Here is a 144,179-nt window from a genome sequence, read left to right on the forward strand (position 1 = left end):
CATTATGATGATGGGCATGGTGCATTGTGATGACAGGGTTCATGGATCATTGAGATGAAAAGGGGCATAGAGCATTGTGATTACAGTGTTCTTGGAGCATTGTGATGAGAAGGGTCATGGAGCCTTGTGATGACAAGGCCATGGAACATCGTGATGGCAGGGGTTATGGAGCATTGTTATGACAGGGGTAATGCAGCATTGTGATGACAAGGGCATGGAGCTTTTTGTGGAGAAGGCCATGGAACATTCTGATGACATGCGTCATGGAGCTTTGTAATGACAAGTGCATGGACCATTGTGATTACATGGGTCTTGGATCATTGTGATGACAAGGGTCATGGGGCCTTGTGATGACAAGGCCATGGATCCTTGTGATGGCAGGGGTCATGGAGCATTGTTATGACAGAGGTAATGGAGCATTGTGATGAGAAGGGCATTGAGCATTGGTCGGATATATTTCATGGATTATTGTGATGAGAGTGGGCGTGGCGCTTTGTGATGTCAAGGGCACGGTACACTGTGATACATGGGTCATGGAGGATTGTAATGACAAGGGCATGGAGCATTCTGATGAGAAGGGCATCGAGCATTGTGATGACAAGTGTCATGGAGCTTTGTGATGACAAGGGCATGGAGCAATGTGATGAGAGGGTTCATGGAGCATTGTGATGACAATGAAATGGAGCATTGTAATGCCAAGGGTCATGGATCTTAGTGATGACAATGGTCATGGAGCATTTTGATGACAAGTGTGTGGTACATTGTGATGAGAAGGGCAGGGAGCATTTTGATGACTGGGTCATGCAGCAATTTGAAGAAAAGTGTAATGGAACATTTTGATGACAGGGTTATGGAATATTTTGATGTCAGGGGTCATGGAACATTGTGATAACAGGGGTGAGGGAGGATTGTGATGACTAGTGATGGAACATTGTGATATCTCATGTGAGAGAGCATTTGGATGAGAAGTGAATGGAGCATTGTGATTACAAGGTTTATGGAGCATAGTGATGACAATGTTGTGGATCATTGTGATGAAAAGCGCATGGCACATTGTGATGACAAGTGTCATGGAGCATTGTTCTTACAAAGACATGGAGTATTGTGAGGACAAGGGTCACTGAGGATTGTGAGGAAAAGTTTATGGAGCATTGTGTTTACAAACGTCACAGAGCCTTGTGATGACGTGGGCATGGACCGTTGTGATGACAAACTTTATGAAGCATTGTGATGACTGGAGTCACGGAGCTCTCTGATGACAGGGGACATGGAGCATTGTGATGACAAAGGCATGGAGCATTGTGATGACAGGTTCATGGAGATTTGGTCTGACAATTTCATAGATTATTGTGATGACACTGGACATGGTGCATTGTGATGACAAGGGCATGGAACATTGTGATGACAAGGACATGGAGTATTGTGAAGAGAGGTGTCAGGTCATTGTGATGACATATGTCATGGTCCATTGCGATGACAATGGCATGGAGCATTGTGATGCCAAATGTAAGGGAGGATTGTGATGACAAATATAATGGAGCATTGTGATGAATAGGGCATGGAGCATTATGATGACAAGGGCCATTGAAAATTTTCATGACAATGTCGTGAAGCATTGTGATGACAAGGTCCTGGAGCATTGTGATGAGAAAACCACGGAGACTTGTGATGACAAGTCTCATGGAGCACCCTGATGAAAAGGGGCATGGAGGATTCTGATTACAGGGGTCTTGGAACATTGTGATAACAAGGGCATGGAGAAATGTGACGACAAAGGCATGGAGCATTGGTCTAATAAGTTTCATGGATTATTGTGATGACAGTTGGAATGGCTCATTGTGATGACAAGGGCATGGAGGATTGTGATGACCAGGTCATGCAGTATTGTCAAGAGAGGTGTCAGGGAGCATTGTGATGACATATGTAATGGCCCATTGTGATGAAAATGGTATGGAGCATTGTGATGCCAAGTGTCAAGGAGGATTCTGATGCCAAAGGTAATGGAGCATTTTGGTGACAATGGCTTGGAGCATTGTGATGACAAGGGTCAGGGAGCATTGTGCTGACAAGTGCATGGAGAATTGTGATGACAAGTGTCATGGAGCATTCTGATGACAAGCTTGTGGAGTATTTTTATGACAGTGGCATGGAGCATTAGGAGGAAAACGGCATGGGGCAATGTGATGAAAAAGGCATGGAGACTTTTCGTGACAGGGTTCAAGGAGCATTATGTTGACAAGTGTCAGGGAGCATTGTGATGACAAGTGTATTGAGAATTGTGATGAAAAATTTCATGGAGCACTGTGATGAAAAGGGCATGGAGTATTGTGATGACAGACATCATGGATCATAGTGATGACAAGTGTTATGGAACATTGTGATCACAAGGGTTTGGAGCATTGTGATGACAGAGGTCATGGATCATTTTCATTTCAAGGAGCATGGAGCATTGTGATGACAAGGGCATGAAGCAATGTGATCCCAAGGTTCATTGAGGATTGTGATGACAATGGTAATGGAGCATTGTGATGATAAGCACATAGAGCATTTTAATGACAAGGTCATGTAGCATTTTGCTGACAAAGGCATGGAGCATTGTGATGACAGGTGTCATGGAGCACTGTGATGACAAGCGTCATGGAGCATTGTGAATACAGGGGTCATGGAGCATTGGGATGAGAAGGGCATATATCATTGTGATGACAAGGGTCATGGAGCATTGGGCTGAAAATGTTCATGAAGTGTTGTGATGACAGGGGTCATGGAGCATTGTGATTAGAGCGGTCTTGGAGCATTGTGATGACAAGAGTCCCGGATCATTGTGTTGTCTGGTGTGATGGAGTGTTGTGATGACAGTGGTCTTGGAGCATTGTGATGATTTTGGTCATGGAGCATTGTGATGAGAATGTCATGGAGCATTGGGCTGAAAATTTTCATGGAGTATTGTGATGACAGGGGTCATGGAGCATTGTGATGACAAGGGAATGGAGCATGGTGATGACAAGGTCCTGGAGCATTGTTATGAGATGACCAAGGAGACTTGTGATGACAAGTCTCATGGAGCATTCAGATGAAAAGGGGCATGGAGCATTGTGATTACTGGGGTCTTCGAGCATTGTGATGACAAGGGCATGGAGCATTTTGAGGAGAAGGCCATGGAACTTTCTGATGACATGCGTCATCGAGCTTTGTTATGACTAGGGCATTGAGCATTGTGATTACAGGGGTCTTGGGCTATTTTGATGACAAGGGTCATGGAGCCTTGTGATAACAAGGCCGTGGAACATTGTGATGGCAGGGGTATTGGAGCATTGTTATGACAGAAGTAATGGAGCATTGTGATGAGAAGGGCATTGAGCATTGGTCTGAAATGTTTCATGGATTATTGTGATGAGATGGGGCATGGAGCATTGTGATGACAAGGGCACGGAACACTGTGATACATGGGTCATGGAGGATTGTAATGACAAGGGCATGGAGCATTGTGATGAGAAAGGCATCGAGCATTGTGATGACAAGTGTTATTGAGCTTTGTGATGACAAGGGCATGGAGCAATGTGATGACTGGGTTCATGGAGCATTGTGATGACAATGACATGGAGCATTGTGATGCCAAGTGTCATGGAGCTTTGGGATGACAAAGGTCATGCAGCATTTTGGTGACAAGGGTGTGGTGCATTGTGATGAGAAAGGCAGGCAGCATTTTGATGACAGGGTCATGCAGCAATTTGATGAAAAGTGTAATGGAATATTTTGATGACAGGGGTTATTGAACATTGTGTGGCCAGGGATCATGGAGCTTTGGGATGAAAAGGGTCATGGAGCATTTTGATGACAGTGGTTATGGAACATTGTGATGTCAGGTGTCATGGAATATTGTGTTGATAAGGGGATGTAGCATTGTGATGACAGGGGTCATGGTACATTGTGATAACTGGGGTGAGGGAGGATTGTGATGACTAGTGATGGAACATTGTGATATCTCATGTGAGAGAGCATTTGGAGGAAAAGTGCATGGAGCATTGTGATTACAAGGTTTATTGAGCATAGTGATGACAAGGTTGTGGATCATTGTGATGAAAAGCGCATGGCACATTGTGATGACAAGGGTCATGGAGAATTGTTCTGACAAAGGCATGGAGCATTGTGAGGACAAGGGTCATGGAGCATTGTGGTTACAAAGGTCACAGAGCCTTGTGATGACGTGGGCATGGACCGCTGTGATGACAAACTTTATGAAGCATTGTGATGACTGGAGTCACCGAGCATTGTGATGACAGGGGACATGGAGCATTGTGATGACAAGGGCATGGAGAATTGTGATGACAGGGTCATGGAGCTTTGGTCTGACAATTTTCATAGATTATTGTGATGACAGTGGACATGGTGCATTGTGATGACAAGGGCATGGAGCTTTGTGATGATAAGGGCATGGAGTATTGTGAAGAGAGGTGTCAGGGTATTGTGATGACATATATCCTGGTCCATTGCGATGACAATGGCATGGAGCATTGTGATGCCAAATGTAAGGGAGGATTGTGATGACCAATATCATGGAGCATTGTGATGACTAGGGCTTGGAGCATTATGATGACAAGTGCCATTGAGAATTTTCATGACAATGTTGTGAAGCATTGTGATGACAAGGTCCTGGAGCATTATGATGAGAAAACCATGGAGCCATGTGATGAAAAGTCTCATGGAGCATACTGATTAAAAGGGGCATGGAGCATTCTGATTACAGGGGTCTTGGAACATTGTGATAACAAGGTCATGGAGCATTGTGATGACAAGGGCATGGAGCATTGGTCTAATAAGTTTCATGGATTATTGTGATGACAGCTTGAATGGTGCATTGTTAAGACAAGGGCATGAAGTATGGTGAAGAGATGTGTCAGGGAGCATTGTGATGACATATGTAATGGCCCATTTTGATGACAATGGCATGGAGCATTGTGATGCCAAGTGTCATGGAGGATTCTGATGACAAAGGTAATGGAGCATTGTGATGATAATGGCTTGGAGCATTGTGATGACAAGTGTCAGTGAGCATTCTGATGACAAGCTTGTGGAGTATTTTGATGACAATGGCTTGGAGCATTGTGATGACAAGGGTCAGGGTGCATTGTGCTGACAAGTGCATGGAGAATTGTGATGACAAGGGTCACGGAGCATTCTGATGACAAGCTTGTGGAGTATTTTGATGACAATGGCATGGAGCATTGGGATGAAAATGGCATGGGGCTTTGTGATGAAAAAGGCATGGAGCCTTTTCGTGACACGGTTCAAGGAGCATTCTGACGACAAGAGTCAGGGAGCATTGTGATGACAAGTGTATTGATAATTGTGATGACAAAGGTCATGGAGCATTGTGATGAAAAGGGCATGGAGTATTGTGATGACAGGCATCATGGAGCATTGTGAGGACAAGTGTTATGGAACATTGTGATCACAAGGGTTTGGAGCATTGTGATGATAGAGGTTATGGATCATGTTGATTTCAAGGAGCATGGAGCATTGTGATGACAAGGGCATGAAGCAATGTGATCCCAATGTTCATAGCGGATAGTGATGACAATGGTAATGGAGTATTGTGATGACAAGTGCATAGAGCATTGTAATGAAAAGGTCATGTAGCATTTTGCTGACAAATTCATAGGGCATTGTGATGACAGGTGTCATGGAGCACTGTGATGACAAGCGTCAAGGAGCATTCTGAATACAGTGGTTATGGAACATTGGGATGACAAGGGCATGGATCAATTTGATGACAAGGGTCATGGAGCATTCGGCTGAAAATGTTCATGGAGTATTGTGATGACATGGGTCATGGAGCATTGTGATTACAGGGGTCTTGGAGCATTGTGATGACAGGAGTCCCTGATCATTGTGTTGTCAGGTGACATGGAGTGTTGTGATGACACTGGTCATGGAGCATTGTGATGATATTGGTCATGGAGCATTGTGATGAGAAGTTAATGGAGCATTGGGCTGAAAATTTTCATGGAGTATTGTGATGACAGGGGTCATGAAGCATTGTGATGACAAGGGAATGGAGAATGGAGATGACAAGGTCCTGGAGCATTGTGATGAGATGACCATGGAGAATTGTGATGACAAGTCTAATGGAGCATTCTGATAAAAAGGGGCATGGAAACTTGTGATTACGAGGGTCTTGGAGCATTGTGATGACAAGGGCATGGAGCATTGTCATGTCAGGTGTCATGGAGCATTGTTATGACAGAGGTAATGGAGCATTGTGATGAGAAGGGCATTGAGCATTAGTCTGAAATGTTTCATGGATTATTGTGATGAGAGTGGGCATGGAGCATTGTGATGACAAGTGCACGGTACACTGTGATACATGGGTGATGGAGGATTGTAATGACAAGGGCATGGAGCATTGTGATGAAAAGGGCATCGAGCATTGTGATGACAAGAGTCATGGAGCTTTGTGATGACAAGGGCATGGAGCAATGTGATGAGAAGGTTCATGGAGCATTGTGATGACAATGACATGGAGCATTGTGATGCCAAGGGTCATGGAGCTTAGTGAGGGCAATGGTCATGGAGCTTTTTGGTGACAAGGGTGTGGTGCATTGTGATGAGAAGGGCAGGGAGCATTTTGATGACATGTTCATGCAGCAATTTGATGAAAAGTGTAATGGAACATTTTGATGACAGGCCTTATAGAACATTGTGATGCCAGCGGTCATGGAGCTTTGGGATGAAATGGGTCATGGAGCATTTTGATGACAGGGGATATAGAACATTGTGATGTCAGGGGTCATGGAACATTGTGCTGATAAGGGGATGTAGCATGGTGATGACAAGGGTTATTGAACATTGTGATAACAGGGGTGAGGGAGGATTTTGATGACTAGTGAAGGAACATTGTGATATCTCATGTGAGAGAGCATTTGGATGAGAAGTGCATGGAGCATTGTGATTACAAGGTTTATGGAGCATAGCGATGACAAGGTTGTGGATCATTGTGATGAAAAGCGCATGGCACATTGTGATGACAAGTGTCATGGAGCATTGTTCTGACAAAGGCATGTAGCTTTGTGATGACAAGGGTCACGGAGCATTGTGATGAAAAGTTCATGGAGCGTTGGGATTAAAAATGTCACAGAGACTGTTGATGGTGAGGGCATGGACCACTGTGATGACAAAGTCATGAAGCATTGTGATGATTGGAGTAACGGAGCATTGTGATGACAGGGGTCATGGAGCATTGTGATAACAAGGGCATGGAGCATTGTGATGACAAGGGCATGGAACATTGGTCTAATAACTTTCATGGTTCGTTGCGATGACAGTTGGAATGGCCTATTGTGATGACAAGGGCATGGAGCATTGTGATGACCAGGTCATGCAGTATTGTGAAGATAAGTGTCAGGGAGCATTGTGATGACATATGTAATGGCCCATTGTGATGACAATGGCATGTAGCACTGTGATACCAAGTGTCATGGAGGATTCTGATGAGAAAGGTAATGGAGCATTGTGATGACAAGGGTCCGGGAGCATTCTGATGACAAGCTTGTGGAGTATTTTGATGACAATGGTATGGAAAATTGTGATGAAATTGGCATGGGGCATTGTGAAGAAAAAGGCATGGAGCCTTTTCGTGACGGGTTTCAAGGAGCATTCTGATGACAAGTGTCAGGGAGCATTGTGATCACAAGTGTATTGAGAATTGTGATGACAAAGGTCATGGAGCATTGTGATGAAAAGGGCATGGAGTATTGTGATGACAGGCATCATTGAGCGTTGTGATGACAAGTGTTATGGAACAATGTGATCACAAGGGTTTGGAGCATTGTGATGACAGAGGTCATGGATCATTTTGATTTCAAGGAGCATGGAGCATTATGATGACAAGGGCATGAAGCAATGTGATCCCAAGGTTGATGGAGGATTGTGATGACAATGGAAATGGAGTATTGTGATGACAAGCGCATAGAGGATTGTAATGACAAGGTCATTTAGCATTTTGCTGACAAAGACATGGAGCATTGTGATGACAATGGCATGGAGCATTGTGATGCCAAGTGTCATGGAGGATTCTGATGACAATGGTAATGGAGCATTGTGATGACAATGGCTTGGAGCATTGTGATGACAAGGGTCAGGGAGCATTGTGCTGACAAGTGCATGGAGAATTGTGATGACAAGGGTCATGGAGCATTCTGATGACAAGCCTGTGGTGTATTTGGATGACAATGGCATGCAGCATTGGGATGAAAACGGCATGGGGCTTTTTGATGCAAACGACATGGAGCCTTTTTGTGACATGGTTCAAGGAGCATTCTGACGACAAGTGTCAGCGAGCATTGTGATGACAAGTTTATTGAGAATTTTGATGACAAAGGTCATGGAGCCTTGTGATGAGACGACCATGGATCATTGTGATGATGAGCGTCATGGGGTGTTGTGATGATAAGTGTTATTCAACATTGTGATCACCAGGATTTTGAGCATTGTGATGACAGAGGTCATGGAGCATTTTGATTTGATTGTGATGACAATTGCCTGAATCATTATGATGATGGGCATTGTTCATTGTGCTGACAGGGTTCCTAGGAGCATTGAGATGAAAAGGGGCATGGAGCATTGTGATTACAGGGGTCTTAGTGCTTTGTGATGACAAGAGCAGGGAGCATTGTGATGAGAAGTCCATGGAACATTCTGATGACATGCGTCATGGAGCTTTGGATGGCAAGGGCATGGAGCATTGTGATTACAGGGGTCTTGGAGCATTTTGATGAAAAGGGCATGGATCATTGTGATGAAAAAGGCATGGAGCCTTGTCATGATAGGTTTCATGGAGCATACTGACGACAAGTGTCAGCGAGCACTGTGATGAAAAGTGTATTGAGAATTGTGATGACAAAGGTCATGGAGAATTGTGATGAAAAGTGTATGGAGTATTGTGATGACAGGCATCTTGGAGCGTTGTGAGGACAATTGTTATGGAACATTGTGATCACAAGGGTTTGGAGCATTGTGATGACAGAGGTCATGGATCATTTTGATTTCAAGGAGTATTTAGCATTGTGATGACAAGGGCATGAAGCAATGTGATCCCAAGGTTCATGGAGGATTGTGATGACAATGGTAATCGAGTATTGTGATGACAAGCGCATAGAGCATTGTAATGACAAGGCCATGTAGCATTTTGCTGACAAAGGCATGGAGCATTGTGATGACAGGTGTCATGGAGCACTGTGATGACAAGCGTCACGGAGCACTGTGAATACAGGGGTCATGGAACATTGGGATGACAAGGGCATGGATCATTGTGATGACAAGGGTCATGGAGCATTGGGCTGAAAATGTTCATGGAGTATTGTGATGACAGGGGTCATGGAGCATTGTGATTGCATGGTCTTGGAGCATTGTGATGACAAGAGTCCCGGATCGTTGTGTTGTCACATGTCATGGAGTGTTGTGATGACAGTGGTCATGGAGCATTGTGATGATATTGGTCATGGAGCATTGTGATGAGAAGGTCATGGAGCATTGGGCTGAAAATGTTCATGGAGTATTGTGATGACAGGAGTCATGGAGCATTGTGATGACAAGGGAATGGAGCATGGTGATGACAAGGTCTTGGAGCATTGTGATGAGTTGACCATGGAGACTTGTGATGACAAATATCATGGAGCCTTCTGATGAAAAGGGGCATGGAGCATTGTGATTACGAGTGTCTTGGAGCATTGTGATGACAAGGGCATGGAGCATTGTGTGGAGAAGGCCATGGAACATTCTGATGACATGCGTCATGGAGCTCTGTGATGACAAGGGCATGGAGCATTGTGATTACATGGGTTTTGGAGCATTTTGATGACAATGGTCATTTAGTCTTGTGATCACAAGGCCGTGGAACATTGTGATGGCAGGGGTCATGGAGCATTGTTGACAGTGGTAATGGAGCATTGTGATGAGAAGTGCATTGAGCATTGGTCTGAAATGTTTCATGGATTATTGTGATGACAGTGGGCATGGCGCATTGTGATGACAAGGGCACGGTACACTGTGATACATGGGTGATGGAGGATTGTAATGACAAGGACATGGAGCATTGTGATGAGAAGGGCATCGAGCATTGTGATGACAAGTGTCATGGAGCTTTGTGATGACAAGTGCAGGGAGCAATGTGATGAGAGGGTTCATGGAGCATTGTGATGTCCATGGCATGGAGCATTGTGATGCCAAGGTTCATGGAGCTTAGTGATGACCATGGTCATGGAGCATTTTGATGACAAGTGTGTGGTGCATTGTGATGAGAAGGGCAGGGAGCATTTTGATGACAGGGTCATGCAGCAATTTGATGAAAAATGTAATGTAATATTTTGATGACAGGGGTTATAGAACATTGTGATGCCAGGGGTCATAGAGCTTTGGGATGAAAATGGTCATGGAGCATTTTGATGACAGGGGTTATGGAACATTGTGATGTCAGGGGTCATGGAAAATTGTGCTGATAAGGGGATGTAGCATTGTGATGACAGGGGTCATGGAACATTGTGATAACAGGGGTGAGGGAGGATTGTGATGACTAGTGATGGAACATTGTGATATCTCATGTGAGAGAGTATTTGTATGAGAAGTTCATGGAGCATTGTGATTACAAGGTTTATGGAGCATAGCGATGACAAGGTTGTGGATCATTGTGGTGTAAAGCACATGGCACATTGTGATGACAAGGGTCATGGAGCATTGTTCTGAAAAAGGCATGGAGCACTGTGATGACAAGGGTCACGAGAATTGTGATGAAAAGTTCATGGAGCATTGTGGTCACAAAGGTCACAGAGCCTTGCGATGACGCAGGCATGGACCGTTGTGATGACAAACGTTATGAAGCATTGTGATGACTGGAGTCACGGAGCATTGTGATGACAAGGGTCATGGAGCATTCTGATGACAAGCTTGTGGAGTATTTTGATGACAATGGCATGGAGCATTGGGATGAAAATGGCATGGGGCTTTGTGATGAAAAAGGCATGGAGCCTTTTCGTGACACGGTTCAAGGAGCATTCTGACGACAAGAGTCAGAGAGCATTGTGATGACAAGTGTATTGATAATTGTGATGACAAAGGTCATGGAGCATTGTGATGAAAAGGGCATGGAGTATTGTGATGACAGGCATCATGGAGCATTGTGAGGACAAGTGTTATGGAACATTGTGATCACAAGGGTTTGGAGCATTGTGATGATAGAGGTTATGGATCATGTTGATTTCAAGGAGCATGGAGCATTGTGATGACAAGGGCATGAAGCAATGTGATCCCAATGTTCATGGCGGATAGTGATGACAATGGTAATGGAGTATTGTGATGACAAGTGCATAGAGCATTGTAATGAAAAGGTCATGTAGCATTTTGCTGACAAATTCATGGGGCATTGTGATGACAGGTGTCATGGAGCACTGTGATGACAAGCGTCAAGGAGCATTCTGAATACAGTGGTTATGGAACATCGGGATGACAAGGGCATGGATCAATTTGATGACAAGGGTCATGGAGCATTCGGCTGAAAATGTTCATGGAGTATTGTGATGACAGGGGTCATGGAGCATTGTGATTACAGGGGTCTTGGAGCATTGTGATGACAGGAGTCCCTGATCATTGTGTTGTCAGGTGTCATGGAGCATTGTGATGATATTGGTCATGGAGCATTGTGATGAGAAGTTAATGGAGCATTGGGCTGAAAATTTTCATGGAGTATTGTGATGACAGGGGTCATGAAGCATTGTGATGACAAGGGAATGGAGAATGGAGATGACAAGGTCCTGGAGCATTGTGATGAGATGACCATGGAGAATTGTGATGACAAGTCTAATGGAGCATTCTGATGAAAAGGGGCATGGAAACTTGTGATTACGAGGGTCTTGGAGCATTGTGATGACAAGGGCATGGAGCATTGTCATGTCAGGTGTCATGGAGCATTGTTATGACAGAGGTAATGGAGCATTGTGATGAGAAGGGCATTGAGCATTAGTCTGAAATGTTTCATGGATTATTGTGATGAGAGTGGGCATGGAGCATTGTGATGACAAGTGCACGGTACACTGTGATACATGGGTGATGGAGGATTGTAATGACAAGGGCATGGAGCATTGTGATGAAAAGGGCATCGAGCATTGTGATGACAAGAGTCATGGAGCTTTGTGATGACAAGGGCATGGAGCAATGTGATGAGAAGGTTCATGGAGCATTGTGATGACAATGACATGGAGCATTGTGATGCCAAGGGTCATGGAGCTTAGTGAGGGCAATGGTCATGGAGCTTTTTGGTGACAAGGGTGTGGTGCATTGTGATGAGAAGGGCAGGGAGCATTTTGATGACATGTTCATGCAGCAATTTGATGAAAAGTGTAATGGAACATTTTGATGACAGGCCTTATAGAACATTGTGATGCCAGCGGTCATGGAGCTTTGGGATGAAATGGGTCATGGAGCATTTTGATGACAGGGGATATAGAACATTGTGATGTCAGGGGTCATGGAACATTGTGCTGATAAGGGGATGTAGCATGGTGATGACAAGGGTTATTGAACATTGTGATAACAGGGGTGAGGGAGGATTTTGATGACTAGTGATGGAACATTGTGATATCTCATGTGAGAGAGCATTTGGATGAGAAGTGCATGGAGCATTGTGATTACAAGGTTTATGGAGCATAGCGATGACAAGGTTGTGGATCATTGTGATGAAAAGCGCATGGCACATTGTGATGACAAGTGTCATGGAGCATTGTTCTGACAAAGGCATGTAGCTTTGTGATGACAAGGGTCACGGAGCATTGTGATGAAAAGTTCATGGAGCGTTGGGATTAAAAATGTCACAGAGACTGTTGATGGTGAGGGCATGGACCACTGTGATGACAAAGTCATGAAGCATTGTGATGATTGGAGTAACGGAGCATTGTGATGACAGGGGTCATGGAGCATTGTGATAACAAGGGCATGGAGCATTGTGATGACAAGGGCATGGAACATTGGTCTAATAACTTTCATGGTTCGTTGCGATGACAGTTGGAATGGCCTATTGTGATGACAAGGGCATGGAGCATTGTGATGACCAGGTCATGCAGTATTGTGAAGATAAGTGTCAGGGAGCATTGTGATGACATATGTAATGGCCCATTGTGATGACAATGGCATGTAGCACTGTGATGCCAAGTGTCATGGAGGATTCTGATGAGAAAGGTAATGGAGCATTGTGATGACAAGGGTCCGGGAGCATTCTGATGACAAGCTTGTGGAGTATTTGATGACAATGGTATGGAACATTGTGATGAAAATGGCATGGGGCATTGTGAAGAAAAAGGCATGGAGCCTTTTCGTGACGGGTTTCAAGGAGCATTCTGATGACAAGTGTCAGGGAGCATTGTGATCACAAGTGTATTGAGAATTGTGATGACAAAGGTCATGGAGCATTGTGATGAAAAGGGCATGGAGTATTGTGATGACAGGCATCATTGAGCGTTGTGATGACAAGTGTTATGGAACAATGTGATCACAAGGGTTTGGAGCATTGTGATGACAGAGGTCATGGATCATTTTGATTTCAAGGAGCATGGAGCATTGTGATGACAAGGGCATGAAGCAATGTGATCCCAAGGTTGATGGAGGATTGTGATGACAATGGAAATGGAGTATTGTGATGACAAGCGCATAGAGGATTGGAATGACAAGGTCATTTAGCATTGTGATGACAATGGCATGGAGCATTGTGATGCCAAGTGTCATGGAGGATTCTGATGACAATGGTAATGGAGCATTGTGATGACAATGGCTTGGAGCATTGTGATGACAAGGGTCAGGGAGCATTGTGCTGACAAGTGCATGGAGAATTGTGATGACAAGGGTCATGGAGCATTCTGATGACAAGCCTGTGGTGTATTTGGATGACAATGGCATGCAGCATTGGGATGAAAACGGCATGGGGCTTTTTGATGCAAACGACATGGAGCCTTTTTGTGACATGGTTCAAGGAGCATTCTGACGACAAGTGTCAGCGAGCATTGTGATGACAAGTTTATTGAGAATTTTGATGACAAAGGTCATGGAGCCTTGTGATGAGACGACCATGGATCATTGTGATGATGAGCGTCATGGGGTGTTGTGATGATAAGTGTTATTCAACATTGTGATCACCAGGATTTTGAGCATTGTGATGACAAAAGTCATGGAGCATTTTGATTTGATTGTGATGACAATTGCCTGAATCATTATGATGATGGGCATTGTTCATTGTGCTGACAGGGTTCCTAGGAGCATTGAGATGAAAAGGGGCATGGAGCATTGTGATTACAGGGGTCTTAGTGCTTTGTGATGACAAGAGCAGGGAGCATTGTGATGAGAAGTCCATGGAACATTCTGATGACATGCGTCATGGAGCTTTGGATGGCAAGGGCATGGAGCATTGTGATTACAGGGGTCTTGGAGCATTTTGATGAAAAGGGCATGGATCATTGTGATGAAAAAGGCATGGAGCCTTGTCATGATAGGTTTCATGGAGCATACTGACGACAAGTGTCAGGGAGCACTGTGATGAAAAGTGTATTGAGAATTGTGATGACAAAGGTCATGGAGAATTGTGATGAAAAGTGTATGGAGTATTGTGATGACAGGCATCTTGGAGCGTTGTGAGGACAATTGTTATGGAACATTGTGATCACAAGGGTTTGGAGCATTGTGATGACAGAGGTCATGGATCATTTTGATTTCAAGGAGTATGTAGCATTGTGATGACAAGGGCATGAAGCAATGTGATTCCAAGGTTCATGGAGGATTGTGATGACAATGGTAATCGAGTATTGTGATGACAAGCGCATAGAGCATTGTAATGACAAGGCCATGTAGCATTTTGCTGACAAAGGCATGGAGCATTGTGATGACAGGTGTCATGGAGCACTGTGATGACAAGCGTCACGGAGCACTGTGAATACAGGGGTCATGGAACATTGGGATGACAAGGGCATGGATCATTGTGATGACAAGGGTCATGGAGCATTGGGCTGAAAATGTTCATGGAGTATTGTGATGACAGGGGTCATGGAGCATTGTGATTGCATGGTCTTGGAGCATTGTGATGACAAGAGTCCCGGATCGTTGTGTTGTCAGGTGTCATGGAGTGTTGTGATGACAGTGGTCATGGAGCATTGTGATGATATTGGTCATGGAGCATTGTGATGAGAAGGTCATGGAGCATTGGGCTGAAAATGTTCATGGAGTATTGTGATGACAGGAGTCATGGAGCATTGTGATGACAAGGGAATGGAGCATGGTGATGACAAGGTCTTGGAGCATTGTGATGAGTTGACCATGGAGACTTGTGATGACAAATATCATGGAGCCTTCTGATGAAAAGGGGCATGGAGCATTGTGATTACGAGTGTCTTGGAGCATTGTGATGACAAGGTCATGGAGCATTGTGTGGAGAAGGCCATGGAACATTCTGATGACATGCGTCATAGAGCTCTGTGATGACAAGGGCATGGAGCATTGTGATTACATGGGTTTTGGAGCATTTTGATGACAATGGTCATTTAGTCTTGTGATCACAAGGCCGTGGAACATTGTGATGGCAGGGGTCATGGAGCATTGTTGACAGTGGTAATGGAGCATTGTGATGAGAAGTGCATTGAGCATTGGTCTGAAATGTTTCATGGATTATTGTGATGACAGTGGGCATGGCACATTGTGATGACAAGGGCACGGTACACTGTGATACATGGGTGATGGAGGATTGTAATGACAAGGACATGGAGCATTGTGATGAGAAGGGCATCGAGCATTGTGATGACAAGTGTCATGGAGCTTTGTGATGACAAGTGCAGGGAGCAATGTGATGAGAGGGTTCATGGAGCATTGTGATGTCCATGGCATGGAGCATTGTGATGCCAAGGTTCATGGAGCTTAGTGATGACCATGGTCATGGAGCATTTTGATGACAAGTGTGTGGTGCATTGTGATGAGAAGGGCAGGGAGCATTTTGATGACAGGGTCATGCAGCAATTTGATGAAAAATGTAATGTAATATTTTGATGACAGGGGTTATAGAACATTGTGATGCCAGGGGTCATAGAGCTTTGGGATGAAAATGGTCATGGAGCATTTTGATGACAGGGGTTATGGAACATTGTGATGTCAGGGGTCATGGAAAATTGTGCTGATAAGGGGATGTAGCATTGTGATGACAGGGGTCATGGAACATTGTGATAACAGGGGTGAGGGAGGATTGTGATGACTAGTGATGGAACATTGTGATATCTCATGTGAGAGAGTATTTGGATGAGAAGTTCATGGAGCATTGTGATTACAAGGTTTATGGAGCATAGCGATGACAAGGTTGTGGATCATTGTGGTGTAAAGCACATGGCACATTGTGATGACAAGGGTCATGGAGCATTGTTCTGAAAAAGGCATGGAGCATTGTGATGACAAGGGTCACGAGAATTGTGATGAAAAGTTCATGGAGCATTGTGGTCACAAAGGTCACAGAGCCTTGCGATGACGCAGGCATGGACCGTTGTGATGACAAACGTTATGAAGCATTGTGATGACTGGAGTCACGGAGCATTGTGATGACAAGGGTCATGGAGCATTCTGATGACAAGGGCATGGAACAATGTGATGACAGGGGCATGGAGCATTGGTCTGACAAGTTTAATAGATTATTGTGATGACATTGGACATGGTGCATTGTGATGACAAGGGCATGGAGCATTGTGATGACAAGGGCATGGAGTATTGTGAAAACTGGTGTAAGGGGGCATTGTGATGACATATGTCATGGTCAATTTCAAAGACAATGCCATGGAGTATTGTGATGCCAAATGTCATGGTCCATTGCGATGACAGGGGCATGAAGCATTGTGATTACATGGGTCTTGGAGCATTGTGATGACAAAGGTCATGGAGCATTGTGATGAGAAATCCATGGAGCCTTCTGATGACATGTCATATGGAGCATTCTGATGAAAAGGGGCATGGAGCATTCTGATTACAGTGGACTTGGAACATTGTGATAACAAGGGCAAGGAGCATTGGTCTAATAATTTTCATGGATTATTGTGATGAGAGTTGGAATGGCACATTGTGATGACAAGGGCATGTAGCATTGTGATGACCAGGTTATGCAGTATTGTGAAGAGAGGTGTCAGGGAGCATTGTGATGACATATGTAATGGCCCATTGTGATGACAAAGGCATGGAGCATTGTGATGCCAAGTGTCATGGAGGATTCTGATGACAAAGGTAATGGAGCATTGTGATGACAATGGCTTGGAGCATTGTGATGATAAGGGTCAGGGAGCATTTTGCTGACAAGTGCATGGAGAATTGTGATGACAAGCGTCATGGAGCATTCTGATGACAAACTTGTGGAGTATTTTGATGACAATGGCATGGAGCACTGGGATGAAAACGGCATGTGGATTTGTGATGAAAATGGCATGGAGCCTTTTCGTGACACGGTTCAAGGAGCATTCTGACAACAAGTGTCAGGGAGCATTGTGATGACAAGTGTATTGAGAATTGTGATGACAAATTTCATGGAGCACTGTGATGAAAAGGGCATGGAGTATTGTGATGACAGACATCATGGATCATAGTGATGACAAGTGTTATGGAACATTGTGATCACAAGGGTTTGGAGCATTGTGATGACAGAGGTCATGGATCATTTTGATTTCAAGGAGCATGGAGCATTATGATGACAAGGGCATGAAGCAATGTGATCCCAAGGTTCATTGAGGATTGTGATGACAATGGTAATGGAGTATTGTGATGATAAGCACATAGAGCATTGTAATGACAAGGTCATGTAGCATTTTGCTGACAAAGGCATGGAGCATTGTGATGACAGGTGTCATGGAGCACTGTGATGACAAGCGTCATGGAGCATTGTGAATACAGGGGTCATGGAGCATTGGGATGAGAAGGGCATATATCATTGTGATGACAAGGGTCATGGAGCATTGGGCTGAAAATGTTCATGAAGTGTTGTGATGACAGGGGTCATGGAGCATTGTCATTAGAGCGGTCTTGGAGCATTGTGATGACAAGTGTCCCGGATCATTGTGTTGTCTGGTGTGATGGAGTGTTGTGATGACTGTGGTCTTGGAGCATTGTGATGATATTGGTCATGGAGCATTGTGATGAGAATGTCATGGAGCATTGGGCTGAAAATTTTCATGGAGTATTGTGATGACAGGGGTCATGGAGCATTGTGATGACAAGGGAATGGAGCATGGTGATGACAAGGTCCTGGAGCATTGTTATGAGATGACCAAGGAGACTTGTGATGACAAGTCTCATGGAGCATTCTGATGAAAAGGGGCATGGAGCATTGTGATTACTGGGGTCTTCGAGCATTGTGATGACAAGGGCATGGAGCATTTTGAGGAGAAGGCCATGGAACTTTCTGATGACATGCGTCATCGAGCTTTGTTATGACTAGGGCATTGAGCATTGTGATTACAGGGGTCTTGGGCTATTTTGATGACAAGGGTCATGGAGCCTTGTGATAACAAGGCCGTGGAACATTGTGATGGCAGGGGTATTGGAGCATTGTTATGACAGAAGTAATGGAGCATTGTGATGAGAAGGGCATTGAGCATTGGTCTGAAATGTTTCATGGATTATTGTGATGAGATGGGGCATGGAGCATTGTGATGACAAGGGCACGGAACACTGTGATACATGGGTCATGGAGGATTGTAATGACAAGGGCATGGAGCATTGTGATGAGAAAGGCATCGAGCATTGTGATGACAAGTGTTATTGAGCTTTGTGATGACAAGGGCATGGAGCAATGTGATGACTGGGTTCATGGAGCATTGTGATGACAATGACATGGAGCATTGTGATGCCAAGTGTCATGGAGCTTTGGGATGACAAAGGTCATGGAGCATTTTGATGACAAGGGTGTGGTGCATTGTGATGAGAAAGGCAGGCAGCATTTTGATGACAGGGTCATGCAGCAATTTGATGAAAAGTGTAATGGAATATTTTGATGACAGGGGTTATTGAACATTGTGTGGCCAGGGATCATGGAGCTTTGGGATGAAAAGGGTCATGGAGCATTTTGATGACAGTGGTTATGGAACATTGTGATGTCAGGTGTCATGGAATATTGTGTTGATAAGGGGATGTAGCATTGTGATGACAGGGGTCATGGTACATTGTGATAACTGGGGTGAGGGAGGATTGTGATGACTAGTGATGGAACATTGTGATATCTCATGTGAGAGAGCATTTGGAGGAAAAGTGCATGGAGCATTGTGATTACAAGGTTTATTGAGCATAGTGATGACAAGGTTGTGGATCATTGTGATGAAAAGCGCATGGCACATTGTGATGACAAGGGTCATGGAGAATTGTTCTGACAAAGGCATGGAGCATTGTGAGGACAAGGGTCATGGAGCATTGTGATGAAAAGTTCATGGAGCATTGTGGTTACAAAGGTCACAGAGCCTTGTGATGACGTGGGCATGGACTGCTGTGATGACAAACTTTATGAAGCATTGTTATGACTGGAGTCACCGAGCATTGTGATGACAGGGGACATGGAGCATTGTGATGACAAGGGCATGGAGAATTGTGATGACAGGGTCATGGAGCTTTGGTCTGACAATTTTCATAGATTATTGTGATGACAGTGGACATGGTGCATTGTGAAGACAAGGGCATGGAGCTTTGTGATGATAAGGGCATGGAGTATTGTGAAGAGAGGTGTCAGGGTATTGTGATGACATATATCCTGGTCCATTGCGATGACAATGGCATGGAGCATTGTGATGCCAAATGTAAGGGAGGATTGTGATGACCAATATCATGGAGCATTGTGATGACTAGGGCTTGGAGCATTATGATGACAAGTGCCATTGAGAATTTTCATGACAATGTTGTGAAGCATTGTGATGACAAGTTCCTGGAGCATTATGATGAGAAAACCATGGAACCATGTGATGAAAAGTCTCATGGAGCATACTGATGAAAAGGGGCATGGAGCATTCTGATTACAGGGGTCTTGGAACATTGTGATAACAAGGTCATGGAGCATTGTGATGACAAGGGCATGGAGCATTGGTCTAATAAGTTTCATGGATTATTGTGATGACAGTTTGAATGGCGCATTGTTAAGACAAGGGCATGAAGTATGGTGAAGAGATGTGTCAGGGAGCATTGTGATGACATATGTAATGGCCCATTTTGATGACAATGGCATGGAGCATTGTGATGCCAAGTGTCATGGAGGATTCTGATGACAAAGGTAATGGAGCATTGTGATGATAATGGCTTGGAGCATTGTGATGACAAGTGTCAGTGAGCATTCTGATGACAAGCTTGTGGAGTATTTTGATGACAATGGCTTGGAGCATTGTGATGACAAGGGTCAGGGTGCATTGTGCTGACAAGTGCATGGAGAATTGTGATGACAAGGGTCACGGAGCATTCTGATGACAAGCTTGTGGAGTATTTTGATGACAATGGCATGGAGCATTGGGATGAAAATGGCATGGGGCTTTGTGATGAAAAAGGCATGGAGCCTTTTCGTGACACGGTTCAAGGAGCATTCTGACGACAAGAGTCAGGGAGCATTGTGATGACAAGTGTATTGATAATTGTGATGACAAAGGTCATGGAGCATTGTGATGAAAAGGGCATGGAGTATTGTGATGACAGGCATCATGGAGCATTGTGAGGACAAGTGTTGTGGAACATTGTGATCACAAGGGTTTGGAGCATTGTGATGATAGAGGTTATGGATCATGTTGATTTCAAGGAGCATGGAGCATTGTGATGACAAGGGCATGAAGCAATGTGATCCCAATGTTCATGGCGAATTGTGATGACAATGGTAATGGAGTACTGTGATGACAAGCGCATAGAGCATTGTAATGAAAAGGTCATGTAGCATTTTGCTGACAAATTCATGGAGCATTGTGATGACAGGTGTCATGGAGCACTGTGATGACAAGCGTCAAGGAGCATTGTGAATACAGTGGTTATGGAACATTGGGATGACAAGGGCATGGATCAATTTGATGACAAGGGTCATGGAGCATTAGGCTGAAAATGTTCATGGAGTATTGTGATGACAGGGGTCATGGAGCATTGTGATTACAGGGGTCTTGGAGCATTGTGATGACAGGAGTCCCTGATCATTGTGTTGTCAGGTGTCATGGAGTGTTGTGATGACAGTGGTCATGGAGCATTGTGATGATATTGGTCATGGAGCATTGTGATGAGAAGGTAATGGAGCATTGGGCTGAAAATTTTCATGGAGTATTGTGATGACAGGGGTCATGAAGCATTGTGATGACAAGGGAATGGAGAATGGAGATGACAAGGTCCTGGAGCATTGTGATGAGATGACCATGGAGAATTGTGATGACAAGTCTAATGGAGCATTCTGATGAAAAGGGGCATGGAAACTTGTGATTATGAGGGTCTTGGAGCATTGTGATGACAAGGGCATGGAGCATTGTCATGTCAGGTGTCATGGAGCATTGTTATGACAGAGGTAATGGAGCATTGTGATGAGAAGGGCATTGAGCATTAGTCTGAAATGTTTCATGGATTATTGTGATGAGAGTGGGCATGGAGCATTGTGATGACAAGTGCACGGTACACTGTGATACATGGGTGATGGAGGATTGTAATGACAAGGGCATGGAGCATTGTGATGAAAAGGGCATCGAGCATTGTGATGACAAGAGTCATGGAGCTTTGTGATGACAAGGGCATGGAGCAATGTGATGAGAAGGTTCATGGAGCATTGTGATGACAATGACATGGAGCATTGTGATGCCAAGGGTCATGGAGCTTAGTGAGGGCAATGGTCATGGAGCTTTTTGGTGACAAGGGTGTGGTGCATTGTGATGAGAAGGGCAGGGAGCATTTTGATGACATGTTCATGCAGCAATTTGATGAAAAGTGTAATGGAACATTTTGATGACAGGCCTTATAGAACATTGTGATGCCAGCGGTCATGGAGCTTTGGGATGAAATGGGTCATGGAGCATTTTGATGACAGGGGATATAGAACATTGTGATGTCAGGGGTCATGGAACATTGTGCTGATAAGGGGATGTAGCATGGTGATGACAAGGGTTATTGAACATTGTGATAACAGGGGTGAGGGAGGATTTTGATGACTAGTGATGGAACATTGTGATATCTCATGTGAGAGAGCATTTGGATGAGAAGTGCATGGAGCATTGTGATTACAAGGTTTATGGAGCATAGCGATGACAAGGTTGTGGATCATTGTGATGAAAAGCGCATGGCACATTGTGATGACAAGTGTCATGGAGCATTGTTCTGACAAAGGCATGTAGCTTTGTGATGACAAGGGTCACGGAGCATTGTGATGAAAAGTTCATGGAGCGTTGGGATTAAAAATGTCACAGAGACTGTTGATGGTGAGGGCATGGACCACTGTGATGACAAAGTCATGAAGCATTGTGATGATTGGAGTAACGGAGCATTGTGATGACAGGGGTCATGGAGCATTGTGATAACAAGGGCATGGAGCATTGTGATGACAAGGGCATGGAACATTGGTCTAATAACTTTCATGGTTCGTTGCGATGACAGTTGGAATGGCCTATTGTGATGACAAGGGCATGGAGCATTGTGATGACCAGGTCATGCAGTATTGTGAAGATAAGTGTCAGGGAGCATTGTGATGACATATGTAATGGCCCATTGTGATGACAATGGCATGTAGCACTGTGATGCCAAGTGTCATGGAGGATTCTGATGAGAAAGGTAATGGAGCATTGTGATGACAAGGGTCCGGGAGCATTCTGATGACAAGCTTGTGGAGTATTTGATGACAATGGTATGGAACATTGTGATGAAAATGGCATGGGGCATTGTGAAGAAAAAGGCATGGAGCCTTTTCGTGACGGGTTTCAAGGAGCATTCTGATGACAAGTGTCAGGGAGCATTGTGATCACAAGTGTATTGAGAATTGTGATGACAAAGGTCATGGAGCATTGTGATGAAAAGGGCATGGAGTATTGTGATGACAGGCATCATTGAGCGTTGTGATGACAAGTGTTATGGAACAATGTGATCACAAGGGTTTGGAGCATTGTGATGACAGAGGTCATGGATCATTTTGATTTCAAGGAGCATGGAGCATTGTGATGACAAGGGCATGAAGCAATGTGATCCCAAGGTTGATGGAGGATTGTGATGACAATGGAAATGGAGTATTGTGATGACAAGCGCATAGAGGATTGGAATGACAAGGTCATTTAGCATTGTGATGACAATGGCATGGAGCATTGTGATGCCAAGTGTCATGGAGGATTCTGATGACAATGGTAATGGAGCATTGTGATGACAATGGCTTGGAGCATTGTGATGACAAGGGTCAGGGAGCATTGTGCTGACAAGTGCATGGAGAATTGTGATGACAAGGGTCATGGAGCATTCTGATGACAAGCCTGTGGTGTATTTGGATGACAATGGCATGCAGCATTGGGATGAAAACGGCATGGGGCTTTTTGATGCAAACGACATGGAGCCTTTTTGTGACATGGTTCAAGGAGCATTCTGACGACAAGTGTCAGCGAGCATTGTGATGACAAGTTTATTGAGAATTTTGATGACAAAGGTCATGGAGCCTTGTGATGAGACGACCATGGATCATTGTGATGATGAGCGTCATGGGGTGTTGTGATGATAAGTGTTATTCAACATTGTGATCACCAGGATTTTGAGCATTGTGATGACAAAAGTCATGGAGCATTTTGATTTGATTGTGATGACAATTGCCTGAATCATTATGATGATGGGCATTGTTCATTGTGCTGACAGGGTTCCTAGGAGCATTGAGATGAAAAGGGGCATGGAGCATTGTGATTACAGGGGTCTTAGTGCTTTGTGATGACAAGAGCAGGGAGCATTGTGATGAGAAGTCCATGGAACATTCTGATGACATGCGTCATGGAGCTTTGGATGGCAAGGGCATGGAGCATTGTGATTACAGGGGTCTTGGAGCATTTTGATGAAAAGGGCATGGATCATTGTGATGAAAAAGGCATGGAGCCTTGTCATGATAGGTTTCATGGAGCATACTGACGACAAGTGTCAGCGAGCACTGTGATGAAAAGTGTATTGAGAATTGTGATGACAAAGGTCATGGAGAATTGTGATGAAAAGTGTATGGAGTATTGTGATGACAGGCATCTTGGAGCGTTGTGAGGACAACTGTTATGGAACATTGTGATCACAAGTGTTTGGAGCATTGTGATGACAGAGGTCATGGATCATTTTGATTTCAAGGAGTATGTAGCATTGTGATGACAAGGGCATGAAGCAATGTGATCCCAAGGTTCATGGAGGATTGTGATGACAATGGTAATCGAGTATTGTGATGACAAGCGCATAGAGCATTGTAATGACAAGGCCATGTAGCATTTTGCTGACAAAGGCATGGAGCATTGTGATGACAGGTGTCATGGAGCACTGTGATGACAAGCGTCACGGAGCACTGTGAATACAGGGGTCATGGAACATTGGGATGACAAGGGCATGGATCATTGTGATGACAAGGGTCATGGAGCATTGGGCTGAAAATGTTCATGGAGTATTGTGATGACAGGGGTCATGGAGCATTGTGATTGCATGGTCTTGGAGCATTGTGATGACAAGAGTCCCGGATCGTTGTGTTGTCAGGTGTCATGGAGTGTTGTGATGACAGTGGTCATGGAGCATTGTGATGATATTGGTCATGGAGCATTGTGATGAGAAGGTAATGGAGCATTGGGCTGAAAATGTTCATGGAGTATTGTGATGACAAGAGTCATGGAGCATTGTGATGACAAGGGAATGGAGCATGGTGATGACAAGGTCTTGGAGCATTGTGATGAGTTGACCATGGAGACTTGTGATGACAAATATCATGGAGCCTTCTGATGAAAAGGGGCATGGAGCATTGTGATTACGAGTGTCTTGGAGCATTGTGATAACAAGGGCATGGAGCATTGTGTGGAGAAGGCCATGGAACATTCTGATGACATGCGTCATGGAGCTCTGTGATGACAAGGGCATGGAGCATTGTGATTACATGGGTTTTGGAGCATTTTGATGACAATGGTCATTTAGTCTTGTGATCACAAGGCCGTGGAACATTGTGATGGCAGGGGTCATGGAGCATTGTTGAGAGTGGTAATGGAGCATTGTGATGAGAAGTGCATTGAGCATTGGTCTGAAATGTTTCATGGATTATTGTGATGACAGTGGGCATGGCGCATTGTGATGACAAGGGCACGGTACACTGTGATACATGGGTGATGGAGGATTGTAATGACAAGGACATGGAGCATTGTGATGAGAAGTGCATCGAGCATTGTGATGACAAGTGTCATGGAGCTTTGTGATGACAAGTGCAGGGAGCAATGTGATGAGAGGGTTCATGGAGCATTGTGATGTCCATGGCATGGAGCATTGTGACGCCAAGGTTCATGGAGCTTAGTGATGACCATGGTCATGGAGCATTTTGATGACAAGTGTGTGGTGCATTGTGATGAGAAGGGCAGGGAGCATTTTGATGACAGGGTCATGCAGCAATTTGATGAAAAATGTAATGTAATATTTTGATGACAGGGGTTATAGAACATTGTGATGCCAGGGGTCATAGAGCTTTGGGATGAAAATGGTCATGGAGCATTTTGATGACAGGGGTTATGGAACATTGTGATGTCAGGGGTCATGGAAAATTGTGCTGATAAGGGGATGTAGCATTGTGATGACAGGGGTCATGGAACATTGTGATAACAGGGGTGAGGGAGGATTGTGATGACTAGTGATGGAACATTGTGATATCTCATGTGAGAGAGTATTTGGATGAGAAGTTCATGGAGCATTGTGATTACAAGGTTTATGGAGCATAGCGATGACAAGGTTGTGGATCATTGTGGTGTAAAGCACATGGCACATTGTGATGACAAGGGTCATGGAGCATTGTTCTGAAAAAGGCATGGAGCATTGTGATGACAAGGGTAACGGAGAATTGTGATGAAAAGTTCATGGAGCATTGTGGTCACAAAGGTCACAGAGCCTTGCGATGACGCAGGCATGGACCGTTGTGATGACAAACGTTATGAAGCATTGTGATGACTGGAGTCACGGAGCATTGTGATGACAAGGGTCATGGAGCATTGTGATGACAAGGGCATGGAACATTGTGATGACAGGGGCATGGAGCATTGGTCTGACAAGTTTAATAGATTATTGTGATGACATTGGACATGGTGCATTGTGATGACAAGGGCATGGAGCATTGTGATGACAAGGGCATGGAGTATTGTGAAAACTGGTGTAAGGGGGCATTGTGATGACATATGTCATGGTCAATTTCAAAGACAATGCCATGGAGTATTGTGATGCCAAATGTCATGGTCCATTGCGATGACAGGGGCATGAAGCATTGTGATTACATGGGTCTTGGAGCATTGTGATGACAAAGGTTATGGAGCATTGTGATGAGAAATCCATGGAGCCTTCTGATGACATGTCATATGGAGCATTCTGATGAAAAGGGGCATGGAGCATTCTGATTACAGTGGACTTGGAACATTGTGATAACAAGGGCAAGGAGCATTGGTCTAATAAGTTTCATGGATTATTGTGATGAGAGTTGGAATGGCACATTGTGATGACAAGGGCATGGAGCATTGTGATGACCAGGTTATGCAGTATTGTGAAGAGAGGTGTCAGGGAGCATTGTGATGACATATGTAATGGCCCATTGTGATGACAATGGCATGGAGCATTGTGATGCCAAGTGTCATGGAGGATTCTGATGACAAAGGTAATGGAGCATTGTGATGACAATGGCTTGGAGCATTGTGATGATAAGGGTCAGGGAGCATTTTGCTGACAAGTGCATGGAGAATTGTGATGACAAGCGTCATGGAGCATTCTGATGACAAACTTGTGGAGTATTTTGATGACAATGGCATGGAGCACTGGGATGCAAACGGCATGTGGATTTGTGATGAAAATGGCATGGAGCCTTTTCGTGACACAGTTCAAGGAGCATTCTGACGACAAGTGTCAGGGAGCATTTTTATGACAAGTGTATGGAGAATTGTGATGACAAAGTTCATGGAGCATTGTGATGAAAAGGACATGGAGTATTGTGATGACAGGCATCATGGAGCGTTGTGAGGACAAGTGTTATTGAACATTTTGATCACAGGGGTTTGGAGCATTGTGATGACAGAGGTCATGGATCATTTTGATTTCAAGGAGCATGGAGCATTTTGATGACAAGGGCCTGAAGCAATGTGATCCCAAGGTTCCTGGAGGATTGTGATGACAATGGTAATGGAGTATTGTGATGACATGCACATAGAGCATTGTAATGACAAGGTCATATAGCATTTTGCTGACAAAGGCATGGAGCATTGTGATGACAGATGTCATGGAACACTGTGATTACAAGCGTCATGGAACATTGGGATGACAAGTGCATGGATCATTGTGATGACAAGGGTCATGGAGCACTGGGTTGAAAATGTTCATGGAGTATTGTGATGACAGGGGTCATGGAGCATTGTGATGACAAGGTCATGGAGCATTGTTATGACAGGGGCATGGAGCATTGGTCTGACAAGTTTCATAGATTATTGTGATGACAGTGGACATGGTGCATTGTGATGACAAGGGCATGGAGCATTGTGATGACAAGGGCATGGAGTATTGTAAAGACAGGTGTCAGGGGGCATTGTGATGAAATATGTCATGGTCCATTGCGATGACAATAGCATGGAGCATATTGATGCCAAATGCAAGGGAGGATTGTGATGACAAATATAATGGAGCACTGTGATGACTAGGGCATGGAGCATTATGAAGACAAGGGCCATTGAGAATTTTCATGACAATGTCGTGAACCTTTGTGATGACAAGGTCCTGGAGCATTGTGATGAGAAAACCATGGAGCCTTGCGATGACAAGTCTCATGGAGCATACTGATGAAAAGGGGCATGGGGCATTCTGATTACAGGGGTCTTGGAACATTGTGATAACAAGAGCATGGAGCAATGTGATGACAAGGGCATGGATCATTGGTCTAATAAGTTTCATGGATTATTGTGATGACAGTTGGAATGGCGCATTATGAAGACAAGAGCATGGAGCATTGTGATAACCAGTTCATGCAGTATTGTGAATAGAGGTGTCAGGGAGCATTGTGATTACATATGTAATGGCCCATTGTGATGACAATGGCTTGGAGCTTTGTGATTAAAAGTGTCATGGAGGATTCTAATGACAAAGGTAATGGAGCATTGTGATGACCATGGCTTGGATCATTGTGATGACAAGGGTCAGGGAGCATTGTGCTGACAAGTGCATGGAGAATTGTGATGACAAGGGTCATGGAGCATTCTGATGACAAGCTTGTGTAGTATTTTGATGACAATGGCATGGAGCTTTGGGATGAAAACAGCATGGGGCTTTGTGATGAAAATGGCATGGAGCCTTTTCGTCACAGGGTTCAAGGTGCATTCTGATGACAAGTGTCAGGGAGCATTGTGATGACAAGTGTATTGAGAATTGTGATGACAAAGGTCATGGAGCATTGTGATGAGAAGACCATGGATAATTGTGATGATGAGCGTCATGGGGTGTTGTGATGATAAGTGTTTTGCAACATTGTGATCACCAGGGTTTGGAGCATTTTGATTTCACTGTGATGACAATAGCCTGAAGCATTATGATGATGGGCATGGTGCATTGTTATGACAGTGTTCATGGAGCATTGAGATGAAAAGGGGCATGGAGCATTGTGATTACAGGGGTCTTGGAGCATTGTGATGACAAGGCATGGAGCATTGTGATGAGAAGTGCATGGAACATTCTGATGATATGCATCATGGAGCTTTGTGATGACAAGGGCAAGGAGCATTATGATTACAGTGGTCTTAGTGCACTGTGATGAAAAGGGCATGGATCATTGTGATGAAAAAGGCATGGAGCCTTGTCATGACAGAGTTCATGGCGCATACTGACGACAAGTGTCAGGGAGCATTGTGATGAAAAGAGTATTGAGAATTGTGATGACAAAGGTCATGGAGCCTTGTGATGAGAAGACCATGGATAATAGTGATGATTAGCGTCATGGTGTTTTGTGATGATAAGTGTTATGCAACATTGTGATCACCAGGGTTTGGAGCATTGTGATGACAGAGGTCATGGAGCATTTTGATTTCATTGTGATGACAATAGCCTGAAGCATTATGATGATGGGCATGGTTCATTGTGATGACAGGGTTCATGGAGCACTGTGATGAAAAGGGGCATGGAGCATTGTGATTACAGGAGTTTGGAGCATTGTGATGAGAAGGGTCATGGAGTCTTGTGATGACAGGGGTCATGGAGCATTGTGATGACCAGGGAATGGAGCATGGTGATGACAAGGTCTTGGAGCATTGTGATGAGATGACCATGGAGACTTGTGATGACAAGTCTCATGGAGCATTCTGATGAAAAGGGGCATGGAGCATTGTGATTACGAGGGTATGGAGCATTGTGATGACAAGGGCATGGAGCATTGTGAGGAGAAGGCCATGGAACATTCTGATGACATGTGTCATGGAGCTTTGTGATGACAAGGGCATGGAGCATTGTGATTACATGGGTCTTGGAGCATTGTGATGACAATGGTCATGGAGCCTTGTGATCACAAGGCCGTGGAACATTGTGATGGCAGGGGTCATGGAGCATTGTTGATAGAGGTAATGGAGCATTGTGATGAGAAGGGCATTGAGCATTGGTCTGAAATGTTTCATGGATTATTGTGATGAGAGTGGGCATGGAGCATTGTGATGACAAGGGCACGGTACACTGTGATACATGGGTCATGGAGGATTGTAATGACAAGGACATGGAGCATTATGATGAGAAGGGCATTGAGCATTGTGATGACAAGTGTCATGGAGATTTATGATGACAAGGGCATGGAGCATTTTGATGACAAGCGTGTGGTGCATTGTTATGAGTTGGCTAGGGAGCATTTTGATGACAGGGTCATGCAGCAATTTGATGAAAAGTGCAATGGAACATTTTGATGACAGGGGTTATAGAACACTGTGATTCCAGGGGTCATGGAGCTTTGGGATGAAAAGGGTCATGGAGCATTTTGATGACAGTGGTTATGGAACATTGTGATGTCAGGGGTCATGGAACATTGTGCTGATAAGGGGATATAGCATTGTGATGACAGGGGTCACGGAACATTGTGATAACAGGGTTGAGGGAGGAATGTGATGACTAGTGATGGAACATTGTGATATCTCATGTGAGAGAGCATTTGGATGAGAAGTGAATGGAGCATTGTGATTACAGGGGTCTTGGAGCATTGCGATGAAAAGGCATGGATCATTGTGATGATAAAGGCATGGAGCCTTGTCATGACAGGGTTCATGGAGCATCCTGACGACAAGTGTCAGGGAGCATTGTGAAGAAAAGTGTATTGAGCATCGTGATGACAAAGTTCATGGAGCATTGTGATGATAAGACCATGGATAATTGTGATGATGAGCGTCATGGGGTGCTGTGATGATAAGTTTTATGGAACATTGTGATCACAAGTGTTTGTAGCATTATGATGTCAGAGGTCATGGAGAATATTAATTTCATTGTGATGACAATAGACTGAAGTATTATGATGATGGGCATCGTGCACTGTGATGACAGGGTTCAGGGAGCATTGAGATGAAAAGGGGCATGGAGCATTGTGGTTACAAGGGTCTTGGAGCATTGTGATGACAAGGGCATGGAGTATTGTGATGAGATGGCCATGGAACATTCTGATGACATGCGTCATGGAGCTTTGTGATGAGAAGGGCATGGAGCATTGTGATTACAGTGGTTTTCAGCATTGTGATGACAAGTGTCATGGAACCTTGTGAAGACTAGGCCGTGGAACACTGTGATGGCAGGGGTCATGGTGCATTGTTATGACAGAGGTAATGCAGCATTGTGATGAGAAGGGCATGGAACATTGGTGTGAAATATTTCATGTATTATTTTGATGAGAGTGGTCATGGAGCATTTTGATGACAAGTGTACGGAACACTATGATACATTCATCATGCAGGATTGTAATGACAAAGGCATGGAGCATTGTGATGAGAAGGGCATCGAGCATTGTTATGACACGTGTCATGGAGCTTTGTGATGACAAGGGCATTGAGCAATGTTATGAGAGGGTTCATGGAGCATTGTGATGACAATCACATTTAGCATTGTGATGCCAGGGGTCATGTAGATATCTGCTGACCAGTCATGGAGCATTTTGATGACAAGGACATGGTGCTTTGTGATGAGAAGTGCAGGGAGCATTTTGATGACCGGGTCATGCAGCAATTTGATGAAAAATGTAATGGAACATTTTGATGGGAGGGGTTATAGAACATTGTGAGGTCAGGGGTCTTGGAGCTTTGGGATGAAATGGGTCAGGGAGCATTTTGATGACATGCGTTATGGAACATTGTGATGTCAGGTGTCTTGGAACATTGTGCTGATAAGGGGATGTAGCATTGTGATGACAGGGTCATGGATCATTGTGATTACAGGGTTGAGGGAGTATTGTGATGACTAGGGATGGAATACTGTGATATCTCTGGTAACAGCGCATTTTGATGAGAAGTGCATGGAGCATTGTGATTACAAGTTTTATGGAGCATTGCAATGACAAGGTTTGGAACGTTGTGATGAAATGCACGTGGCACCTTGTGATGACAATGGTCATGGAGCATTGTTCTGACAAAGACATGTAGCATTGTGATGACGAGGGTCACAGAGAATTGTGATGAAAAGTTCATGGAGCAGTGTGGTAACAAATGTCACAGAACCTTGTGATGACGCGGTTGGAACATTTTGAGGAAAAACGTTATGAAGCATTGTGATGACTGGAGTCACTGAGCATTATGATGACAGGGGTCATGGAGCACTGTGATGACATGTGTCATGGAACATTGTGCTGACAAGTGCATGGAGCATTGTGATGACCAGGGTCATGGAGCATTGTGCTGAGAAAGGCATAGATCATTGTGATGACAAGGGTCAAAGAGCATTGTGATGAAAAGTTCATGGAGCATTGGGGTTAAAAACGTCACAGAGACTGTTGATGGTGAGGGCATGGACCACTGTGATGACAAAGGTCATGAAGCATTGTGATGACTGGAGTAACGGAGCATTGTGATGACAGGGGTCATGGAGCATTGTGATAACAAGGGCATGGAGCATTGTGATGACAAGGGCATGGAACATTGGTCTAATAACTTTCATGGTTTGTTGCGATGACAGTTGGAATGGCCTATTGTGATGACAAGGGCATGGAGCATTGTGATGACCAGGTCATGCAGTATTGTGAAGATAAGTGTCAGGGAGCATTGTGATGACATATGTAATGGCCCATTGTGATGACAATGGCATGTAGCACTGTGATGCCAAGTGTCATGGAGGATTCTGATGAGAAAGGTAATGGAGCATTGTGATGACAAGGGTCCGGGAGCATTCTGATGACAAGCTTGTGGAGTATTTTGATGACAATGGTATGGAACATTGTGATGAAAATGGCATGGGGCATTGTGATGAAAAAGCCATGGAGCCTTTTCGTGATGGGTTTCAAGGAGCATTCTGATGACAAGTGTCAGGGAGCATTGTGATCACAAGTGTATTGAGAATTGTGATGACAAAGGTCATGGAGCATTGTGATGAAAAGGGCATGGAGTATTGTGATGACAGGCATCATGGAGCGTTGTGATGACAAATGTTATGGAACAATGTGATCACAAGGGTTTGGAGCATTGTGATGACAGAGGTCATGGATCATTTTGATTTCAAGGAGCATGGAGCATTGTGATGACAAGGGCATGAAGCAATGTGATCCCAAGGTTGATGGAGGATTGTGATGACAATGGAAATGGAGTATTGTGATGACAAGCGCATAGAGGATTGTAATGACAAAGTCATTTAGCATTTTGCTGACAAAGACATGGAGCATTGTGATGACAATGGCATGGAGCATTGTGATGCCAAGTGTCATGGAGGATTCTGATGACAATGGTAATGGAGCATTGTGATGACAATGGCTTGGAGCATTGTGATGACAAGGGTCAGGGAGCATTGTGCTGACAAGTGCATGGAGAATTGTGATGACAAGGGTCATGGAGCATTCTGATGACAAGCCTGTGGTGTAGTTTCATGACAATGACATGCAGCATTGGGATGAAAACGGCATGTGGCTTTGTGATGAAAAAGACATGGAGCCTTTTTGTGACAGGGTTCAAGGAGCATTCTGACGACAAGTTTCAGCGAGCATTGTGATGACAAGTTTATTGAGAATTTTGATGACAAAGGTCATGGAGCCTTGTGATGAGACGACCATGGATCATTGTGATGATGAGAGTCATGGGGTGTTGTGATGATAAGTGTTATTCAACATTGTTATCACCAGGATTTTGAGCATTGTGATGACAGAGTTCATGGAGCATTTTGATTTGATTGTGATGACAATTGCCTGAAGCATTATGATGATGGGCATTGTTCATTGTGCTGACAGGGTTCATAGGAGCATTGAGATGAAAAGGGGCATGGAGCATTGTGATTACAGGGGTCTTAGTGCTTTGTGATGACAAGAGCAGGGAGCATTGTGATGAGAAGTCCATGGAACATTCTGATGTCATGCGTCATGGAGCTTTGGATGGCAAGGGCATGGATCATTGTGACTACAGGGGTCTTGGAGCATTGTGATGAAAAGGGCATGGATCATTGTGATGAAAAAGGCATAGAGCCTTGTCATGACAGGGTTCATGGAGCCTACTGACGTCATGTGTCAGGGAGCACTGTGATGAAAAGTGTATTCAGAATTGTGATGACAAAGGTCATGGAGAATTGTGATGAAAAGTGTATGGAGTATTGTGATGACAGCATCATGGAGCGTTGTGAGGACAAGTGTTATGGAACATTGTGATCACATGGGTTTGGAGCACTGTGATGACAGAGGTCATGGATCATTTTGATTTCAAGGAGCATGTAGCATTGTGATGACAAGGGCATGAAGCAATGTGATCCCAAGGTTCATGGAGGATTGTGATGACAATGGTAATCGAGTATTGTGATGACAATCGCATAGAGCATTGTAATGACAAGGTCATGTAGCATTTTGCTGACAAAGGCATGGAGCATTGTGATGACAGGTGTCATGGAGCACTGTGATGACGAGCGTCATGGATCACTGTGAATACAGGGGTCATGGAACATTGGGATGACAAGGGCATGGATCATTGTGATGACAAGGGTCATGGAGGATTGGGCTGAAAATGTTCATGGAGTATTGTGATGACAGGGGTCATGGAGCATTGTGATTACCGGGGACTTGGAGCATTGTGATGACAAGAGTCCCGGATCATTGTGTTGTCAGGTGTCATGGAGTGTTGTGATGACAGTGGTCATGGAGCATTGTGATGATATTGGTCATGGAGCATTGTGATGAGAAGGTCATGGAGCATTGGGCTGAAAATGTTCATGGAGTATTGTGATGACAGGAGTCATGGAGCATTGTGATGACAAGGGAATGGAGCATGGTGATGACAAGGTCTTGGAGCATTGTGATGAGTTGACCATGGAGACTTGTGATGACAAATATCATGGAGCCTTCTGATGAAAAGGGGCATGGATCATTGTGATTACGAGTGTCTTGGAGCATTGTGATGACAAGGGCATGGAGCATTGTGAGGAGAAGGCCATGTAACATTCTGATGACATGCGTCATGGAGCTCTGTGATGACAAGGGAATGGAGCATTGTGATTACATGGGTCTTGGAGCATTGTGATGACAATGGTCATGGAGTCTTGTGATCACAAGGCCGTGGAACATTGTGATGGCAGGGGTCATGGAGCATTGTTGACAGTGGTAATGGAGCATTGTGATGAGAAGTGCATTGAGCATTGGTCTGAAATGTTTCATGGATTATTGTGATGACAGTGGGCATGGCGCATTGTGATGACAAGGGCACGGTACACTGTGATACATGGGTGATGGAGGATTGTAATGACAAGGACATGGAGCATTGTGATGAGAAGGGCATCGAGCATTGTGATGACAAGTGTCATGGAGCTTTGTGATGACAAGTGCATGGAGCAATGTGATGAGAGGGTTCATGGAGCATTGTGATGTCCATGGCATGGAGCATTGTGATGCCAAGGGTCATGGAGCTTAGTGATGGCCATGGTCATGGAGCATTTTGATGACAAGTGTGTGATGCATTGTGATGAGAAGGGCAGGGCGCATTTTGATGACAGGGTCATGCAGCAATTTGATGAAAAGTGTAATGTAATATTTTGATGACAGGGGTTATAGAACATTGTGATGCCAGGGGTCATAGAGCTTTGGGATGAAAATGGTCATGGAGCATTTTGTTGACAGGGGTTATGGAACATTGTGATGTCAGGGGTCATGGAAAATTGTGCTGATAAGGGGATGTAGCATTGTGATGACAGGGGTCATGGAACATTGTGATAACAGGGGTGAGGGAGGATTGTGATGACAAGTGATGGAACATTGTGATATCTCATGTGAGAGAGTATTTGGATGAGAAGTGCATGGAGCATTGTGATTACAAGGTTTATGGAGCATAGCGATTACAATGTTGTTGATCAGTGTGATGAAAAGCACATGGCACATTTTGATGACAAGGGTCATGGAGCATTGTTCTGACAAAGGCATGGAGCATTGTGATGACAAGGGTCACGGAGAATTGTGATGAAAAGTTCATGGAGCATTGTGGTCACAAAGGTCACAGAGCCTTGCGATGACGCAGGCATGGACCGTTGTGATGACAAACGTTATGAAGCATTGTGATGACTGGAGTCACGGAGCATTGTGATGACAAGGGTCATGGAGCATTGTGATGACAAGGACATGGAACATTGTGATGACAGGGGCATGGAGCATTGGTCTGACAAGTTTAATAGATTATTGTGATGACATTGGACCTGGTGCATTGTGATGACAAGGGCATGGAGCATTGTGATGACAAGGGCATGGAGTATTGTGATGAGAAATCCATGGAGCCTTCTGATGACATGTCATATGGAGCATTCTGATGAAAAGGGGCATGGAGCATTCTGATTACAGGGGTCTTGGAACATTGTGATAACAAGGGCAAGGAGCATCGGTCTAATAAGTTTCATGGATTATTGTGATGAGAGTTGGAATGGCACATTGTGATGACAACGGAATGGAGCATTGTGATGACCAGGTTATGCAGTATTGTGAAGAGAGGTGTCAGGGAGCATTGTGATGACATATGTAATGGCCCATTGTGATGACAATGGCATGGAGCATTGTGATGCCAAGTGTCATGGAGGATTCTGATGACAAAGGTAATGGAGCATTGTTATGACAATGGCTTGGAGCATTGTGATGATAAGGGTCAGGGAGCATTTTGCTGACAAGTGCACGGAGAATTGTGATGACAAGCGTCATGGAGCATTCTGATGACAAGCTTGTGGAGTATTTTGATGACAATGGCATGGAGCACTGGGATGAAAATGGCATGTGGATTTGTGATGAAAATGGCATGGAGCCTTTTCGTGACACAGTTCAAGGAGCATTCTGACGACAAGTGTCAGGGAGCATTTTGATGACAAGTGTATGGAGAATTGTGATGACAAAGTTCATGGAGCATTGTGATGAAAAGGGCATGGAGTATTGTGATGACAGGCATCATGGAGTTTTGTGAGGACAAGTGTTATTGAACATTTTGATCACAAGTGTTTGGAGCATTGTGATGACAGAGGTCATGGATCATTTTGATTTCAAGGAGCATGGAGCATTTTGATGACAAGGGCCTGAAGCAATGTGATCCCAAGGTTCCTGGAGGATTGTGATGACAATGGTAATGGAGTATTGTGATGACATTCGCATAGAGAATTGTAATGACAAGTTCATGTAGCATTTTGCTGACAAAGGCATGGAGCATTGTGATAACACATGTCATGGAGCACTGTGATTACAAGCGTCAGGGAACATTGGGATGACAAGTGCGTGGATCATTGTGATGACAAGGGTCATGGAGCACTGGGCTGAATATGTTCATGGAGTATTGTGATGACAGGGGTCATGGAGCATTGTGATGACAAGGTCATGGAGCATTGTTATGACAGGGGCATGGAGCATTGGTCTGACAAGTTTCATAGATTATTGTGATGACAGTGGACATGGTGCATTGTGATGACAAGGGCATGGAGCATTGTGATGACAAGGGCATGGAGTATTGTTAAAACAGGTGTAAGGGGGCATTGTGATGACATATGTCATGGTCAATTTCAAAGACAATGGCATGGAGCATTGTGATGCCAAATGTCATTGTCCATTGCGATGACAGCGGCATGAAGCATTGTGATTACATGGGTCTTGGAGCATTGTGATGACAAAGGTCATGGAGCATTGTGATGAGAAAACCATGGAGCCTACTGATGACATGTCATATGGAGCATTCTGATGAAAAGGGGCATGGAGCATTCTGATTACAGGGGTCTAGGTACATTGTGATAACAAGGGCAAGGAGCATCGGTCTAATAAGTTTCATGGATTATTGTGATGAGAGTTGGAATGGCACATTGTGATGACAAGGGCATGGAGCATTGTGATGACCAGGTTATGCAGTATTGTGAAGAGAGGTGTCAGGGAGCATTGTGATGACATATGTAATGGCCCATTGTGATGACAATGGCATGGAGCATTGTGATGCCAAGTGTCTTGGAGGATTCTGATGACAAAGTTAATGGAGCTTTGTGATGACAATGGCTTGGAGCATTGTGATGATAAGGGTCAGGGAGCATTTTGCTGACAAGTGCACGGAGAATTGTGATGACAAGCGTCATGGAGCATTCTGATGACAAGCTTGTGGAATATTTTGATGACAATGGCATGGAGCACTGGGATGAAAACGGCATGTGGATTTGTGATGAAAATGGCATGGAGCCTTTTCGTGACACGGTTCAAGGAGCATTCTGACGACAAGTGTCAGGGAGCATTTTGATGACAAGTGTATGGAGAATTGTGATGACAAAGTTCATGGAGCATTGTGATGAAAAGGGCATGGAGTATTGTGATGACAGGCATCATGGAGCGTTGTGAGGACAAGTGTTATTGAACATTTTGATCACAAGGGTTTGGAGCATTGTGATGACAGAGGTCATGGATCATTTTGATTTCAAGGATCATGGAGCATTTTGATGACAAGGGCATGAAGCAATGTGATCCCAAGGTTCCCGGAGGATTGTGATGACAATGGTAATGGAGTATTGTGATGACATGCACATAGAGCATTGTAATGACAAGGTCATGTAGCATTTTGCTGACAAAGGCATGGAGCATTGTGATGACAGATGTCATGGAGCACTGTGATTACAAGCGTCATGGAACATTGGGATGACAAGTGCATGGATCATTGTGATGACAAGGGTCATGGAGCACTGGGCTGAAAATATTCATGGAATATTGTGATGACAGGGGACATGGAGCATTGTGTTGACAAGGTCATGGAACATTGTTATGACAGGGGCATGGAGCATTGGTCTGACAAGTTTCATAGATTATTGTGATGACAGTGGACATGGTGCATTGTGAAGACAAGGGCATGGAACATTGTGATGACAAGGGTATGGAGTATTGTGAAGACAGGTGTCAGGGGGCATTGTGATGAAATATGTCATGGTCCATTGCGATGACAATAGCATGGAGCATAGTGATGCCAAATGCAAGGGAGGATTGTGATGACAAATCTAATGGAGCACTGTGATGACTAGGGCTTGGAGCATTATGAAGACAAGGGCCATTGAGAATTTTCATGACAATGTCGTGAACCATTGTGATGACAAGGTCCTGGAGCATTGTGATGAGAAAACCATGGAGCCTTGCGATGACAAGTCACATGGAGCATACTGATGAAAAGGGGCATGGGGCATTCTGATTACAGGGGTCTTGGAACATTGTGAAAACAAGAGCATGGTGCAATGTGATGACAAGGGCATGGACCATTGGTCTAATAAGTTTCATGGATTATTGTGATGACAGTTGGAATGGTGCATTATGAAGACAAGAGCATGGAGCATTGTGATGACCAGGTCATGCAGTATTGTGAAGAGAGTTGTCAGGGAGCATTGTGATTACATATGTAATGGCCCATTGTGATGACAATTGCTTGGAGCATTGTGATTCCAAGTGTCATGGAGGATTCTAATGACAAAGGTAATGGAGCATTGTGATGACAATGGCTTGGATCATTGTGATGACAAGGGTCAGGGAGCATTGTGCTGACAAGTGCATGGAGAATTGTGATGACAAGGGTCATGGAGCATTCTGATGACAAGCTTGTGTAGTATTTTGATGACAATGGCATGGAGCTTTGGGATGAAAACTGCATGGGGCTTTGTGATGAAAAAGACATGGAGCCTTTTCGTCACAGGGTTCAAGGTGCATTCTGACGACAAGTGTCAGGGAGCATTGTGATGACAAGTGTATTGAGAATTGTGATGACAAAGGTTATGGAGCATTGTGATGAGAAGACAATGGATAATTGTGATGATGAGCGTCATGGGGTGTTGTGATGATACGTGTTTTGCAACATTGTGATCACCAGGGTTTGGAGCATTGTGATGACAGAGGTCATGGAGCATTTTGATTTCACTGTGATGACAATAGCCTGAAGCATTATGATGATGGGCATGGTGCATTGTTATGACAGTGTTCATGGAGCACAGAGATGAAAAGGGGCATGGAGCATTGTGATTACAGGGGTCTTGGAGCATTGTGATGACAAGGGCATGGAGCATTGTGATGAGAAGTGCATGGAACATTCTGATGATATGCATCATGGAGCTTTGTGATGACAAGGGCAAGGAGCATTATGATTACAGTGGTCTTGGAGAACTGTGATGAAAAGGGCATGGATCATTGTGATGAAAAAGGCATGGAGCCTTGTCATGACAGAGTTCATGGAGCATACTGACGACAAGTGTCAGGGAGCATTGTGATGAAAAGAGTATTGAGAATTGTGATGACAAAGGTCATGGAGCCTTGTGATGAGAAGACCATGGATAATAGTGATGATTAGCGTCATGGGGTTTTGTGATGATAAGTGTTATGCAACATTGTGATCACCAGGGTTTGGAGCATTGTGATGACAGAGGTCATGGAGCATTTTGATTTCATTGTGATGACAATAGCCTGAAGAATTATGATGATGGTCATGGTTCATTGTGATGACAGGGTTCATGGAGCATTGTGATGAAAAGGGGCATGGAGCATTGTGATTACAGGGGTTTGGAGCATTGTGATGAGAAGGGTCATGGAGCCTTGTGATGACAGGGGTCATGGAGCATTGTGATGACCAGGGAATGGAGCATGGTGATGACAAGGTCTTGGAGCATTGTGATGAGATGACCATGGAGACTTGTGATGACAAGTCTCATGGAACATTCTGATGAAAAGGGGCATGGAGCATTGTGATTACGAGGGTATGGAGCATTGTGATGACAAGGGCATGGAGCATTGTGAGGAGAAGGCCATGGAACAATCTGATGACATGTGTCATGGAGCTTTGTGATGACAAAGGCATGGAGCATTGTGATTACATGGCTCTTGGAGCATTGTGATGACAATGGTCATGGAGCCTTGTGATCACAAGGCCGTGGAACATTGTGATGGCAGGGGTCATGGAGCATTGTTGATAGAGGTAATGGAGCATTGTGATGAGAAGGGCATTGAGCATTGGTCTGAAATGTTTCATGGATTATTGTGATGAGAGTGGGCATGGAGCATTGTGATGACAAGGGCACGGTACACTGTGATACATGGGTCATGGAGGATTGTAATGACAAGGACATGGAGCATTATGATGAGAAGGGCATCGAGCATTGTGATGAAAAGTGTCATGGAGATTTGTGATGACAAGGGCATGGAGCAAAGTGAAGAGAGGTTTCATGGAGCATTGTGATGACAATGACATGGAGCATTGTGATGCCAAGGGTCATGGAGCTTTGTGATGACAAAGGTCATGGAGCCTTTTGATGAACAGCGTGTGGTGCATTGTTATGAGTAGGGCAGGGAGCATTCTGATGACAGGGTCATGGAGCAATTTGATGAAAAGTGTCATGGAACATTTTGATGACAGGTGTTATGGAACATTGTGATTTCAGGGGTCATCGAACATTGTGATGATAAGTGCATGTAGCATTGTGATGACAGCTGTCATGGAACTTTGTGATGACAGGGGTGAGGGAGTATTGTGACAAATAGTGATGTAGCATTGTGATATCAGTGGTGAGAGAGCATTTTGATGAGAAGTGCATGGAGCATTGTGATGACAAATTTTATGGAGCATTGTGATGACAATGTTGTGGAGCACTGTGATGACAAGCACATGGTGCATTGTGATGACATGTGTCATGGAGCATTGGGCTGACAAGCGCATGGAGCATTGTGGTGACAAGGGTCATGGATCACTGTGCTGAGTAAGGCATAAAGCATTGTGATGACAAGGGTCAAAGAGCATTGTGATGAAAAGTTCATGGAGCATTGTGGTTAAAAACGTCACAGAGACTGTTGATGACAAGGGCATGGACCATTGGGATGACAAAGGTCATGAAGCATTGTGATGACTGGAGTCACGGAGCATTGTGATGACAGGGGTCATGGAGCATTGTGATAACAAGGGCATGGAGCATTGTGATGACAAGGGCATGGAACATTGGACTAATAACTTTCATGGAGTATTGCGATGACAGTTGGAATAGCACACTGTGATGACAAGGGCATGGAGCATTGTGATGACCAGGTCATGCCGTATTGTGAAGACAGGTGTCAGGGAGCATTGTGATCACATATGTAATGGCCCATTGTGATGAGGATGGCATGGAGCATTGTGATGCCAAGTGTCAGGGAGGATTCTGATGACAAAGGTAATGGAGCATTGTGATGACAATGGCTTGGAGCATTGTGAGAACAAGGGTCAGGGAGCATTGTGCTGACAAGTGCATGGAGAATTGTGATTACAAGGGTCATGGAGCATTCTGATGACAAGCTTGTGGAGTATTTTGATGACAATGGCATGGAGCATTGTGATGAAAATGGCATGGGACATTGTGATGAAAAAGGCATGGAGCCTTTTCGTGACAGGGTTCAAGGAGCATTCTGATGACAAGTGTCTGGGAGCATGTGATGACAAGTGTATTGAGAATTGTGGTGACAAAGGTCATGGAGCATTGTGATGAAAAGGGCATGGAGTATTGTGATGACAGGCATCATGGAGCGTTGTGATGACAAGTGTTATGGAACATTGTGATCACAAGGGTATGGAGCATTGTGATGACAGAGGTCATGGATCATTTTGATTTCAAGGAGCATGGAGCTTTGTGATGACAAGGGCATGGAGCAATGTGATGAGAGCGTTCATGGAGCATTGTGATGACAATGACATGGAGCATTGTGATGCCAAGTGTCTTGGAGCTTTGTGATGACAAGTCACGGAGCATTTTGATGATAAGGGCAGGGAGCATTTTGATGACCGAGTCATGCAGCAATTTGATAAAAAGTGTAATGGAACATTTAGATGGCAGGGGTTATAGAACATTGTGATGGCAGGGGTCTTGGAGTTTTGGGATGGAAAGGGTCATGGAGCATTTTGATGACAGGGCTTATGGAACATTGTGATGGCAGGGGTCATAGAACATTGTGATGATAAGTGGATGTAGCATTGTGATGACAGGGTCATGGATCATTGTGATTCCAGGGGTGAGGGAGTATTGTGATGACTAGTGATGGAACATTGTGATATCTCTGGTGAGAGAGCATTTTGATGAGAAGTGCATGGACCATTGTGATTACAAGGTTTATGGAGCATTGCAATGACAAGGTTGTGGACAGTTGTGATGAAATGCATGTGGCATACTGTGATGACAATGGTCATGGAGCATTGTTCTGACAAAGACATGGAGAATTGTGATGACAAGGGTCACAGAGAATTGTGATGAAAAATTCATGGAGCATTGTGGTTACAAAGGTCACAGAGCCTTGTGATGACGCGGGCATTGACCATTGTGATGACAATCTTTATGAAGCATTGTGATGACTGGAGTCACAGAGCATTGTGATGACAGGGGTCATGGAGCACTGTGATGAAAAGGGCATGGTGCATTGTGATGAGAAGGGTATGGAACTTTGGTCTGAAATGTTTCATGGATTATTGTGATGAGAGTCGGCATGGAGCACTGTGATGACAAGGGCACGGTACACTGTGATACATGTGTCATGCAGGACTGTAATGACAAGGGCATGGAGCATTGTGATGAGAAGGGCATCGAGCATTGTGATGACAAGTGTCATGGAGCTGTGTGATGACAAGGGCATGGAGCAATGTGATGAGAGGGTTCATGGAGCATTGTGATGACAATGACATGGAGCATTGTGATGCCAAGGGTCTTGGAGCTTTGTGATGACAAGTCATGGAGCATGTTGATGAGAAGGGCAGGGAGCATTTTGATGACCGCGTCATGCAGCAATTTGATAAAAAGTGTAATGGAACATTTTGATGGCAGGGGTTATAGAACATTGTGATGTCAGGGGTCTTGGAGCTTTGGGATGGAAAGGGTCATGGAGCATTTTGATGACAGGGCTTATGGAACATTGTGCTGGCAGGGGTCATGGAACATTGTGATGATAAGGGGATGTAGCATTGTGATGACAGGGTCATGGAACATTGTGATTACAAGGATGAGGGTGTATTGTGATGACTAGTAATGGAACATTGTGACATCTCTGGTGAGAGAGCATTTTGATGAGAAGTGCATGGACCATTTTGATTACAAGGTTTATGGAGCATTGCAATGACAAGGTTTGGAATGTTGTGATGAAATGTGCGTGGCACATTGTGATGACAATGGTCATGGAGCATTGTTCTGACAAAGACATTGAGCATTGTGATGACAAGTTTCTCAGAGAATTGTGATGAAAAGTTCATGGAGCATTGTGGTTACAAAGGTCACAGAGCCTTGTGATGACGCCGGCATGGACCATTGTGATGACAAACGTTATGAAGCATTGTGATGACTGGAGTCACGGAGCATTGTGATGACAGGGTTCATGGAGCATTGTGATGACAAGGGCATGGAGCATTGTGATGTCAGTGGCATGGAGCATTGGTCTGACAAGTTTCATAGGTTATTGTGATGAGAGTGGGCATGGTGCATTGTGATGACAAGGGCATGGAGCATTGTGATCATAAGGTCATGGAGTATTGTGAAGACAGGTGTCAGGGAGCATTGTGATGACTTATGTTATGGTCCATGGCGATGACAATTGCATGGAGCTTTGTGATACCAAATGTAATGGAGGATTGTGATGACAAATATAATGGAGCATTGTGATGATTAAGGTTTGGAGCATTATGATGACAAGGGCCATTGAAAATTTTGATGACAATGTCGTGAAGCATTGTGATGACAAAGTCCTGGAGCATTGTGATGACAAAACCATGGAGCCTTGAGATGACAAGTCTCATGGAGCATACTGATTAAAAGGGGAATGGAACATTGTGATTACAGGGGTCTTGGAACATTGTGAAGACAAGGGCATGGAGCATTGTGAGGAGAAGACCAAGGAGCATTCTGATGGCATGCGTCATTGAGCTTTGTGATGACAATGGCATGGACCACTGTGATTACATGGGACTTGGAGCACTGTGATGAAAAGGGCATGGATCACTGTGATGAAAAAGGCATGCAGCCTTGTCATGACAGGGTTCAAGGAGCATACAGACAACAAATGTCAGGGAGCATGTTGATGACATGTGTATTGAGCATTGTGATGACGAAGGTCATGGAGCATTGTGATGAGAAGACCGTGGATAATTGTGGTGACGAGCCTTATGGGGCATTGTGATGACAAGTGTTATGGAATATTGTGATCACAAGGGTTTGGAGCATTGTTATGACAGAGGTCATGGAACAATTTGATTTCGTTGTTATGACAATAGCATGAAGCATTATGATGATGGGCATGGTGCATTTTGATGACAGGGTTCATGGATCATTGAGAGGAAAAGGGGCATAGAGCATTGTGATTACAGTGTTACTGGAGCATTGTGATGAGAAGGGTCATAGAGCCTTGTGATGACAAGGCCATGGAACATCGTGATGGCATGGGTCATGGTGCATTGTTATGACAGGGGTATTGGAGCATTGTGATGACAAGGGCATGGAGCATTGTGATGAGAAGGCCATGGAGCATTCTGATGACATGTGTCATGGAGCTATGTGAAGACAAGGGCATGGAGCAATGTGATGAGAGTGTTCATGGAGCATTGTGATGACAATGACATGGAGCATTGTGATGCCAAGGGTCATCGATCTTTGTGATGACAAAGGTCATGGAGCATTTTGATGGCAAGGACGTTGTGCATTGTGATGAGAAGGGCAGGGAGCATTCTGATGACAGGGTCATGGAGCAATTTGATGAAAAGTGCCATGGAACATTTTGATGACAGGTGTTATGGAACATTGTGATTTCAGGGGTCATCGAACATTGTGATGATAAGTGCATGTAGCATTGTGATGACAGGAGCCATGGAACATTGTGATGACAGGGGTGAGGGAGTATTGTGACAAATAGTGATGTAGCATTGTGATATCAGTGGTGAGAGAGCATTTTGATGAGAAGTGCATGGAGCATTGTGATGACAAATTTTATGGAGCATTGTGATGACAATGTTGTGGAGCACTGTGATGACAAGCGCATGGTGCATTGTGATGACATGTGTCATGGAGCATTGGGCTGACAAGCGCTTGGAGCATTGTGGTGACAAGCGTCATGGAGCACTGTGCTGAGTAAGGCATAAAGCATTGTGATGACAAGGGTCAAAGAGCATTGTGATGAAAAGTTCATGGAGCATTATGGTTAAAAACGTCACAGAGACTGTTGATGACAAGGGCATGGACCATTGGGATGACAAAGGTCATGAAGCATTGTGATAACTGGAGTCACGGAGGATTGTGATGACAGGGGTCATGGAGCATTGTGATAACAAGGGCATGGAGCATTGTGATGACAAGGGCATGGAACATTGGACTAATAACTTTCATGGAGTATTGCGATGACAGTTGGAATAGCACACTGTGATGACAAGGGCATGGAGCATTGTGATGACCAGGTCATGCCATATTGTGAAGACAGGTGTCAGGGAGCATTGTGATCACATATGTAATGGCCCATTGTGATGAGGATGGCATGGAGCATTGTGATGCCAAGTGTCAGGGAGGATTCTGATGACAAATGTAATGGAGCATTGTGATGACAATGGCTTGGAGCATTGTGAGAACAAGGGTCAGGGAGCATTGTGCTGACAAGTGCATGGAGAATTGTGATGACAAGGGTCATGGAGCATTCTGATGACAAGCTTGTGGAGTATTTTGATGACAATGGCATGGAGCATTGTGATGAAAATGGCATGGGACATTGTGATGAAAAAGGCATGGAGCCTTTTCGTGACAGGGTTCAAGGAGCATTCTGATGACAAGTGTCAGGGAGCATTGTGATGACAAGTGTATTGAGAATTGTGGTGACTAAGGTCATGGAGCATTGTGATGAAAAGGGCATGGAGTATTGTGATGACAGGCATCATGGAGCGTTGTGATGACAAGTGTTATGGAACATTGTGATCACAAGGGTATGGAGCATTGTGATGACAGAGGTCATGGATCATTTTGATTTCAAGGAGCATGGAGCTTTGTGATGACAAGGGCATGGAGCAATGTGATGAGAGCGTTCATGGAGCATTGTGATGACAATGACATGGAGCATTGTGATGCCAAGTGTCTTGGAGCTTTGTGATGACAAGTCACGGAGCATTTTGATGAGAAGGGCAGGGAGCATTTTGATGACCGAGTCATGCAGCAATTTGATAAAAAGTGTAATGGAACATTTAGATGGCAGGGGTTATAGAACATTGTGATGGCAGGGGTCTTGGAGTTTTGGGATGCAAAGGGTCATGGAGCATTTTGATGACAGGGCTTATGGAACATTGTTATGGCAGGGGTCATAGAACATTGTGATGATAAGTGGATGTAGCATTGTGATGACAGGGTCATGGATCATTGTGATTCCAGGGGTGAGGGAGTATTGTGATGACTAGTGATGGAACATTGTGATATCTCTGGTGAGAGAGCATTTTGATGAGAAGTGCATGGACCATTGTGATTACAAGGTTTATGGAGCATTGCAATGACAAGGTTGTGGACAGTTGTGATGAAATGCATGTGGCATACTGTGATGACAATGGTCATGGAGCATTGTTCTGACAAAGACATGGAGCATTGTGATGACAAGGGTCACAGAGAATTGTGATGAAAAATTCATGGAGCATTGTGGTTACAAAGGTCACAGAGCCTTGTGATGACGCGGGCATTGACCATTGTGATGACAATCTTTATGAAGCATTGTGATGACTGGAGTCACAGAGCATTGTGATGACAGGGGTCATGGAGCACTGTGATGAAAAGGGCATGGTGCATTGTGATGACAGGGGCATGGTGCATTGGTCTGACAAGTTTCATAGATTATTGTGATGAGAGTGGGCATGGTGCATTGTGATGACAAGGGCATGGAGCATTGTGATGATAAGGTCATGGAGTATTGTGAAGACAGGTGTCAGGGAGCATTGTGATGACATATGTCATGGTCCATTGCGATAACAATGGCATGGAGCATTGTGATGCCAAATTTAATGGAGGATTGTGATGACAAATATAATGGAGCATTGTGATGATTATGGCTTGGAGCATTATGATGACAAGGGCCATTGAAAATTTTCATGACAAGGTCATGAAGCATTGTGATGACAAGGTCCTGGAGCATTGTGATGACAAAACCATGGAGCCTTTTGATGACAAGTCTCATGGAGCATACTGAAGAAAAGGGGCATGGAGAATTGTGATTACAGGGGTCTTGGAACATTGTGATGACAAGGGCATGGAGCATGGTGAGGAGAAGACCAAGGAGCATTCTGATGGCATGCGTCATTGAGCTTTGTGATGACAAGTGCATGGAGCTTTGTGATTACATTGGTCTTGGAGCACTGTGATGAAAAGTGCATGGATCATTGTGATGAAAAAGGCATGGAGCCTTGTCATGACAGAGTTCAAGGAGCATACAGACAACAAGTGTCAGGGAGCAATTTGATGACAAATGTATTGAGCATTGTGATGACGAAGGTCATGGAGCATTGTGATGAGAAGACCATGGATAATTGTGATGAAGAGCGTCATGGGGCTTTGTGATGACAAGTGTTATGGAATATTGTGATCACAAGGATTTGGAGCATTTTTATGACAGAGGTCATGGAGCATTTTTATTTCTTTGTGATGACAATAGCATGAAGCTTTATAATGATGGGCATGGTGCATTGTGATGACAGGGTTCATGGATCACTGAGATGAAAAGGGGCATAGAGCATTGTGATTACAGTGTTCTTGGAGCATTGTGATGATAGGGGTCATGGAGCATTGTGATAACAAGGGCATGGAGCATTGTGATGACAAGGGCATGGAACATTGGTCTAATAACTTTCATGGAGTATTGCGATGAGAGTTGGAATGGCACACTGTGATGACAAGGGCATGGAGCATTGTGATGACCAGGTCATGCCGTATTGTGAAGACAGGTGTCAGGGAGCATTGTGATCACATATGTAATGGCCCATTGTGATGAGAATGGCATGGAGCATTGTGATGCCAAGTGTCAGGGAGGATTCTGATGACAAAGGTATTGGAGCATTGTGATGACAATGGCTTGCATCATTGTGATGAAAAGGGTTAGGGAGCATTGTGCTGACAAGTGCATGGAGAATTGTGATGACAAGGGTCATGGAGCATTCTGATAACAAGCTTGTGGAGTATTTTGATGACAATGGCATGGAGCATTGTGATGAAAATGGCATGGGGCATTGTGATGAAAATGGCATGGAGCCTTTTCGTGACAGGGTTCAAGGAGCATTCTGATGACAAGTGTCAGGGAGCATTGTGATGACAAGTGTATTGAGAATTGTGGTGACAAAGGTCATGGAGCATTGTGATGAAAAAGGCATGGAGTATTGTGATGACAGGCATCATGGAGCGTTGTGAGGACAAGTGTTATGGAACATTGTGATCACAAGGGTTTGGAGCACTGTGATGACAGAGGTCATGGATCATTGTGTGTTCAGGTGTCATGGATTGTTGTGATGACAGTGGTCATGGAGCATTGTGATGATATTGGCAATGGAGCATTGTGATGAGAAGGTCGTGGAGCATTGGGCTGAAAATGTTCATGGATTATTGTGATGACAGTGGTCATGGAGCATTGTGACGACAAGTTAATGGAGCATTGTGATGACAAGAGTCCTGGATCATTGTGTGTTCAGGTGTCATGGATTGTTGTGATGACAGTGGTCATGGAGCATTGTGATGATATTGGCAATGGAGCATTGTGATGAGAAGGTCGTGGAGCATTGGGCTGAAAATGTTCATGGATTATTGTGATGACAGTGGTCATGGAGCATTGTGATGACAAGGGAATGGATCATGGTGATGTCAAGGTCCTGGAACATTGTGATGAGAAGATCATGGAGACTTGTGATGGCAAGTCTCATGGAGCATTCTGATGAAAAGGGGCATGGAGCATTGTGATTACAGGGGTCTTGGAGCATTGTTATGACTAGGGCATAGAGCATTTTGATGAGAAGGCCATGGAGCATTCTGATGACATGCGTCATGGAGTTTTGTGATGAAAAGTGCATGCAGCATTGTGATTACAGGGACCTTGGAGCATTGTGATGAAATGGTCATGGATCATTGTGATGAAAAATGCATGGAAACTTGTCATGACAGGGTTCAAGGAGCATACTGACGACAAGGGTCAGGGAGCATTGTGATGACAAGTGTATTGAGCATTATGATGACAAAGATCATGGAGCATTGTGATGAGAAGACCATGGATAATTGTGATGATGAGCGTCATGGGGTGTTGTGATGATACGTGTTATGCAGCATTGTGATCACAAGGGTTTGTAGCATTATGATGACTGAGGTCATGCAGAATATTGATTTCATTGTGATGACAATAGCCTGAAGCATTATGATGATGGGCATGGTGCATTGTGATGACAGGGTTCATGGAGCATTGAGATGAAAAGGGGCATGGAGCATTGTGATGACAAGGGTCTTGGAGCATTGTGATGACAAGGGCATGGAGCATTGTGATGAGAAGGCCATGGAACATTATGATGACATGCGTCATGGAGCTTTGTGATGACAAGGGCATGGAGCATTGTGATATCAGGGGTCTTGAGCATTGTGATGAGAATTATCATGGAACCTTGTGATGACTAGTCCATGGATCATTGTGATAGAAGGTGTCATGGTGCATTGTTATGACAGGGGTAATGGAGCATTGTGATGAGAATGGTATGGAACTTTGGTCTGAAATGTTTCATGGATTATTGTGATGAGAGTGGGCATGGAGCATTGTGATGACAAGGGCACGGAACACTGTGATACATGTGTCATGCAGGACTGTAATGACAACGGCATGGAGCATTGTGATGAGAAGGGCATCGAGCATTGTGATGACAAGTGTCATGGAGCTGTGTGATGACAAGGGCATGGAGCAATGTGATGAGAGGGTTCATGGAGCATTGTGATGACAATGACATGGAGCATTGTGGTGCCAAGGGTCTTGGAGCTTTGTGATGACAAGTCATGCAGCATTTTGATGAGAAGGGCAGGGGGCATTTTGATGACCGGGTCATGCAGCAATTTGATAAAAAGTGTAATGGAACATTTTCATGGCAGGGGTTATAGAACATTGTGATGTCAGGGGTCTTGGAGCTTTGGGATGGAAAGGGTCATGGAGCATTTTGATGACAGGGCTTATGGAACATTGTGCTGGCAGGGGTCATGGAACATTGTGATGATAAGGGGATGTAGCATTGTGATGACAGGGTCATGGAACATCGTGATTACAAGGATGAGGGTGTATTGTGATGACTAGTGATGGAACATTGTGACATCTCTGGTGAGAGAGCATTTTGATGAGAAGTGCATGGACCATTGTGATTACAAGGTTTATGGAGCATTGCAATGACAAGGTTTGGAACGTTGTGATGAAATGTGCATGGCACATTGTGATGACAATGATCATGGAGCATTGTTCTGACAAAGACATGGAGCATTGTGATGACAAGTTTCTCAGAGAATTGTGATGAAAAGTTCATGGAGCATTGTGGTTACAAAGGTCACAGAGCCTTGTGATGACGCGGGCATGGACCATTGTGATGACAAACGTTATGAAGCATTGTGATGACTGGAGTCACGGAGCATTGTGATGACAGGGGTCATGGAGCCTTGTGATGACAAGGGCATGGAGCATTGTGATGACAGTGGCATGGAGCATTGGTCTGACAAGTTTCATAGATTATTGTGATGAGAGTGGGCATGGTGCATTGTGATGACAAGGGCATGGAGCATTGTGATGATAAGGTCATGGAGTATTGTGAAGACAGGTGTCAGGGAGCATTGTGATGATTTTTGTCATGATCCATGGCCATGACAATGGCATGGATCTTTGTGATACCAAATGTAATGGAGGATTGTGATGACAAATATAATGGAGCATTGTGATGATTAAGGTTTGGAGCATTATGATGACAAGGGCCATTGAAAATTTTGATGACAATGTCGTGAATCATTGTGATGACAAGGTCCTGGAGCATTGTGATGACAAAACCATGGAGCCTTGAGATGACAAGTCTCATGGAGCATACTGATTAAAAGGGGAATGGAGCATTGTGATTACAGGGGTCTTGGAACATTGTGAAGACAAGGGCCTGGAGCATTGTGAGGAGAAGACCAAGTAGCATTCTGATGGCATGCGTCATTGAGCTTTGTGATGACAATGGCATGGACCACTGTGATTACATGGGACTTGGAGCACTGTGATGAAAAGGGCATGGATCACTGTGATGAAAAAGGCATGCAGCCTTGTCATGACAGGGTTCAAAGAGCTTACAGACAACAAGTGTCAGGGAGCATGTTGATGACATGTGTATTGAGCATTGTGATGACGAAGGTCATGGAGTATTGTGATGAGAAGACCATGGATAATTGTGATGACGAGCCTCATGGGGCATTGTGATGACAAGTGTTATGGAATATTGTGATCACAAGGGTTTGGAGCATTGTTATGACAGAGGTCATGGAACAATTTGATTTCGTTGTTATGACAATAGCATGAAGCATTATGATGATTGGCATGGTGCATTTTGATGACAGGGTTCATGGATCATTGAGAGGAAAAGGGGCATAGAGCATTGTGATTACAGTGTTACTGGAGCATTGTGATGAGAAGGGTCATAGAGCCTTGTGATGACAAGGCCATGGAACATCGTGATGGCAGGGGTCATGGTGCATTGTTATGAAAGGGGTAATGGAGCATTGTGATGGCAAGCGCATGGAGCATTGTGATGAGAAGGCCATGGAGCATTTTGATGACATGTGTCATGGAGCTATGTGAAGACAAGGGCATGGAGCAATGTGATGACAGCGTTCATGGAGCATTGTGATGACAATGACATGGAGCATTGTGATGCCAAGGGTCATGGATCTTTGTGATGACAAAGGTCATGGAGCATTTTGATGGCAAGGGCGTTGTGCATTGTGATGAGTAGGTCAGGGAGCATTCTGATGACAGGGTCATGGAGCAATTTGATGAAAAGTGTCATGGAATATTTTGATGACAGTTGTTATGGAACATTGTGATGTCAGGCGTCATCAAACATTGTGATGAAAAGTGCATGTAGCATTGTGATGACAGGAGTCATGGAACATTGTGATGACAGGGGTGAGGGAGTATTTTGACAAATAGTGATGTAGCATTGTGATATCAGTGGTGAGAGAGCATTTTGATGAGAAGTGCATGGAGCACTGTGATGACAAATTTTATGGAGCATTGTGATGACAATGTTGTGTAGCACTGTGATGACAAGCGCATGGTGCATTGTGATGACATGTGTCATGGAGCATTGGGCTGACAAGCGCATGGAGCATTGTGGTGACAAGCGTCATGGAGCACTGTGCTGAGTAAGGCATAGAGCATTGTGATGACAAGGGTCAAAGAGCATTGTGATGAAAAGTTCATGCAGCATTGTGGTTAAAAACGTCACAGAGACTGTTGATGACAAGGGCATGGACCATTGGGATGACAAAGGTCATGAAGCATTGTGATGACTGGAGTCACGGAGCATTGTGATGACAGGGGTCATGGAGCATTGTGATAACAAGGGCATGGAGCATTGTGATGACAAGGGCATGGAACATTGGAGTAATAACTTTCATGGAGTATTGCGATGAGAGTTGGAATGGCACACTGTGATGACAAGGGCATGGAGCATTGTGATGACCATGTCATGCCCTATTGTTAAGAAAGGTGTCAGGGAGCATTGTGATCACATATGTAATGGCCCATTGTGATGAGGATGGCATGGAGCATTGTGATGCCAAGTGTCAGGGAGGATTTTGATGACAAAGGTAATGGAGCATTGTGATGACAATGGCTTGGAGTATTGTGATGACAAGGGTCAGGGAGCATTGTGCTGACAAGTGCATGGAGAATTGTGATGACAAGGGTCATGGAGCATTCTGATGACAAGCTTGTGGAGTATTTTTATGACAATGGCATGGAGCATTGTGATGAAAATGGCATGGGGCATTGTTATGAAAAAGGCATGGAGCCTTTTTGTGACAGGGTTCAAGGAGCATTCTGATGACAAGTGTCAGGGAGCATTGTGATGACAAGTGTATTGAGAATTGTGGTGACAAAGGTCATGGAGCATTGTGATGAAAAGTGCATGGAGTATTGTGATGACAGGCATCATGGAGCGTTGTGATGACAAGTGTTATGGAACATTGTGATCACAAGGGTTTGGAGCATTGTGATGACAGAGGTCATGGATCATTTTGATTTCACGGAGCATGGAGCATTGTGATGACATGCGCATGAAGCAATGTGATCCTAAGGTACATGGAGGATTGTGATGACAATGGAAATGGAGTATTGTGATGACAAGTGCATAGAGCATTGTAATGAAAAGGTCATGTAGCATTTTGCTGACAAAGGCATGGAGCATTGTGATGACATGTGTCATGGAGCACTGTGATGACAAGCGTCAAGGAGCATTGTGAATACAGGGGTCATGGAGCATTGGGATGGCAAGGGCATGGATCACTGTGATGACAAGGGTCATGGAGCACTGGGCTGAAAATGTTCATGGAGAGTTTTGATGACAGGTGTCATGTAGCAATGTGACGACAAGGGAATGGAGCATTGTGATGACCAGAGTCCTGGATCATTGTGTGGTCAGGTGTCATGGAGTGTTGTGATGACAGTGGTCATGGGGCATTGTGATGATATTGGCAATGGAGCATTGTGAGGAGAAGGTCGTGGAGCATTGGGCTGAAAATGTTCATGGATTATTGTGATGACAGGGGTCATGGAGCATTGTGATGACAAGGGAATGGATCATGGTGATGTCAAGGTCCTGGAACATTGTGATGAGAAGACCATGGAGACTTGTGATGGCAAGTCTCATGGAGCATTGTGATGAATAGGAGCATGGAGCATTGTGATTACAGGGGTCTTGGAGCATTGTGATGAAATGGTCATGGATCATTGTGATGAAAAATGCATGGAAACTTGTTATGACAGTGTTGAAGGAGCATACTGATGACAAGGGTCAGGGAGCATTGTGATGACAAGTTTATTGAGCATTGTGATGACAAATGTCATGGAGCTGTGTGATGACAGGGGCATGGAGCAATGTGATGAGAGGGTATATGGAGCATTGTGATGACAATGACATGGAGCATTGTGATGCCAAGAGTCTTCGGGCTTTGTGATGACAAGTCATGGAGCATTTTGATGAGAAGGGCAGGGAGCATTTTGATAACCGGGTCCTGCAGCAATTTGATAAAAAGTGTAATGGAACATTTAGATGGCAGGGGTTATAGAACATTGTGATGGCAGGGGACTTGGATCTTTGGGATGGAAAGGGTCATGGAGCATTTTGATGACAGGGCTTATGGAACATTGTGATGGAAGGGGTCATGGAACATTGTGATGACAAGTGGATGTAGCATTGTGATGACAGGGTCATGGATCACTGTGATTCCAGGGGTGAGGGAGTATTGTGATGACTAGTGATGGAACATTGTGATATCTCTGGTGAGAGAGCATTTTGATGAGAAGTGCATGGACCATTGTGATTACAAGGATTATGGAGCATTGCAATGACAAGCTTGTGGACAGTTGTGATGAAATGCACGTGGCACACTGTGATGACAATGGTCATGGAGCATTGTTCAGACAAAGACATGGAGCATTGTGATGACAAGGGTCACAGAGAATTGTGATGAAAAATACATGGAGCATTGTGGATACAAAGGTCACAGAGCCTTGTGATGACGCGGGCATGGACCATAGTGATGACAATCTTTATGAAGCATTGTGATGACTGGAGGCACAGAGCCTTGTGATGACAGGGGTCATGGAGCACTGTGATGACAAGCGCATGGTGCATTGTGATGACAGGGGCATGGTGCATTGGTCTGACAAGTTTCATAGATTATTGTGATGAGAGTGGGCATGGTGCATTGTGATGACAAGGGCATGGAGCATTGTGATGATAAGGTCATGGAGTATTGTGAAGACAGGTGTCAGGGAGCATTGTGATGACATATGTCATGGTCCATTGCGATGACAATGGCATGGAGCATTGTGATGCCAAAGATAATGGAGGTTTCTGATGACAAATATAATGGAGCATTGTGATGATTAGGGCTTGGAGCATTATGATGACAAGGGCCATTGAAAATTTTCATGACAAGGTCATGAAGCATTGTGATGACAAGGTCCTGGAGCATTGTGATGACAAAACCATGGAGCCTTTTGATGACAAGTCTCATGGAGCATACTGATGAAAAGGGGCATGGAGCATTGTGATTACAGGGGTCTTGGAACATTTTGATGACAAGGGCATGGAGCATGGTGAGGAGAAGACCAAGGAGCATTCTGATGGCATGCGTCATTGAGCTTTGTGATGACAATGGCATGGAGCATTGTGATAACATTTGTCTTGGAGCACCGTGATGAAAAGTGCATGGATCATTGTGATGAAAAAGGCATGGAGCCTTGTCTTGACAGAGTTCAAGGAGCATACAGACAACAAGTGTCAGGGAGCATTTTGATGACAAGTGTATTGAGCATTGTGATGACGAAGGTCATGGAGCATTGTGATGAGAAGACCATGGATAATTGTGATGAAGAGCGTCATGGGGCTTTGTGATGACAAGTGTTATGGAATATTGTGATCACAAGGGTTTGGAGCATTTTTATGACAGAGGTCATGGAGCATTTTTATTTCTTTGTGATGACAATAGCATGAATCATTATGATGATGGGCATGGTGCATTGTGATGACAGGGTTCATGGATCATTGAGATGAAAAGGGGCATAGAGCATTGTGATTACAGTGTTCTTGGAGCATTGTGATGAGAAGGGTCATGGAGCCTTGTGATGACAAGGCCATGGAACATCGTGATGGCAGGGGTTATGGAGCATTGTTATGACAGGGGTAATGCAGCATTGTGATGACAAGGGCATGGAGCTTTTTGTGGAGAAGGCCATGGAACATTCTGATGACATGCGTCATGGAGCTTTGTAATGACAAGTGCATGGACCATTGTGATTACATGGGTCTTGGATCATTGTGATGACAAGGGTCATGGGGCCTTGTGATGACAAGGCCATGGATCATTGTGATGGTAGGGGTCATGGAGCATTGTTATGACAGAGGTAATGGAGCATTGTGATGAGAAGGGCATTGAGCATTGGTCGGATATATTTCATGGATTATTGTGATGAGAGTGGGCGTGGCGCTTTGTGATGTCAAGGGCACGGTACACTGTGATACATGGGTCATGGAGGATTGTAATGACAAGGGCATGGAGCATTCTGATGAGAAGGGCATCGAGCATTGTGATGACAAGTGTCATGGAGCTTTGTGATGACAAGGGCATGGAGCAATGTGATGAGAGGGTTCATGGAGCATTGTGATGACAATGAAATGGAGCATTGTAATGCCAAAGGTCATGGATCTTAGTGATGACAATGGTCATGGAGCATTTTGATGACAAGTGTGTGGTACATTGTGATGAGAAGGGCAGGGAGCATTTTGATGACTGGGTCATGCAGCAATTTGAAGAAAAGTGTAATGGAACATTTTGATGACAGGGTTATGGAATATTTTGATGTCAGGGGTCATGGAACATTGTGATAACAGGGGTGAGGGAGGATTGTGATGACTAGTGATGGAACATTGTGATATCTCATGTGAGAGAGCATTTGGATGAGAAGTGAATGGAGCATTGTGATTACAAGGTTTATGGAGCATAGTGATGACAATGTTGTGGATCATTGTGATGAAAAGCGCATGGCACATTGTGATGACAAGTGTCATGGAGCATTGTTCTTACAAAGACATGGAGTATTGTGAGGACAAGGGTCACTGAGGATTGTGAGGAAAAGTTTATGGAGCATTGTGTTTACAAACGTCACAGAGCCTTGTGATGACGTGGGCATGGACCGTTGTGATGACAAACTTTATGAAGCATTGTGATGACTGGAGTCACGGAGCACTCTGATGACAGGGGACATGGAGCATTGTGATGACAAAGGCATGGAGCATTGTGATGACAGGTTCATGGAGATTTGGTCTGACAATTTCATAGATTATTGTGATGACACTGGACATGGTGCATTGTGATGACAAGGGCATGGAACATTGTGATGACAAGGACATGGAGTATTGTGAAGAGAGGTGTCAGGTCATTGTGATGACATATGTCATGGTCCATTGCGATGACAATGGCATGGAGCATTGTGATGCCAAATGTAAGGGAGGATTGTGATGACAAATATAATGGAGCATTGTGATGAATAGGGCATGGAGCATTATGATGACAAGGGCCATTGAAAATTTTCATGACAATGTCGTGAAGCATTGTGATGACAAGGTCCTGGAGCATTGTGATGAGAAAACCACGGAGACTTGTGATGACAAGTCTCATGGAGCACCCTGATGAAAAGGGGCATGGAGGATTCTGATTACAGGGGTCTTGGAACATTGTGATAACAAGGGCATGGAGAAATGTGACGACAAAGGCATGGAGCATTGGTCTAATAAGTTTCATGGATTATTGTGATGACAGTTGGAATGGCTCATTGTGATGACAAGGGCATGGAGGATTGTGATGACCAGGTCATGCAGTACTGTCAAGAGAGGTGTCAGGGAGCATTGTGATGACATATGTAATGGCCCATTGTGATGAAAATGGTATGGAGTATTGTGATGCCAAGTGTCAAGGAGGATTCTGATGCCAAAGGTAATGGAGCATTTTGGTGACAATGGCTTGGAGCATTGTGATGACAAGGGTCAGGGAGCATTGTGCTGACAAGTGCATGGAGAATTGTGATAACAAGTGTCATGGAGCATTCTGATGACAAGCTTGTGGAGTATTTTTATGACAGTGGCATGGAGCATTAGGAGGAAAACGGCATGGGGCAATGTGATGAAAAAGGCATGGAGACTTTTCGTGACAGGGTTCAAGGAGCATTATGTTGACAAGTGTCAGGGAGCATTGTGATGACAAGTGTATTGAGAATTGTGATGAAAAATTTCATGGAGCACTGTGATGAAAAGGGCATGGAGTATTGTGATGACAGACATCATGGATCATAGTGATGACAAGTGTTATGGAACATTGTGATCACAAGGGTTTGGAGCATTGTGATGACAGAGGTCATGGATCATTTTCATTTCAAGGAGCATGGAGCATTGTGATGACAAGGGCATGAAGCAATGTGATCCCAAGGTTCATTGAGGATTGTGATGACAATGGTAATGGAGCATTGTGATGATAAGCACATAGAGCATTGTAATGACAAGGTCATGTAGCATTTTGCTGACAAAGGCATGGAGCATTGTGATGACAGGTGTCATGGAGCACTGTGATGACAAGCGTCATGGAGCATTGTGAATACAGGGGTCATGGAGCATTGGGATGAGAAGGGCATATATCATTGTGATGACAAGGGTCATGGAGCATTGGGCTGAAAATGTTCATGAAGTGTTGTGATGACAGGGGTCATGGAGCATTGTCATTAGAGCGGTCTTGGAGCATTGTGATGACAAGAGTCCCGGATCATTGTGTTGTCTGGTGTGATGGAGTGTTGTGATGACAGTGGTCTTGGAGCATTGTGATGATATTGGTCATGGAGCATTGTGATGAGAATGTCATGGAGCATTGGGCTGAAAATTTTCATGGAGTATTGTGATGACAGGGGTCATGGAGCATTGTGATGACAAGGGAATGGAGCATGGTGATGACAAGGTCCTGGAGCATTGTTATGAGATGACCAAGGAGACTTGTGATGACAAGTCTCATGGAGCATTCTGATGAAAAGGGGCATGGAGCATTGTGATTACTGGGGTCTTCGAGCATTGTGATGACAAGGGCATGGAGCATTTTGAGGAGAAGGCCATGGAACTTTCTGATGACATGCGTCATCGAGCTTTGTTATGACTAGGGCATTGAGCATTGTGATTACAGGGGTCTTGGGCTATTTTGATGACAAGGGTCATGGAGCCTTGTGATAACAAGGCCGTGGAACATTGTGATGGCAGGGGTATTGGAGCATTGTTATGACAGAAGTAATGGAGCATTGTGATGAGAAGGGCATTGAGCATTGGTCTGAAATGTTTCATGGATTATTGTGATGAGATGGGGCATGGAGCATTGTGATGACAAGGGCACGGAACACTGTGATACATGGGTCATGGAGGATTGTAATGACAAGGGCATGGAGCATTGTGATGAGAAAGGCATCGAGCATTGTGATGACAAGTGTTATTGAGCTTTGTGATGACAAGGGCATGGAGCAATGTGATGACTGGGTTCATGGAGCATTGTGATGACAATGACATGGAGCATTGTGATGCCAAGTGTCATGGAGCTTTGGGATGACAAAGGTCATGCAGCATTTTGATGAAAAGGGTGTGGTGCATTGTGATGAGAAAGGCAGGAAGCATTTTGATGACAGGGTCATGCAGCAATTTGATGAAAAGTGTAATGGAATATTTTGATGACAGGGGTTATTGAACATTGTGTGGCCAGGGATCATGGAGCTTTGGGATGAAAAGGGTCATGGAGCATTTTGATGACAGTGGTTATGGAACATTGTGATGTCAGGTGTCATGGAATATTGTGTTGATAAGGGGATGTAGCATTGTGATGACAGGGGTCATGGTACATTGTGATAACTGGGGTGAGGGAGGATTGTGATGACTAGTGATGGAACATTGTGATATCTCATGTGAGAGAGCATTTGGAGGAAAAGTGCATGGAGCATTGTGATTACAAGGTTTATTGAGCATAGTGATGACAAGGATGTGGATCATTGTGATGAAAAGCGCATGGCACATTGTGATGACAAGGGTCATGGAGAATTGTTCTGACAAAGGCATGGAGCATTGTGAGGACAAGGGTCATGGAGCATTGTGGTTACAAAGGTCACAGAGCCTTGTGATGACGTGGGCATGGACCGCTGTGATGACAAACTTTATGAAGCATTGTGATGACTGGAGTCACCGAGCATTGTGATGACAGGGGACATGGAGCATTGTGATGACAAGGGCATGGAGAATTGTGATGACAGGGTCATGGAGCTTTGGTCTGACAATTTTCATAGATTATTGTGATGACAGTGGACATGGTGCATTGTGATGACAAGGGCATGGAGCTTTGTGATGATAAGGGCATGGAGTATTGTGAAGAGAGGTGTCAGGGTATTGTGATGACATATATCCTGGTCCATTGCGATGACAATGGCATGGAGCATTGTGATGCCAAATGTAAGGGAGGATTGTGATGACCAATATCATGGAGCATTGTGATGACTAGGGCTTGGAGCATTATGATGACAAGTGCCATTGAGAATTTTCATGACAATGTTGTGAAGCATTGTGATGACAAGGTCCTGGAGCATTATGATGAGAAAACCATGGAGCCATGTGATGAAAAGTCTCATGGAGCATACTGATTAAAAGGGGCATGGAGCATTCTGATTACAGGGGTCTTGGAACATTGTGATAACAAGGTCATGGAGCATTGTGATGACAAGGGCATGGAGCATTGGTCTAATAAGTTTCATGGATTATTGTGATGACAGCTTGAATGGTGCATTGTTAAGACAAGGGCATGAAGTATGGTGAAGAGATGTGTCAGGGAGCATTGTGATGACATATGTAATGGCCCATTTTGATGACAATGGCATGGAGCATTGTGATGCCAAGTGTCATGGAGGATTCTGATGACAAAGGTAATGGAGCATTGTGATGATAATGGCTTGGAGCATTGTGATGACAAGTGTCAGTGAGCATTCTGATGACAAGCTTGTGGAGTATTTTGATGACAATGGCTTGGAGCATTGTGATGACAAGGGTCAGGGTGCATTGTGCTGACAAGTGCATGGAGAATTGTGATGACAAGGGTCACGGAGCATTCTGATGACAAGCTTGTGGAGTATTTTGATGACAATGGCATGGAGCATTGGGATGAAAATGGCATGGGGCTTTGTGATGAAAAAGGCATGGAGCCTTTTCGTGACACGGTTCAAGGAGCATTCTGACGACAAGAGTCAGGGAGCATTGTGATGACAAGTGTATTGATAATTGTGATGACAAAGGTCATGGAGCATTGTGATGAAAAGGGCATGGAGTATTGTGATGACAGGCATCATGGAGCATTGTGAGGACAAGTGTTATGGAACATTGTGATCACAAGGGTTTGGAGCATTGTGATGATAGAGGTTATGGATCATGTTGATTTCAAGGAGCATGGAGCATTGTGATGACAAGGGCATGAAGCAATGTGATCCCAATGTTCATGGCGGATAGTGATGACAATGGTAATGGAGTATTGTGATGACAAGTGCATAGAGCATTGTAATGAAAAGGTCATGTAGCATTTTGCTGACAAATTCATAGGGCATTGTGATGACAGGTGTCATGGAGCACTGTGATGACAAGCGTCAAGGAGCATTCTGAATACAGTGGTTATGGAACATTGGGATGACAAGGGCATGGATCAATTTGATGACAAGGGTCATGGAGCATTCGGCTGAAAATGTTCATGGAGTATTGTGATGACATGGGTCATGGAGCATTGTGATTACAGGGGTCTTGGAGCATTGTGATGACAGGAGTCCCTGATCATTGTGTTGTCAGGTGTCATGGAGTGTTGTGATGACAGTGGTCATGGAGCATTGTGATGATATTGGTCATGGAGCATTGTGATGAGAAGTTAATGGAGCATTGTGCTGAAAATTTTCATGGAGTATTGTGATGACAGGGGTCATGAAGCATTGTGATGACAAGGGAATGGAGAATGGAGATGACAAGGTCCTGGAGCATTGTGATGAGATGACCATGGAGAATTGTGATGACAAGTCTAATGGAGCATTCTGATGAAAAGGGGCATGGAAACTTGTGATTACGAGGGTCTTGGAGCATTGTGATGACAAGGGCATGGAGCATTGTCATGTCAGGTGTCATGGAGCATTGTTATGACAGAGGTAATGGAGCATTGTGATGAGAAGGGCATTGAGCATTAGTCTGAAATGTTTCATGGATTATTGTGATGAGAGTGGGCATGGAGCATTGTGATGACAAGTGCACGGTACACTGTGATACATGGGTGATGGAGGATTGTAATGACAAGGGCATGGAGCATTGTGATTAAAAGGGCATCGAGCATTGTGATGACAAGAGTCATGGAGCTTTGTGATGACAAGGGCATGGAGCAATGTGATGAGAAGGTTCATGGAGCATTGTGATGACAATGACATGGAGCATTGTGATGCCAAGGGTCATGGAGCTTAGTGAGGGCAATGGTCATGGAGCTTTTTGGTGACAAGGGTGTGGTGCATTGTGATGAGAAGGGCAGGGAGCATTTTGATGACATGTTCATGCAGCAATTTGATGAAAAGTGTAATGGAACATTTTGATGACAGGCCTTATAGAACATTGTAATGCCAGCGGTCATGGAGCTTTGGGATGAAATGGGTCATGGAGCATTTTGATGACAGGGGATATAGAACATTGTGATGTCAGGGGTCATGGAACATTGTGCTGATAAGGGGATGTAGCATGGTGATGACAAGGGTTATTGAACATTGTGATAACAGGGGTGAGGGAGGATTTTGATGACTAGTGATGGAACATTGTGATATCTCATGTGAGAGAGCATTTGGATGAGAAGTGCATGGAGCATTGTGATTACAAGGTTTATGGAGCATAGCGATGACAAGGTTGTGGATCATTGTGATGAAAAGCGCATGGCACATTGTGATGACAAGTGTCATGGAGCATTGTTCTGACAAAGGCATGTAGCTTTGTGATGACAAGGGTCACGGAGCATTGTGATGAAAAGTTCATGGAGCATTGGGATTAAAAATGTCACAGAGACTGTTGATGGTGAGGGCATGGACCACTGTGATGACAAAGTCATGAAGCATTGTGATGATTGGAGTAACGGAGCATTGTGATGACAGGGGTCATGGAGCATTGTGATAACAAGGGCATGGAGCATTGTGATGACAAGGGCATGGAACATTGGTCTAATAACTTTCATGGTTCGTTGCGATTACAGTTGGAATGGCCTATTGTGATGACAAGGGCATGGAGCATTGTGATGACCAGGTCATGCAGTATTGTGAAGATAAGTGTCAGGGAGCATTGTGATGACATATGTAATGGCCCATTGTGATGACAATGGCATGTAGCACTGTGATGCCAAGTGTCATGGAGGATTCTGATGAGAAAGGTAATGGAGCATTGTGATGACAAGGGTCCGGGAGCATTCTGATGACAAGCTTGTGGAGTATTTTGATGACAATGGTATGGAACATTGTGATGAAAATGGCATGGGGCATTGTGAAGAAAAAGGCATGGAGCCTTTTCGTGACGGGTTTCAAGGAGCATTCTGATGACAAGTGTCAGGGAGCATTGTGATCACAAGTGTATTGAGAATTGTGATGACAAAGGTCATGGAGCATTGTGATGAAAAGGGCATGGAGTATTGTGATGACAAGCGCATAGAGGATTGTAATGACAAGGTCATTTATCATTTTGCTGACAAAGACATGGAGCATTGTGATGACAATGGCATGGAGCATTGTGATGCCAAGTGTCATGGAGGATTCTGATGACAATGGTAATGGAGCATTGTGATGACAATGGCTTGGAGCATTGTGATGACAAGGGTCAGGGAGCATTGTGCTGACAAGTGCATGGAGAATTGTGATGACAAGGGTCATGGAGCATTCTGATGACAAGCCTGTGGTGTATTTGGATGACAATGGCATGCAGCATTGGGATGAAAACGGCATGGGGCTTTTTGATTAAAACGACATGGAGCCTTTTTGTGACATGGTTCAAGGAGCATTCTGACGACAAGTGTCAGCGAGCATTGTGATGACAAGTTTATTGAGAATTTTGATGACAAAGGTCATGGAGCCTTGTGATGAGACGACCATGGATCATTGTGATGATGAGCGTCATGGGGTGTTGTGATGATAAGTGTTATTCAACATTGTGATCACCAGGATTTTGAGCATTGTGATGACAGAGGTCATGGAGCATTTTGATTTGATTGTGATGACAATTGCCTGAATCATTATGATGATGGGCATTGTTCATTGTGCTGACAGGGTTCCTAGGAGCATTGAGATGAAAAGGGGCATGGAGCATTGTGATTACAGGGGTCTTAGTGCTTTGTGATGACAAGAGCAGGGAGCATTGTGATGAGAAGTCCATGGAACATTCTGATGACATGCGTCATGGAGCTTTGGATGGCAAGGGCATGGAGCATTGTGATTACAGGGGTCTTGGAGCATTTTGATGAAAAGGGCATGGATCATTGTGATGAAAAAGGCATGGAGCCTTGTCATGATAGGTTTCATGGAGCATACTGACGACAAGTGTCAGGGAGCACTGTGATGAAAAGTGTATTGAGAATTGTGATGACAAATGTCATGGAGAATTGTGATGAAAAGTGTATGGAGTATTGTGATGACAGGCATCTTGGAGCGTTGTGAGGACAATTGTTATGGAACATTGTGATCACAAGGGTTTGGAGCATTGTGATGACAGAGGTCATGGATCATTTTGATTTCAAGGAGTATGTAGCATTGTGATGACAATGGCATGAAGCAATGTGATCCCAAGGTTCATGGAGGATTGTGATGACAATGGTAATCGAGTATTGTGATGACAAGCGCATAGAGCATTGTAATGACAAGGCCATGTAGCATTTTGCTGACAAAGGCATGGAGCATTGTGATGACAGGTGTCATGGAGCACTGTGATGACAAGCGTCACGGAGCACTGTGAATACAGGGGTCATGGAACATTGGGATGACAAGGGCATGGATCATTGTGATGACAAGGGTCATGGAGCATTGGGCTGAAAATGTTCATGGAGTATTGTGATGACAGGGGTCATGGAGCATTGTGATTGCATGGTGTTGGAGCATTGTGATGACAAGAGTCCCGGATCGTTGTGTTGTCAGGTGTCATGGAGTGTTGTGATGACAGTGGTCATGGAGCATTGTGATGATATTGGTCATGGAGCATTGTGATGAGAAGGTCATGGAGCATTGGGCTGAAAATGTTCATGGAGTATTGTGATGACAGGAGTCATGGAGCATTGTGATGACAAGGGAATGGAGCATGGTGATGACAAGGTCTTGGAGCATTGTGATGAGTTGACCATGGAGACTTGTGATGACAAATATCATGGAGCCTTCTGATGAAAAGGGGCATGGAGCATTGTGATTACGAGTGTCTTGGAGCATTGTGATGACAAGGGCATGGAGCATTGTGTGGAGAAGGCCATGGAACATTCTGATGACATGCGTCATGGAGCTCTGTGATGACAAGGGCATGGAGCATTGTGATTACATGGGTTTTGGAGCATTTTGATGACAATGGTCATTTAGTCTTGTGATCACAAGGCCGTGGAACATTGTGATGGCAGGGGTCATGGAGCATTGTTGACAGTGGTAATGGAGCATTGTGATGAGAAGTGCATTGAGCATTGGTCTGAAATGTTTCATGGATTATTGTGATGACAGTGGGCATGGCACATTGTGATGACAAGGGCACGGTACACTGTGATACATGGGTGATGGAGGATTGTAATGACAAGGACATGGAGCATTGTGATGAGAAGGGCATCGAGCATTGTGATGACAAGTGTCATGGAGCTTTGTGATGACAAGTGCAGGGAGCAATGTGATGAGAGGGTTCATGGAGCATTGTGATGTCCATGGCATGGAGCATTGTGATGCCAAGGTTCATGGAGCTTAGTGATGACCATGGTCATGGAGCATTTTGATGACAAGTGTGTGGTGCATTGTGATGAGAAGGGCAGGGAGCATTTTGATGACAGGGTCATGCAGCAATTTGATGAAAAATGTAATGTAATATTTTGATGACAGGGGTTATAGAACATTGTGATGCCAGGGGTCATAGAGCTTTGGGATGAAAATGGTCATGGAGCATTTTGATGACAGGGGTTATGGAACATTGTGATGTCAGGGGTCATGGAAAATTGTGCTGATAAGGGGATGTAGCATTGTGATGACAGGGGTCATGGAACATTGTGATAACAGGGGTGAGGGAGGATTGTGATGACTAGTGATGGAACATTGTGATATCTCATGTGAGAGAGTATTTGGATGAGAAGTTCATGGAGCATTGTGATTACAAGGTTTATGGAGCATAGCGATGACAAGGTTGTGGATCATTGTGGTGTAAAGCACATGGCACATTGTGATGACAAGGGTCATGGAGCATTGTTCTGAAAAAGGCATGGAGCATTGTGATGACAAGGGTCACGAGAATTGTGATGAAAAGTTCATGGAGCATTGTGGTCACAAAGGTCACAGAGCCTTGCGATGACGCAGGCATGGACCGTTGTGATGACAAACGTTATGAAGCATTGTGATGACTGGAGTCACGGAGCATTGTGATGACAAGGGTCATGGAGCATTCTGATGACAAGCTTGTGGAGTATTTTGATGACAATGGCATGGAGCATTGGGATGAAAATGGCATGGGGCTTTGTGATGAAAAAGGCATGGAGCCTTTTCGTGACACGGTTCAAGGAGCATTCTGACGACAAGAGTCAGAGAGCATTGTGATGACAAGTGTATTGATAATTGTGATGACAAAGCTCATGGAGCATTGTGATGAAAAGGGCATGGAGTATTGTGATGACAGGCATCATGGAGCATTGTGAGGACAAGTGTTATGGAACATTGTGATCACAAGGGTTTGGAGCATTGTGATGATAGAGGTTATGGATCATGTTGATTTCAAGGAGCATGGAGCATTGTGATGACAAGGGCATGAAGCAATGTGATCCCAATGTTCATGGCGGATAGTGATGACAATGGTAATGGAGTATTGTGATGACAAGTGCATAGAGCATTGTAATGAAAAGGTCATGTAGCATTTTGCTGACAAATTCATGGGGCATTGTGATGACAGGTGTCATGGAGCACTGTGATGACAAGCGTCAAGGAGCATTCTGAATACAGTGGTTATGGAACATTGGGATGACAAGGGCATGGATCAATTTGATGACAAGGGTCATGGAGCATTCGGCTGAAAATGTTCATGGAGTATTGTGATGACAGGGGTCATGGAGCATTGTGATTACAGGGGTCTTGGAGCATTGTGATGACAGGAGTCCCTGATCATTGTGTTGTCAGGTGTCATGGAGCATTGTGATGATATTGGTCATGGAGCATTGTGATGAGAAGTTAATGGAGCATTGGGCTGAAAATTTTCATGGAGTATTGTGATGACAGGGGTCATGAAGCATTGTGATGACAAGGGAATGGAGAATGGAGATGACAAGGTCCTGGAGCATTGTGATGAGATGACCATGGAGAATTGTGATGACAAGCCTAATGGAGCATTCTGATGAAAAGGGGCATGGAAACTTGTGATTACGAGGGTCTTGGAGCATTGTGATGACAAGGGCATGGAGCATTGTCATGTCAGGTGTCATGGAGCATTGTTATGACAGAGGTAATGGAGCATTGTGATGAGAAGGGCATTGAGCATTAGTCTGAAATGTTTCATGGATTATTGTGATGAGAGTGGGCATGGAGCATTGTGATGACAAGGGCACGGTACACTGTGATACATGGGTCATGGAGGATTGTAATGACAAGGACTTGGAGCATTATGATGAGAAGGGCATCGAGCATTGTGATGACAAGAGTCATGGAGCTTTGTGATGACAAGGGCATGGAGCAATGTGATGAGAAGGTTCATGGAGCATTGTGATGACAATGACATGGAGCATTGTGATGCCAAGGGTCATGGAGCTTAGTGAGGGCAATGGTCATGGAGCTTTTTGGTGACAAGGGTGTGGTGCATTGTGATGAGAAGGGCAGGGAGCATTTTGATGACATGTTCATGCAGCAATTTGATGAGAAGTGTAATGGAACATTTTGATGACAGGCCTTATAGAACATTGTGATGCCAGCGGTCATGGAGCTTTGGGATGAAATGGGTCATGGAGCATTTTGATGACAGGGGATATAGAACATTGTGATGTCAGTGGTCATGGAACATTGTGCTGATAAGGGGATGTAGCATGGTGATGACAAGGGTTATTGAACATTGTGATAATAGGGGTGAGGGAGGATTTTGATGACTAGTGATGGAACATTGTGATATCTCATGTGAGAGAGCATTTGGATGAGAAGTGCATGGAGCATTGTGATTACAAGGTTTATGGAGCATAGCGATGACAAGGTTGTGGATCATTGTGATGAAAAGCGCATGGCACATTGTGATGACAAGTGTCATGGAGCATTGTTCTGACAAAGGCATGTAGCTTTGTGATGACAAGGGTCACGGAGCATTGTGATGAAAAGTTCATGGAGCGTTGGGATTAAAAATGTCACAGAGACTGTTGATGGTGAGGGCATGGACCACTGTGATGACAAAGTCATGAAGCATTGTGATGATTGGAGTAACGGAGCATTGTGATGACAGGGGTCATGGAGCATTGTGATAACAAGGGCATGGAGCATTGTGATGACAAGGGCATGGAACATTGGTCTAATAACTTTCATGGTTCGTTGCGATGACAGTTGGAATGGCCTATTGTGATGACAAGGGCATGGAGCATTGTGATGACCAGGTCATGCAGTATTGTGAAGATAAGTGTCAGGGAGCATTGTGATGACATATGTAATGGCCCATTGTGATGACAATGGCATGTAGCACTGTGATGCCAAGTGTCATGGAGGATTCTGATGAGAAAGGTAATGGAGCATTGTGATGACAAGGGTCCGGGAGCATTCTGATGACAAGCTTGTGGAGTATTTTGATGACAATGGTATGGAACATTGTGATGAAATTGGCATGGGGCATTGTGAAGAAAAAGGCATGGAGCCTTTTCGTGATGGGTTTCAAGGAGCATTCTGATGACAAGTGTCAGGGAGCATTGTGATCACAAGTGTATTGAGAATTGTGATGACAAAGGTCATGGAGCATTGTGATGAAAAGGGCATGGAGTATTGTGATGACAGGCATCATTGAGCGTTGTGATGACAAGTGTTATGGAACAATGTGATCACAAGGGTTTGGAGCATTGTGATGACAGAGGTCATGGATCATTTTGATTTCAAGGAGCATGGAGCATTGTGATGACAAGGGCATGAAGCAATGTGATCCCAAGGTTGATGGAGGATTGTGATGACAATGGAAATGGAGTATTGTGATGACAAGCGCATAGAGGATTGTAATGACAAGGTCATTTAGCATTGTGATGACAATGGCATGGAGCATTGTGATGCCAAGTGTCATGGAGGATTCTGATGACAATGGTAATGGAGCATTGTGATGACAATGGCTTGGAGCATTGTGATGGCAAGGGTCAGGGAGCATTGTGCTGACAAGTGCATGGAGAATTGTGATGACAAGGGTCATGGAGCATTCTGATGACAAGCCTGTGGTGTATTTGGATGACAATGGCATGCAGCATTGGGATGAAAACGGCATGGGGCTTTTTGATGAAAACGACATGGAGCCTTTTTGTGACATGGTTCAAGGAGCATTCTGACGACAAGTGTCAGCGAGCATTGTGATGACAAGTTTATTGAGAATTTTGATGACAAAGGTCATGGAGCCTTGTGATGAGACGACCATGGATCATTGTGATGATGAGCGTCATGGGGTGTTGTGATGATAAGTGTTATTCAACATTGTGATCACCAGGATTTTGAGCATTGTGATGACAGAGGTCATGGAGCATTTTGATTTGATTGTGATGACAATTGCCTGAATCATTATGATGATGGGCATTGTTCATTGTGCTGACAGGGTTCCTAGGAGCATTGAGATGAAAAGGGGCATGGAGCATTGTGATTACAGGGGTCTTAGTGCTTTGTGATGACAAGAGCAGGGAGCATTGTGATGAGAAGTCCATGGAACATTCTGATGACATGCGTCATGGAGCTTTGGATGGCAAGGGCATGGAGCATTGTGATTACAGGGGTCTTGGAGCATTTTGATGAAAAGGGCATGGATCATTGTGATGAAAAAGGCATGGAGCCTTGTCATGATAGGTTTCATGGAGCATACTGACGACAAGTGTCAGGGAGCACTGTGATGAAAAGTGTATTGAGAATTGTGATGACAAATGTCATGGAGAATTGTGATGAAAAGTGTATGGAGTATTGTGATGACAGGCATCTTGGAGCGTTGTGAGGACAATTGTTATGGAACATTGTGATCACAAGGGTTTGGAGCATTGTGATGACAGAGGTCATGGATCATGTTGATTTCAAGGAGTATGTAGCATTGTGATGACAAGGGCATGAAGCAATGTGATTCCAAGGTTCATGGAGGATTGTGATGACAATGGTAATCGAGTATTGTGATGACAAGCGCATAGAGCATTGTAATGACAAGGCCATGTAGCATTTTGCTGACAAAGGCATGGAGCATTGTGATGACAGGTGTCATGGAGCACTGTGATGACAAGCGTCACGGAGCACTGTGAATACAGGGGTCATGGAACATTGGGATGACAAGGGCATGGATCATTGTGATGACAAGGGTCATGGAGCATTGGGCTGAAAATGTTCATGGAGTATTGTGATGACAGGGGTCATGGAGCATTGTGATTGCATGGTCTTGGAGCATTGTGATGACAAGAGTCCCGGATCGTTGTGTTGTCAGGTGTCATGGAGTGTTGTGATGACAGTGGTCATGGAGCATTGTGATGATATTGGTCATGGAGCATTGTGATGAGAAGGTCATGGAGCATTGGGCTGAAAATGTTCATGGAGTATTGTGATGACAGGAGTCATGGAGCATTGTGATGACAAGGGAATGGTGCATGGTGATGACAAGGTCTTGGAGCATTGTGATGAGTTGACCATGGAGACTTGTGATGACAAATATCATGGAGCCTTCTGATGAAAAGGGGCATGGAGCATTGTGATTACGAGTGTCTTGGAGCATTGTGATGACAAGGGCATGGAGCATTGTGTGGAGAAGGCCATGGAACATTCTGATGACATGCGTCATAGAGCTCTGTGATGACAAGGGCATGGAGCATTGTGATTACATGGGTTTTGGAGCATTTTGATGACAATGGTCATTTAGTCTTGTGATCACAAGGCCGTGGAACATTGTGATGGCAGGGGTCATGGAGCATTGTTGACAGTGGTAATGGAGCATTGTGATGAGAAGTGCATTGAGCATTGGTCTGAAATGTTTCATGGATTATTGTGATGACAGTGGGCATGGCACATTGTGATGGCAAGGGCACGGTACACTGTGATACATGGGTGATGGAGGATTGTAATGACAAGGACATGGAGCATTGTGATGAGAAGGGCATCGAGCATTGTGATGACAAGTGTCATGGAGCTTTGTGATGACAAGTGCAGGGAGCAATGTGATGAGAGTGTTCATGGAGCATTGTGATGTCCATGGCATGGAGCATTGTGATGCCAAGGTTCATGGAGCTTAGTGATGACCATGGTCATGGAGCATTTTGATGACAAGTGTGTGGTGCATTGTGATGAGAAGGGCAGGGAGCATTTTGATGACAGGGTCATGCAGCAATTTGATGAAAAATGTAATGTAATATTTTGATGACAGGGGTTATAGAACATTGTGATGCCAGGGGTCATAGAGCTTTGGGATGAAAATGGTCATGGAGCATTTTGATGACAGGGGTTATGGAACATTGTGATGTCAGGGGTCATGGAAAATTGTGCTGATAAGGGGATTTAGCATTGTGATGACAGGGGTCATGGAACATTGTGATAACAGGGGTGAGGGAGGATTGTGATGACTAGTGATGGAACATTGTGATATCTCATGTGAGAGAGTATTTGGATGAGAAGTTCATGGAGCATTGTGATTACAAGGTTTATGGAGCATAGCGATGACAAGGTTGTGGATCATTGTGGTGTAAAGCACATGGCACATTGTGATGACAAGGGTCATGGAGCATTGTTCTGAAAAAGGCATGGAGCATTGTGATGACAAGGGTCACGAGAATTGTGATGAAAAGTTCATGGAGCATTGTGGTCACAAAGGTCACAGAGCCTTGCGATGACGCAGGCATGGACCGTTGTGATGACAAACGTTATGAAGCATTGTGATGACTGGAGTCACGGAGCATTGTGATGACAAGGGTCATGGAGCATTCTGATGACAAGGGCATGGAACAACGTGATGACAGGGGCATGGAGCATTGGTCTGACAAGTTTAATAGATTATTGTGATGACATTGGACATGGTGCATTGTGATGACAAGGGCATGGAGCATTGTGATGACAAGGGCATGGAGTATTGTGAAAACTGGTGTAAGGGGGCATTGTGATGACATATGTCATGGTCAATTTCAAAGACAATGCCATGGAGTATTGTGATGCCAAATGTCATGGTCCATTTCGATGACAGGGGCATGAAGCATTGTGATTACATGGGTCTTGGAGCATTGTGATGACAAAGGTCATGGAGCATTGTGATGAGAAATCCATGGAGCCTTCTGATGACATGTCATATGGAGCATTCTGATGAAAAGGGGCATGGAGCATTCTGATTACAGTGGACTTGGAACATTGTGATAACAAGGGCAAGGAGCATTGGTCTAATAATTTTCATGGATTATTGTGATGAGAGTTGGAATGGCACATTGTGATGACAAGGGCATGTAGCATTGTGATGACCAGGTTATGCAGTATTGTGAAGAGAGGTGTCAGGGAGCATTGTGATGACATATGTAATGGCCCATTGTGATGACAATGGCATGGAGCATTGTGATGCCAAGTGTCATGGAGGATTCTGATGACAAAGGTAATGGAGCATTGTGATGACAATGGCTTGGAGCATTGTGATGATAAGGGTCAGGGAGCATTTTGCTGACAAGTGCATGGAGAATTGTGATGACAAGCGTCATGGAGCATTCTGATGACAATCTTGTGGAGTATTTTGATGACAATGGCATGGAGCACTGGGATGAAAACGGCATGTGGATTTGTGATGAAAATGGCATGGAGCCTTTTCGTGACACGGTTCAAGGAGCATTCTGACGACAAGTGTCAGGGAGCATTGTGATGACAAGTGTATTGAGAATTGTGATGACAAATTTCATGGAGCACTGTGATGAAAAGGGCATGGAGTATTGTGATGACAGACATCATGGATCATAGTGATGACAAGTGTTATGGAACATTGTGATCACAAGGGTTTGGAGCATTGTGATGACAGAGGTCATGGATCATTTTCATTTCAAGGAGCATGGAGCATTGTGATGACAAGGGCATGAAGCAATGTGATCCCAAGGTTCATTGAGGATTGTGATGACAATGGTAATGGAGTATTGTGATGATAAGCACATAGAGCATTGTAATGACAAGGTCATGTAGCATTTTGCTGACAAAGGCATGGAGCATTGTGATGACAGGTGTCATGGAGCACTGTGATGACAAGCGTCATGGAGCATTGTGAATACAGGGGTCATGGAGCATTGGGATGAGAAGGGCATATATCATTGTGATGACAAGGGTCATGGAGCATTGGGCTGAAAATGTTCATGAAGTGTTGTCATGACAGGGGTCATGGAGCATTGTCATTAGAGCGGTCTTGGAGCATTGTGATGACAAGAGTCCCGGATCATTGTGTTGTCTGGTGTGATGGAGTGTTGTGATGACTGTGGTCTTGGAGCATTGTGATGATATTGGTCATGGAGCATTGTGATGAGAATGTCATGGAGCATTGGGCTGAAAATTTTCATGGAGTATTGTGATGACAGGGGTCATGGAGCATTGTGATGACAAGGGAATGGAGCATGGTGATGACAAGGTCCTGGAGCATTGTTATGAGATGACCAAGGAGACTTGTGATGACAAGTCTCATGGAACATTCTGATGAAAAGGGGCATGGAGCATTGTGATTACTGGGGTCTTTGAGCATTGTGATGACAAGGGCATGGAGCATTTTGAGGAGAAGGCCATGGAACTTTCTGAGGACATGCGTCATCGAGCTTTGTTATGACTAGGGCATTGAGCATTGTGATTACAGGGGTCTTGGGCTATTTTGATGACAAGGGTCATGGAGCCTTGTGATAACAAGGCCGTGGAACATTGTGATGGCAGGGGTATTGGAGCATTGTTATGACAGAAGTAATGGAGCATTGTGATGAGAAGGGCATTGAGCATTGGTCTGAAATGTTTCATGGATTATTGTGATGAGATGGGGCATGGAGCATTGTGATGACAAGGGCACGGAACACTGTGATACATGGGTCATGGAGGATTGTAATGACAAGGGCATGGAGCATTGTGATGAGAAAGGCATCGAGCATTGTGATGACAAGTGTTATTGAGCTTTGTGATGACAAGGGCATGGAGCAATGTGATGACTGGGTTCATGGAGCATTGTGATGACAATGACATGGAGCATTGTGATGCCAAGTGTCATGGAGCTTTGGGATGACAAAGGTCATGGAGCATTTTGATGACAAGGGTGTGGTGCATTGTGATGAGAAAGGCAGGCAGCATTTTGATGACAGGGTCATGCAGCAATTTGATGAAAAGTGTAATGGAATATTTTGATGACAGGGGTTATTGAACATTGTGTGGCCAGGGATCATGGAGCTTTGGGATGTAAAGGGTCATGGAGCATTTTGATGACAGTGGTTATGGAACATTGTGATGTCAGGTGTCATGGAATATTGTGTTGATAAGCGGATGTAGCATTGTGATGACAGGGGTCATGGTACATTGTGATAACTGGGGTGAGGGAGGATTGTGATGACTAGTGATGGAACATTGTGATATCTCATGTGAGAGAGCATTTGGAGGAAAAGTGCATGGAGCATTGTGATTACAAGGTTTATTGAGCATAGTGATGACAAGGTTGTGGATCATTGTGATGAAAAGCGCATGGCACATTGTGATGACAAGGGTCATGGAGAATTGTTCTGACAAAGGCATGGAGCATTGTGAGGACAAGGGTCATGGAGCATTGTGATGAAAAGTTCATGGAGCATTGTGGTTACAAAGGTCACAGAGCCTTGTGATGACGTGGGCATGGACTGCTGTGATGACAAACTTTATGAAGCATTGTTATGACTGGAGTCACCGAGCATTGTGATGACAGGGGATATGGAGCATTGTGATGACAAGGGCATGGAGAATTGTGATGACAGGGTCATGGAGCTTTGGTCTGACAATTTTCATAGATTATTGTGATGACAGTGGACATGGTGCATTGTGAAGACAAGGGCATGGAGCTTTGTGATGATAAGGGCTTGGAGTATTGTGAAGAGAGGTGTCAGGGTATTGTGATGACATATATCCTGGTCCATTGCGATGACAATGGCATGGAGCATTGTGATGCCAAATGTAAGGGAGGATTGTGATGACCAATATCATGGAGCATTGTGATGACTAGGGCTTGGAGCATTATGATGACAAGTGCCATTGAGAATTTTCATGACAATGTTGTGAAGCATTGTGAGGACAAGTTCCTGGAGCATTATGATGAGAAAACCATGGAACCATGTGATGAAAAGTCTCATGGAGCATACTGATGAAAAGGGGCATGGAGCATTCTGATTACAGGGGTCTTGGAACATTGTGATAACAAGGTCATGGAGCATTGTGATGACAAGGGCATGGAGCATTGGTCTAATAAGTTTCATGGATTATTGTGATGACAGTTTGAATGGCGCATTGTTAAGACAAGGGCATGAAGTATGGTGAAGAGATGTGTCAGGGAGCATTGTGATGACATATGTAATGGCCCATTTTGATGACAATGGCATGGAGCATTGTGATGCCAAGTGTCATGGAGGATTCTGATGACAAAGGTAATGGAGCATTGTGATGATAATGGCTTGGAGCATTGTGATGACAAGTGTCAGTGAGCATTCTGATGACAAGCTTGTGGAGTATTTTGATGACAATGGCTTGGAGCATTGTGATGACAAGGGTCAGGGTGCATTGTGCTGACAAGTGCATGGAGAATTGTGATGACAAGGGTCACGGAGCATTCTGATGACAAGCTTGTGGAGTATTTTGATGACAATGGCATGGAGCATTGGGATGAAAATGGCATGGGGCTTTGTGATGAAAAAGGCATGGAGCCTTTTCGTGACACGGTTCAAGGAGCATTCTGACGACAAGAGTCAGGGAGCATTGTGATGACAAGTGTATTGATAATTGTGATGACAAAGGTCATGGAGCATTGTGATGAAAAGGGCATGGAGTATTGTGATGACAGGCATCATGGAGCATTGTGAGGACAAGTGTTGTGGAACATTGTGATCACAAGGGTTTGGAGCATTGTGATGATAGAGGTTATGGATCATGTTGATTTCAAGGAGCATGGAGCATTGTGATGACAAGGGCATGAAGCAATGTGATCCCAATGTTCATGGCGGATAGTGATGACAATGGTAATGGAGTACTGTGATGACAAGTGCATAGAGCATTGTAATGAAAAGGTCATGTAGCATTTTGCTGACAAATTCATGGAGCATTGTGATGACAGGTGTCATGGAGCACTGTGATGACAAGCGTCAAGGAGCATTGTGAATACAGTGGTTATGGAACATTGGGATGACAAGGGCATGGATCAATTTGATGACAAGGGTCATGGAGCATTAGGCTGAAAATGTTCATGGAGTATTGTGATGACAGGGGTCATGGAGCATTGTGATTACAGGGGTCTTGGAGCATTGTGATGACAGGAGTCCCTGATCATTGTGTTGTCAGGTGTCATGGAGTGTTGTGATGACAGTGGTCATGGAGCATTGTGATGATATTGGTCATGGAGCATTGTGATGAGAAGGTAATGGAGCATTGGGCTGAAAATGTTCATGGAGTATTGTGATGACAAGAGTCATGGAGCATTGTGATGACAAGGGAATGGAGCATGGTGATGACAAGGTCTTGGAGCATTGTGATGAGTTGACCATGGAGACTTGTGATGACAAATATCATGGAGCCTTCTGATGAAAAGGGGCATGGAGCATTGTGATTACGAGTGTCTTGGAGCATTGTGATGACAAGGGCATGGAGCATTGTATGGAGAAGGCCATGGAACATTCTGATGACATGCGTCATGGAGCTCTGTGATGACAAGGGCATGGAGCATTGTGATTACATGGGTTTTGGAGCATTTTGATGACAATGGTCATTTAGTCTTGTGATCACAAGGCCGTGGAACATTGTGATGGCAGGGGTCATGGAGCATTGTTGACAGTGGTAATGGAGCATTGTGATGAGAAGTGCATTGAGCATTGGTCTGAAATGTTTCATGGATTATTGTGATGACAGTGGGCATGGCACATTGTGATGACAAGGGCACGGTACACTGTGATACATGGGTGATGGAGGATTGTAATGACAAGGACATGGAGCATTGTGATGAGAAGGGCATCGAGCATTGTGATGACAAGTGTCATGGAGCTTTGTGATGACAAGTGCAGGGAGCAATGTGATGAGAGGGTTCATGGAGCATTGTGAGGTCCATGGCATGGAGCATTGTGATGCCAAGGTTCATGGAGCTTAGTGATGACCATGGTCATGGAGCATTTTGATGACAAGTGTGTGGTGCATTGTGATGAGAAGGGCAGGGAGCATTTTGATGACAGGGTCATGCAGCAATTTGATGAAAAATGTAATGTAATATTTTGATGACAGGGGTTATAGAACATTGTGATGCCAGGGGTCATAGAGCTTTGGGATGAAAATGGTCATGGAGCATTTTGATGACAGGGGTTATGGAACATTGTGATGTCAGGGGTCATGGAAAATTGTGCTGATAAGGGGATGTAGCATTGTGATGACAGGGGTCATGGAACATTGTGATAACAGGGGTGAGGGAGGATTGTGATGACTAGTGATGGAACATTGTGATATCTCATGTGAGAGAGTATTTGGATGAGAAGTTCATGGAGCATTGTGATTACAAGGTTTATGGAGCATAGCGATGACAAGGTTGTGGATCATTGTGGTGTAAAGCACATGGCACATTGTGATGACAAGGGTCATGGAGCATTGTTCTGAAAAAGGCATGGAGCATTGTGATGACAAGGCTCACGAGAATTGTGACGAAAAGTTCATGGAGCATTGTGGTCACAAAGGTCACAGAGCCTTGCGATGACGCAGGCATGGACCGTTGTGATGACAAACGTTATGAAGCATTGTGATGACTGGAGTCACGGAGCATTGTGATGACAAGGGTCATGGAGCATTGTGATGACAAGGGCATGGAACATTGTGATGACAGGGGCATGGAGCATTGGTCTGACAAGTTTAATAGATTATTGTGATGACATTGGACATGGTGCATTGTGATGACAAGGGCATGGAGCATTGTGATGACAAGGGCATGGAGTATTGTGAAAACTGGTGTAAGGGGGCATTGTGATGACATATGTCATGGTCAATTTCAAAGACAATGCCATGGAGTATTGTGATGCCAAATGTCATGGTCCATTGCGATGACAGGGGCATGAAGCATTGTGATTACATGGGTCTTGGAGCATTGTGATGACAAAGGTCATGGAGCATTGTGATGAGAAATCCATGGAGCCTTCTGATGACATGTCATATGGAGCATTCTGATGAAAAGGGGCATGGAGCATTCTGATTACAGTGGACTTAGAACATTGTGATAACAAGGGCAAGGAGCATTGGTCTAATAATTTTCATGGATTATTGTGATGAGAGTTGGAATGGCACATTGTGATGACAAGGGCATGTAGCATTGTGATGACCAGGTTATGCAGTATTGTGAAGAGAGGTGTCAGGGAGCATTGTGATGACATATGTAATGGCCCATTGTGATGACAATGGCATGGAGCATTGTGATGCCAAGTGTCATGGAGGATTCTGATGACAAAGGTAATGGAGCATTGTGATGACAATGGCTTGGAGCATTGTGATGATAAGGGTCAGGGAGCATTTTGCTGACAAGTGCATGGAGAATTGTGATGACAAGCGTCATGGAGCATTCTGATGACAAACTTGTGGAGTATTTTGATGACAATGGCATGGAGCACTGGGATGAAAACGGCATGTGGATTTGTGATGAAAATGGCATGGAGCCTTTTCGTGACACGGTTCAAGGAGCATTCTGACGACAAGTGTCAGGGAGCATTGTGATGACAAGTGTATTGAGAATTGTGATGACAAATTTCATGGAGCACTGTGATGAAAAGGGCATGGAGTATTGTGATGACAGACATCATGGATCATAGTGATGACAAGTGTTATGGAACATTGTGATCACAAGGGTTTGGAGCATTGTGATGACAGAGGTCATGGATCATTTTCATTTCAAGGAGCATGGAGCATTGTGATGACAAGGGCATGAAGCAATGTGATCCCAAGGTTCATTGAGGATTGTGATGACAATGGTAATGGAGTATTGTGATGATAAGCACATAGAGCATTGTAATGACAAGGTCATGTAGCATTTTGCTGACAAAGGCATGGAGCATTGTGATGACAGGTGTCATGGAGCACTGTGATGACAAGCGTCATGGAGCATTGTGAATACAGGGGTCATGGAGCATTGGGATGAGAAGGGCATATATCATTGTGATGACAAGGGTCATGGAGCATTGGGCTGAAAATGTTCATGAAGTGTTGTGATGACAGGGGTCATGGAGCATTGTCATTAGAGCGGTCTTGGAGCATTGTGATGACAAGAGTCCCGGATCATTGTGTTGTCTGGTGTGATGGAGTGTTGTGATGACTGTGGTCTTGGAGCATTGTGATGATATTGGCCATGGAGCATTGTGATGAGAATGTCATGGAGCATTGGGCTGAAAATTTTCATGGAGTATTGTGATGACAGGGGTCATGCAGCATTGTGATGACAAGGGAATGGAGCATGGTGATGACAAGGTCCTGGAGTATTGTTATGAGATGACCAAGGAGACTTGTGATGACAAGTCTCATGGAGCATTCTGATGAAAAGGGGCATGGAGCATTGTGATTACTGGGGTCTTCGAGCATTGTGATGACAAGGGCATGGAGCATTTTGAGGAGAAGGCCATGGAACTTTCTGATGACATGCGTCATCGAGCTTTGTTATGACTAGGGCATTGAGCATTGTGATTACAGGGGTCTTGGGCTATTTTGATGACAAGGGTCATGGAGCCTTGTGGTAACAAGGCCGTGGAACATTGTGATGGCAGGGGTATTGGAGCATTGTTATGACAGAAGTAATGGAGCATTGTGATGAGAAGGGCATTGAGCATTGGTCTGAAATGTTTCATGGATTATTGTGATGAGATGGGGCATGGAGCATTGTGATGACAAGGGCACGGAACACTGTGATACATGGGTCATGGAGGATTGTAATGACAAGGGCATGGAGCATTGTGATGAGAAAGGCATCGAGCATTGTGATGACAAGTGTTATTGAGCTTTGTGATGACAAGGGCATGGAGCAATGTGATGACTGGGTTCATGGAGCATTGTGATGACAATGACATGGAGCATTGTGATGCCAAGTGTCATGGAGCTTTGGGATGACAAAGGTCATGCAGCATTTTGATGACAAGGGTGTGGTGCATTGTGATGAGAAAGGCAGGCAGCATTTTGATGACAGGGTCATGCAGCAATTTGATGAAAAGTGTAATGGAATATTTTGATGACAGGGGTTATTGAACATTGTGTGGCCAGGGATCATGGAGCTTTGGGATGAAAAGGGTCATGGAGCATTTTGATGACAGTGGTTATGGAACATTGTGATGTCAGGTGTCATGGAATATTGTGTTGATAAGCGGATGTAGCATTGTGATGACAGGGGTCATGGTACATTGTGATAACTGGGGTGAGGGAGGATTGTGATGACTAGTGATGGAACATTGTGATATCTCATGTGAGAGAGCATTTGGAGGAAAAGTGCATGGAGCATTGTGATTACAAGGTTTATTGAGCATAGTGATGACAAGGTTGTGGATCATTGTGATGAAAAGCGCATGGCACATTGTGATGACAAGGGTCATGGAGAATTGTTCTGACAAAGGCATGGAGCATTGTGAGGACAAGGGTCATGGAGCATTGTGATGAAAAGTTCATGGAGCATTGTGGTTACAAAGGTCACAGAGCCTTGTGATGACGTGGGCATGGACCGCTGTGATGACAAACTTTATGAAGCATTGTGATGACTGGAGTCACCGAGCATTGTGATGACAGGGGACATGGAGCATTGTGATGACAAGGGCATGGAGAATTGTGATGACAGGGTCATGGAGCTTTGGTCTGACAATTTTCATAGATTATTGTGATGACAGTGGACATGGTGCATTGTGAAGACAAGGGCATGGAGCTTTGTGATGATAAGGGCATGGAGTATTGTGAAGAGAGGTGTCAGGGTATTGTGATGACATATATCCTGGTCCATTGCGATGACAATGGCATGGAGCATTGTGATGCCAAATGTAAGGGAGGATTGTGATGACCAATATCATGGAGCATTGTGATGACTAGGGCTTGGAGCATTATGATGACAAGTGCCATTGAGAATTTTCATGACAATATTGTGAAGCATTGTGATGACAAGTTCCTGGAGCATTATGATGAGAAAACCATGGAACCATGTGATGAAAAGTCTCATGGAGCATACTGATGAAAAGGGGCATGGAGCATTCTGATTACAGGGGTCTTGGAACATTGTGATAACAAGGTCATGGAGCATTGTGATGACAAGGGCATGGAGCATTGGTCTAATAAGTTTCATGGATTATTGTGATGACAGTTTGAATGGCGCATTGTTAAGACAAGGGCATGAAGTATGGTGAAGAGATGTGTCAGGGAGCATTGTGATGACATATGTAATGGCCCATTTTGATGACAATGGCATGGAGCATTGTGATGCCAAGTGTCATGGAGGATTCTGATGACAAAGGTAATGGAGCATTGTGATGATAATGGCTTGGAGCATTGTGATGACAAGTGTCAGTGAGCATTCTGATGACAAGCTTGTGGAGTATTTTGATGACAATGGCTTGGAGCATTGTGATGACAAGGGTCAGGGTGCATTGTGCTGACAAGTGCATGGAGAATTGTGATGACAAGGGTCACGGAGCATTCTGATGACAAGCTTGTGGAGTATTTTGATGACAATGGCATGGAGCATTGGGATGAAAATGGCATGGGGCTTTGTGATGAAAAAGGCATGGAGCCTTTTCGTGACACGGTTCAAGGAGCATTCTGACGACAAGAGTCAGGGAGCATTGTGATGACAAGTGTATTGATAATTGTGATGACAAAGGTCATGGAGCATTGTGATGAAAAGGGCATGGAGTATTGTGATGACAGGCATCATGGAGCATTGTGAGGACAAGTGTTGTGGAACATTGTGATCACAAGGGTTTGGAGCATTGTGATGATAGAGGTTATGGATCATGTTGATTTCAAGGAGCATGGAGCATTGTGATGACAAGGGCATGAAGCAATGTGATCCCAATGTTCATGGCGGATAGTGATGACAATGGTAATGGAGTACTGTGATGACAAGTGCATAGAGCATTGTAATGAAAAGGTCATGTAGCATTTTGCTGACAAATTCATGGAGCATTGTGATGACAGGTGTCATGGAGCACTGTGATGACAAGCGTCAAGGAGCATTGTGAATACAGTGGTTATGGAACATTGGGATGACAAGGGCATGGATCAATTTGATGACAAGGGTCATGGAGCATTAGGCTGAAAATGTTCATGGAGTATTGTGATGACAGGGGTCATGGAGCATTGTGATTACAGGGGTCTTGGAGCATTGTGATGACAGGAGTCCCTGATCATTGTGTTGTCAGGTGTCATGGAGTGTTGTGATGACAGTGGTCATGGAGCATTGTGATGATATTGGTCATGGAGCATTGTGATGAGAAGGTAATGGAGCATTGGGCTGAAAATTTTCATGGAGTATTGTGATGACAGGGGTCATGAAGCATTGTGATGACAAGGGAATGGAGAATGGAGATGACAAGGTCCTGGAGCATTGTGATGAGATGACCATGGAGAATTGTGATGACAAGTCTAATGGAGCATTCTGATGAAAAGGGGCATGGAAACTTGTGATTACGAGGGTCTTGGAGCATTGTGATGACAAGGGCATGGAGCATTGTCATGTCAGGTGTCATGGAGCATTGTTATGACAGAGGTAATGGAGCATTGTGATGAGAAGGGCATTGAGCATTAGTCTGAAATGTTTCATGGATTATTGTGATGAGAGTGGGCATGGAGCATTGTGATGAGAAGTGCACGGTACACTGTGATACATGGGTGATGGAGGATTGTAATGACAAGGGCATGGAGCATTGTGATGAAAAGGGCATCGAGCATTGTGATGACAAGAGTCATGGAGCTTTGTGATGACAAGGGCATGGAGCAATGCGATGAGAAGGTTCATGGAGCATTGTGATGACAATGACATGGAGCATTGTGATGCCAAGGGTCATGGAGCTTAGTGAGGGCAATGGTCATGGAGCTTTTTGGTGACAAGGGTGTGGTGCATTGTGATGAGAAGGGCAGGGAGCATTTTGATGACATATTCATGCAGCAATTTGATGAAAAGTGTAATGGAACATTTTGATGACAGGCCTTATAGAACATTGTGATGCCAGCGGTCATGGAGCTTTGGGATGAAATGGGTCATGGAGCATTTTGATGACAGGGGATATAGAACATTGTGATGTCAGGGGTCATGGAACATTGTGCTGATAAGGGGATGTAGCATGGTGATGACAAGGGTTATTGAACATTGTGATAACAGGGGTGAGGGAGGATTTTGATGACTAGTGATGGAACATTGTGATATCTCATGTGAGAGAGCATTTGGATGAGAAGTGCATGGAGCATTGTGATTACAAGGTTTATGGAGCATAGCGATGACAAGGTTGTGGATCATTGTGATGAAAAGCGCATGGCACATTGTGATGACAAGTGTCATGGAGCATTGTTCTAACAAAGGCATGTAGCATTGTGATGACAAGGGTCACGGAGCATTGTGATGAAAAGTTCATGGAGCGTTGGGATTAAAAATGTCACAGAGACTGTTGATGGTGAGGGCATGGACCACTGTGATGACAAAGTCATGAAGCATTGTGATGATTGGAGTAACGGAGCATTGTGATGACAGGGGTCATGGAGCATTGTGATAACAAGGGCATGGAGCATTGTGATGACAAGGGCATGGAACATTGGTCTAATAACTTTCATGGTTCGTTGCGATGACAGTTGGAATGGCCTATTGTGATGACAAGGGCATGGAGCATTGTGATGACCAGGTCATGCAGTATTGTGAAGATAAGTGTCAGGGAGCATTGTGATGACATATGTAATGGCCCATTGTGATGACAATGGCATGTAGCACTGTGATGCCAAGTGTCATGGAGGATTCTGATGAGAAAGGTAATGGAGCATTGTGATGACAAGGGTCCGGGAGCATTCTGATGACAAGCTTGTGGAGTATTTTGATGACAATGGTATGGAACATTGTGATGAAAATGGCATGGGGCATTGTGAAGAAAAAGGCATGGAGCCTTTTCGTGACGGGTTTCAAGGAGCATTCTGATGACAAGTGTCAGGGAGCATTGTGATCACAAGTGTATTGAGAATTGTGATGACAAAGGTCATGGAGCATTGTGATGAAAAGGGCATGGAGTATTGTGATGACAGGCATCATTGAGCGTTGTGATGACAAGTGTTATGGAACAATGTGATCACAAGGGTTTGGAGCATTGTGATGACAGAGGTCATGGATCATTTTGATTTCAAGGAGCATGGAGCATTGTGATGACAAGGGCATGAAGCAATGTGATCCCAAGGTTGATGGAGGATTGTGATGACAATGGAAATGGAGTATTGTGATGACAAGCGCATAGAGGATTGTAATGACAAGGTCATTTAGCATTTTGCTGACAAAGACATGGAGCATTGTGATGACAATGGCATGGAGCATTGTGATGCCAAGTGTCATGGAGGATTCTGATGACAATGGTAATGGAGCATTGTGATGACAATGGCTTGGAGCATTGTGATGACAAGGGTCAGGGAGCATTGTGCTGACAAGTGCATGGAGAATTGTGATGACAAGGGTCATGGAGCATTCTGATGACAAGCCTGTGGTGTATTTGGATGACAATGGCATGCAGCATTGGGATGAAAACGGCATGGGGCTTTTTGATGCAAACGACATGGAGCCTTTTTGTGACATGGTTCAAGCAGCATTCTGACGACAAGTGTCAGCGAGCATTGTGATGACAAGTTTATTGAGAATTTTGATGACAAAGGTCATGGAGCCTTGTGATGAGACGACCATGGATCATTGTGATGATGAGCGTCATGGGGTGTTGTGAATATAAGTGTTATTCAACATTGTGATCACCAGGATTTTGAGCATTGTGATGACAGAGGTCATGGAGCATTTTGATTTGATTGTGATGACAATTGCCTGAATCATTATGATGATGGGCATTGTTCATTGTGCTGACAGGGTTCCTAGGAGCATTGAGATGAAAAGGGGCATGGAGCATTGTGATTACAGGGGTCTTAGTGCTTTGTGATGACAAGAGCAGGGAGCATTGTGATGAGAAGTCCATGGAACATTCTGATGACATGCGTCATGGAGCTTTGGATGGCAAGGGCATGGAGCATTGTGATTACAGGGGTCTTGGAGCATTTTGATGAAAAGGGCATGGATCATTGTGATGAAAAAGGCATGGAGCCTTGTCATGATAGGTTTCATGGAGCATACTGACGACAAGTGTCAGGGAGCACTGTGATGAAAAGTGTATTGAGAATTGTGATGACAAAGGTCATGGAGAATTGTGATGAAAAGTGTATGGAGTATTGTGATGACAGGCATCTTGGAGCGTTGTGAGGACAATTGTTATGGAACATTGTGATCACAAGGGTTTGGAGCATAGTGATGACAGAGGTCATGGATCATTTTGATTTCAAGGAGTATTTAGCATTGTGATGACAAGGGCATGAAGCAATGTGATCCCAAGGTTCATGGAGGATTGTGATGACAATGGTAATCGAGTATTGTGATGACAAGCGCATAGAGAATTGTAATGACAAGGCCATGTAGCATTTTGCTGACAAAGGCATGGAGCATTGTGATGACAGGTGTCATGGAGCACTGTGATGACAAGCGTCACGGAGCACTGTGAATACAGGGGTCATGGAACATTGGGATGACAAGGGCATGGATCATTGTGATGACAAGGGTCATGGAGCATTGGGCTGAAAATGTTCATGGAGTATTGTGATGACAGGGGTCATGGAGCATTGTGATTGCATGGTCTTGGAGCATTGTGATGACAAGAGTCCCGGATCGTTGTGTTGTCAGGTGTCATGGAGTGTTGTGATGACAGTGGTCATGGAGCATTGTGATGATATTGGTCATGGAGCATTGTGATGAGAAGGTAATGGAGCATTGGGCTGAAAATGTTCATGGAGTATTGTGATGACAAGAGTCATGGAGCATTGTGATGACAAGGGAATGGAGCATGGTGATGACAAGGTCTTGGAGCATTGTGATGAGTTGACCATGGAGACTTGTGATGACAAATATCATGGAGCCTTCTGATGAAAAGGGGCATGGAGCATTGTGATTACGAGTGTCTTGGAGCATTGTGATGACAAGGGCATGGAGCATTGTGTGGAGAAGGCCATGGAACATTCTGATGACATGCGTCATGGAGCTCTGTGATGACAAGGGCATGGAGCATTGTGATTACATGGGTTTTGGAGCATTTTGATGACAATGGTCATTTAGTCTTGTGATCACAAGGCCGTGGAACATTGTGATGGCAGGGGTCATGGAGCATTGTTGACAGTGGTAATGGAGCATTGTGATGAGAAGTGCATTGAGCATTGGTCTGAAATGTTTCATGGATTATTGTGATGACAGTGGGCATGGCGCATTGTGATGACAAGGGCACGGTACACTGTGATACATGGGTGATGGAGGATTGTAATGACAAGGACATGGAGCATTGTGATGAGAAGGGCATCGAGCATTGTGATGACAAGTGTCATGGAGCTTTGTGATGACAAGGGCATGGAGCAATGTGATGAGAGGGTTCATGGAGCATTGTGATGTCCATGGCATGGAGCATTGTGACGCCAAGGTTCATGGAGCTTAGTGATGACCATGGTCATGGAGCATTTTGATGACAAGTGTGTGGTGCATTGTGATGAGAAGGGCAGGGAGCATTTTGATGACAGGGTCATGCAGCAATTTGATGAAAAATGTAATGTAATATTTTGATGACAGGGGTTATAGAACATTGTGATGCCAGGGGTCATAGAGCTTTGGGATGAAAATGGTCATGGAGCATTTTGATGACAGGGGTTATGGAACATTGTGATGTCAGGGGTCATGGAAAATTGTGCTGATAAGGGGATGTAGCATTGTGATGACAGGGGTCATGGAACATTGTGATAACAGGGGTGAGGGAGGATTGTGATGACTAGTGATGGAACATTGTGATATCCCATGTGAGAGAGTATTTGGATGAGAAGTTCATGGAGCATTGTGATTACAAGGTTTATGGAGCATAGCGATGACAAGGTTGTGGATCATTGTGGTGTAAAGCACATGGCACATTGTGATGACAAGGGTCATGGAGCATTGTTCTGAAAAAGGCATGGAGCATTGTGATGACAAGGGTCACGGAGAATTGTGATGAAAAGTTCATGGAGCATTGTGGTCACAAAGGTCACAGAGCCTTGCGATGACGCAGGCATGGACCGTTGTGATGACAAACGTTATGAAGCATTGTGATGACTGGAGTCACGGAGCATTGTGATGACAAGGGTCATGGAGCATTGTGATGACAAGGGCATGGAACATTGTGATGACAGGGGCATGGAGCATTGGTCTGACAAGTTTAATAGATTATTGTGATGACATTGGACATGGTGCATTGTGATGACAAGGGCATGGAGCATTGTGATGACAAGGGCATGGAGTATTGTGAAAACTGGTGTAAGGGGGCATTGTGATGACATATGTCATGGTCAATTTCAAAGACAATGCCATGGAGTATTGTGATGCCAAATGTCATGGTCCATTGCGATGACAGGGGCATGAAGCATTGTGATTACATGGGTCTTGGAGCATTGTGATGACAAAGGTCATGGAGCATTGTGATGAGAAATCCATGGAGCCTTCTGATGACATGTCATATGGAGCATTCTGATGAAAAGGGGCATGGAGCATTCTGATTACAGGGGTCTAGGTACATTGTGATAACAAGGGCAAGGAGCATTGGTCTAATAAGTTTCATGGATTATTGTGATGAGAGTTGGAATGGCACATTGTGATGACAAGGGCATGGAGCATTGTGATGACCAGGTTATGCAGTATTGTGAAGAGAGGTGTCAGGGAGCATTGTGATGACATATGTAATGGCCCATTGTGATGACAATGGCATGGAGCATTGTGATGCCAAGTGTCATGGAGGATTCTGATGACAAAGGTAATGGAGCATTGTGATGACAATGGCTTGGAGCATTGTGATGATAAGGGTCAGGGAGCATTTTGCTGACAAGTGCATGGAGAATTGTGATGACAAGCGTCATGGAGCATTCTGATGACAAACTTGTGGAGTATTTTGATGACAATGGCATGGAGCACTGGGATGCAAACGGCATGTGGATTTGTGATGAAAATGGCATGGAGCCTTTTCGTGACACAGTTCAAGGAGCATTCTGACGACAAGTGTCAGGGAGCATTTTGATGACAAGTGTATGGAGAATTGTGATGACAAAGTTCATGGAGCATTGTGATGAAAAGGACATGGAGTATTGTGATGACAGGCATCATGGAGCGTTGTGAGGACAAGTGTTATTGAACATTTTGATCACAGGGGTTTGGAGCATTGTGATGACAGAGGTCATGGATCATTTTGATTTCAAGGAGCATGGAGCATTTTGATGACAAGGGCCTGAAGCAATGTGATCCCAAGGTTCCTGGAGGATTGTGATGACAATGGTAATGGAGTATTGTGATGACATGCACATAGAGCATTGTAATGAAAAGGTCATATAGGGCCTCCCTGGTGGCGCAAGTGGTTGAGAGTCCGCCTGCCGATGCAGGGGATGCGGGTTCGTGCCCCGGTCTGGGAGGATCCCATATGCCGCGGAGCGGCTGGGCCCATGAGCCATGGCCGCTGAGCCTGCGCGTCCGGAGCCTGCGCGTCCGGAGCCTGTGCTCCGCAGCGGGGGAGGCCACAACAGTGGGAGGCCCGCATGCCGCAAAAAAAGAAAAAAAAAAAAAAAAAAAAAAAAAAAAAAAAAAAAAGGTCATATAGCATTTTGCTGACAAAGGCATGGAGCATTGTGATGACAGATGTCATGGAGCACTGTGATTACAAGCGTCATGGAACATTGGGATGACAAGTGCATGGATCATTGTGATGAAAAGGGTCATGGAGCACTGGGCTGAAAATGTTCATGGAGTATTGTGATGACAGGGGTCATGGAGCATTGTGATGACAAGGTCATGGAGCATTGTTATGACAGGGGCATGGAGCATTGGTCTGACAAGTTTCATAGATTATTGTGATGACAGTGGACATGGTGCATTGTGATGACAAGGGCATGGAGCATTGTGATGACAAGGGCATGGAGTATTGTAAAGACAGGTGTCAGGGGGCATTGTGATGAAATATGTCATGGTCCATTGCGATGACAATAGCATGGAGCATATTGATGCCAAATGCAAGGGAGGATTGTGATGACAAATATAATGGAGCACTGTGATGACTAGGGCATGGAGCATTATGAAGACAAGGGCCATTGAGAATTTTCATGACAATGTCGTGAACCTTTGTGATGACAAGGTCCTGGAGCATTGTGATGAGAAAACCATGGAGCCTTGCGATGACAAGTCTCATGGAGCATACTGATGAAAAGGGGCATGGGGCATTCTGATTACAGGGGTCTTGGAACATTGTGATAACAAGAGCATGGAGCAATGTGATGACAAGGGCATGGATCATTGGTCTAATAAGTTTCATGGATTATTGTGATGACAGTTGGAATGGCGCATTATGAAGACAAGAGCATGGAGCATTGTGATAACCAGTTCATGCATTATTGTGAATAGAGGTGTCAGGGAGCATTGTGATTACATATGTAATGGCCCATTGTGATGACAATGGCTTGGAGCTTTGTGATTAAAAGTGTCATGGAGGATTCTAATGACAAAGGTAATGGAGCATTGTGATGACCATGGCTTGGATCATTGTGATGACAAGGGTCAGGAAGCATTGTGCTGACAAGTGCATGGAGAATTGTGATGACAAGGGTCATGGAGCATTCTGATGACAAGCTTGTGTAGTATTTTGATGACAATGGCATGGAGCTTTGGGATGAAAACAGCATGGGGCTTTGTGATGAAAAAGACAGGGAGCCTTTTCGTCACAGGGTTCAAGGTGCATTCTGACGACAAGTGTCAGGGAGCATTGTGATGACAAGTGTATTGAGAATTGTGATGACAAAGGTCATGGAGCATTGTGATGAGAAGACCATGGATAATTGTGATGATGAGCGTCATGGGGTGTTGTGATGATAAGTGTTTTGCAACATTGTGATCACCAGGGTTTGGAGCATTTTGATTTCACTGTGATGACAATAGCCTGAAGCATTATGATGATGGGCATGGTGCATTGTTATGACAGTGTTCATGGAGCACTGAGATGAAAAGGGGCATGGAGCATTGTGATTACAGGGGTCTTGGAGCATTGTGATGACAAGGGCATGGAGCATTGTGATGAGAAGTGCATGGAACATTCTGATGATATGCATCATGGAGCTTTGTGATGACAAGGGCAAGGAGCATTATGATTACAGTGGTCTTAGTGCACTGTGATGAAAAGGGCATGGATCATTGTGATGAAAAAGGCATGGAGCCTTGTCATGACAGAGTTCATGGAGCATACTGACGACAAGTGTCAGGGAGCATTGTGATGAAAAGAGTATTGAGAATTGTGATGACAAAGGTCATGGAGCCTTGTGATGAGAAGACCATGGATAATAGTGATGATTAGCGTCATGGGGTTTTGTGATGATAAGTGTTATGCAACATTGTGATCACCAGGGTTTGGAGCATTGTGATGACAGAGGTCATGGAGCATTTTGATTTCATTGTGATGACAATAGCCTGAAGCATTATGATGATGGGCATGGTTCATTGTGATGACAGGGTTCATGGAGCACTGTGATGAAAAGGGGCATGGAGCATTGTGATTACAGGAGTTTGGAGCATTGTGATGAGAAGGGTCATGGAGCCTTGTGATGACAGGGGTCATGGAGCATTGTGATGACCAGGGAATGGAGCATGGTGATGACAAGGTCTTGGAGCATTGTGATGAGATGACCATGGAGACTTGTGATGACAAGTCTCATGGAGCATTCTGATGAAAAGGGGCATGGAGCATTGTGATTACGAGGGTATGGAGCATTGTGATGACAAGGGCATGGAGCATTGTGAGGAGAAGGCCATGGAACATTCTGATGACATGTGTCATGGAGCTTTGTGATGACAAGGGCATGGAGCATTGTGATTACATGGCTCTTGGAGCATTGTGATGACAATGGTCATGGAGCCTTGTGATCACAAGGCCGTGGAACATTGTGATGGCAGGGGTCATGGAGCATTGTTGATAGAGGTAATGGAGCATTGTGATGAGAAGGGCATTGAGCATTGGTCTGAAATGTTTCATGGATTATTGTGATGAGAGTGGGCATGGAGCATTGTGATGACAAGGGCACGGTACACTGTGATACATGGGTCATGGAGGATTGTAATGACAAGGACATGGAGCATTATGATGAGAAGGGCATCGAGCATTGTGATGACAAGTGTCATGGAGATTTATGATGACAAGGGCATGGAGCATTTTGATGACAAGCGTGTGGTGCATTGTTATGAGTTTGCTAGGGAGCATTTTGATGACAGGGTCATGCAGCAATTTGATGAAAAGTGCAATGGAACATTTTGATGACAGGGGTTATAGAACACTGTGATTCCAGGGGTCATGGAGCTTTGGGATGAAAAGGGTCATGGAGCATTTTGATGACAGTGGTTATGGAACATTGTGATGTCAGGGGTCATGGAACATTGTGCTGATAAGGGGATATAGCATTGTGATGACAGGGGTCATGGAACATTGTGATAACAGGGTTGAGGGAGGAATGTGATGACTAGTGATGGAACATTGTGATATCTCATGTGAGAGAGCATTTGGATGAGAAGTGAATGGAGCATTGTGATTACAGGGGTCTTGGAGCATTGCGATGAAAAGGCATGGATCATTGTGATGATAAAGGCATGGAGCCTTGTCATGACAGGGTTCATGGAGCATCCTGACGACAAGTGTCAGGGAGCATTGTGAAGAAAAGTGTATTGAGCATCGTGATGACAAAGTTCATGGAGCATTGTGATGATAAGACCATGGATAATTGTGATGATGAGCGTCATGGGGTGCTGTGATGATAAGTTTTATGGAACATTGTGATCACAAGTGTTTGTAGCATTATGATGTCAGAGGTCATGGAGAATATTAATTTCATTGTGATGACAATAGACTGAAGTATTATGATGATGGGCATCGTGCACTGTGATGACAGGGTTCAGGGAGCATTGAGATGAAAAGGGGCATGGAGCATTGTGGTTACAAGGGTCTTGGAGCATTGTGATGACAAGGGCATGGAGTATTGTGATGAGATGGCCATGGAACATTCTGATGACATGCGTCATGGAGCTTTGTGATGAGAAGGGCATGGAGCATTGTGATTACAGTGGTTTTCAGCATTGTGATGACAAGTGTCATGGAACCTTGTGAAGACTAGGCCGTGGAACACTGTGATGGCAGGGGTCATGGTGCATTGTTATGACAGAGGTAATGCAGCATTGTGATGAGAAGGGCATGGAACATTGGTGTGAAATATTTCATGTATTATTTTGATGAGAGTGGTCATGGAGCATTTTGATGACAAGTGTACGGAACACTATGATACATTCATCATGCAGGATTGTAATGACAAAGGCATGGAGCATTGTGATGAGAAGGGCATCGAGCATTGTTATGACACGTGTCATGGAGCTTTGTGATGACAAGGGCATTGAGCAATGTTATGAGAGGGTTCATGGAGCATTGTGATGACAATCACATTTAGCATTGTGATGCCAGGGGTCATGTAGATATCTGCTGACCAGTCATGGAGCATTTTGATGACAAGGACATGGTGCTTTGTGATGAGAAGTGCAGGGAGAATTTTGATGACCGGGTCATGCAGCAATTTGATGAAAAGTGTAATGGAACATTTTGATGGGAGGGGTTATAGAACATTGTGAGGTCAGGGGTCTTGGAGCTTTGGGATGAAATGGGTCATGGAGCATTTTGATGACATGCGTTATGGAACATTGTGATGTCACGTGTCTTGGAACATTGTGCTGATAAGGGGATGTAGCATTGTGATGACAGGGTCATGGATCATTGTGATTACAGGGTTGAGGGAGTATTGTGATGACTAGGGATGGAATACTGTGATATCTCTGGTAACAGCGCATTTTGATGAGAAGTGCATGGAGCATTGTGATTACAAGTTTTATGGAGCATTGCAATGACAAGGTTTGGAACGTTGTGATGAAATGCACGTGGCACCTTGTGATGACAATGGTCATGGAGCATTGTTCTGACAAAGACATGTAGCATTGTGATGACGAGGGTCACAGAGAATTGTGATGAAAAGTTCATGGAGCAGTGTGGTAACAAATGTCACAGAGCCTTGTGATGACGCGGTTGGAACATTTTGAGGAAAAACGTTATGAAGCATTGTGATGACTGGAGTCACTGAGCATTATGATGACAGGGGTCATGGAGCACTGTGATGACATGTGTCATGGAACATTGTGCTGACAAGTGCATGGAGCATTGTGATGACCAGGGTCATGGAGCATTGTGCTGAGAAAGGCATAGATCATTGTGATGACAAGGGTCAAAGAGCATTGTGATGAAAAGTTCATGGAGCATTGGGGTTAAAAACGTCACAGAGACTGTTGATGGTGAGGGCATGGACCACTGTGATGACAAAGGTCATGAAGCATTGTGATGACTGGAGTAACGGAGCATTGTGATGACAGGGGTCATGGAGCATTGTGATAACAAGGGCATGGAGCATTGTGATGACAAGGGCATGGAACATTGGTCTAATAACTTTCATGATTTGTTGCGATGACAGTTGGAATGGCCTATTGTGATGACAAGGGCATGGAGCATTGTGATGACCAGGTCATGCAGTATTGTGAAGATAAGTGTCAGGGAGCATTGTGATGACATATGTAATGGCCCATTGTGATGACAATGGCATGTAGCACTGTGATGCCAAGTGTCATGGAGGATTCTGATGAGAAAGGTAATGGAGCATTGTGATGACAAGGGTCCGGGAGCATTCTGATGACAAGCTTGTGGAGTATTTTGATGACAATGGTATGGAACATTGTGATGAAAATGGCATTGGGCATTGTGATGAAAAAGCCATGGAGCCTTTTCGTGATGGGTTTCAAGGAGCATTCTGATGACAAGTGTCAGGGAGCATTGTGATCACAAGTGTATTGAGAATTGTGATGACAAAGGTCATGGAGCATTGTGATGAAAAGGGCATGGAGTATTGTGATGACAGGCATCATGGAGCGTTGTGATGACAAATGTTATAGAACAATGTGATCACAAGGGTTTGGAGCATTGTGATGACAGAGGTCATCGATCATTTTGATTTCAAGGAGCATGGAGCATTGTGATGACAAGGGCATGAAGCAATGTGATCCCAAGGTTGATGGAGGATTGTGATGACAATGGAAATGGAGTATTGTGATGACAAGCGCATAGAGGATTGTAATGACAAAGTCATTTAGCATTTTGCTGACAAAGACATGGAGCATTGTGATGACAATGGCATGGAGCATTGTGATGCCAAGTGTCATGGAGGATTCTGATGACAATGGTAATGGAGCATTGTGATGACAATGGCTTGGAGCATTGTGATGACAAGGGTCAGGGAGCATTGTGCTGACAAGTGCATGGAGAATTGTGATGACAAGGGTCATGGAGCATTCTGATGACAAGCCTGTGGTGTATTTTCATGAAAATGACATGCAGCATTGGGATGAAAACGGCATGTGGCTTTGTGATGAAAAAGACATGGAGCCTTTTTGTGACAGGGTTCAAGGAGCATTCTGACGACAAGTTTCAGCGAGCATTGTGATGACAAGTTTATTGAGAATTTTGATGACAAAGGCATGCAGCATTGTGATGACATGTGTCATGGCCACAGTGATGACAATCGTTACCGTCCATTGTGAATACAGGGGTCATGGATCATTGGGATGACAAGGGCATGGACCTATGTGATGACAAGGGTCATGGAGCAGTGGGCTGAAAATGTTCATGGAGTGTTGTGATGACAGGAGTCATGGAGCATTGTGATGAATAGGGAATGGAGCACTGTGATGAAAAGAGTCCCGGATCATTGTGTTGTCAGGTGTCATGGAGTGCTGTGATTACAGTGGTCATGGAGCATTGTGATGATATTGGCCATGGAGCATTGTGATGAGAAAGTAGTGGAACATTGGGCTGAAAATGTTCATGGATTATTGTGATGACAGGGGTCATGGAGCATTGTGATGACAAGGGAATGGAGCATGGTGGTGACAAGGTCTTGGAGCATTGTGAAAAGAAGACCATGGAAAGTTGTGATGACAAGCCTCATGGAGCATTCTGAAGAAAAGGGGACTGGAGCATTGTGTTTACAGGGGTCTTAGAGCATTCTGATGACTAGGGCATGGAGCATTGTGATGAGAAAGCCATGGAGCATTCTGTTGACATGCGTCATGGAGTTTTGTGATGACAAGGGCATGGAGCATTGTGATTACAGGGATCTTGGAGTATTGAGATGAAAAAGTCATGGATCATTGTGATGAAAAAGGCATGGAGCCTTGTCATGACAGGGTTCAAGGAGCATACTGACGACAAGTGTCAGGGAGCATTGTGATGACAAGTGTATTGAGCATTGGGATGACAAAGATCATGGAGCATTGTTATGAGAAGACCATGGAAAATTGTGATGATGAGCATCATGGTGTGTTGTGATGATAAGTGTTATGCAACATTGTGATCACAAGGGTTTGGAGCATTATGATGACAGAGGTCATGGAAAATATTGATTTCATTGTGATGACAATAGCCTGAAGCATTATGATGATGTGCATGGTGCATTGTGATGACAGGGTTCATGGAGCATTGAGATGAAAAGGGGCATGGAGCATTGTAATTACAAGGGTTTTGGAGCATTGTGATGACAAGGACATGGAGCATTGTGATGAGGAGGCCATGGAACATTCTGATTACATGCGTCATGGAGCTTTGTGATGACAAGGGCATGGAGCATTGTGATTCCAGGGGTCTTGAGCATTGTGATGAGAATTGTCATGGAACCTTGTGATGACTAGGCCGTGGAACATTGTGATGGCAGCGGTCATGGTGCATTGTTATGACAGGGGTAATGGAGCCTTGTGATGAGAAGGGTATGGAACTTTGGTCTGAAATGTTTCATGGATTATTGTGATGAGAGTGGGCATGGAGCATTGTGATGACAAGGGCACGGAACACTGTGATACATGGGTCATGCAGGACTGTAATGACAAGGGCATGGAGCATTGTGATGAGAAGGGCATCGAGCATTGTGATGACAGGTGTCATGGAGCTTTGTGATGACAAGGGCATTGAGCAATGTTATGAGATTTTTCATGGAGCATTGTGATGACAATGACATTGAGCATTGTGATGCCAAGGGTCATGGAGCTTTGTGATGACAAGTCATGGAGCATTTTAATGACAAGGGCATGGTGCATTGTGATGAGAAGGGCAGGGAGCATTTTGATGACCGGGTCATGCAGCAATTTGATAAAATGTGTAATGGAATATTTTGATGGCAGGGGTTATAGAACATTGTGATGTCAGGGGTCATGGAACATTTTGATGATAAGGGGACGTAGCATTTTGATTACAGGGTCATGGATCATTGTGATTCCAGGGGTGAGGGAGTATTTTGACGACTAGTGATGGAACATTGTGATATCTCTGGTGAGAGAGCATTTTGATGAGAAGTGCATGGACCATTGTTATTACAAGGTTTATGGAGCATTGCAATGAAAACGTTGTGGACCGTTGTGATGAAATGCGTGTGGCACATTGTGATGACAATGGTCATGGAGCATTGTTCTGACAAAGATATGGAGCATTGTGATGACAAGGTTCACAGAGAATTGTGATGAAATGTTCATGGAGCATTGTGGTTACAAAGGTCACAGAGCCTTGTGATGATGCGGGCATGGATCATTGTGATGACAAACGTTATGAAGCATTGTGATGACTGGAGTCACGGAGCATTGTGATGACAGGTGTCTAGGAGCATTGTGATGACAAGGGCATGGAGTATTGTGATGACAGGCATCATGGAACGTTGTGATGACAAGTGTTATGGAACACTGTAATCACAAGGGTTTGGAGCATTGTGATGACAGAGGTCATGGATCATTTTGATTTCAAGGAGCATGGAGCATTGTGATGAAAAGAGCATGAAGCAATGTGATCCCAAAATTCATGGAGGATTGTGATGACAATGGAAATGGAGTATTGTGATGACAACGACATAGAGCATTGTAATGAAAAGGTCATGTAGCATTTTGCTGACAAAGGCATGGAGCATTGTGATGACATGTGTCATGGAGCACTGTGTTGACAAGCGTCACGGAGCATTGTGAATACAGGGTTCATGGAGCATTGGGATGACAAGGTCATGGATCATTGTGATGACAAGGGTCATGGAGCATTGTGAGGAGAAGACCATGGAACATTCTGATGACATGCGTCATGGAGCTTTGTGATGACAAGCGCATGGAGCATTGTGATTACATGGATCTTGGAGCATTGTGATGACAAGGGTCATGGAGCCTTGTGATGACAAGGCCGTGGAATATTATGATGGCAGGTGTCATGGAGCATTGTTACGACAGAGGTAACGGAGCATTGTGATGAGAAGGGCATTGAGCATTGATCTGAAATGTTTCATGGATTACTGTGATGAGAGTGGGCATGGCGGTTTGTCATGACAAGGGCACGGTACACTGTGATACATGGGTCATGGAGGATTGTAATGACAAGGTCATGGAGCATTGTGATGAGAATGGCATCAAGCATTGTGATGACAAGTGTCATGGAGCTTTGTGATGAGAAGGACATGGAGCAATGTGATGAGAGGGTTCATGGAGCATTGTGATGACAATGACATGGAGCATTGTGATGCCAAGGGTCATGGAGCTTTGTGATGACAAAGGTCATGGAGCATTTTGATGACAAGTGTGTGTTGCATTGTGATGAGAAGGGCAGGGAGCATTTTGATGACAGGGTCATGCAGCAATTTGATGAAAAGTGTAATGGAACATTTTGATGCCAGGGGTTATAGAACATTGTGATGCCAGGGGTCATGGAGCTTTGGGATGAAAAGGGTCATGGAGCATTTTGATGACAGGGGTTATGGAACATTGTGATGTCAGGGGTCATGGAACATTGTGCTGATAAGGGGATGTAGCATTGTGATGACAGGGGTCATGGAACATTGTGATAACAGGGGTGAGGGAGGATTGTGATGACTAGTGAAGGAACATTGTGATATCTCATGTGAGAGAGTATTTGGATGAGAAGTGCATGGAGCATTGTGATTACAAGTTTTATGGAGCATAGCGATGACAAGGTTGTGGATCATTGTGGTGAAAAGCGCATGGCACAATTTGATGACAAGGGTCATGGAGCATTGTTCTGACAAAGGCATGGAGCATTGTGATGACAAGGGTCACGGAGCATTGTGGTTACAAAGGTCACAGAGCCTTGTGATGACGCGGGCATGGATTGTTGTGATGACAAACGTTATGAAGCATTGTGATGACTGTAGTCATGGAGCATTGTGATGACAGGGGTCATGGAGCATTGTGATGACAATGGCATGGAGCATTGTGATTCCAAATGTCATGGAGGATTCTGATGACAAAGGTAATGGAGCATTGTGGTGACAATGGTTTGGAGCATTGTGATGACAAGGATCAGGGAGCATTGTGCTGACAAGTGCATGGAGCATTGTGATGACAAGGGCATGGATCATTGTGATGACAAGGGTCATGGAGCATTGGGGTAAAAATGTGCATGGAGTATTGTGATGACAGGGGTCATGGAGCATTGTGATGACAAGGGAATGGAGCATGTTGATGACAAGGTCTTGGAGCATTGTGATGAGATGACCATGGAGACTTGTGATGACAAGTCTAATGGAGCATTCTTATGAAAAGGGGCATGGAGCATTGTGATTACGGGGGTCTTGAAGCATTGTGATGACAAGGGCATGGAGCATTGTGAGGCGAAGGCCATGGAACATTGTGATGACATGCGTCATGGAGCTTTGTGATGACAAGGGCATGGAGCATTGTGATTACATGGGTCTTGGAGCATTGTGCTGACAAGGGTCCTGGAGCCTTGTGATGACAAGGCCGTGGAACATTGTGATGGCAGGGGTCATGGAGCTTGTTATGACAGAGGTAATGGAGCATTTTGATGAGAAGTGCATTGAGCATTGGTATGAAATATTTCATGGATTATTGTGATGAGAATGGGCATGGCGCATTGTGATGACAAGGGCACGGTACACTGTGATACATTGGTCATGGAGGATTGTAATGACAAGGGCATCGAGCATTGTGATGACAAGTGCCATGGAGCTTTGTGATGACAAGGGCCTGGAGCAATGTGATGAGAGGGTTCATGGAGCATTGTGATGACAATGACATGGAGCATTGTGATGCCAAGGGTCATGGAGCTTTGTGATGACAAAGGTCATGGAGCATTTTGATGACAAGTGTGTGGTGCATTGTGATGAGAAAGGCAGGGAGCATTGTGATGACTAGGTAATGCAGTATTGTAAAGAGAGGTGTCAGGGAACATTGTGATGACATATGTAATGGCCCATTGTGATGACAATGGCATGGAGCATTGTGATGCAAACTTCCATTGAGGATTCTGATCACAAAGGTAAAGGAGCATTGTGATGACAATGGCTTGGAGCATTGTGATGACAAGTGTCAGGGAGCCTTGTGCTGACAAGTGCATGGAGAATTGTGATGACAAGGGTCATGGAGCATTCTGATGACAAGCTTGTGGAGTATTTTGATGACATTGGCATGGAGCATTGGGATGAAAAGGGCATGGGGCTTTGTGATGAAAAAGGCATGGAGCCTTTTCGTGACAGGGTTCAAGGAGCATTCTGACGACAAGTGTCAGGGAGCATTGTGATGACAAGTGTATTGAGAATTGTGATGACAAAGGTCATGGAGCATTGTGATGAAAAGGGCATGGATTATTGTGATGACAGGCATCATGGAGCGTTGTGAGGACAAGTGTTATGGAACATTGTGATCACAAGGGTTTGGAGCATTGTGATGACAGAGGTCATGGATCATTTTGATTTCAAGGAGCATGGAGCATTGTGATGACAAGGGCATGAAGCAATGTGATCCCAAAGTTCATGGAGGATTGTGATGACAATGGAAATGGAGTATTGTGATGACAAGTTCATAGAGCATTGTAATGAAAAGGTCATGTAGCATTTTGCTGACAAAGGCATGGAGCATTGTGATGACAGGTGTCATGGAGCTCTGTGATGACAAGCGTCATGGTGCATTGTGAATACATGGGTCATGGAACATTGGGATAACATGGGCATGGATCATTGTGATGACAAGGGTCATGGAGCTTTGGGCTGAAAATGTTCATGGAGTATTGTGATGACAGTGGTCATGGAGCACTGTGATTAAGGGGTCTTGGAGCATTGTGATGACAAGAGTCCCGGATCATTGTGTTGTCAGGTGTCATGGAGTGTTGTGATGACAGTGGTCATGGAGCATTGTGATGATATTGGTCATGGAGCATTGTGATGAGAAGGTCATAGAGAATTGGGCTGAAAATGTTCATGGAGTATTGTGATGACAGGGTTCATGGAGCATTGTGATGACAAGGGAATGGAGCATTGTGATGTCAAGGGTCATGGAGCTTTGTGATGACAAAGATCATGGAGCATTTTGATGACAAGTGTGGTGCATTGTGATGAGAAGGGCAGGGAGCATTTTGATGACAGGGTCATGCAGCAATTTGATGAAAAGTGTAATGGAACATTTTGATGCCAGGGGTTATAGAACATTGTGATGCCAGGGGTCATGGAGCTTTGGGATGAAAAGGGTCATGGAGCATTTTGATGACAGGGGTTATGGAACATTGTGATGTCAGGGGTCATGGAACATTGTGCTGATAAGGGGATGTAGCATTGTGATGACAGGGGTCATGGAACATTGTGATAACAGGGGTGAGGGAGGATTGTGATGACTAGTGATGGAACATTGTGATATCTCATGTGAGAGAGTATTTGGATGAGAAGTGCATGGAGCATTGTGATTACAAGGTTTATGGAGCATAGCGATGACAAGGTTGTGGATCATTGTGGTGAAAAGCGCATGGCACAATTTGATGACAAGGGTCATGGAGCATTGTTCTGACAAAGGCATGGAGCATTGTGATGACAAGGGTCACGGAGCATTGTGGTTACAAATGTCACAGAGCCTTGTGATGACGCGGGCATGGATTGTTGTGATGACAAAAGTTATGAAGCATTGTGATGACTGTAGTCACGGAGCATTGTGATGACAGGGGTCATGGAGCATTGTGATGACAATGGCATGGAGCATTGTGATGCCAATTGTCATGGAGGATTCTGATGACAAATGTAATGGAGCATTGTGGTGACAATGGTTTGGAGCATTGTGCTGACAAGTGCATGGAGCATTGTGATGACAAGGGCATGGATCATTGTGATGACAAGGGTCATGGAGCATTGGGCTAAAAATGTGCATGGAGTATTGTGATGAAAGGGGTCATGGAGCATTGTGATCACAAGGGAATGGAGCATGTTGATGACAAGGTCTTGGAGCATTGTGATGAGATGACCATGGAGACTTGTGATGACAAGTCTAATGGAGCATTCTTATGAAAAGGGGCATGGAGCATTGTGATTACGGGGGTTTTGAAGCATTGTGATGACAAGGGCATGGAGCATTGTGAGGCCAAAGCCATGGAACATTGTGATGGCATGCGTCATGGAGCTTTGTGATGACAAGGGCATGGAGCATTGTGATTACATGGGTCTTGGAGCATTGTGCTGACAAGGGTGTTGGAGCCTTGTGATGACAAGGCCGTGGAACATTGTGATGGCAGGGGTCATGGAGCTTGTTATGCAGAGGTAATGGAGCATTGTGATGAGAAGTGCATTGAGCATTGGTCTGGAATATTTCATGGATTATTGTGATGAGAGTGGGCATGGCGCATTGTGATGACAAGGGCACAGTACACTGTGATACATGGGTCATGGAGGATTGTAATGACAAGGGCATGGAGCATTGTGATAAGAAGGGCATCGAGCATTGTGATGACAAGTGCCATGGAGCTTTGTGATGACAAGGGCATGGAGCAATGTAATGAGAGGGTTCATGGAGCATTGTGATGACAATGACATGGAGCATTGTGATGCCAAGGGTCATGGAGCTTTGTGATGACAAAGGTCATGTAGTATTGTGAAGATAGGTGTCAGGGAGCATTGTGATGACATATGTAATGGCCCATTGTGATGACAATGTCATGGAGCTTTGTGATGCCAAGTGTCATGGAGGATTCTGATGACAAAGGTAATGGAGCATTGTGAATGACAATGGCTTGGAGCATTGTGATGACAAGGGTCAGGGAGCATTGTTCTGACAAGTGCATGGAGCATTGTGATGACAAGGGTCATGGAGCTTTCTGATGACAAGCTTGTGGAATATTTAGATGACAATGGCATGGAGCATTGGGATGAAAACGGCATGGGGCTTTGAGATGAAAAAGGTGTGTAGCCTTTTGGTGACAGGTTTCAAGGAGCATGCTGACGACAAGTGTCAGGGAGCATTGTGATCACAAGTGTATTGAGAATTGTGATGACAAAGGTCATGGAACTTTGTGATTAAAAGGGCATGGAGTATTGTGATGACAGGCATCATGGAGCGTTGTGAGGACAAGTGTTATGGAACATTGTGATCACAAGGGTTTTGAGCATTGTGATGAGAGAGGTCATGGATCATTTTGATTTCAAGGAGCATGGAGCATTGTGATGACAAGGGCATGAAGCAATGTGATCCCAAGGTTCATGGGAAATTGTGATGACAACAGTAATGGAGTATTGTGATGACAAGCGCCTAGCGCATTGTAATGACAAGGCCATTTAGCATTTTGCTGACAAAGGAATGGAGCATTGTGATGACAGGTGTCATGGAGCACTGTGGTGACAAGCGTCACAGAGCCTTGTGAAAACAAGTGTCATGGAACATTGGGATGACAAGGGCATGGATCATTGTGATGACAATGGTCATGGAGCATTGGGCTGAAAATGTTCATGGAGTATTGTGATGAGAGGGGTCATGGAGCATTGTGATTACAGGGGTCTTGGAGCATTGTGATGACAAGTGTCCCGGATCATTGTGTTGTCAGGTGTCATGGAGTGTTGTGATGACAGTGGTCATGGAGCATTGTGATGAGAAGGTCATAGAGAATTGGGCTGAAAATGTTCATGGAGTATTGTGGTGACAGGGGTCATGGAGCATTGTGATGACAAGGGAATGGAGCATGGTGATGACAAGGTCTTGGAGCATTGTGAGGAGATGACCATGGAGACTTGTGATGACAAGTCTAATGGAGCATTCTGATGAAAAAGGGAATGGAACATTGTGATTACTGGAGTCTTCGAGCATTGTGATGACAAGGGCATGGAGCATTGTGAGGAGAAGACCATGGAACATTCTGATGACATGCGTCATGGAGCTTTGTGATGACAAGGGCATGGAGCATTGTGATTACATGGATCTTGGAGCATTGTGATGACAAGGGTCATGGAGCCTTGTGATGACAAGGCCGTGGAATATTATGATGGCAGGTGTCATGGAGCATTGTTACGACAGAGGTAACGGAGCATTGTGATGAGAAGGGCATTGAGCATTGATCTGAAATGTTTCATGGATTACTGTGATGAGAGTGGGCATGGCGGTTTGTCATGACAAGGGCACGGTACACTGTGATACATGGGTCATGGAGGATTGTAATGACAAGGTCATGGAGCATTGTGATGAGAATGGCATCGAGCATTGTGATGACAAGTGTCATGGAGCTTTGTGATGACAAGGACATGGAGCAATGTGATGAGCGGGTTCATGGAGCATTGTGATGACAATGACATGGAGCATTGTGATGCCAAGGGTCATGGAGCTTTGTGATGACAAAGGTCATGGAGCATTTTGATGACAAATGTGTGGTGCATTGTGAGGAGAAGGGCAGGGAGCATTTTGATGACAGGGTCATGCAGCAATTTGATGAAAAGTGTAATGGAACATTTTGATGCCAGGGGTTATAGAACATTGTGATGCCAGGGGTCATGGAGCTTTGGGATGAAAAGGGTCATGGAGCATTTTGATGACAGGTGTTATGGAACATTGTGATGTCAGGGGTCATGGAACATTGTGCTGATAAGGGGATGTAGCATTGTGATGACAGGGGTCATGGAACATTGTGATAACAGGGGTGAGGGAGGATTGTGATGACTAGTGATGGAACATTGTGAGATCTCATGTGAGAGAGTATTTGGATGAGAAGTGCATGGAGCATTGTGATTACAAGGTTTATGGAGCATAGCGATGACAAGGTTGTGGATCATTGTGGTGAAAAGCGCATAGCACAATTTGATGACAAGGGTCATGGAGCATTGTTCTGACAAAGGCATGGAGCATTGTGATGACAAGGGTCACGGAGCATTGTGATGAAAAGTTCATGGAGCATTGTGGTTACAAAAGTCACAGAGCCTTGTGATGACGTGGGCATGGATTGTTGTGATGACAAACGTTATGAAGCATTGTGATGACTGTAGTCACGGAGCATTGTGATGACAGGGGTCATGGAGCATTGTGATGACAATGGCATGGAGCATTGTGATGCCAAGTGTCATGGAGGATTCTGATGACAATGGTAATGGAGCATTGTGGTGAAAATGGTTTGGAGCATTGTGATGACAAGGATCAGGGAGCATTGTGCTGACAAGTGCATGGAGCATTGTGATGACAAGTGCATGGATCATTGTGATGACAAGGGTCATGGAGCATTGGGGTAAAAATGTGCATGGAGTATTGTGATGACAGGGGTCATGGAGCATTGTGATGACAAGGGAATGGAGCATGTTGATGACAAGGTCTTGGAGCATTGTGATGAGATGACCATGGAGACTTGTGATGACAAGTCTAATGGAGCATTCTTTTGAAAAGGGGCATGGAGCATTGTGATTACGGGGGTCTTGAAGCATTGTGATGACAAGGTCATGGAGCATTGTGAGGCGAAGGCCATGGAACATTGTGATGACATGCGTCATGGAGCTTTGTGATGACAAGGGCATGGAGCATTGTGATTATATGGGTCTTGGAGCATTGTGCTGACAAGGGTCCTGGAGCCTTGTGATGACAAGGCCGTGGAACATTGTGATGGCAGGGGTCATGGAGCTTGTTATGACAGAGGTAATGGAGCATTGTGATGAGAAGTGCATTGAGCATTGGTCTGAAATATTTCATGGATTATTGTAGTGAGAGTGGGCATGGTGCATTGTGATGACAAGGGCACGGTACACTGTGATACATGGGTCATGGAGGATTGTAATGACAAGGGCATGGAGCATTGTGATGAGAAGGGCATCGAGCATTGTGATGACAAGTGCCATGGAGCTTTGTGATGACAAGGGCATGGAGCAATGTGATGAGAGGGTTCATGGAGCATTGTGATGACAATGACATGGAGCATTGTGATGCCAAGGGTCATGGAGCTTTGTGATGACAAAGGTCATGGAGCATTTTGATGACAAGTGTTTGGTGCATTGTGATGAGAACGGCAGGGAGCATTGTGATGACCAGGTAATGCAGTATTGTAAAGAGAGGTGTCAGGGAGCATTGTGATGACATAGTAATGGCTCATTGTGATGACAATGGCATGGAGCATTGTGATGCAAACTTCCATTGAGGATTCTGATCACAAAGGTAATGGAGCATTGTGATGACAATGGCTTGGAGCATTGTGATGACAAGTGTCAGGGAGCATTGTGCTGACAAGTGCATGGAGAATTGTGATGACAAGGGTCATGGAGCATTCTGATGACAAGCTTGTGGAGTATTTGGATGACAATGTCATGGAGCATTGGGATGAAAAGGACATGGGGCTTTGTGATGAAAAAGGCATGGAGCCTTTTCGTGACAGGGTTCAAGGAGCATTCTGACGACAAGTGTCAGGGAGCATTGTGATGACAAGTGTATTGAGAATTGTGATGACAAAGGTCATGGAGCATTGTGTTGAAAAGGGCATGGATTATTGTGATGACAGGCATCATGGAGCGTTGTGAGGACAAGTGTTATGGAACATTGTGATCACAAGGGTTTGGAGCATTGTGATGACAGAGGTCATGGATCATTTTGATTTCAAGGAGCATGGAGCATTGTGATGACAAGGGCATGAAGCAATGTGATCCCAAAGTTCATGGAGGATTGTGATGACAATGGAAATGGAGTATTGTAATGACAAGGTCATGTAGCATTTTGCTGACAAAGGCATGGAGCATTGTGATGCCAGGTGTCATGGAGCACTGTGATGACAAGCGTCATGGTGCATTGTGAATACATGGGTCATGGAACATTGTGATAACATGGGCATGGATCATTGTGATGACAAGGGTCATGGAACATTGGGCTGAAAATGTTCATGGAGTATTGTGATGACAGGGGTCATGGAGCATTGTGATTACAGGGGTCTTTGAGCATTGTGATGACAAGAGTCCCGGATCATTGTGTTGTCAGGTGTCATGGAGTGTTGTGATGACAGTGGTCATGGAGCATTGTGATGATATTGGTCATGGAGCATTGTGATGAGAAGGTCATAGAGAATTGGGCTGAAAATATTCATGGAGTATTGTGGTGACAGGGGTCATGGAGCATTGTGATGACAAGGGAATGGAGCATGGTGATGACAAGGTCTTGGAGCATTGTGAGGAAATGACCATGGAGTCTTGTGATGACAAATCTAATGGAGCAGTCTGATGAAAAAGGGAATGGAACATTGTGATTACTGGAGTCTTCGAGCATTGTGATGACAAGGGCATGGAGCATTGTGAGGAGAAGACCATGGAACATTCTGATGACATGCGTCATGGAGCTTTGTGATGAAAAGGGCATGGAGCATTGTGATTACATGGATCTTGGAGCATTGTGATGACAAGGGTCATGGAGCCTTGTGATGACAAGGCCGTGGAATATTATGATGGCAGGTGTCATGGAGCATTGTTACGACAGAGGTAACGGAGCATTGTGATGAGAAGGGCATTGAGCATTGATCTGAAATGTTTCATGGATTACTGTGATGAGAGTGGGCATGGCGGTTTGTCATGACAAGGGCACGGTACACTGTGATACATGGGTGATGGAGGATTGTAATGACAAGGTCATGGAGCATTGTGATGAGAATGGCATCGAGCATTGTGATGACAAGTGTCATGGAGCTTTGTGATGACAAGGACATGGAGCAATGTGATGAGAGGGTTCATGGAGCATTGTGATGACAATGACATGGAGCATTGTGATGCCAAGGGTCATGGAGCTTTGTGATGACAAAGGTCACGGAGCATTTTGATGACAAGTGTGTGGTGCATTGTGATGAGAAGGGCAGGGAGCATTTTGAGGACAGGGTCATGCAGCAATTTGATGAAAAGTGTAATGGAACATTTTGATGCCAGGGGTTATAGAACATTGTGATGCCAGGGGTCATGGAGCTTTGGGATGAAAAGGGTCATGGAGCATTTTGATGACAAGGGTTATGGAACATTGTGATGTCAGGGGTCATGGAACATTGTGCTGATAAGGGGATGTAGCATTGTGATGACAGGGGTCATGGAACATTGTGATAACAGGGGTGAGGGAGGATTGTGATGACTAGTGATGGAACATTGTGATATCTCATGTGAGAGAGTATTTGGATGAGAAGTGCATGGAGCATTGTGATTACAAGGTTTATGGAGCATAGCGATGACAAGGTTGTGGATCATTGTGGTGAAAAGCGCATGGCACAATTTGATGACAAGGGTCATGGAGCATTGTTCTGACAAAGGCCTGGAGCATTGTGATGACAAGGGTCACGGAGCATTGTGATGAAAAGTTCATGGAGCATTGTGGTTACAAAGGTCACAGAGACTTGTGATGACGTGGGCATGGATTGTTGTGATGACAAACGTTATGAAGCATTGTGATGACTGTAGTCACGGAGCATTGTGATGACAGGGGTCATGGAGCATTGTGATGACAATGGCATGGAGCATTGTGATGCCAAGTGTCATGGAGGATTCTGATGACAAAGGTAATGGAGCATTGTGGTGACAATGGTTTGGAGCATTGTGATGACAAGGATCAGGGAGCATTGTGCTGACAAGTGCATGGAGCTTTGTGATGACAAGGGCATGGATCATTGTGATGACAAGGGTCATGGAGCATTGGGCTGAAAATGTGCATGGAGTATTGTGATGACAGGGGTCATGGAGCATTGTGATGACAAGGGAATGGAGCATGTTGATGACTAGGTCTTGGAGCATTGTGATGAGATGACCATGGAGACTTGTGATGACTAGTCTAATGGAGCATTCTTATGAAAAGGGGCATGGAGCATTGTGATTACGGGGGTCTTGAAGCATTGTGATGACAAGGGCATGGAGCATTGTGAGGCGAAGGCCATGGAACATTGTGATGACATGCGTCATGGAGCTTTGTGATGACAAGGGCATGGAGCATTGTGATTACATGGGTCTTGGAGCATTGTGCTGACAAGGGTCCTGGAGCCTTGTGATGACAAGGCCGTGGAACATTGTGATGGCAGGGGTCATGGAGCATGTTATGACAGAGGTAATGGAGCATTGTGATGAGAAGTGCATTGAGCATTGGTCTGAAATATTTCATGGATTATTGTGATGAGAGTGGGCCTGGCGCATTGTGATGACAAGGGCACGGTACACTGTGATACATGGGTCATGGAGGATTGTAATGACAAGGGCATGGAGCATTGTGATGAGAAGGGCATCGAGCATTGTGATGACAAGTGCCATGGAGCTTTGTGATGACAAGGGCATGGAGCAATGTGATGAGAGGGCTCATGGAGCATTGTGATGACAATGACATGGAGCATTGTGATGCCAAGGGTCATGGAGCTTTGTGATGACAAAGGTCATGGAGCATTTTGATGACAAGGGTGTGGTGCATTGTGATGAGAATGGCAGGGAGCATTGTGATGACCAGGTAATGCAGTATTGTAAAGAGAGGTGTCAGGGAGCATTGTGATGACATATGTAATGGCCCATTGTGATGACAATGACATGGATCATTGTGATGCAAACTTCCATTGAGGATTCTGATCACAAAGGTAATGGAGCATTGTGATGACAATGGCTTGGAGCATTGTGATGACAAGTGTCAGGGAGCATTGTGCTGACAAGTGCATGGAGAATTGTGATGACAAGGGTCATGGAGCATTCTGATGACAAGCTTGTGGAGTATTTTGATGACAATGGCATGGAGCATTGGGATGAAAAGGGCATGGGGCTTTGTGATGAAAAAGGCATGGAGCCTTTTCGTGACAGGGTTCAAGGAGCATTCTGACGACAAGTGTCAGGGAGCATTGTGATGACAAGTGTATTGAGAATTGTGATGACAAGGGTCATGGAGCATTGTGATGAAAAGCGCATGGATTATTGTGATGAAAGGCATCATGGAGCGTTGTGAGGACAAGTGTTATGGAACATTGTGATCACAAGGGTTTGGAGCATTGTGATGACAGAGGTCATGGATCATTTTGATTTCAAGGAGCATGGAGCATTGTGATGACAAGGGCATGAAGCAATGTGATCCCAAAGTTCATGGAGGATTGTGATGACCATGGAAATGGAGTATTGTGATGACAAGTGCATAGAGCATTGTAATGACAAGGTCATGTAGCATTTTGCTGACAAAAGCATGGAGCATTGTGATGACAAGGGAATGGAGCATGTTGATGACAAAGTCTTGGAGCATTGTGATGAGATGACCATGGAGACTTGTGATGACAAGTCTAATGGAGCATTCTTTTGAAAAGGGGCATGGAGCATTGTGATTACGGGGGTCTTGAAGCATTGTGATGACAAGGGCATGGAGCATTGTCAGGCGAAGGCCATGGAACATTGTGATGACATGCGTCATGGAGCTTTGGAATGACAAGGGCATGGAGCATTGTGAATACATGTGTCTTGGAGCATTGTGCTGACAAGGGTCCTGGAGCCTTGTGATGACAAGGCCGTGGATCATTGTGATGGCAGGGGTCATGGAGCTTCTTATGACAGAGGTAATGGAGCATTGTGATGAGAAGTGCATTGAGCATTGGTCTGAAATATTTCATGGATTATTGTGATGAGAGTGGGCATGGCGCATTGTGATGACAAGGGCATGGTACACTGTGATACATGGGTCATGGAGGATTGTAATGACAAGGGCATGGAGCATTGTGATGATAAGGGAATCGAGCATTGTGATGACAAGTGCCATGTAGCTTTGTGATGACAAGGGCATGGAGCCATGTGATGAGAGGGTTCATGGAGCATTGTGATGACAATGACATGGAGCATTGTGATGCCAAGGGTCATGGAGCTTTGTGATGACAAAGGTTATGGAGCATTTTGATGACAAGGGTGTGGTGCATTGTGATGAGAACGGCAGGGAGCATTGTGATGACCAGGTAATGCAGTATTGTAAAGAGAGGTGTCAGGGAGCATTGTGATGACATATGTAATGGCCCATTGTGATGACAATGGCATGGAGCACTGTGATGCAAACTTCCATTGAGGATTCTGATCACAAAGGTAATGGAGCATTGTGATGACAATGGCTTGGAGCATTGTGATGACAAGTGCATGGAGAATTGTGATGACAAGGGTCATGGAGCATTCTGATGACAAGCTTGTGGAGTATTTGAATGACAATGGCATGGAGCATTGGGATGAAAAGGGCATGGGGCTTTGTGATGAAAAAGGCATGGAGCCTTTTCGTGACAGGGTTCAAGGAGCATTCTGACGACAAGTGTCAGGGAGCATTGTGATGACAAGTGTATTGAGAATTGTGATGACAAGGGTCATGGAGCATTGTGATGAAAAGCGCATGGATTATTGTGATGAAAGGCATCATGGAGCGTTGTGAGGACAAGTGTTATGGAACATTGTGATCACAAGGGTTTGGAGCATTGTGATGACAGAGGTCATGGATCATTTTGATTTCAAGGAGCATGGAGCATTGTGATGACAAGGGCATGAAGCAATGTGATCCCAAAGTTCATGGAGGATTGTGATGACAATGGAAATGGAGTATTGTGATGACAAGTGCATAGAGCATTGTAATGACAAGGTCATGTAGCATTTTGCTGACAAAGGCATGGAGCATTGTGATGACAGGTGTCATGGAGCACTGTGATGACAAGCGTCATGGAGCATTGTGAATACATGGGTCATGGAACATTGGGATAACATGGGCATGGATCATTGTGATGAAAAGGGTCATGGAGCATTGGGCTGAAAATGTTCATGGAGTATTGTGATGACAGGGGTCATGCAGCATTGTGATTACAGGGGTCTTGGAGCATTGTGATGACAAGAGTCCCGGATCATTGTGTTGTCAGGTGTCATGGAGTGTTGTGATGACAGTGGTCATGGAGCATTGTGATGATATTGGTCATGGAGCATTGTGATGAGAAGGTCATAGAGAATTGGGCTGAAAATATTCATGGAGTATTGTGGTAACAGGGGTCATGGAGCATTGTGATGACAAGGGAATGGAGCATGGTGATGACAAGGTCTTGGAGCATTGTGAGGAGATGACCATGGAGACTTGTGATGACAAATCTAATGGAGCATTCTGATGAAAAAGGGAATGGAACATTGTGATTACTGGAGTCTTCGAGCATTGTGATGACAAGGGCATGGAGCATTGTGAGGAGAAGACCATGGAACATTCTGATGACATGCGTCATGGAGCTTTGTGATGACAAGGGCATGGAGCATTGTGATTACATGGATCTTGGAGCATTGTGATGACAAGGGTCATGGAGCCTTGTGATGACAAGGCCGTGGAATATTATGATGGCAGGTGTCATGGAGCATTGTTACGACAGAGGTAACGGAGCATTGTGATGAGAAGGGCATTGAGCATTGATCTGAAATGTTTCATGGATTACTGTGATGAGAGTGGGCATGGCGGTTTGTCATGACAAGGGCACGGTACACTGTGATACATGGGTGATGGAGGATTGTAATGACAAGGTCATGGAGCATTGTGATGAGAATGGCATCGAGCATTGTGATGACAAGTGTCATGGAGCTTTGTGATGACAAGGACATGGAGCAATGTGATGAGAGGGTTCATGGAGCATTGTGATGACAATGACATGGAGCATTGTGATGCCAAGGGTCATGGAGCTTTGTGATGACAAAGGTCACGGAGCATTTTGATGACAAGTGTGTGGTGCATTGTGAGGAGAAGGGCAGGGATCATTTTGATGACAGGGTCATGCAGCAATTTGATGAAAAGTGTAATGGAACATTTTGATGCCAGGGGTTATAGAACATTGTGATGCCAGGGGTCATGGAGCTTTGGGATGAAAAGGGTCATGGAGCATTTTGATGACAGGGGTTATGGAACATTGTGATGTCAGGGGTCATGGAACATTGTGCTGATAAGGGGATGTAGCATTGTGATGACAGGGGTCATGGAACATTGTGATAACAGGGGTGAGGGAGGATTGTGATGACTAGTGATGGAACATTGTGATATCTCATGTGAGAGAGTATTTGGATGAGAAGTGCATGGAGCATTGTGATTACAAGGTTTATGGAGCATAGCGATGACAAGGTTGTGGATCATTGTGGTGAAAAGCGCATGGCACAATTTGATGACAAGGGTCATGGAGCATTGTTCTGACAAAGGCCTGGAGCATTGTGATGACAAGGGTCACGGAGCATTGTGATGAAAAGTTCATGGAGCATTGTGGTTACAAAGGTCACAGAGACTTGTGATGACGTGGGCATGGATTGTTGTGATGACAAACGTTATGAAGCATTGTGATGACTGTAGTCACGGAGCATTGTGATGACAGGGGTCATGGAGCATTGTGATGACAATGGCATGGAGCATTGTGATGCCAAGTGTCATGGAGGATTCTGATGACAAAGGTAATGGAGCATTGTGGTGACAATGGTTTGGAGCATTGTGATGACAAGGATCAGGGAGCATTGTGCTGACAAGTGCATGGAGCTTTGTGATGACAAGGGCATGGATCATTGTGATGACAAGGGTCATGGAGCATTGGGCTGAAAATGTGCATGGAGTATTGTGATGACAGGGGTCATGGAGCATTGTGATGACAAGGGAATGGAGCATGTTGATGACTAGTTCTTGGAGCATTGTGATGAGATGACCATGGAGACTTGTGATGACTAGTCTAATGGAGCATTCTTATGAAAAGGGGCATGGAGCATTGTGATTACGGGGGTCTTGAAGCATTGTGATGACAAGGGCATGGAGCATTGTGAGGCGAAGGCCATGGAACATTGTGATGACATGCGTCATGGAGCTTTGTGATGACAAGGGCATGGAGCATTGTGATTACATGGGTCTTGGAGCATTGTGCTGACAAGGGTCCTGGAGCCTTGTGATGACAAGGCCGTGGAACATTGTGATGGCAGGGGTCATGGAGCTTCTTATGACAGAGGTAATGGAGCATTGTGATGAGAAGTGCATTGAGCATTGGTCTGAAATATTTCATGGATTATTGTGATGAGAGTGGGCGTGGCGCATTGTGATGACAAGGGCACGGTACACTGTGATACATGGGTCATGGAGGATTGTAATGACAAGGGCATGGAGCATTGTGATGAGAAGGGCATCGAGCATTGTGATGACAAGTGTCATGGAGCTTTGTGATGACAAGGGCATGGAGCAATGTGATGAGAGGGCTCATGGAGCATTGTGATGACAATGACATGGAGCATTGTGATGCCAAGGGTCATGGAGCTTTGTGATGACAAAGGTCATGGAGCATTTTGATGACAAGGGTGTGGTGCATTGTGATGAGAATGGCAGGGAGCATTGTGATGACCAGGTAATGCAGTATTGTAAAGAGAGGTGTCAGGGAGCATTGTGATGACATATGTAATGGCCCATTGTGATGACAATGACATGGAGCATTGTGATGCAAACTTCCATTGAGGATTCTGATCACAAAGGTAATGGAGCATTGTGATGACAATGGCTTGGAGCATTGTGATGACAAGTGTCAGGGAGCATTGTGCTGACAAGTGCATGGAGAATTGTGATGACAAGGGTCATGGAGCATTCTGATGACAAGCTTGTGGAGTATTTTGATGACAATGGCATGGAGCATTGGGATGAAAAGGGCATGGGGCTTTGTGATGAAAAAGGCATGGAGCCTTTTCGTGACAGGGTTCAAGGAGCATTCTGACGACAAGTGTCAGGGAGCATTGTGATGACAAGTGTATTGAGAATTGTGATGACAAAGGTCATGGAGCATTGTGATGAAAAGGGCATGGAGTATTGTGATGACAGGCATCATGGAGCGTTGTGAGGACAAGTGTTATGGAACATTGTGATCACAAGGGTTTGGAGCATTGTGATGACAGAGGTCATGGATCATTTTGATTTCAAGGAGCATGGAGCATTGTGATGACAAGGGCATGAAGCAATGTGATCCCAAAGTTCATGGAGGATTGTGATGACAATGGAAATGGAGTATTGTGATGACAAGTGCATAGAGCATTGTAATGACAAGGTCATGTAGCATTTTGCTGACAAAGGCATGGAGCATTGTGATGACAAGGGAATGGAGGATGTTGATGACAAGGTCTTGGAGCATTGTGATGAGATGACCATGGAGACTTGTGATGACAAGTCTAATGGAGCATTCTTATGAAAAGGGGCATGGAGCTTTGTGATTACGGGGGTCTTGAAGCATTGTGATGACAAGGGCATGGAGCATTGTCAGGCGAAGGCCATGGAACATTGTGATGACATGCGTCATGGAGCTTTGGAATGACAAGGGCATGGAGCATTGTGAATACATGTGTCTTGGAGCATTGTGCTGACAAGGGTCCTGGAGCCTTGTGATGACAAGGCCGTGGAACATTGTGATGGCAGGGGTCATGGAGCTTCTTATGACAGAGGTAATGGAGCATTGTGATGAGAAGTGCATTGAGCATTGGTCTGAAATATTTCATGGATTATTGTGATGAGAGTGGGCATGGCGCATTGTGATGACAAGGGCATGGTACACTGTGATACATGGGTCATGGAGGATTGTAATGACAAGGGCATGGAGCATTGTGATGATAAGGGAATCGAGCATTGTGACGACAAGTGCCATGGAGCTTTGTGATGACAAGGGCATGGAGCAATGTGATGAGAGGGTTCATGGAGCATTGTGATGACAATGACATGGAGCATTGTGATGCCAAGGGTCATGGAGCTTTGTGATGACAAAGGTTATGGAGCATTTTGATGACAAGGGTGTGGTGCATTGTGATGAGAACGGCAGGGAGCATTGTGATGACCAGGTAATGCAGTATTGTAAAGAGAGGTGTCAGGGAGCATTGTGATGACATATGTAATGGCCCTTGGTGATAACAATGGCATGGAGCACTGTGATGCAAACTTCCATTGAGGATTCTGATCACAAAGGTAATGGAGCATTGTGATGACAATGGCTTGGAGCATTGTGATGACAAGTGCATGGAGAATTGTGATGACAAGGGTCATGGAGCATTCTGATGACAAGCTTGTGGAGTATTTGAATGACAATGGCATGGAGCATTGGGATGAAAAGGGCATGGGGCTTTGTGATGAAAAAGGCATGGAGCCTTTTCGTGACAGGGTTCAAGGAGCATTCTGACGACAAGTGTCAGGGAGCATTGTGATGACAAGTGTATTGAGAATTGTGATGACAAGGGTCATGGAGCATTGTGATGAAAAGCGCATGGATTATTGTGATGAAAGGCATCATGGAGCGTTGTGGGGACAAGTGTTATGGAACATTGTGATCACAAGGGTTTGGAGCATTGTGATGACAGAGGTCATGGATCATTTTGATTTCAAGGAGCATGGAGCATTGTGATGACAAGGGCATGAAGCAATGTGATCCCAAAGTTCATGGAGGATTGTGATGACAATGGAAATGGAGTATTGTGATGACAAGTGCATAGAGCATTGTAATGACAAGGTCATGTAGCATTTTGCTGACAAAGGCATGGAGCATTGTGATGACAGGTGTCATGGAGCACTGTGATGACAAGCGTCATGGAGCATTGTGAATACATGGGTCATGGAACATTGGGATAACATGGGCATGGATCATTGTGATGAAAAGGGTCATGGAGCATTGGGCTGAAAATGTTCATGGAGTATTGTGATGACAGGGGTCATGGAGCATTGTGATTACAGGGGTCTTGGAGCATTGTGATGACAAGAGTCCTGGATCATTGTGTTGTCAGGTGTCATGGAGTGTTGTGATGACAGTGGTCATGGAGCATTGTGATGATATTGGTCATGGAGCATTGTGATGAGAAGGTCATAGAGAATTGTGCTGAAAATGTTCATGGAGTATTGTGGTGACATGGGTCATGGAGCATTGTGATGACAAGGGAATGGAGCATGGTGATGACAAGGTCTTGGAGCATTGTGAGGAGATGACCATGGAGACTTGTGATGACAAATCTAATGGAGCATTCTGATGAAAAAGGGAATGGAAAATTGTGATTACTGGAGTCTTCGAGCATTGTGATGACAAGGGCATGGAGCATTGTGAGGAGAAGACCATGGAACATTCTGATGACATGCGTCATGGAGCTTTGTGATGACAAGGGCATGGAGCATTGTGATTACATGGATCTTGGAGCATTGTGATGACAAGGGTCTTGGAGCATTGTGATGACAAGAGTCCCGGATCATTGTGTTGTCAGGTGTCATGGAGTGTTGTGATGACAGTGGTCATGGAGCATTGTGATGATATTGGTCATGGAGCATTGTGATGAGAAGGTCATAGAGAATTGGGCTGAAAATGTTCATGGAGTATTGTGATGACAGGGTTCATGGAGCATTGTGATGACAAGGGAATGGAGCATTGTGATGTCAAGGGTCATGGAGCTTTGTGATGACAAAGATCATGGAGCATTTTGATGACAAGTGTGGTGCATTGTGATGAGAAGGGCAGGGAGCATTTTGATGACAGGGTCATGCAGCAATTTGATGAAAAGTGTAATGGAACATTTTGATGCCAGGGGTTATAGAACATTGTGATGCCAGGGGTCATGGAGCTTTGGGATGAAAAGGGTCATGGAGCATTTTGATGACAGGGGTTATGGAACATTGTGATGTCAGGGGTCATGGAACATTGTGCTGATAAGGGGATGTAGCATTGTGATGACAGGGGTCATGGAACATTGTGATAACAGGGGTGAGGGAGGATTGTGATGACTAGTGATGGAACATTGTGATATCTCATGTGAGAGAGTATTTGGATGAGAAGTGCATGGAGCATTGTGATTACAAGGTTTATGGAGCATAGCGATGACAAGGTTGTGGATCATTGTGGTGAAAAGCGCATGGCACAATTTGATGACAAGGGTCATGGAGCATTGTTCTGACAAAGGCATGGAGCATTGTGATGACAAGGGTCACGGAGCATTGTGGTTACAAATGTCACAGAGCCTTGTGATGACGCGGGCATGGATTGTTGTGATGACAAAAGTTATGAAGCATTGTGATGACTGTAGTCACGGAGCATTGTGATGACAGGGGTCATGGAGCATTGTGATGACAATGGCATGGAGCATTGTGATGCCAATTGTCATGGAGGATTCTGATGACAAATGTAATGGAGCATTGTGGTGACAATGGTTTGGAGCATTGTGCTGACAAGTGCATGGAGCATTGTGATGACAAGGGCATGGATCATTGTGATGACAAGGGTCATGGAGCATTGGGCTAAAAATGTGCATGGAGTATTGTGATGAAAGGGGTCATGGAGCATTGTGATCACAAGGGAATGGAGCATGTTGATGACAAGGTCTTGGAGCATTGTGATGAGATGACCATGGAGACTTGTGATGACAAGTCTAATGGAGCATTCTTATGAAAAGGGGCATGGAGCATTGTGATTACGGGGGTTTTGAAGCATTGTGATGACAAGGGCATGGAGCATTGTGAGGCCAAAGCCATGGAACATTGTGATGGCATGCGTCATGGAGCTTTGTGATGACAAGGGCATGGAGCATTGTGATTACATGGGTCTTGGAGCATTGTGCTGACAAGGGTGTTGGAGCCTTGTGATGACAAGGCCGTGGAACATTGTGATGGCAGGGGTCATGGAGCTTGTTATGCAGAGGTAATGGAGCATTGTGATGAGAAGTGCATTGAGCATTGGTCTGGAATATTTCATGGATTATTGTGATGAGAGTGGGCATGGCGCATTGTGATGACAAGGGCACAGTACACTGTGATACATGGGTCATGGAGGATTGTAATGACAAGGGCATGGAGCATTGTGATAAGAAGGGCATCGAGCATTGTGATGACAAGTGCCATGGAGCTTTGTGATGACAAGGGCATGGAGCAATGTAATGAGAGGGTTCATGGAGCATTGTGATGACAATGACATGGAGCATTGTGATGCCAAGGGTCATGGAGCTTTGTGATGACAAAGGTCATGTAGTATTGTGAAGATAGGTGTCAGGGAGCATTGTGATGACATATGTAATGGCCCATTGTGATGACAATGTCATGGAGCTTTGTGATGCCAAGTGTCATGGAGGATTCTGATGACAAAGGTAATGGAGCATTGTGAATGACAATGGCTTGGAGCATTGTGATGACAAGGGTCAGGGAGCATTGTTCTGACAAGTGCATGGAGCATTGTGATGACAAGGGTCATGGAGCTTTCTGATGACAAGCTTGTGGAATATTTAGATGACAATGGCATGGAGCATTGGGATGAAAACGGCATGGGGCTTTGAGATGAAAAAGGTGTGTAGCCTTTTGGTGACAGGTTTCAAGGAGCATGCTGACGACAAGTGTCAGGGAGCATTGTGATCACAAGTGTATTGAGAATTGTGATGACAAAGGTCATGGAACATTGTGATTAAAAGGGCATGGAGTATTGTGATGACAGGCATCATGGAGCGTTGTGAGGACAAGTGTTATGGAACATTGTGATCACAAGGGTTTTGAGCATTGTGATGAGAGAGGTCATGGATCATTTTGATTTCAAGGAGCATGGAGCATTGTGATGACAAGGGCATGAAGCAATGTGATCCCAAGGTTCATGGGAAATTGTGATGACAACAGTAATGGAGTATTGTGATGACAAGCGCCTAGCGCATTGTAATGACAAGGCCATTTAGCATTTTGCTGACAAAGGAATGGAGCATTGTGATGACAGGTGTCATGGAGCACTGTGGTGACAAGCGTCACAGAGCCTTGTGAAAACAAGTGTCATGGAACATTGGGATGACAAGGGCATGGATCATTGTGATGACAATGGTCATGGAGCATTGGGCTGAAAATGTTCATGGAGTATTGTGATGAGAGGGGTCATGGAGCATTGTGATTACAGGGGTCTTGGAGCATTGTGATGACAAGTGTCCCGGATCATTGTGTTGTCAGGTGTCATGGAGTGTTGTGATGACAGTGGTCATGGAGCATTGTGATGAGAAGGTCATAGAGAATTGGGCTGAAAATGTTCATGGAGTATTGTGGTGACAGGGATCATGGAGCATTGTGATGACAAGGGAATGGAGCATGGTGATGACAAGGTCTTGGAGCATTGTGAGGAGATGACCATGGAGACTTGTGATGACAAGTCTAATGGAGCATTCTGATGAAAAAGGGAATGGAACATTGTGATTACTGGAGTCTTCGAGCATTGTGATGACAAGGGCATGGAGCACTGTGAGGAGAAGACCATGGAACATTCTGATGACATGCGTCATGGAGCTTTGTGATGACAAGGGCATGGAGCATTGTGATTACATGGATCTTGGAGCATTGTGATGACAAGGGTCATGGAGCCTTGTGATGACAAGGCCGTGGAATATTATGATGGCAGGTGTCATGGAGCATTGTTACGACAGAGGTAACGGAGCATTGTGATGAGAAGGGCATTGAGCATTGATCTGAAATGTTTCATGGATTACTGTGATGAGAGTGGGCATGGCGGTTTGTCATGACAAGGGCACGGTACACTGTGATACATGGGTCATGGAGGATTGTAATGACAAGGTCATGGAGCATTGTGATGAGAATGGCATCGAGCATTGTGATGACAAGTGTCATGGAGCTTTGTGATGACAAGGACATGGAGCAATGTGATGAGCGGGTTCATGGAGCATTGTGATGACAATGACATGGAGCATTGTGATGCCAAGGGTCATGGAGCTTTGTGATGACAAAGGTCATGGAGCATTTTGATGACAAATGTGTGGTGCATTGTGAGGAGAAGGGCAGGGAGCATTTTGATGACAGGGTCATGCAGCAATTTGATGAAAAGTGTAATGGAACATTTTGATGCCAGGGGTTATAGAACATTGTGATGCCAGGGGTCATGGAGCTTTGGGATGAAAAGGGTCATGGAGCATTTTGATGACAGGTGTTATGGAACATTGTGATGTCAGGGGTCATGGAACATTGTGCTGATAAGGGGATGTAGCATTGTGATGACAGGGGTCATGGAACATTGTGATAACAGGGGTGAGGGAGGATTGTGATGACTAGTGATGGAACATTGTGAGATCTCATGTGAGAGAGTATTTGGATGAGAAGTGCATGGAGCATTGTGATTACAAGGTTTATGGAGCATAGCGATGACAAGGTTGTGGATCATTGTGGTGAAAAGCGCATAGCACAATTTGATGACAAGGGTCATGGAGCATTGTTCTGACAAAGGCATGGAGCATTGTGATGACAAGGGTCACGGAGCATTGTGATGAAAAGTTCATGGAGCATTGTGGTTACAAAAGTCACAGAGCCTTGTGATGACGTGGGCATGGATTGTTGTGATGACAAACGTTATGAAGCATTGTGATGACTGTAGTCACGGAGCATTGTGATGACAGGGGTCATGGAGCATTGTGATGACAATGGCATGGAGCATTGTGATGCCAAGTGTCATGGAGGATTCTGATGACAATGGTAATGGAGCATTGTGGTGAAAATGGTTTGGAGCATTGTGATGACAAGGATCAGGGAGCATTGTGCTGACAAGTGCATGGAGCATTGTGATGACAAGTGCATGGATCATTGTGATGACAAGGGTCATGGAGCATTGGGGTAAAAATGTGCATGGAGTATTGTGATGACAGGGGTCATGGAGCATTGTGATGACAAGGGAATGGAGCATGTTGATGACAAGGTCTTGGAGCATTGTGATGAGATGACCATGGAGACTTGTGATGACAAGTCTAATGGAGCATTCTTTTGAAAAGGGGCATGGAGCATTGTGATTACGGGGGTCTTGAAGCATTGTGATGACAAGGTCATGGAGCATTGTGAGGCGAAGGCCATGGAACATTGTGATGACATGCGTCATGGAGCTTTGTGATGACAAGGGCATGGAGCATTGTGATTATATGGGTCTTGGAGCATTGTGCTGACAAGGGTCCTGGAGCCTTGTGATGACAAGGCCGTGGAACATTGTGATGGCAGGGGTCATGGAGCTTGTTATGACAGAGGTAATGGAGCATTGTGATGAGAAGTGCATTGAGCATTGGTCTGAAATATTTCATGGATTATTGTAGTGAGAGTGGGCATGGTGCATTGTGATGACAAGGGCACGGTACACTGTGATACATGGGTCATGGAGGATTGTAATGACAAGGGCATGGAGCATTGTGATGAGAAGGGCATCGAGCATTGTGATGACAAGTGCCATGGAGCTTTGTGATGACAAGGGCATGGAGCAATGTGATGAGAGGGTTCATGGAGCATTGTGATGACAATGACATGGAGCATTGTGATGCCAAGGGTCATGGAGCTTTGTGATGACAAAGGTCATGGAGCATTTTGATGACAAGTGTTTGGTGCATTGTGATGAGAACGGCAGGGAGCATTGTGATGACCAGGTAATGCAGTATTGTAAAGAGAGGTGTCAGGGAGCATTGTGATGACATAGTAATGGCTCATTGTGATGACAATGGCATGGAGCATTGTGATGCAAACTTCCATTGAGGATTCTGATCACAAAGGTAATGGAGCATTGTGATGACAATGGCTTGGAGCATTGTGATGACAAGTGTCAGGGAGCATTGTGCTGACAAGTGCATGGAGAATTGTGATGACAAGGGTCATGGAGCATTCTGATGACAAGCTTGTGGAGTATTTGGATGACAATGTCATGGAGCATTGGGATGAAAAGGACATGGGGCTTTGTGATGAAAAAGGCATGGAGCCTTTTCGTGACAGGGTTCAAGGAGCATTCTGACGACAAGTGTCAGGGAGCATTGTGATGACAAGTGTATTGAGAATTGTGATGACAAAGGTCATGGAGCATTGTGTTGAAAAGGTCATGGATTATTGTGATGACAGGCATCATGGAGCGTTGTGAGGACAAGTGTTATGGAACATTGTGATCACAAGGGTTTGGAGCATTGTGATGACAGAGGTCATGGATCATTTTGATTTCAAGGAGCATGGAGCATTGTGATGACAAGGGCATGAAGCAATGTGATCCCAAAGTTCATGGAGGATTGTGATGACAATGGAAATGGAGTATTGTAATGACAAGGTCATGTAGCATTTTGCTGACAAAGGCATGGAGCATTGTGATGCCAGGTGTCATGGAGCACTGTGATGACAAGCGTCATGGTGCATTGTGAATACATGGGTCATGGAACATTGTGATAACATGGGCATGGATCATTGTGATGACAAGGGTCATGGAACATTGGGCTGAAAATGTTCATGGAGTATTGTGATGACAGGGGTCATGGAGCATTGTGATTACAGGGGTCTTTGAGCATTGTGATGACAAGAGTCCCGGATCATTGTGTTGTCAGGTGTCATGGAGTGTTGTGATGACAGTGGTCATGGAGCATTGTGATGATATTGGTCATGGAGCATTGTGATGAGAAGGTCATAGAGAATTGGGCTGAAAATATTCATGGAGTATTGTGGTGACAGGGGTCATGGAGCATTGTGATGACAAGGGAATGGAGCATGGTGATGACAAGGTCTTGGAGCATTGTGAGGAGATGACCATGGAGTCTTGTGATGACAAATCTAATGGAGCAGTCTGATGAAAAAGGGAATGGAACATTGTGATTACTGGAGTCTTCGAGCATTGTGATGACAAGGGCATGGAGCATTGTGAGGAGAAGACCATGGAACATTCTGATGACATGCGTCATGGAGCTTTGTGATGAAAAGGGCATGGAGCATTGTGATTACATGGATCTTGGAGCATTGTGATGACAAGGGTCATGGAGCCTTGTGATGACAAGGCCGTGGAATATTATGATGGCAGGTGTCATGGAGCATTGTTACGACAGAGGTAACGGAGCATTGTGATGAGAAGGGCATTGAGCATTGATCTGAAATGTTTCATGGATTACTGTGATGAGAGTGGGCATGGCGGTTTGTCATGACAAGGGCACGGTACACTGTGATACATGGGTGATGGAGGATTGTAATGACAAGGTCATGGAGCATTGTGATGAGAATGGCATCGAGCATTGTGATGACAAGTGTCATGGAGCTTTGTGATGACAAGGACATGGAGCAATGTGATGAGAGGGTTCATGGAGCATTGTGATGACAATGACATGGAGCATTGTGATGCCAAGGGTCATGGAGCTTTGTGATGACAAAGGTCACGGAGCATTTTGATGACAAGTGTGTGGTGCATTGTGAGGAGAAGGGCAGGGATCATTTTGAGGACAGGGTCATGCAGCAATTTGATGAAAAGTGTAATGGAACATTTTGATGCCAGGAGTTATAGAACATTGTGATGCCAGGGGTCATGGAGCTTTGGGATGAAAAGGGTCATGGAGCATTTTGATGACAGGGGTTATGGAACATTGTGATGTCAGGGGTCATGGAACATTGTGCTGATAAGGGGATGTAGCATTGTGATGACAGGGGTCATGGAACATTGTGATAACAGGGGTGAGGGAGGATTGTGATGACTAGTGATGGAACATTGTGATATCTCATGTGAGAGAGTATTTGGATGAGAAGTGCATGGAGCATTGTGATTACAAGGTTTATGGAGCATAGCGATGACAAGGTTGTGGATCATTGTGGTGAAAAGCGCATGGCACAATTTGATGACAAGGGTCATGGAGCATTGTTCTGACAAAGGCCTGGAGCATTGTGATGACAAGGGTCACGGAGCATTGTGATGAAAAGTTCATGGAGCATTGTGGTTACAAAGGTCACAGAGACTTGTGATGACGTGGGCATGGATTGTTGTGATGACAAACGTTATGAAGCATTGTGATGACTGTAGTCACGGAGCATTGTGATGACAGGGGTCATGGAGCATTGTGATGACAATGGCATGGAGCATTGTGATGCCAAGTGTCATGGAGGATTCTGATGACAAAGGTAATGGAGCATTGTGGTGACAATGGTTTGGAGCATTGTGATGACAAGGATCAGGGAGCATTGTGCTGACAAGTGCATGGAGCTTTGTGATGACAAGGGCACGGATCATTGTGATGACAAGGGTCATGGAGCATTGGGCTGAAAATGTGCATGGAGTATTGTGATGACAGGGGTCATGGAGCATTGTGATGACAAGGGAATGGAGCATGTTGATGACTAGGTCTTGGAGCATTGTGATGAGATGACCATGGAGACTTGTGATGACTAGTCTAATGGAGCATTCTTATGAAAAGGGGCATGGAGCATTGTGATTACGGGGGTCTTGAAGCATTGTGATGACAAGGGCATGGAGCATTGTGAGGCGAAGGCCATGGAACATTGTGATGACATGCGTCATGGAGCTTTGTGATGACAAGGGCATGGAGCATTGTGATTACATGGGTCTTGGAGCATTGTGCTGACAAGGGTCCTGGAGCCTTGTGATGACAAGGCCGTGGAACATTGTGATGGCAGGGGTCATGGAGCATGTTATGACAGAGGTAATGGAGCATTGTGATGAGAAGTGCATTGAGCATTGGTCTGAAATATTTCATGGATTATTGTGATGAGAGTGGGCCTGGCGCATTGTGATGACAAGGGCACGGTACACTGTGATACATGGGTCATGGAGGATTGTAATGACAAGGGCATGGAGCATTGTGATGAGAAGGGCATCGAGCATTGTGATGACAAGTGCCATGGAGCTTTGTGATGACAAGGGCATGGAGCAATGTGATGAGAGGGCTCATGGAGCATTGTGATGACAATGACATGGAGCATTGTGATGCCAAGGGTCATGGAGCTTTGTGATGACAAAGGTCATGGAGCATTTTGATGACAAGGGTGTGGTGCATTGTGATGAGAATGGCAGGGAGCATTGTGATGACCAGGTAATGCAGTATTGTAAAGAGAGGTGTCAGGGAGCATTGTGATGACATATGTAATGGCCCATTGTGATGACAATGACATGGATCATTGTGATGCAAACTTCCATTGAGGATTCTGATCACAAAGGTAATGGAGCATTGTGATGACAATGGCTTGGAGCATTGTGATGACAAGTGTCAGGGAGCATTGTGCTGACAAGTGCATGGAGAATTGTGATGACAAGGGTCATGGAGCATTCTGATGACAAGCTTGTGGAGTATTTTGATGACAATGGCATGGAGCATTGGGATGAAAAGGGCATGGGGCTTTGTGATGAAAAAGGCATGGAGCCTTTTCGTGACAGGGTTCAAGGAGCATTCTGACGACAAGTGTCAGGGAGCATTGTGATGACAAGTGTATTGAGAATTGTGATGACAAGGGTCATGGAGCATTGTGATGAAAAGCGCATGGATTATTGTGATGAAAGGCATCATGGAGCGTTGTGAGGACAAGTGTTATGGAACATTGTGATCACAAGGGTTTGGAGCATTGTGATGACAGAGGTCATGGATCATTTTGATTTCAAGGAGCATGGAGCATTGTGATGACAAGGGCATGAAGCAATGTGATCCCAAAGTTCATGGAGGATTGTGATGACCATGGAAATGGAGTATTGTGATGACAAGTGCATAGAGCATTGTAATGACAAGGTCATGTAGCATTTTGCTGACAAAAGCATGGAGCATTGTGATGACAAGGGAATGGAGCATGTTGATGACAAAGTCTTGGAGCATTGTGATGAGATGACCATGGAGACTTGTGATGACAAGTCTAATGGAGCATTCTTTTGAAAAGGGGCATGGAGCATTGTGATTACGGGGGTCTTGAAGCATTGTGATGACAAGGGCATGGAGCATTGTCAGGCGAAGGCCATGGAACATTGTGATGACATGCGTCATGGAGCTTTGGAATGACAAGGGCATGGAGCATTGTGAATACATGTGTCTTGGAGCATTGTGCTGACAAGGGTCCTGGAGCCTTGTGATGACAAGGCCGTGGAACATTGTGATGGCAGGGGTCATGGAGCTTCTTATGACAGAGGTAATGGAGCATTGTGATGAGAAGTGCATTGAGCATTGGTCTGAAATATTTCATGGATTATTGTGATGAGAGTGGGCATGGCGCATTGTGATGACAAGGGCATGGTACACTGTGATACATGGGTCATGGAGGATTGTAATGACAAGGGCATGGAGCATTGTGATGATAAGGGAATCGAGCATTGTGATGACAAGTGCCATGTAGCTTTGTGATGACAAGGGCATGGAGCCATGTGATGAGAGGGTTCATGGAGCATTGTGATGACAATGACATGGAGCATTGTGATGCCAAGGGTCATGGAGCTTTGTGATGACAAAGGTTATGGAGCATTTTGATGACAAGGGTGTGGTGCATTGTGATGAGAACGGCAGGGAGCATTGTGATGACCAGGTAATGCAGTATTGTAAAGAGAGGTGTCAGGGAGCATTGTGATGACATATGTAATGGCCCATTGTGATGACAATGGCATGGAGCACTGTGATGCAAACTTCCATTGAGGATTCTGATCACAAAGGTAATGGAGCATTGTGATGACAATGGCTTGGAGCATTGTGATGACAAGTGCATGGAGAATTGTGATGACAAGGGTCATGGAGCATTCTGATGACAAGCTTGTGGAGTATTTGAATGACAATGGCATGGAGCATTGGGATGAAAAGGGCATGGGGCTTTGTGATGAAAAAGGCATGGAGCCTTTTCGTGACAGGGTTCAAGGAGCATTCTGACGACAAGTGTCAGGGAGCATTGTGATGACAAGTGTATTGAGAATTGTGATGACAAGGGTCATGGAGCATTGTGATGAAAAGCGCATGGATTATTGTGATGAAAGGCATCATGGAGCGTTGTGAGGACAAGTGTTATGGAACATTGTGATCACAAGGGTTTGGAGCATTGTGATGACAGAGGTCATGGATCATTTTGATTTCAAGGAGCATGGAGCATTGTGATGACAAGGGCATGAAGCAATGTGATCCCAAAGTTCATGGAGGATTGTGATGACAATGGAAATGGAGTATTGTGATGACAAGTGCATAGAGCATTGTAATGACAAGGTCATGTAGCATTTTGCTGACAAAGGCATGGAGCATTGTGATGACAGGTGTCATGGAGCACTGTGATGACAAGCGTCATGGAGCATTGTGAATACATGGGTCATGGAACATTGGGATAACATGGGCATGGATCATTGTGATGAAAAGGGTCATGGAGCATTGGGCTGAAAATGTTCATGGAGTATTGTGATGACAGGGGTCATGCAGCATTGTGATTACAGGGGTCTTGGAGCATTGTGATGACAAGAGTCCCGGATCATTGTGTTGTCAGGTGTCATGGAGTGTTGTGATGACAGTGGTCATGGAGCATTGTGATGATATTGGTCATGGAGCATTGTGATGAGAAGGTCATAGAGAATTGGGCTGAAAATATTCATGGAGTATTGTGGTGACAGGGGTCATGGAGCATTGTGATGACAAGGGAATGGAGCATGTTGATGACAAGGTCTTGGAGCATTGTGAGGAGATGACCATGGAGACTTGTGATGACAAATCTAATGGAGCATTCTGATGAAAAAGGGAATGGAACATTGTGATTACTGGAGTCTTCGAGCATTGTGATGACAAGGGCATGGAGCATTGTGAGGAGAAGACCATGGAACATTCTGATGACATGCGTCATGGAGCTTTGTGATGACAAGGGCATGGAGCATTGTGATTACATGGATCTTGGAGCATTGTGATGACAAGGGTCATGGAGCCTTGTGATGACAAGGCCGTGGAATATTATGATGGCAGGTGTCATGGAGCATTGTTACGACAGAGGTAACGGAGCATTGTGATGAGAAGGGCATTGAGCATTGATCTGAAATGTTTCATGGATTACTGTGATGAGAGTGGGCATGGCGGTTTGTCATGACAAGGGCACGGTACACTGTGATACATGGGTCATGGAGGATTGTAATGACAAGGTCATGGAGCATTGTGATGAGAATGGCATCGAGCATTGTGATGACAAGTGTCATGGAGCTTTGTGATGACAAGGACATGGAGCAATGTGATGAGAGGGTTCATGGAGCATTGTGATGACAATGACATGGAGCATTGTGATGCCAAGGGTCATGGAGCTTTGTGATGACAAAGGTCATGGAGCATTTTGATGACAAGTGTGTGGTGCATTGTGAGGAGAAGGGCAGGGATCATTTTGATGACAGGGTCATGCAGCAATTTGATGAAAAGTGTAATGGAACATTTTGATGCCAGGGGTTATAGAACATTGTGATGCCAGGGGTCATGGAGCTTTGGGATGAAAAGGGTCATGGAGCATTTTGATGACAGGGGTTATGGAACATTGTGATGTCAGGGGTCATGGAACATTGTGCTGATAAGGGGATGTAGCATTGTGATGACAGGGGTCATGGAACATTGTGATAACAGGGGTGAGGGAGGATTGTGATGACTAGTGATGGAACATTGTGATATCTCATGTGAGAGAGTATTTGGATGAGAAGTGCATGGAGCATTGTGATTACAAGGTTTATGGAGCATAGCGATGACAAGGTTGTGGATCATTGTGGTGAAAAGCGCATGGCACAATTTGATGACAAGGGTCATGGAGCATTGTTCTGACAAAGGCCTGGAGCATTGTGATGACAAGGGTCACGGAGCATTGTGATGAAAAGTTCATGGAGCATTGTGGTTACAAAGGTCACAGAGACTTGTGATGACGTGGGCATGGATTGTTGTGATGACAAACGTTATGAAGCATTGTGATGACTGTAGTCACGGAGCATTGTGATGACAGGGGTCATGGAGCATTGTGATGACAATGGCATGGAGCATTGTGATGCCAAGTGTCATGGAGGATTCTGATGACAAAGGTAATGGAGCATTGTGGTGACAATGGTTTGGAGCATTGTGATGACAAGGATCAGGGAGCATTGTGCTGACAAGTGCATGGAGCTTTGTGATGACAAGGGCATGGATCATTGTGATGACAAGGGTCATGGAGCATTGGGCTGAAAATGTGCATGGAGTATTGTGATGACAGGGGTCATGGAGCATTGTGATGACAAGGGAATGGAGCATGTTGATGACTAGTTCTTGGAGCATTGTGATGAGATGACCATGGAGACTTGTGATGACTAGTCTAATGGAGCATTCTTATGAAAAGGGGCATGGAGCATTGTGATTACGGGGGTCTTGAAGCATTGTGATGACAAGGGCATGGAGCATTGTGAGGCGAAGGCCATGGAACATTGTGATGACATGCGTCATGGAGCTTTGTGATGACAAGGGCATGGAGCATTGTGATTACATGGGTCTTGGAGCATTGTGCTGACAAGGGTCCTGGAGCCTTGTGATGACAAGGCCGTGGAACATTGTGATGGCAGGGGTCATGGAGCTTCTTATGACAGAGGTAATGGAGCATTGTGATGAGAAGTGCATTGAGCATTGGTCTGAAATATTTCATGGATTATTGTGATGAGAGTGGGCGTGGCGCATTGTGATGACAAGGGCACGGTACACTGTGATACATGGGTCATGGAGGATTGTAATGACAAGGGCATGGAGCATTGTGATGAGAAGGGCATCGAGCATTGTGATGACAAGTGTCATGGAGCTTTGTGATGACAAGGGCATGGAGCAATGTGATGAGAGGGCTCATGGAGCATTGTGATGACAATGACATGGAGCATTGTGATGCCAAGGGTCATGGAGCTTTGTGATGACAAAGGTCATGGAGCATTTTGATGACAAGGGTGTGGTGCATTGTGATGAGAATGGCAGGGAGCATTGTGATGACCAGGTAATGCAGTATTGTAAAGAGAGGTGTCAGGGAGCATTGTGATGACATATGTAATGGCCCATTGTGATGACAATGACATGGAGCATTGTGATGCAAACTTCCATTGAGGATTCTGATCACAAAGGTAATGGAGCATTGTGATGACAATGGCTTGGAGCATTGTGATGACAAGTGTCAGGGAGCATTGTGCTGACAAGTGCATGGAGAATTGTGATGACAAGGGTCATGGAGCATTCTGATGACAAGCTTGTGGAGTATTTTGATGACAATGGCATGGAGCATTGGGATGAAAAGGGCATGGGGCTTTGTGATGAAAAAGGCATGGAGCCTTTTCGTGACAGGGTTCAAGGAGCATTCTGACGACAAGTGTCAGGGAGCATTGTGATGACAAGTGTATTGAGAATTGTGATGACAAAGGTCATGGAGCATTGTGATGAAAAGGGCATGGAGTATTGTGATGACAGGCATCATGGAGCGTTGTGAGGACAAGTGTTATGGAACATTGTGATCACAAGGGTTTGGAGCATTGTGATGACAGAGGTCATGGATCATTTTGATTTCAAGGAGCATGGAGCATTGTGATGACAAGGGCATGAAGCAATGTGATCCCAAAGTTCATGGAGGATTGTGATGACAATGGAAATGGAGTATTGTGATGACAAGTGCATAGAGCATTGTAATGACAAGGTCATGTAGCATTTTGCTGACAAAGGCATGGAGCATTGTGATGACAAGGGAATGGAGGATGTTGATGACAAGGTCTTGGAGCATTGTGATGAGATGACCATGGAGACTTGTGATGACAAGTCTAATGGAGCATTCTTATGAAAAGGGGCATGGAGCTTTGTGATTACGGGGGTCTTGAAGCATTGTGATGACAAGGGCATGGAGCATTGTCAGGCGAAGGCCATGGAACATTGTGATGACATGCGTCATGGAGCTTTGGAATGACAAGGGCATGGAGCATTGTGAATACATGTGTCTTGGAGCATTGTGCTGACAAGGGTCCTGGAGCCTTGTGATGACAAGGCCGTGGAACATTGTGATGGCAGGGGTCATGGAGCTTCTTATGACAGAGGTAATGGAGCATTGTGATGAGAAGTGCATTGAGCATTGGTCTGAAATATTTCATGGATTATTGTGATGAGAGTGGGCATGGCGCATTGTGATGACAAGGGCATGGTACACTGTGATACATGGGTCATGGAGGATTGTAATGACAAGGGCATGGAGCATTGTGATGATAAGGGAATCGAGCATTGTGATGACAAGTGCCATGGAGCTTTGTGATGACAAGGGCATGGAGCAATGTGATGAGAGGGTTCATGGAGCATTGTGATGACAATGACATGGAGCATTGTGATGCCAAGGGTCATGGAGCTTTGTGATGACAAAGGTTATGGAGCATTTTGATGACAAGGGTGTGGTGCATTGTGATGAGAACGGCAGGGAGCATTGTGATGACCAGGTAATGCAGTATTGTAAAGAGAGGTGTCAGGGAGCATTGTGATGACATATGTAATGGCCCATTGTGATAACAATGGCATGGAGCACTGTGATGCAAACTTCCATTGAGGATTCTGATCACAAAGGTAATGGAGCATTGTGATGACAATGGCTTGGAGCATTGTGATGACAAGTGCATGGAGAATTGTGATGACAAGGGTCATGGAGCATTCTGATGACAAGCTTGTGGAGTATTTGAATGACAATGGCATGGAGCATTGGGATGAAAAGGGCATGGGGCTTTGTGATGAAAAAGGCATGGAGCCTTTTCGTGACAGGGTTCAAGGAGCATTCTGACGACAAGTGTCAGGGAGCATTGTGATGACAAGTGTATTGAGAATTGTGATGACAAGGGTCATGGAGCATTGTGATGAAAAGCGCATGGATTATTGTGATGAAAGGCATCATGGAGCGTTGTGGGGACAAGTGTTATGGAACATTGTGATCACAACGGTTTGGAGCATTGTGATGACAGAGGTCATGGATCATTTTGATTTCAAGGAGCATGGAGCATTGTGATGACAAGGGCATGAAGCAATGTGATCCCAAAGTTCATGGAGGATTGTGATGACAATGGAAATGGAGTATTGTGATGACAAGTGCATAGAGCATTGTAATGACAAGGTCATGTAGCATTTTGCTGACAAAGGCATGGAGCATTGTGATGACAGGTGTCATGGAGCACTGTGATGACAAGCGTCATGGAGCATTGTGAATACATGGGTCATGGAACATTGGGATAACATGGGCATGGATCATTGTGATGAAAAGGGTCATGGAGCATTGGGCTGAAAATGTTCATGGAGTATTGTGATGACAGGGGTCATGGAGCATTGTGATTACAGGGGTCTTGGAGCATTGTGATGACAAGAGTCCTGGATCATTGTGTTGTCAGGTGTCATGGAGTGTTGTGATGACAGTGGTCATGGAGCATTGTGATGATATTGGTCATGGAGCATTGTGATGAGAAGGTCATAGAGAATTGTGCTGAAAATGTTCATGGAGTATTGTGGTGACAGGGGTCATGGAGCATTGTGATGACAAGGGAATGGAGCATGGTGATGACAAGGTCTTGGAGCATTGTGAGGAGATGACCATGGAGACTTGTGATGACAAATCTAATGGAGCATTCTGATGAAAAAGGGAATGGAAAATTGTGATTACTGGAGTCTTCGAGCATTGTGATGACAAGGGCATGGAGCATTGTGAGGAGAAGACCATGGAACATTCTGATGACATGCGTCATGGAGCTTTGTGATGACAAGGGCATGGAGCATTGTGATTACATGGATCTTGGAGCATTGTGATGACAAGGGTCTTGGAGCATTGTGATGACAAGAGTCCCGGATCATTGTGTTGTCAGGTGTCATGGAGTGTTGTGATGACAGTGGTCATGGAGCATTGTGATGATATTGGTCATGGAGCATTGTGATGAGAAGGTCATAGAGAATTGGGCTGAAAATGTTCATGGAGTATTGTGATGACAGGGTTCATGGAGCATTGTGATGACAAGGGAATGGAGCATTGTGATGTCAAGGGTCATGGAGCTTTGTGATGACAAAGATCATGGAGCATTTTGATGACAAGTGTGGTGCATTGTGATGAGAAGGGCAGGGAGCATTTTGATGACAGGGTCATGCAGCAATTTGATGAAAAGTGTAATGGAACATTTTGATGCCAGGGGTTATAGAACATTGTGATGCCAGGGGTCATGGAGCTTTGGGATGAAAAGGGTCATGGAGCATTTTGATGACAGGGGTTATGGAACATTGTGATGTCAGGGGTCATGGAACATTGTGCTGATAAGGGGATGTAGCATTGTGATGACAGGGGTCATGGAACATTGTGATAACAGGGGTGAGGGAGGATTGTGATGACTAGTGATGGAACATTGTGATATCTCATGTGAGAGAGTATTTGGATGAGAAGTGCATGGAGCATTGTGATTACAAGGTTTATGGAGCATAGCGATGACAAGGTTGTGGATCATTGTGGTGAAAAGCGCATGGCACAATTTGATGACAAGGGTCATGGAGCATTGTTCTGACAAAGGCATGGAGCATTGTGATGACAAGGGTCACGGAGCATTGTGGTTACAAATGTCACAGAGCCTTGTGATGACGCGGGCATGGATTGTTGTGATGACAAAAGTTATGAAGCATTGTGATGACTGTAGTCACGGAGCATTGTGATGACAGGGGTCATGGAGCATTGTGATGACAATGGCATGGAGCATTGTGATGCCAATTGTCATGGAGGATTCTGATGACAAATGTAATGGAGCATTGTGGTGACAATGGTTTGGAGCATTGTGCTGACAAGTGCATGGAGCATTGTGATGACAAGGGCATGGATCATTGTGATGACAAGGGTCATGGAGCATTGGGCTAAAAATGTGCATGGAGTATTGTGATGAAAGGGGTCATGGAGCATTGTGATCACAAGGGAATGGAGCATGTTGATGACAAGGTCTTGGAGCATTGTGATGAGATGACCATGGAGACTTGTGATGACAAGTCTAATGGAGCATTCTTATGAAAAGGGGCATGGAGCATTGTGATTACGGGGGTTTTGAAGCATTGTGATGACAAGGGCATGGAGCATTGTGAGGCCAAAGCCATGGAACATTGTGATGGCATGCGTCATGGAGCTTTGTGATGACAAGGGCATGGAGCATTGTGATTACATGGGTCTTGGAGCATTGTGCTGACAAGGGTGTTGGAGCCTTGTGATGACAAGGCCGTGGAACATTGTGATGGCAGGGGTCATGGAGCTTGTTATGCAGAGGTAATGGAGCATTGTGATGAGAAGTGCATTGAGCATTGGTCTGGAATATTTCATGGATTATTGTGATGAGAGTGGGCATGGCGCATTGTGATGACAAGGGCACAGTACACTGTGATACATGGGTCATGGAGGATTGTAATGACAAGGGCATGGAGCATTGTGATAAGAAGGGCATCGAGCATTGTGATGACAAGTGCCATGGAGCTTTGTGATGACAAGGGCATGGAGCAATGTAATGAGAGGGTTCATGGAGCATTGTGATGACAATGACATGGAGCATTGTGATGCCAAGGGTCATGGAGCTTTGTGATGACAAAGGTCATGTAGTATTGTGAAGATAGGTGTCAGGGAGCATTGTGATGACATATGTAATGGCCCATTGTGATGACAATGTCATGGAGCTTTGTGATGCCAAGTGTCATGGAGGATTCTGATGACAAAGGTAATGGAGCATTGTGAATGACAATGGCTTGGAGCATTGTGATGACAAGGGTCAGGGAGCATTGTTCTGACAAGTGCATGGAGCATTGTGATGACAAGGGTCATGGAGCTTTCTGATGACAAGCTTGTGGAATATTTAGATGACAATGGCATGGAGCATTGGGATGAAAACGGCATGGGGCTTTGAGATGAAAAAGGTGTGTAGCCTTTTGGTGACAGGTTTCAAGGAGCATGCTGACGACAAGTGTCAGGGAGCATTGTGATCACAAGTGTATTGAGAATTGTGATGACAAAGGTCATGGAACATTGTGATTAAAAGGGCATGGAGTATTGTGATGACAGGCATCATGGAGCGTTGTGAGGACAAGTGTTATGGAACATTGTGATCACAAGGGTTTTGAGCATTGTGATGAGAGAGGTCATGGATCATTTTGATTTCAAGGAGCATGGAGCATTGTGATGACAAGGGCATGAAGCAATGTGATCCCAAGGTTCATGGGAAATTGTGATGACAACAGTAATGGAGTATTGTGATGACAAGCGCCTAGCGCATTGTAATGACAAGGCCATTTAGCATTTTGCTGACAAAGGAATGGAGCATTGTGATGACAGGTGTCATGGAGCACTGTGGTGACAAGCGTCACAGAGCCTTGTGAAAACAAGTGTCATGGAACATTGGGATGACAAGGGCATGGATCATTGTGATGACAATGGTCATGGAGCATTGGGCTGAAAATGTTCATGGAGTATTGTGATGAGAGGGGTCATGGAGCATTGTGATTACAGGGGTCTTGGAGCATTGTGATGACAAGTGTCCCGGATCATTGTGTTGTCAGGTGTCATGGAGTGTTGTGATGACAGTGGTCATGGAGCATTGTGATGAGAAGGTCATAGAGAATTGGGCTGAAAATGTTCATGGAGTATTGTGGTGACAGGGGTCATGGAGCATTGTGATGACAAGGGAATGGAGCATGGTGATGACAAGGTCTTGGAGCATTGTGAGGAGATGACCATGGAGACTTGTGATGACAAGTCTAATGGAGCATTCTGATGAAAAAGGGAATGGAACATTGTGATTACTGGAGTCTTCGAGCATTGTGATGACAAGGGCATGGAGCATTGTGAGGAGAAGACCATGGAACATTCTGATGACATGCGTCATGGAGCTTTGTGATGACAAGGGCATGGAGCATTGTGATTACATGGATCTTGGAGCATTGTGATGACAAGGGTCATGGAGCCTTGTGATGACAAGGCCGTGGAATATTATGATGGCAGGTGTCATGGAGCATTGTTACGACAGAGGTAACGGAGCATTGTGATGAGAAGGGCATTGAGCATTGATCTGAAATGTTTCATGGATTACTGTGATGAGAGTGGGCATGGCGGTTTGTCATGACAAGGGCACGGTACACTGTGATACATGGGTGATGGAGGATTGTAATGACAAGGTCATGGAGCATTGTGATGAGAATGGCATCGAGCATTGTGATGACAAGTGTCATGGAGCTTTGTGATGACAAGGACATGGAGCAATGTGATGAGCGGGTTCATGGAGCATTGTGATGACAATGACATGGAGCATTGTGATGCCAAGGGTCATGGAGCTTTGTGATGACAAAGGTCATGGAGCATTTTGATGACAAATGTGTGGTGCATTGTGAGGAGAAGGGCAGGGAGCATTTTGATGACAGGGTCATGCAGCAATTTGATGAAAAGTGTAATGGAACATTTTGATGCCAGGGGTTATAGAACATTGTGATGCCAGGGGTCATGGAGCTTTGGGATGAAAAGGGTCATGGAGCATTTTGATGACAGGTGTTATGGAACATTGTGATGTCAGGGGTCATGGAACATTGTGCTGATAAGGGGATGTAGCATTGTGATGACAGGGGTCATGGAACATTGTGATAACAGGGGTGAGGGAGGATTGTGATGACTAGTGATGGAACATTGTGAGATCTCATGTGAGAGAGTATTTGGATGAGAAGTGCATGGAGCATTGTGATTACAAGGTTTATGGAGCATAGCGATGACAAGGTTGTGGATCATTGTGGTGAAAAGCGCATAGCACAATTTGATGACAAGGGTCATGGAGCATTGTTCTGACAAAGGCATGGAGCATTGTGATGACAAGGGTCACGGAGCATTGTGATGAAAAGTTCATGGAGCATTGTGGTTACAAAAGTCACAGAGCCTTGTGATGACGTGGGCATGGATTGTTGTGATGACAAACGTTATGAAGCATTGTGATGACTGTAGTCACGGAGCATTGTGATGACAGGGGTCATGGAGCATTGTGATGACAATGGCATGGAGCATTGTGATGCCAAGTGTCATGGAGGATTCTGATGACAATGGTAATGGAGCATTGTGGTGAAAATGGTTTGGAGCATTGTGATGACAAGGATCAGGGAGCATTGTGCTGACAAGTGCATGGAGCATTGTGATGACAAGTGCATGGATCATTGTGATGACAAGGGTCATGGAGCATTGGGGTAAAAATGTGCATGGAGTATTGTGATGACAGGGGTCATGGAGCATTGTGATGACAAGGGAATGGAGCATGTTGATGACAAGGTCTTGGAGCATTGTGATGAGATGACCATGGAGACTTGTGATGACAAGTCTAATGGAGCATTCTTTTGAAAAGGGGCATGGAGCATTGTGATTACGGGGGTCTTGAAGCATTGTGATGACAAGGTCATGGAGCATTGTGAGGCGAAGGCCATGGAACATTGTGATGACATGCGTCATGGAGCTTTGTGATGACAAGGGCATGGAGCATTGTGATTATATGGGTCTTGGAGCATTGTGCTGACAAGGGTCCTGGAGCCTTGTGATGACAAGGCCGTGGAACATTGTGATGGCAGGGGTCATGGAGCTTGTTATGACAGAGGTAATGGAGCATTGTGATGAGAAGTGCATTGAGCATTGGTCTGAAATATTTCATGGATTATTGTAGTGAGAGTGGGCATGGTGCATTGTGATGACAAGGGCACGGTACACTGTGATACATGGGTCATGGAGGATTGTAATGACAAGGGCATGGAGCATTGTGATGAGAAGGGCATCGAGCATTGTGATGACAAGTGCCATGGAGCTTTGTGATGACAAGGGCATGGAGCAATGTGATGAGAGGGTTCATGGAGCATTGTGATGACAATGACATGGAGCATTGTGATGCCAAGGGTCATGGAGCTTTGTGATGACAAAGGTCATGGAGCATTTTGATGACAAGTGTTTGGTGCATTGTGATGAGAACGGCAGGGAGCATTGTGATGACCAGGTAATGCAGTATTGTAAAGAGAGGTGTCAGGGAGCATTGTGATGACATAGTAATGGCTCATTGTGATGACAATGGCATGGAGCATTGTGATGCAAACTTCCATTGAGGATTCTGATCACAAAGGTAATGGAGCATTGTGATGACAATGGCTTGGAGCATTGTGATGACAAGTGTCAGGGAGCATTGTGCTGACAAGTGCATGGAGAATTGTGATGACAAGGGTCATGGAGCATTCTGATGACAAGCTTGTGGAGTATTTGGATGACAATGTCATGGAGCATTGGGATGAAAAGGACATGGGGCTTTGTGATGAAAAAGGCATGGAGCCTTTTCGTGACAGGGTTCAAGGAGCATTCTGACGACAAGTGTCAGGGAGCATTGTGATGACAAGTGTATTGAGAATTGTGATGACAAAGGTCATGGAGCATTGTGTTGAAAAGGGCATGGATTATTGTGATGACAGGCATCATGGAGCGTTGTGAGGACAAGTGTTATGGAACATTGTGATCACAAGGGTTTGGAGCATTGTGATGACAGAGGTCATGGATCATTTTGATTTCAAGGAGCATGGAGCATTGTGATGACAAGGGCATGAAGCAGTGTGATCCCAAAGTTCATGGAGGATTGTGATGACAATGGAAATGGAGTATTGTAATGACAAGGTCATGTAGCATTTTGCTGACAAAGGCATGGAGCATTGTGATGCCAGGTGTCATGGAGCACTGTGATGACAAGCGTCATGGTGCATTGTGAATACATGGGTCATGGAACATTGTGATAACATGGGCATGGATCATTGTGATGACAAGGGTCATGGAACATTGGGCTGAAAATGTTCATGGAGTATTGTGATGACAGGGGTCATGGAGCATTGTGATTACAGGGGTCTTTGAGCATTGTGATTACAAGAGTCCCGGATCATTGTGTTGTCAGGTGTCATGGAGTGTTGTGATGACAGTGGTCATGGAGCATTGTGATGATATTGGTCATGGAGCATTGTGATGAGAAGGTCATAGAGAATTGGGCTGAAAATATTCATGGAGTATTGTGGTGACAGGGGTCATGGAGCATTGTGATGACAAGGGAATGGAGCATGGTGATGACAAGGTCTTGGAGCATTGTGAGGAGATGACCATGGAGTCTTGTGATGACAAATCTAATGGAGCAGTCTGATGAAAAAGGGAATGGAACATTGTGATTACTGGAGTCTTCGAGCATTGTGATGACAAGGGCATGGAGCATTGTGAGGAGAAGACCATGGAACATTCTGATGACATGCGTCATGGAGCTTTGTGATGAAAAGGGCATGGAGCATTGTGATTACATGGATCTTGGAGCATTGTGATGACAAGGGTCATGGAGCCTTGTGATGACAAGGCCGTGGAATATTATGATGGCAGGTGTCATGGAGCATTGTTACGACAGAGGTAACGGAGCATTGTGATGAGAAGGGCATTGAGCATTGATCTGAAATGTTTCATGGATTACTGTGATGAGAGTGGGCATGGCGGTTTGTCATGACAAGGGCACGGTACACTGTGATACATGGGTGATGGAGGATTGTAATGACAAGGTCATGGAGCATTGTGATGAGAATGGCATCGAGCATTGTGATGACAAGTGTCATGGAGCTTTGTGATGACAAGGACATGGAGCAATGTGATGAGAGGGTTCATGGAGCATTGTGATGACAATGACATGGAGCATTGTGATGCCAAGGGTCATGGAGCTTTGTGATGACAAAGGTCACGGAGCATTTTGATGACAAGTGTGTGGTGCATTGTGATGAGAAGGGCAGGGAGCATTTTGAGGACAGGGTCATGCAGCAATTTGATGAAAAGTGTAATGGAACATTTTGATGCCAGGGGTTATAGAACATTGTGATGCCAGGGGTCATGGAGCTTTGGGATGAAAAGGGTCATGGAGCATTTTGATGACAAGGGTTATGGAACATTGTGATGTCAGGGGTCATGGAACATTGTGCTGATAAGGGGATGTAGCATTGTGATGACAGGGGTCATGGAACATTGTGATAACAGGGGTGAGGGAGGATTGTGATGACTAGTGATGGAACATTGTGATATCTCATGTGAGAGAGTATTTGGATGAGAAGTGCATGGAGCATTGTGATTACAAGGTTTATGGAGCATAGCGATGACAAGGTTGTGGATCATTGTGGTGAAAAGCGCATGGCACAATTTGATGACAAGGGTCATGGAGCATTGTTCTGACAAAGGCCTGGAGCATTGTGATGACAAGGGTCACGGAGCATTGTGATGAAAAGTTCATGGAGCATTGTGGTTACAAAGGTCACAGAGACTTGTGATGACGTGGGCATGGATTGTTGTGATGACAAACGTTATGAAGCATTGTGATGACTGTAGTCACGGAGCATTGTGATGACAGGGGTCATGGAGCATTGTGATGACAATGGCATGGAGCATTGTGATGCCAAGTGTCATGGAGGATTCTGATGACAAAGGTAATGGAGCATTGTGGTGACAATGGTTTGGAGCATTGTGATGACAAGGATCAGGGAGCATTGTGCTGACAAGTGCATGGAGCTTTGTGATGACAAGGGCATGGATCATTGTGATGACAAGGGTCATGGAGCATTGGGCTGAAAATGTGCATGGAGTATTGTGATGACAGGGGTCATGGAGCATTGTGATGACAAGGGAATGGAGCATGTTGATGACTAGGTCTTGGAGCATTGTGATGAGATGACCATGGAGACTTGTGATGACTAGTCTAATGGAGCATTCTTATGAAAAGGGGCATGGAGCATTGTGATTACGGGGGTCTTGAAGCATTGTGATGACAAGGGCATGGAGCATTGTGAGGCGAAGGCCATGGAACATTGTGATGACATGCGTCATGGAGCTTTGTGATGACAAGGGCATGGAGCATTGTGATTACATGGGTCTTGGAGCATTGTGCTGACAAGGGTCCTGGAGCCTTGTGATGACAAGGCCGTGGAACATTGTGATGGCAGGGGTCATGGAGCATGTTATGACAGAGGTAATGGAGCATTGTGATGAGAAGTGCATTGAGCATTGGTCTGAAATATTTCATGGATTATTGTGATGAGAGTGGGCCTGGCGCATTGTGATGACAAGGGCACGGTACACTGTGATACATGGGTCATGGAGGATTGTAATGACAAGGGCATGGAGCATTGTGATGAGAAGGGCATCGAGCATTGTGATGACAAGTGCCATGGAGCTTTGTGATGACAAGGGCATGGAGAAATGTGATGAGAGCGTTCATGGAGCATTGTGATGACAATGACATGGAGCATTGTGATGCCAAGGGTCATGGAGCTTTGTGATGACAAATGTCATGGAGCATTTTGATGACAAGTGTGTGGTGCATTGTGATGGGAAGGACAGGGAGCATTTTGATGACAGGGTCATGCAGCAATTTGATGAAAAGTGTAATGGAACATTTTGATGCCAGGGGTTATAGAACATTGTGATGCCAGGGGTCATGGAGCTTTGGGATGAAAAGGGTCATGGAGCATTTTGATGACAGGGGTTATGGAACATTGTGATGTCAGGGGTCATGGAACATTGTGCTGGTAAGGGGATGTAGCATTGTGATGACAGGGGTCATGGAACATTGTGATAACAGGGGTGAGGGAGGATTGTGATGACTAGTGATGGAACATTGTGATATCTCATGTGAGAGAGTATTTGGATGAGAAGTGCATGGAGCATTGTGATTACAAGGTTTATGGAGCATAGCGATGACAAGGTTGTGGATCATTGTGGTGAAAAGCGCATGGCACAATTTGATGACAAGGGTCATGGAGCATTGTTCTGACAAAGGCATGGAGCATTGTGATGACAAGGGTCACGGAGCATTGTGATGAAAAGTTCATGGAGGATTGTGGTTACAAAGGTCACAGAGACTTGTGATGATGCGGGCATGGATTGTTGTGATGACAAACGTTATGAAGCATTGTGATGACTGTAGTCACGGAGCATTGTGATGACAGGGGTCATGGAGCATTGTGATGAAAATGGCATTGAGCATTGTGATGCCAAGTGTCATGGAGGATTCTGATGACAAAGGTAATGGAGCATTGTGGTGACAATGGTTTGGAGCATTGTGATGACAAGGATCAGGGAGCATTGTGCTGACAAGTGCATGGAGCTTTGTGATGACAAGGGCATGGATCATTGTGATGACAAGGGTCATGGAGCATTGGGCTGAAAATGTGCATGGAGTATTGTGATGACAGGGGTCATGGAGCATTGTGATGACAAGGGAATGGAGCATGTTGATGACTAGGTCTTGGAGCATTGTGATGAGATGACCATGGAGACTTGTGATGACTAGTCTAATGGAGCATTCTTATGAAAAGGGGCATGGAGCATTGTGATTACGGGAGTTTGAAGCATTGTGATGACAAGGGCATGGAGCATTGAGAGACGAAGGCCATGGAACATTGTGATGACATGCGTCATGGAGCTTTGTGATGACAAGGGCATGGAGCATTGTGATTACATGGGTCTTGGAGCATTGTGCTGACAAGGGTCCTGGAGCCTTGTGAT

The sequence above is a fragment of the Mesoplodon densirostris genome, unplaced genomic scaffold, assembly GCF_025265405.1.
Source record: "Mesoplodon densirostris isolate mMesDen1 unplaced genomic scaffold, mMesDen1 primary haplotype scaffold_41, whole genome shotgun sequence".
In the NCBI taxonomy this organism is placed as follows: domain Eukaryota; kingdom Metazoa; phylum Chordata; class Mammalia; order Artiodactyla; family Ziphiidae; genus Mesoplodon; species Mesoplodon densirostris.